This window comes from Muscardinus avellanarius (genome assembly GCF_963383645.1).
Source record: "Muscardinus avellanarius genome assembly, chromosome: 1".
Lineage (NCBI taxonomy): Eukaryota > Metazoa > Chordata > Mammalia > Rodentia > Gliridae > Muscardinus > Muscardinus avellanarius.
Window position 1 is genome coordinate 81,905,595 of NC_137786.1, and position 144,179 is coordinate 82,049,773.

The 144,179-nt window shown below is 39.7% G+C and overlaps 1 protein-coding gene across 1 annotated transcript; it reads right to left on the bottom strand.

The window, feature by feature from the left end:
* Window positions 1-29,883: 29,883 nt before the first annotated feature.
* ELL2 (elongation factor for RNA polymerase II 2) lies at window positions 29,884-106,723 on the bottom strand (the record flags this gene model as incomplete). The annotated part of the gene is made up of 12 exons (XM_080698320.1): window positions 29,884-30,000; window positions 30,092-30,136; window positions 32,512-32,683; window positions 36,287-36,353; window positions 39,655-40,222; window positions 42,097-42,184; window positions 42,580-42,704; window positions 48,482-48,741; window positions 55,617-55,780; window positions 60,528-60,649; window positions 88,874-88,921; window positions 106,577-106,723. 12 exons carry the CDS (start codon window positions 106,721-106,723, stop codon window positions 29,884-29,886), a joined length of 1,923 nt encoding a protein of 640 aa, XP_080554446.1.
* Between the last annotated feature and the right edge of the window lie 37,456 nt (window positions 106,724-144,179).

Here is a 144,179-nt window from a genome sequence, read left to right on the forward strand (position 1 = left end):
ATGTTATAAGCTAGAGCTTCTAGGGCAAAGAAAAAGGGAGCTCAATGGACAATAAATATAGAGTCAGAGGATTGTACAAAAGCTGCTGAGGGCAATTTTGAACCTGCAGGACTAGGAACCTATAATCATCCTTGAAGAGGAGAATATCATACTCTCAGCAAGCTGACTGGAGGAGGCCGACCAGCGAGTCCAGCCTGTGGTTATGCAACGGCTTGCCTTGCAGTTCCCCAAGCTTGCTGACAATAGTTTCTTTTTCTCTCCACCCTTTCATTGAAGTTTCTTGGTCCGGGAGGGTTGAATCTCTGTGAGGAGCCACTGCCTAAACTGAATTCCTTCAGCATCCGTCATTATCACCTGCCGTGTTCCCATTGTGGTTGATGTATTTATAAACCAGCAGTTCAAGTTCATTTGTGAAACCCAGCACTGGGAATCTCGGTCTTTGACTTGAACCATGGCCTCATTTAGTAGTGTGATAGAGTCTCTGGCCCCTTCTCAGAGTGATTTTAAATTTTGGTAACGGCCCTTGAACTCAGGGGCATTCTAACTCAAAGCTGCATCCCCGGCTCTTTTTATTTTTCATTTTGAAACAATTTCACTAAGTTGTTGAGTGTTTTTCTAGGTTGCTTGAGGCCATCCTCAAACCTGTTAACCTTCTGTCTCAGCTTCCCAAGTACTGGGATTACAGGCATATGATACCACGTCTGGTTAGGATTATGTTTCAAAAAGCATAATACAAAGTATACAAGATAATAAGGAAACCATTTATACTGAAGAATAGTTATAGAATGCCTTTAAAAAGAGATATGTTTACATAGAGGCTTTTTATTGCTATATTAAATGAGTTCTACTGTGGGCTTAATAAAGTATTGTACTTTCAAGATAGTGATAAATTTACATTATTATATATTTTAAGGTACTGGCATCGACTGTTGGAGACAAAGTTATAGATAACTATTGTGGTTTGCTACCACTTTCATAATGGAAATAAATGCTAATTTTTTTCATCATTCGTATTTTCATTTATTTTGATAGATCCAGAAGAACAAGGAAGTGTAGAGGCACACAAAATATGGGATTCTTCAGAAGGTTTTGCAATTCCTAATGCAATTTTATTTCTGCATTTCCCTGAATCCAATTTTATCAGTAAGTAGTTCTTTCAAATCTATCTCCAAAAATGGCTCCACTCACTAAGTTTATCATCATTTTATCCACACATCCCTTTTTTCTTCTTGAGAATAAGGAAATGCTAAATTTCATTTACAGATTAGTTAGGAAAAAAAAAAAAAAAAAAAACCTTTTCCCATCCAAATTCATAGACCCCAGGATTCTATCCTAGAGCATCAGGATATCTGTATGCCCCAAAGTAAGCACCTCTCCCTGTCAGAGCGATTCTTTGCAAATGGCCCAGACCCAGTTGCACAGACTAAGAAGAACTGAATCTCCGGGGTCTTTTCTGTGTCAGCTAAGAAGCCCAGCTCTCCACAGCGCGTCCCTGACAGTCTTCTGTGTGTGAATTTAATGGCGAGGACCCGTAAAGCCAATTTGTGCTTGCCTGTGTTTTTGCTAAGGTGCCCAGATATCCCTACCACACACAGTCGATGTTTGCGACTACTTGTCAAAATAAACTTTGAATTATCTTGACTTTGAGGGTATCTAGGTCCCCTGAGGGAAGCTGAGAAGTTGGCACAAAACTGAGGCTAACTGCCAGATAAAGGTCCTGCGTGCAGGTGTGGCTTGAGAGAGAGCAGGGAAAGGCAGGAAGTGCTGGGCTGCCACCCAGGGGCACTCACCTGTCACTCAGGCACTTGAGAGGCGGAGACAGGAAAAAAAAAAAAAAAAAGACTGGGGTGCAGACTGGGTTAAATCATCAGTACTACAAATAAATAAATAAGTAAATCCTACCTTTTTTGTTTGGATTGAGGGAACTAATTTTATTTTAGGGGCTAAAAAGAGGCAGAGTGTACTGATTTATACAATTGCGGAAGCTTTGTATAGAATAAGTTAAAGAAATAAAAAATATTTAAAAGACCTTAGAAATCATCTGCTTGAAACTTTCCAAGTGATATAGTTTTTAATTTTGTCACTTTTCCCCACTTGGTAGTACGGAGGATTCAACCCAGGGAAATTCTACCTCCAGGCTATGCCCTTTTTATTTTTCATTTTGAGATGGGGTCTCACTAAGTTGCTAAAGCCGGCCTCAAACCTTTAGTCCTTATGTCTCAGTTTTCCAAATACTGGGATTACAGATGTATACCACTGTACCTGGCTAATTTTGTCATATCTTTCAGGAGATGTTACTATCAATTTTTTCCCTTTAATGTGTATAACTTTTTCAGTCAATTCTATTGACATTGGCTAAATTTTATATACATACATATGCATAATATGTCATATATATGTATGTCTGTGTAGCTTTTTTTGTCTTTGTCTTTATTTTCTAGTATGTGTAAAGAAGCTAGAGAAACAAGCATCATTGTTAGAAAATAACCAAAACTACAACCACAGAGTACTGATACTTTCTTACTTGGTTGTTTCTGAGTCATGTACCCAGTGTCTGCAGACAAACATCTGAGAGAGCTATACTTCACAACTAGATGAGGCAACTGCCATGAATAGAAAAAAGGGAAGGTAATTGGCCATAGATTTAGGGAATGTGGAAATGAGGTCATATCCAGAGAACAACAAATTTACTTATTATTATATTTTGTTATTATTATTTTGTGTGTGCAGTATTGGGAATTAAACTCAAGGACATTCTACTCGGAGCCAAACCCCCAGCCCTTTTAATTTTTTATTTTGAAACAGGGTCTCACTAAGTTGCTGAAGCTGACCTGTGATCCTCTTGTCTCAGCTTCCCAAGTACTGCAATTCCAGGTGTGTGCTACCATGCCCAGCTACCAATTTATTTATTTTTTTTCAAAAATAATTCTTCCTCTGAACTGAATAGCATGCATCCAGTTGGTGGAAACTTCTAAGCTGATAAGGACCTGCCAAGGGCTCTAGGGGGTGGACTGGGTCGCTTTTCCTGGAAGGAGAGAGAGGCTTTGGGAGCAGCTCCAGAGCTCCCAGGGAGCAGGGGATGGTGAGGGGGTGAGCTGTCAGCTTCCAGGTCAGCCCCAGCTGTTCTCACAGGCTTCCTTCCATACCATGGGCTTCTTGGCCGTTTGAGTCCACCCTGAGACACTTTCATCTTTTCTTTCGATGTCTGTTCTTCTGAGAAGCAGTGAAATCTCATTTGTTCATAGCTGGGTGGTCATAGGGCTTGGTGGAAACTCTCCAGCCACGTTTAAGGCATGCTCTACACTCACACGCCGTGAGACTGGCCCACAGAGCTCTTTTTCCATCCCGTGTCATTGAAGGTTGGTGGCTAACGCCCCAGCCCTGGTTCTATCCAGGGATGTAGTTTCAAAGTCTAACTACCGAACAAACAAACAGCACCATGAAATTTCCCTAGAGCTCGTCTTCGCGGTGCTTTCAATGGAATTGTGAAACACCCAGGGTCTCGCTCTCATGAAGAATTTGTTCCCTGTTTTGCTTTTAGGAGTCATTTCCTTCCTGGAACATTTGAAAAACCACTGCACGCAGTGTTCTGGGAGCTGTAGGAGGATTAAGAATGACCTTTAGCTGGGAGCTAGGCTGCACAACTCCAGGAGATTCTGACCTATTTTCTTTTCACGTGTATCATGTTGCACCTCTATGGAAAACACTGGCAAAGTCCCAAGCCAGTCTCAAGCAGACCCTAAACATTCTCAGCAAGCTGACCTTCAGTCCTTCAAAAACCTGTTTAAATACACATGGGGTAAAACACAGTTCAAACCAGCTAAAGGTATCTCACATTGAAAGGCCAGTGGTTGGAACTGATTCATAATCTCTCTCTCTCTCTCTCTCTCTCTCTCTCTCTCTCTCTCTCTCTCTCTCTCCCTCCCTCCCTCCCTCCCTCCCTCCCTCCCTCCTAGGAATTGAACCTAGGGGCATTGTGCCTTCCAGGTCCACTCCCAGCCCTTTTTATTTTTTGTTTTGAAACAGGTTCTCATGTTTCTGATAATCTTCTTACGTTGCAGAGGCTGTCCTTGAATCTGCAATTCTTCTGTCTCAGCCTCCCAAGTTGGGGTTACAGGCGTGCGCCATCATGCCTGGCAGGATTTCTTTTTAAAGGAGGGAACATAAGATAAGGTACACCGATACACTGAGGATAATACCATTTCCCTACACTAGTTATTAATTGAGGGCTTGAAAAGCACTTTCATAATGATTGTCTCATCTGATTTTTCAGAAGGCTAAGAGAGCAATGATATAGTTGAGTTACACAATCACATAACAAATATAATTAGCAATTGGGAAGATCACTCATTTAAAATAATCTTTGTGTTTGTTAAATAATGAATAAAACAAATATGGCAATTAAGAGATGAATCATGTTATACAAATAGATTTCATTTCAAAAGAAAACAAACATTTATAAAACACCTACTATGAAGCCAGGCATGGTGGCTCATGTTTGTACTCCCAGCTATTTGGAAGGCTGAGGAAGGAGGATCACAAGTTCAAGGCCAGCCTGGGCAACTTAATGAGATCCTGTCTCAAAAGAAAAGATGAAAAGGGCGGGCTATAGTTCAGTGATAGAGCAAACCCATGTCAGCCCTCAGTATTGTAAAACAAAACAATAAAACACCTCCCATGAGCCAAGCAGTGTGTGGGGATCTGGACACACGTTATCCAACTTGATCCTTAAAATGGGGTGGTAGTATTAGGTGTTTCTTTACAAAGAAACAGATGTTCGGAAAAGAATGGTTTTACTGAGGACACACAGTAATTGTATGATCTGAGAGGTGAGTCCAATGTAACTCAGAAGCCTGGTGTTTCTATTAATCACCTGCTTCAGGTTGCATAGGCCGAATGGTGCCCACCGTTTCTCCTCTTCTGCCGTCTCTTCCCTGGAGTGTGTTGCCCTTTGTCTACCTCTCCATAGCTACTTTCTTCTATAAATCACTGTCACAATAATGGCAATTATTCACTGACCCCATTTTGACACATCTTATTACAGTTACTGCCAGATTTCTCTTCTTATTCATGTGACACCATATGTTCCTTGAAAGTAGGTTTTGAATCTTATTCGTTTTTATATCTTTAGTAACATCTTGCATACTGTTCTGCATCTATTATATACTCAACAAGTATTTTTTGAGTAAAACTAAGTGAAGGGACATGTTCATAATCCAGGGAATCCATAAACTAGGGAGTTAAAAATTTAATTTATAGCTTAATGATGGTTATGTAAAGTATATATTTTTTTACTTCCTTCCATAAAACCTATCAAAACATTTTTTTTTTGTGGTACTAGAGATGAAACATAGGGGCATTTTACCTCTGAGCTACACCCCCAGTCCTATTTTTTATTCTTTATTTTGAAACAGGGTCTCACTGAGTTGCATAGGGCCTCACTAAGTAGCTGAGGCTGTCTGTGAACCACCATCCTCCTGTCTCAGCCTCCCAAATGCTGGAATTACAAGTGTGCACCACCATGCCCGGCTCAAAACTTTTTTTTTTAAAAAGTATGAACTTTTTGTTGTTGTTGTGGAATGAGAGAATGAACCCAGGGACATTCCACCTGCCTCAAGTAGAATTTTTTTTTTGTTTGTTTTAGAAACAGGGTCTTGGTAGGTTGCTGAGAATCTAAGTTGCTGAGGCTGTCTTTAAACCTGCGATCTTTTTGTCTCAGCATCCCAAGCTTTGGGATTACATACGTGCACCACCACGCTTGGTTCAAATATGAACTTTTGATATGAAAGTCCATCTACAGTGAAACTAAAAAATAGCTAAAATCTCAAATCATATAATCTGCCACATATGGTAAGCCTGGGCCAAGTCAAGGGAGGCTATATAGAGAGTTAATATGCACCTTCTAGATTCCAATTAGAATACAGATTTTTCTGAAGGTGATATAAGGGGCTCCAGTGATACTCTTATTTTGAATAAGGACTGAGGGTATAAATGGGACACAGGAGAAATGCAGAAAATTTCCCTAGGGCTTGGATCTATTTTTTAGAGAAGAAAGGATAGTCAGACAGATGGGAGGAAGTTGTTAGGCAAGATACGTTTATTTTCCCCAAAATAGAATTCCTATTTTGGAGGCAAGGGAGGGAGTATGAAAATCAGCAATGGTGACCAGCTTTGCATTGGTTGAACAGATGTAAACAAGCAGCTACAAATAAACATAAGTAACCACATGGCTAGGGAGCTGGGAGTTTCCACCAACGCCCTCACTGATGTCCTCCCTGGACAACTTGCTCTAGAAGTCAGAGAATATGGCTAATAAGGGTAGACACCCATGTGAGCCATCAGACCCAACCTGTGGCCCCACTGCCCTACTCACCCATGGCTCTTTCCATAATTTGTAAACAAATAGCAAACCGGAGAGAACTGCAGTGGTTTTAGAGAAGAGTCTGGGTTTTCATGTAGATAAAGGTGTATCGATAATACCAAGAGCAAATAAAAAAATACCAAAAACAGCACAGGAAAGAAACTCTATACTTAAGATGCAGATGAAGAATTAATTCTTGAAGATTATTGTGGTGATACACATCTGTAATCTCAATACTTGGGAGGCTGAGACAGGAAGATCCAAGGTTCCAAGCCACCCCCACCAACTTAGTGAGCCCCTGTGTCAAAATAAAAAATATGAAGTGTTGGGAGTATAGCTCAGAGGTAGAATGCCCCAGGGTTCAGTTCTCAGTTACATATACATACATATATATGTATATATGTATATATATGTGCATATTCCAGCAAACCAAATAATTTCAAATGCATATATCTATATTCTCAAAGATACACAAATAACTTTTTTTGTGAAATTGAGTTTTAAAATGAGATATGGGAGGTCAAAAAATATAGGAAAAAGAAAATAAAGCAAAGCAGATGAGTGATGAAAGAAATAGAAGATAATGAAACCAAGCCAGGCATGGCGGCTTGGTTTTATTATTTCTTTTTTTTTTTTTTTTTTTTTTTGGTGGTACTGGGGTTCCTGGAAGCCCTGCTACCTCTGGGCTACACTCCCAGACCTATTTTTACATTTTTATTTGGAAACAGGGTCTCTTAAGCCAGTGCGCGCAGCTGGCTTCGAACCTGCGCGATCCTGTCTCTGCCTCCCAAGCGCGGGGATTACAAGCGTGCGCCACCACGCCCGGCTGGTCTTATTATTTCTAAAGATCTGAAAATGAGTAAAACCCAAGACCTACTTTCATCCCAAGTACTTGTAATCTCAGTACTTGGGAGGCTGAGACAGGAGAATCATGCAGGCTCCAAGCTAACCTCAGCTACTTAGCGAGGCTCTCAGCAACTTAGTGAGATCCTGTTTCCAAATAAAATATAAAATACATCTGGGAGTGTAGCCCAAAGGTAAAAAGCCCCTAGGTTCCATCCCCAGTACCACACAGACAGACAGACAGACACACACACACACACACACACACACACGCACACACACTAATGAAACCATTATGAAGATGATAATCACATTGGAACAGTTATTGTTGAAAATAAACTCAGCAATGGAGATCAGACTAGATTGAGTAAAATAGCATTTAAAATTGGGAAAACCCAAATAAATGAAATTAAGTAGAGAAAATATGACGCTCTTAAAGACAGCCACTGTGTGGGGGTAATAGTGGCCCCAAATTAGAAAAGAGAGCTGGGAAAAATGTCCCAAATAATATTAAAGAAAGCTCCATGAAGCAAAGGATGAAGTAGCTGCACAGATTAAGAGACCGCATTAAGCTGGGTGTGGTAGCACACACTCGTAATACCAGCATTTGGGAGGCTGAGACCAGAGGATTACAGTTTGCAGACAGCTTCAGCCACTTAGCGAGGCCCTTGGCAACTCAGTGATACCCTGTTTCAAAAAAATAAAAAGACTTAAAACTAGGGGTGGGGGTGTAGCTTGGAGGTACAATGTTCCTGGGTTCCATCCCTGGTACTGAAGAGAGAGAGGGGTGGGGGGGGGACTGCATTAAACTGAAGAGTAAGGAAACTTATCAAGAACCTCAATAGAGAGCCGACAGAATGGGAGAAAAATTTTACCAACTATTCCTCTAATAGAGGAAAAATATCTAGAACATACAGAGAACTCAAGAAACTGAGCACTAAGAAAACAAATAACCCAATCAAAAAAATGGGCAAGTGAACTAAATAGACACTTCATGAAAGAAGAAATTCAAATGGCCAATAAATGCATGAAAAATGCTCAACATCATTGGCAATCAGAGAGATGCAAATCAAAACTACCCTGCCTCCCAAGCGCGGGGATTACAAGCGTGCGCCACCACGCCTGGCCTTATTTATTTATTTGTTTATTTATTTATTTATTTTGGTACTGGGGATTGGACCCAGGGGGATTCTACCTTCAAGCTAGTCTCTCGTCCCTTTTAAATTGTGAAACAGTGTCTTACTAAGTTGCTGATTGCTAAGTTCCCAAAGCTGGCCTTCAACCTGCCATCCTTCTGTCTCAGCCTCCCAAGGACTGGGGTTACAGGCACCAAGCCCAGTTAGCAAATGTCTTAAAATGGGGGAAAAGGCAGACTGCCTTCAGACTTTTTCAACAGAAGTATTCAATTAAGGAAGAAACAAGGGGCAGGAGAAGGACGACAGAATGTAGTTAACTAAGAGATGAATGAAAACAGTCTCAGGAGAGGGAAAGCTAGTGTCATGGCAAAGGAAGAGGCTTGAATCCACGTGTACACAGGGCTGACCAGATGCAGGCAACGGCAGGGCCACGGAGCAGGACGCTGCTACTGCAGATTCCACGCGTGTAGCATAAATGTGCAACACAACTTATAGTAGCTCCAAATTGTTGGTAAGGAAGTGAGGAATTTAACTTTAATTTTTTTCTCCTGATTCATAGCAATGGGACTGTAGCTACCACCCAAAGTTATTGAATTCAAGAGACAAAATTTACTTTCTCACTTCTAGAAATTAATGATGTAAAGTATTTGAGTTTTGTCTTTGTGAGTGATATCTGGAACACAGCCTTTGCCTTATTTTTTTCAGACTTTGAGAGGATTTGATGAGGGAGGGAGAGACTGTGGGCAGCAATCAGTGACTAAAATGTTAAACCGTAAGCCAGGCATGGTGGTGCACCTTGCAATCCCAGAATTTGGGAGGCTGAGACCAGAGGATCACGTTTCAAGAACAGCCTTAGCTACTTAGTGAGGCTCTTTGCAACTCATTGAGACCCGGTTTCAAAATAAAGAATAAAAAATAGGGCTGGGGGTGTAGCTTGGAGGTAGAATACCCCTGGGTTCTATCCCCAGTACCGCAAAAAAAAAAAAAAAAAAAAAAAAAGTTAAACCATAAAGATAAAGAGAATGTCTGCGGCCCTGGTTGACAAGAATTCAAGTTTTACACTATTAGGAATAATCTAAGTTTCAAACAAGAGGTATTAAAAATGAGATTATGCTATAAATGATGGAATATCAACTTTTAACAAGAATGAACTGGGCGTGGTGGTGTGTCCCTGTAATCCCAGTAGTTGTGAGGCGGAGACAGGAGGTTTACAGGTTTGAGGACAGCCTCAAAAATGCCTAGCAACCTACTGAGATCCTGTTTCAAAACAAAAAAATAAAAATAAAAATAAAAAAGAAGAAGGGCTGGGGGTAGCTCAAAGATAGAATGCCTCTGAGTTCAATCCCGCGCCCCCCCCCTAAAAAAAGACTGCCAGATATCAAGCCCAAATGTTGAGGTAAATATTATAACCAGAAACCAAACAGTGAGATTAGAGGCCATGGAGTCCGAGCAGGACAGATAGGCAGGAGGAAGGAGCCGCAGCAAGAGGATCATGTTTAGACAGCGGGTTCTTGCACGGACCTGAGAAGTGCCGCCAGGATGGGAAGAGCCTCAGGGACGGGCTGGCGCACAGCGGACTCGCCGATCATCTTCCTAGCTCACAGGCCATAAACCAGTAAAATAAAAAGTGTGTCCTTTGTCTTTTTCTTAATCTATTATAAAAAACCATTTTTGCTTGTTGCAGAAAATTCAAATATAATAAAAAGTAAAAGGCCCCATTCTGACTCACCAGTCCCAGACTTCGGAGTCAACTATAAAGTCTATATTTATATAGTGTTTTCTTTTGTTCATAAAGGATATCAACCTATAGATGTGTAATTTTAAGTTTTAACTTAGCACTGCTTGATCATCATTCCATAGACTTTTAATTTTTTTAATACAAAGACTGAAATATCATGCTCTGCTGCCAGCGCTGGCCACTAGTCTGCACAATTGGCACTACGATGGCAGATCCTTTTGTCTTGCCTTTATATTGTTTGTTATGATCCCTGAGTTGTCTTCCAAATAAAGGAACAGGCTGTCTTCACCCCTGTGTGGTTTTGATGTTTTATTACTAGTGCTGGATGAGCCTTCTTTCTGAGTGCTGGCCCGTCCTTCTTGACTGTGGCCATCGCCACACCCTGTACCAGTGGCAGGGGATCAGCTCAGCCATCCCAGGAGCCCCACACAGAGATGCTGCACAGACTTTTGGCTGTCAGCACAGTTGATCATGGTTCCCACTGGAAGACCCAAGAAATCTTAAATTTTGCCCCAGAGGACCCGCCCGCCGTATTCTTGTTTTGCTATTGTGAACAAAGAAAAGGGACAGAAAGGCAACAGAGTCTTCTAATTTTCTGTTCCTATTGGTCTAAGGCCACTTCTAGAATGATCTTCTGTAGATCTTGATTTGCCTAGTAGAAGGGAAAGGAAACACTTCGGAAAAGGGAAACTTTCAACCTTAGGTCCCTGACCAACTTCTACACTAGCATTTAGTAATTAAAATTTATCATGTGTGCCAGGCATGGTGGTACAGGCTTATAATCCCAGTACTTGGGAGTCTGAGGCAGGAGGATTTAAGGTTTGAGGCCATCCTCAGAAACTTAGCAAGACTCTCATCAACTTAGCTAGACTCTATTTCACAATTTAAAATAAAAAGAACTGGGAGTATAGCTAAGAGATAGAATATCTCTGGGTTCAATCCCCAGTACCATCCTCTCCTCCCCCAAAATGGCACCCGTTCTGGATGCAAACCAGTGCACTCATAAAGCTTCACAAAGATGCAAAGACACCATTGATTATAGTTTTGGGGAGATAAGAATATACCCAGAAAATCCAATAAAACCTGCTTTTACCCCTCCTGCTCTCCTGTCTTCTTTCTTCTTTATGTTATTTTTCCAGGCACCCTGCCTGGGGTCAGCTGTCAGAGGCCAGACCTTGGCCTGTAGTGAGACTGTTGTATCTCATTCAGTCTTGTATAAGACACTCATTCAGTTTACGATGCTGTAATTTCTTGGGTGGAAATCAGCTAAGTAACATTCAAGGGTTGACAAATAGGAAGCAAGAAGAATCCTGAATGCGCACTCACTGGCTCGCTATCTATCATCTATTGCTATCATCTACCTATCAATCATCTATCTATCTATCATCTATCATCTATCTATATGCGCTTTTTTTTTTTTTTTTACAAAAACATGCAGGTTTAGGCTATGTTCTTATTCCTAAAGGAGGTATGGCTGAAGGGAAGCTCTGGACTCAGAAGAGACATGTTAGTGAACATCAGAGTTTACACTACTGAAAGTGAGTTATGAAAGATGTTAAGCTAAGCATGGTGGCACATACCTAAGATTCTAGTACTTGAGACAGAAGAATCACAGGTTTGAGGCCAGTCTTAGCAACCTAAGAAAACCCTGTTTCAAAATAAATAAGTAAACAAACAAAAAAATTACTGGGATGTAGGTCAGAGGTAGGATGTCCTTGGATTCAATCCCCAGTACCAATCCCCACTCAATGATGGTGACTTTAATCTAGCTAGATCACTTCTGTTCTCTCTTTCACCTCTCTAGAGAAGCCATCTTCCACCTATGAAGACATTCAGCAGTCTGCGGGACCATTTTCCATATGAGAAACCAGAGTTCCGACCACCAAGCACTGAGCAAGATGGAAGTAGGTTCTCCAGCCCAGCTGGTGAGCCTGGAGGAGGTGGCGGTCCTGGTCCTAACCAGCTCAATCCTAACTTTAAAAAGAATCTCAAACTGGAACTATTCAACTAAGCTGCTTTTAGAATCCTTGTCTCAGAAAGGGTAGTATTTCAGCTGCTCAATTATGGGGTGACCTGTTCAATAGCAACACATGTATGTTTGAAAACAGTTGCTTAGAACATTCTATACTATTTCAGAATCTTTTGGGTGACTGGGTATTTGTGGAGAACACACATCGGGAGACCAAATAGAAAAAAATGAGTCACATTTTCAGAAATGCTATATTAATATTTAAAATATATGGCCACTCAAAAAATTTTATTATGTTAGATTTTACAGGTGGTAGGAGTTGGGAAAATGGACAGTTTTAGAAGTTTTCTTTGCAGTTCTATGACTCAGCGTCTCTGAGCTCAGATAGTGTAAGGAGTTTTTAGAAAAAGGAAACCCACAGAGATACAAATTGTCTATTGCTTCCCTTTTTCTTTTAAAAAATCATACCAAAGCTATCTTTAAACTCTTAGAAGGGGTTAGAGATAGGTAGCAATAAATACTAATGAGCCATAAAAATTATTAAAACAAAGAGGAAAGTTGGGTGTGGTGGTGCATACCTGTAATTCCAGGACTTGGGAAGCTGAGATAGAAGGATTGCAGGTTTCAGTCCAGCCTCAGCAACTTAGCAAGACCCTTAGGAAGTTAGCAACACCCTCTTTCAAAAATGAAATGAAATGAAATAAAATAAAGTGGACTGGGGGTATAGCTTGGAGATAGAATGCCCTTTGGTCTCTGTCTCTCTCTCTGTCTCTCTGTCTCTCTGTCTCTCTCTCTCTCTCTCTCTCTCTCTCTCAGTTCCAAATTTCATATAGAAAATAAAAGACCCAGAGTAGCCAAAGAAATTCTTAGCAATATGAACCATTCAGGAGGCATAACAAGACCTGACTTCAAATTATACTACAGAGCCATAGTAATAAAACTGCAGCATGGTATTGGCACAAAATAGACACATAGACCAATGGAACAGTATAGAAGATACAAAAATAAATTCATATAAATTCATATACTTACAGTCAATTTATTTTTGACAAAGATGCCAAAAGCATATATTAGAAAAAAAGACAGCCTTTTCAACAAATGGTGCTGGAAAAGCTGGTTATCCATTTATAGAGAAATGAAATTAAATCCCTGCCTCTCATTCTGCATAAACTCGAAATGGATCAAAGATCTTAAGATTAGACCCTTGAAACTTTGAAACTGCTAGAGGAGGACATAGGCCCAACACTCCAACATTAGGCACATATAGAAACTTCCTTAATATGACTACAAAGCTCAGGAAATAAAACAAAAATTCAATAGTTGAATAGTTGATAGTTTGGATGGCATTAAACTAATAAGTTTCTGCTCATCAAAGGAAACTATCAAGAGTCTAAAGAGAGAGCTTACAGTAAGATCTTTGCTAGCTATTCTTCTGATAAAGTATTAATATCTAATATAGGGAAAATACTTAAAGACTTAACGCTATAGAATAAATAAATCAAGAAATGCGCAATCAAACTAAATAAACACTTCACGAAAGAAGAAACACAAATGGCCAATAAATACATGAAAAAACGTTCAACATCAATAGCAATCAGGGAGATGCAAATCAAAACTACACTGAGATTCCACCTAACCTCAATTAGAATGGCAATCATCAAGAAGTCACACAACAAGTGACGGTGAGGATGTGGGGAAATAGAAACTCTTATACAGTATTGGTGGGATTGCAAATTAGTGCAGCTGCTATGCTTATAAGTGTGGAGATTCCTTAGAAAAATGGAAATGGATCCACCATATGATCCAGGTATACCACTCCTCGGGATCTTTCCAAAGAGATTGAAGTTAGAATATTATAGTAATACATACATATCTGTGTTGCCAGCAGCACAGTTCATAATAGCCAAATCATGGAACCAACCTAGGTGTCCATCAATAGACGAATGGATTACAAAATTATGGAATATGCATACAATGGAATTCTACTCAGCAATCAAGAAGAATGAAATCAAGCCATTTGCAGGAAAATGGATGGACCTGGAGAACATTATGTTAAGTGAGATAAGCCAGTCACAGACAGTGAAAGGTCAGGTGTTTTCTCTCCTATGAAGGAGGAAGTAATCAGGACAGAAGGGGACTTTAGATAAAGGGGGAGACACCCCAGTGGATCGAGGGAGGGGTCTGGGGGAAGGTTGTGGGCGCGAGAGAGAATTCATGAAGGGAACATTTCCATGATGTCATGTACATATGTGAGAGTACAATGCCAGTCTCAGTATCATGTATGGGGAAGGTGGGGAGTGGGGCGGGAGCTGGGAAGCTCACCAAGTGCTGTGCACGTGAATGCACTATCACTCTGAACTACAGTATGATGTGAGACTTTAATGCACCAATAAATGTATAAAAAAGGGAAAAAAGATGAAAAGACACCACTGACTATGATTGTGGGGATATAAGAATACCAGAAAGTCCAAACTAAAGCAACCAGTTGAGCTCAAAGCTTAGTTTCAGTTTCCTGTGCTGACAACTGAAGAAAACATCAGAGTGGCCTCCCGAGTGCTCATTTTATCCTTTGAGGAAATATGCTGGTTCACCAGGAAAGATATAAATTTCCCCCTAAGAATCTGGGTATGGTGATGCATGCCTGTAATCCCAGTACTTGGGAGGCTGCAACAGGAGGATTGCAGGTTCAAGGCCAGCCTCAGCTACTCAGAAAGATTCTGTTTCAAAAATAAAATAAATCAAAATATTATAAAAAGGGCTGGGGGTGTAGTTTGAAGGTAGAATGCCCCCAAGTTTAATCTTCAGTACTAAAAAAAAACCCTAAAAAATCCCTTAAAATAGAAACATTAAAAATCACTAAGAAAAATTTATTACACAGGTTTATAAAGAGTGGTGGATAATAAAGGGTTGTCTAGTATGATTGCACAAACAAAAATGAAAAACCAGGGATGTTCTTTCTATGGCCACTTTTTGCAGGTCCATCCCCCTCATCCCTGGCTCTGGTAAAGGCGAGTTTGAGGGAAGGGGTGCTAGGGCACAGGGGCGTGGCATTCTAGTGAGCTGGTTTGCTATTGAAATTATCATTATTTTTGTGCGATATTGGGGAACCCAGGGCATTGTGCCTCTGAGCTATACCCCCAGCCTTACCCTTTTATCCTTTATTTTTTGAAATAGTGTCTCTCACTGAGTTGTGAAGTACCTCACTTAGTAGCTGAGGCTGACTGCGAACCTGCGATCCTCTTGTCTCAGCCTCCCAAATACAGAGATTCCAAGTGTGTGCCACCATGCCCGGCTTAGGAATTAAATTTTTAATAAAAATTTTGAAATAGGATTTCAAAAATTTGTGTTCCTCAAAATATCAGAGTCTGCTGGGCTCTGATGAAGTGGGTATTCTGTGGTCTCTCCTGTCTTGGAGAATATATCAGCATATAAAAGATGGTGAAAAGAATCTTTAATCTTTTAGAAAGACTGAACTCTGTTAAATCTAGCATTTTTCAAGTTTCTTAGGCTGCATCACTCTTTTTGGGTAATGCCCACAAGTGTTCTCTGACATTCATTTGGGAAATAAAAGGTCCTACCCAGGACAGTCGTCTTCACTTTTCAATATTCGTTTCTATTACCTGGTGAACTTTTCTAACTGCTGTTTGTGGAGACCCGTTGCCGAGAGAGTCTGGTCCTCCTGGTCTGTGTGGCTCCCCTGGGAACCTGAGCAATGATGATCTTACCCCCAGGTGATGCTAATACACAGAGAAGATTGAGGGCACAGATCTGGCCTCAAGTAAGAATCACTTGGAGGGCTTTTGAAAGCACTTATTGCTGGGTCCCATCCCACAGGCTAGGGATTAAAATTATAGCAGGGCCTGGGAATGTGAATTTCTTTTTTTTATTTGGTGCAGTATAATTATACATCATATTTGGATATAGAGAGATAGAAACATACATGCACCCAACTCTTGGCGCACCTCCCTCAGAGTCCCTGCCCCACGCCGCACCCCACCTGTACATGTCTTTAAAATTGAAATCGGGAGTTTTGTATTCATACAGAAGATTTTTCAATGGTTACATTCTTTACATCTTGGTCCCCCCTTCCCTAAACCCCTTCAATCAGTATTTTAGAGTCTCTGCTCTTTTACCTGATGTTACCTACATTTCTGATTTTCTCTCTACCTTCCACATATAAGAGAAAACATACATCTATTCATTTTTAAGAATTGAAATCAGAATGCTAGAGTGATACTTGAACATCTATGTTCATAGCAGCACAATTTACAATAGCCAAATTACGGAACCAGCTTCGTTGTCCATCAACAGATGAATGGGTGACAAAACTGTGGTATATATACACAAAAGAATTTTACTCAGCCATAAAAAAGAACAAAATAATGTCATTTACAGGAAAATGGATGGAACTTGAGAATATTATAAAGTGAGACTGTGTATTTCTAACAAGTTGCCAGGTGCCGCTGCTGGTCAAGGGATGCTCCTGAGAAGCACCGCTCTGGGGAACAGTGGGTTCCATGGTTATCAGGCTCTCCTTATTGAGTGTCCAAGTCTGAGATCTTCTAGTGATAGGTCAGAATAAAGTTAGGACAAAGGTACATAAACAGTCAGCGTTCTATTTGTTCAAGGCTGAAGAGAGATCAGATACCAATGTCAGGAATGCAAGGAGCAACAACCATACTTTGCACCAACAGGTGGATGGTATCCCACCTCCAGGCACCAGGTGGACAGCATCTCACCTGCGCCTCCAGGCAGAACACAGGAGGCGGAGATGATCCCCTCAGGTGCCAGTGATCCTCTGGAATGGTCTCAACTCCAGGGCAGTGTGAGCAGAAGGGGAGGCATTTTCACAGTAGGCTGAGGTGTTTATCAGCTGGAAGAAGACAGAGCCATGAGGGATACCTGGCTCAGAGCATGGCTAGACAATGGAAATGTCACCTCCTATAAAAAAGAGGTTTACTTTGATACTCTCTAGGGAGATGAAGAATGTGAACGGCCCGTGAGGGGTCCTCTCAGTTGCCAGGTAAATCTTGAGGAGGGCACTGAGTCTGAGGTCCAGCTCTTAGAGCAGACTAGTTGAAGAGACAAGACCCGCACTTTGGCACTGACCCTGCCTGACCCTCCTGGGCCTGTTTCTTTTGGGTAGGTGGTCCCACCTCACACAAAAATAGCTTAAAGCAAGGATCAATTGAGAACATCAGCAAAATGTATGAAAAAAGCACGTGTAAGGTGCTGTGTGTCATCAGGTGAGAAAGAAAATACTCGCTGCACATCCCTCTGACCTTTTCTCCCAGCTGTGGCCTAGTTTCCTGCGTGCCCACTGACAACCTCATTAGAGTCACACACATTTCCTGGCTGCTGAAAGCAGAGAGAATTTGTCAGGAATTTTTACCTCAGAGACACTTCTGGGTGACAGAGCTCTCTCCTCATGACTGTGACATCTTGCTCTAACCCTAGAAACCCCCACTAAGGGAGAGCGCCGGCCGCGCTTGCTGTCTGTGCACTCAGAGCACACTGGCCTCGGGCTCTGGGAAGATGAAGGGCCAAGAGTTCATGGGGAAAGCAGTCACCATTCCTCCCCAGCTCAGACTTGCTGGTGTGAAAGTTCCTGGACCAGCTGGAGGCCTGTGGGTCCACTAAAATGACATCTATTTTGGAAGCTTTTCTCAGGACAAATTAGCAACACGAGAAGGCCACCAGGCAAGAGCTTCAAGTACCCAAACTCATCTGATAAAGCAAAGGTATGAGAAGCAATCTGGCTCGAGGCCTTCTCAGTTTCTTCTTTCTGGTACTTTCCTCTCATCCAACAAAGATTAGCTTCATGATGCTTCCCAAGGAGGCCTCACCCAGGCCCTTCCTGCACCATACCCCATTGTTTTTTGTTCTCACACACAGCCAAACTTACTCTGTAGCATTTACCACAGTTGGGAATGACTTGTAGAATTTGCATTTGTCTTGTTCAATGATGTTCTTTCTTCTCCAAACACAAAGCATAGGTCCACGGAAGTATCTGTTTAATGAGAGCACCAATGCCACACAGAAATGCCAAACAGGGCTTAATATGGGGCTTTCTGAGGGCTTTGGTTCAGGTCACAAGATGATCCATGCCACAGACTGTGGTGCCTTGCTTAACCTTGGGGAGTGGCCAAAGAAAGGCTTCGGGGAGCCCTGAGGACGGAGTGTTCTGACCACAGACCTCAGTGAAGCCAATGTGTCCCTAAGGCCCCATCAGGACCCGAGTGATGACAAAAACACCCCAAAACATCTTGTGACTACTGGACTGAGGTCATCCTCTCATACCTCCTCCTACCATTTCCTCATGAAAGTTTCCTACTAAAGAGGAGCCATGAACCCCCAATGCATCCCTTTTACTCTGGAGATGGCCTGCAGTATCCCTTGAATGTGTATTTCTTACTTTCCTAAATAAATCTGTTTGTAGCTCTATTCTTTGTCTTGATAATTCTTTTTTTTTTTTTTTTTTTTTTTTTTTTTTTGGTGTGTGTGTAGTACTGGGTATTGAACCCAGGGGCATTCAACCCCTGAGGTATATCCCCAGCCCTATTTTATTTGTTATTTTGAAACAGGGCCTTGTTAAGTTCCTGAGGGCTTTGCTAAATTGCTGAGGCAGTTCTCAAACCTGCGATCTTCCTGTCTCAGCCTCTGGTCTCAAGTATTGGAATTACAGGCGTGGACCATCATGCTTGGCTTTGTCTGGGAAATTCTCTTCCAAACGCATCCCCCATCACGACATCTACCTCTTGCTACAAAAGGAAGTCAGATTCTGAGCCACATATGCAGGGCTTGCAGCGGGGGTAGTAAAAACCCCTGGCTTTGTTCCTCTTAGCTTCCGGCTCCTTTCACTGGCAGGAGCAGAAGTTGGAAAGTCAGCGGATGTTGGGATTAGAGGGTTTCTGCAGAGAGCTGACGCTTTGCTTCCCCCTAACCACAAGGCTAAGGGGAACAGTTTCATGAAAACCACTTAGAAAACTGATTTGTGGCCCTCAAGCCCGGGAACTCAGAGGGCTGGTGTGTGATACAAGCCTTCAAATAAAAGTCTCCTGCAGAATGGGGGTGCAGCTGGGAAGCCCTGCAGGCTTAGCATTGGCCCTAGGTGCTCATTTAGTTTCTGGCTGGGGTGGGAGGGCAGGTGAGAGCCCAGATATAAACCTCTAGTGGGTATGTTGGCTTGGATATTTACAAAGGTCCCTAAGTAACCAGCTTTCTGCGTGAAGAGGCCAGAGGTGAGCTACTACAGACAGGGGCAGAGGAGCAAGAGAAGGGTCCAAGATGGCTGGACAGGCTCTGACAACACCCAGAGGAAGCCAAGACTGAGTTCCTCTTCTGCATCTCTCCTCTTCTACTCTTGCTTCTTTCAACCCTGGGGCAGGCTGCTGGAGGAGGGGGAGGATGGCAAATAAACCAGACCTGAGCTGGAAGGGGTGAGAAGTGAGAAGCTTTTTTTTTTTCCTTTGTGGCACAGGGGCATTCTACCTCTGAGCTACAGCCCCAGCCTAGTTTTTATTCTTTATTTTGAAACAGGTTCTCACTGAGTTGCAAAGGGCCTCACTAAGTAGCTGAGGCTGGCCACAAACCGAGATACTCCTGTTTCAGCCTCCCAAAGGCTGGGATTACAAGCGTGTGCCACCACACCTAGTTTTGGCTATTCTACAAGGCTGAACTTGTACATTACTCAATTGAAACCCTTGCTAAAAGAGACTATGGGACATCTAAGAGTAGCTGTTCTGAAGAAATTATGGGACCTGCCTGAAATCCCTTTTCTGAAGGCAAACAGCCTCCCAAGTGGGTTTGTAGGGACACGGGTGAGAGCAAATGATTCTGCTTTATGATCACCCCGTCCAGTCCCTCCAGTTCAACACGGCAGCCTTTTACCTAAAAGGATCATGGTATGTGAGTATTATTCTAACTTATCAGAGATGATGGAAGGAAGACCCAGGGGCTCAAGCAAATAGCCCTGGTCACAAGCTAGTAACTCCCAGGACGAGGATTCACACCCAGCATGTAGGGCTCCACCATCCATTTTACTCCCTTTAACACTACCACACACTTCCAATCTTACTTTCCAAACTTTTCATGTCTTGTTTTTGGTCTCTGTTTCCGAAATAGCCCTTTTACTATCTATAGGTCAATTCATCTTTAAAAAAACATAGAAGAACGTGGTAAGGTGTGCACATTAACAGAGGGAGGAGCCGGAGAGTTCCATTCAGCCACGAAGGGGGAGTTCAGAGCAGGAAGGAGCAGGTGGGGTGGTGATAATTGGCTGCCGTGGCACTGCAGGCTTGTCAGCAGGGGCCGAGAGAGAGGAAGGAAGGGCGAGGATGGGTAGAAAGGCGGCTTTGCCAACAGTCCCCAGTGTCTCCTTACAGCTGTTCTCAGCTGCACAGTTTGGAGCACAGGTGGCCACAAGACCCCTGGAGACCCTCTTGGCACTTCTTCTACAAGGCTGGTTTAAATGAATGCCGTCCTTGGGAGGAGAAGCCTGCAGGTGTAAGAAGGGAGTCATTTTCATAGCAGCCTTATTTCCCAAAGCATCTCACCTTTAATAAACCATGTCATCCCTTCTCTACTAGGGGAAGAAGCATTTAGGCTTACAGACAAAAAGATCTTTTAAAAAACTGTATTCCCCCCCCTTTTTTTTGTTCTAAAGATTGAACTCAGAGGCATTATTCCTCCAAGTTACACCTCCAGCCCTTTCTGCTTTTTTGTTTTGAAACAAGGTCACACTAGGTCGTTGAGAGTTCTTGAGGGTCATACTAAATTGTTGAGGGTTCACTAAGTTCCTGAGGCTGGTTTTAAAACTGATCTTCCTGTTTCAGTCTCCCAAGTACTGGGAGTACATGTGTGTGCCACCATACCCAGCTAATATCTCTCCTTTATATGTGTGTCTAGAAGAGAATAGAGAAAATATTCAAAGTTTGACTCAAGTTTGGAACAAATTTATGAGCACTATAAGTCACTGGTAGTCATGATGCTAAGAGAAGTTAATGTGCTACTTGAAAAAATTCACAGAAAAAGCTACTTCACAGAGCAATCAAGGGCAGAGCCTTTAAAAAGTCTAGGTTGTGTCTGTCCACAGGGAGAATGCAAACACTATTATACAAAAAACTACCAGGTGTGGTGGCGCACGCTTGTAATCCCAGCGCTTGGGAGGCTGAGACAGGAGGATCGCACAGGTTGGAAGCCAGCCTCGGATACTTTGTGAGGCTCTCAGCGACTTAGTGAGACCCTGTTTCCAAATACAGTATAAAGCCCCTGGGTTCCACACCCAGACCCTCAAAAACAAAACAAAACAAAACAAAACAAAACAAAAAACAAAAACAACTAAAGTAACCCAGTTTAGCCCTGGCTGGTGGCTTCATCAAGTATACTGCTATGAACTTTCCACATCCAAATAAAAGAAGGAAATAAATGATTTTTAAAATATGCAATGAAAACACATGTAGGAAATTTACTAGATGCCAAGTACCTCTCTACATATTCATTACCAAAACAACCTCCGAGGTAGCCACTACCGCTCCCCCATTCACAGATGGGGACCCAGGGCGGGGAGTTGATAAACTTGGCTGCAGTCTGGGGCTCCTGAGCGGCGGAGCCAGGACTCCGTGCCAGGCTGTCTGGCTTGCCCTTGTGCTCAGAGCTGCTCAGCCCAATGCCTGTACCGTGCCACTGTGTGCTGGGCACGTCATCGCTCCATCTCTGGGCTGCTCACAGCCCTACCTAGAAAGAGTACTAAGCTCCAGGGGTCTCCTCCTGCTCTGTCCTGTCTTGTCATTTAGACATTTTTATTTAGTCACCTACAAAATGAAGGCAGTGTTGTTGGATGCGGTTGATGGGTTCCACCAGCTCTCTCACTATAGAAATCCTGAAGTCCTTCGATTATCCTCAGAATGTCTGCTTGGAAGGTGGCACAAGGGCTAGGCATAGAATAAATGCCAATAAAAACACATGCTGAGTTTAAAGGAATACTGGGCTAGAGATGCTTTCATGAAGATGGAAAATTGGACTCATTTTAGACTGCTATCCTCCACCATATCCTTGAGAAGTGAGAGAAAGCTATTAAAAAAACATTAGGAAATGTAGGTATGTTTTGACCTACCTACAAGTTATTATAAATAACAAAAATAACTTTCTTTTTGGTACTGGGGATTAAACCCAGGGGCATTGTAGCATTGAACTCCACACTCGGGCTTTTTCATTTTGAAAAAGGGTCTTGCTAAGTTACTGCACACTAACCTCAAAGCTATGATCCTCCTGTCTCAGTCTTCCAAGTACTAGGATTATAGTCATGTTTGACTCAAAAGTAACTTTTTTTTTCTTTTGGTGGTACTGGGGGTGGAACCCAGGGGCTTTTTACCTCCGGGCTATACTCCCAGGCCTATTTTATATTTTATTTGGAAACAGGGTCTCACTAAGTTGGTGAGAGCCTAAGTAGCTGAGGCTGGCTTTGAACCTGTGCGATCCTCCTGTCTCAGCCTCCCAAGCGTGGGGATTACAAGAGTGCGCCACTACGCCTGGCTCAACTTTTCTTTTCTTTTTTTTTAAAGGGTAAAAGTGACTTATAACATTTACATTTCACATATCCTGGTATATAAACAGTAATTATTTCAGCCAGGCATGGTGGCACACGCTTGTAATCCCAGCATTTGGGAGGCTGAGACAGGAGGATTGTGGCTCACGGACAGCCTCAGCTACTTACTCTTTGCAACTCAGTGAGACCCTGTTTCAAAATAAAGAATAAAAAATATGGCTGAGGGTGTAGCTCAGAGGTAGAATGCCTCTGGGTTCCATCCCCACGACTGCAAAAAAAAAAAATTACTTTATTTCATATTCCAAATGATTATAGACTGTTTAGATGCTCAGATTACACAGGTAACTAGAGGTGTGGATGCTAATATTGAAAAAAAAAATGCCCCTGTTGGAATGTCAGTTAATCAATTAATGTCTGCCTTTGCCCCCTTTGCAATCAGTTTAAATGCTTATTAGTTAATTATGGTAAAAGGATTCCAGAAGCAAAACCAGGCTGCCATTGTTGACGTGTGTGTGTGTGTGTGTGTGTGTGTGTGTGTGTGTGTATGTGTAATATACCTACAGGGGATTAAAACTAGAGGCATTATACCACTGATCTACACCCCCAACCTTTTTAATTTTTAAATTTTCAAACAGGGCCTTGCTAAGTTACCATTTACTGGCAATCCTCCTTTCTCAGCCTCCCGGGTAGTGGGATTACAGGAGCGAGACACCATTCCCCAGCAACTAATTTCTATGATTTTGGGAAGATTAAGTGGTAAGACACAGAAACCTGAATAATCAGAGGATTCTTGGAGTAAACCAGAACTTCTGGCCACATGAATTTTAAATAGTTGGCCCTGTTTGTTCTTTTCATAAATTATTATTGAGCCCCTTTTTGGTGCCAGGCACTAAGCTGGGGGCTGGAGGCACCCTGGTGAACAAGAGTCTCTGCACTCCTGGAGCTTAATAATGCAATTAGTATCCAGTTATAATTATGGTAAGTTTTGCAAAGGAGAAATATAAAATCAAATCATATATAATGGGGTGGCCTGAGTTAGTCTGGATAAGGGGGGCATACATAAGTGAAGATGTTGAGGAAGAGGGCTTAGCCAAGTGAGGACAGGGAGGAGGGGAGGAAGTAGTGCTTACTCAGCCTGTAAGGCCTTGGAGTAGGAGGAGCAAAGTGTGCCTGAGAACCTGAAGGGAGGGCGGCCTGTGTGACTGTGTGCAGAGAGGTCCCAGGGTGCAGGAATCGAGAGGGTAAGTGGATCAGGCTGCACATGTAACACACAGAATTCTGTAAGCCCAGCTGGAATTCACGAAACAGGAAGGGCAGTCAGCCATTCCTGTAGAAGTCCCAGCTCCTAATACACCGGCTAATTCAAACATACTGGCTGATTATGTGGGCTCATCCTTTTGATTTTTTTTGTGATGCTGGGAATCGAACCCAAGGCCTCACACGATAGGCAAGCTCTATGAGTGTGTGGGCTCGTCTATAGGAAACACCTTCCTGTACTCTATAGACCTGGATGTGGAGTTCTTATTGTCCATCCAGAAATGCCCATAGTTTAACAACTAATTACAGCAAGAAAAACCAGCCTGGCTGGTCAGTTGAATCGGGAGCCACGAGTTGTAAATGACACATCTCCACCTTCACACACAGTACAATCATCTGACCCCCAGCTTGAGAATTAAGCAATCATAAAAAAATCAGAGCCACCTGCTGCCACTGCCAGCCTCCTCGCCCAGTCTTAGAAAGGCAAAACCAGAAGAGCAGCTCTGTGGATGTATAGCGTTCAATAAAACTCCAGATGCCCCGCCTTGAAGCCTCAGGCCTCTCTCTGCCTTTGCCCCCTCTGCAAATCAGTCAAGACAGATTCTTTCTCACCTGGAGAACAATGCTTCAACAAACACTCCTTATTGCACCAGGCACATAATAATCCTTAATTTAAACAGCCATTTCCCACAGAACTCTCAAGCACTTTACACAATAAAACATTTCCTGGATCCCAGTAAGGAGGTCTGTTTTCACTTTAGAGCTGAGGACAAATGGTCAAGCTTAAAGGCAAGTACAAAGTCAAATGCCCGGTTGGAGGAGGGGCTGGCAGGCCGCAGATAAGTTGCCAGCTTTAAAGCCTCATTCATCCTTGAGGCTCCTTGTCAACCTGACCAAAGTTGCTGTTGGCGCTAATATTTTTACTTTTACTTTTTTTGTGGTACTGGGGATGGAACCCAGGGGCCTTCTAACTCCAGGCTACACTCCCAGACCTATTTTATATTTTATTTGGAACAGGGTCTGAGTTGCTGAGAGCCTAAGCAGCTGAGGCTGGCTTAAAACCTGCGCCATCTTCCTGTCTCAGTCTCCCAAGTACTGAGATCAGCCGGATCAACTGTTGGCACTAATTGTTGGAATTTTTTTTTCTTTCTTTCTTTCTTTCTTTTCTTTTCTTTTTTTTTTTTTTTTTTTTTTTGCGATACTGGCAATAGAACCCAGGGGCATTCTACTTTTGAACTATTCCCCTGACCTGTTTTTTATTCTTTTAGTTTGAAACAGGATCTCACTAGGTCGCAGAGTCTAAGTAGCTGAGGCTGGCCACAAACCCAGGATCCTCCTGTCTCAGCCTCACAAGTGCTCGAATTACAAGCACCACCACGCCTGGCTTGTTGCAGGTTTTAATACTGGTGCTTAATTGAGGCTCCCCCCCCCCACCTCCTCCATTGCTTCATAAAACTTTGAGAAACTGGACATTAGGATTCAACTAGAATGTTCTTACGCTTAACAGTGGATGCTCCCAGGAGCTGGAGTCTGTTAATGGGATTGCCTTTCAGTATGAAGAGAACATATTCTAAAACTGTATCCTTCCTCCCTACACTGAGCCACCTTCAAATACCCTAGGATTAACGCTGAACATTTTCAAAGGTAAAGGGAACCTGGAAGGAACAACCTGTTCTCAAAAAGCATTTTGACCTCCCTTCAAAACTTCAATCATTTCAGACAAACCGACTTGCCAAGAATAATCCACTAGACACATCACCCTGACACCCACATCCTACTTCTTTGAAATCAAAAGGGTATCTCTAACCTGTGGGACTGGAATTGTCTTTGTGAAGAGTAGTCTTGCCCTATATGAAAATAAGAGGGTGGTATGGAGAAGTGGGTAAGAACATGACCCCGGCAGGGCTTCCAGGCACTGCCATTTATGAGCGGTGTGATGGGCAAGGTTCTTCTCTAAGCCTCAGTTTACTCACTTGTAAAATGGAGATGACAGGTGGTGACAAGAAATGTGATGATCCATGCAAAAATGCAGTAGTTGAAACCTTCAAAACACGGTAACTAGGATTACTGTTACCAGCTTGCTGTTGCCTCTGAAGGGCGAGTCCTGCATGGAGGAGAACAGCAGGGGCCTGAAGCAAATACTCTGCTCCTGTTTCCTACAGTCATTGACATGTGGTATCTCTGTCCCTCACGATCATTTACATTAGGGCATCAGAAACCATTTTGTTGTGGGCTTTTATTTTCTTAAGACAAAGTTAAGAGACTTGAAACAAAGTAAAAACAAGTACCAGAATTGCAAAGTTAACATTTTTATTGAACTGAAATCGATGCAGAACAACAGGGCCACCACAGCTGCTAAGCTGAGTCACAACTGAAAAGCCCCTGTGACAGTTTTACCTTGGAGAGGCCTAACATGGTTTGGGTGGAACAACTGAGAAACAGCATAGATATATTATGTATATATATACTTTTTTTTTTTAACACTTGAAATAGTTTGAAATGAACCTCACAGCCTTCAGTTTTTAGGTTACGTGAACATTTTCTGTGGCCTTCATTTAGTAGTGCCAGTTAATATACTTGCTCCAAAACTTTCCTCTCATAAGTGCTGGCTGTCAACCCCTCCCCCCCGACTCCCATCCAGGACACAGTACACCTAAGAAAGGGATTTAGTAATACTTGGACAAGTAATAAGAACTCCAAAAGTAAGCAAGGTAAGTACCAAGCACACTGACCCGATGCTCACGCTGCCGAGGAACTGGCTAAAGAGTTTCGGCCAGGTTCCAGGAGCAGAGATTGCAGGACTGGAAAGGGCAAGGCGCCCAGGCACAGTTTCCAAACTCAGGACCATTTCTGTCTAAACTTCCACCTCTTGAACACCTTGCTTTCAAATTCCTATAAAGGCTATAAGATCAACCAGAGAGGAAATAAAAATTAATACTGAATTTTTATAATCAAAGCATGGAACAATGATAACAAAAAGACTGACCACACCGGTACCTTTTGTGAGAGCAACTACTGGGTATCTCTTACTACTTAAAGATTTGAAAGTTAAACCCTTTAAAGTATTTCAAGAGAAAAGAGTGAACAAGGCAAAAGATGAAATCCTCACATTAAAAAAAACCCTACATGTTCATGTTCTTTCATCATATTTTACATCAGCTCTCATTCAATATGAAGTTGATTTATGGGCCTTGGTAAAATTCTGCAAGAGTTGAAATTATTTTAGGTGTAACATGATGAAAAAAAAAAAAACAATGGCACAACTCATCCTTTAAGTTTGACAATGCTCAATGCTATTTTACACGTAAGTGTCTCAAAACAAAACCAAAAAACTAAATTCTTCCTCTAGAGCAGCTGATATTAATTGGCCACTTAGTCCTGCAGCGATCACTTGCGAGAATCTAAAAATCTTGCATTAAGGGATGAAAAGTGATTGCAAATATTCTCATAGGCTCATGCCCATCTTCAAAAGGGATGCAATATTGGCTAAGAATAGATTCAGAGATTGATAGCGCTCAAATTTGCAACTGACAGATATTTTGCAAGGATCTGTCTAATGTGTATACCAAACATCTCAATTAAGGCTTTTACTGGTATGTGGTCCAGTCTATGGGTATGTAATGCTGGATTTCCATTAAGCATCTCCACAGCTTCCACTGTTACCCAACTTGTAAACCAGAAGAGGTGCTGATGTGGGTGGGTAGGAGCTCCAAGCGGTGATGCTTACCAACTGGAAGGCTTGTCTGTAAACAGGTTCTGAAATAAGAGCTGGCAGTGAAACAACTGAGGGGTATCTCAGATCACAGAGAGGGAAAAAGTGATTTGTACCTGTGGACAGGGATGGGCTTAAAAAAAAAACCAACAACAACAGCTGACCCTCAGTTCAAGATTTCAAGACTTAAGAGACTTAAAAGTTTAAAGCTACATCCAAGCCGGTGGTTCTCAACTTTAGCTTGCAAAAGTCATAGACATGAAACATGAAAATGCAGATGCCTCAGCCCTACCCAGAGATTCTAACCTGGGTAGTACAGTGGTCCAAGAATCTTGCTCTTGAGAAACATCACTCATAGCAAACAGAAGCATATAATCTTTGATTAAAAGGCCAAGATGTCCAATTTCTAACAAATGAGGTCATTACCTATTGATAAACTTCTCAGGAGACTACCAGAATAATATGAGGGCCAGATTTATCCACAGATAAACTTCCTTTTCTTTTCTTTGTTTTTAACTAAAAGTTTAAAGCCAGTTGACATGAATAATGATTGTACCAATTCTGAGGTAAAAGGAAGAGCACCAGGGATCTCAACTTTAAAAGAAATAGAATTTCCTAGGAAGTCTATGCTACACAGAAATCAAAAGTCTGCTGTAATGTTTTAACAGTTGCCAAATGCTTTTGTTTCAGTCTTTGTATTATTTGTATACTTTTGTATACTGTTAGTATATTACCTAATCTTTCCAGTTAAGAAAGAACTCTAAAGAGGAGTTAAGTTAGTCTGTATATTCTCTTATGTTTCCTAGATACCAACATTTTCTGGTTTACAGTGATACACGACAAAGTTATTTATTTTCTTGGATGCTGGAGACAAACATCTTTATTAAAGATACTACCAAAATTTTGGCAAACATTTCAAAACAGATTTGTAAACATAATGCTTCCCTTTTCAACTGGCAGCACTTTGAAAAGACAATACAATAAGACAACACAACTTGAATCAACATTAGTTCAAAATCCTTATATTTTGACCACATAACTTATGTTCCCACATGATAAAACAAGTGATAGTTTAAATCAATGTCAACAGATAAACTCCATGAAATGAAAGTTTGTGCTGTTTGATGAATCACAGTATGTTATGGTTAAATATATCCGCTCTTTTTATATTCCTGGCATCCAGGATGAAAAAAAAATCTTTAAATATACATCTCATGTAGGTAATAGCTTCTTTGCATATCTCTCTTCAAAAAATACTTTATAGCAGTATATAAATAGTTTACCTACACATTTAATTTTATAATTTTGCCCCAAAACTATAGATCTGTTTCATTTTTATAACATATTAATTTTTGCCCAACATTAATAAAGCTGACAAACTGTTGAACTGGAAATGCTTTTGTCTTCCACAATAGAAGTAGCAATATGACAGGAAAAAAAAACCTACAGTAACACTCGTCAGTTGTTGAACCTGAGCGTTTGGCCTACTGAGAGTAGCAGCTTTTTTCCTTCATGCACGCTCACATCCACGTCACTTCTGCACACACACAGGCTGAGCACACACTTTCGGACGCTGGTAGGCCACAGAGTGCTTCCCGTTGCTCTGATCATTGGGAAGCAGTGTAGCTAATGATTAACCACACTATGTATACAACTAGCAAACACCTTAAGGCAACCATTGCAATGGGGGTTAACTTACAGAGTAAATTTAATATTCTAGATCAAGTCAGCCCATATGTATATAATATGCATATAAAAGTCTATACACATACTCATACAACTTTCTATTTTCAACCCTCCAAAACAATGTTTTAATTTTTTTGTATTTTGTGCAAATTTCTAAATATTCTACCATTTAAGGCAAAGAGTTCGCATTAAGAAAGGTCAGAAAATAGGCTTATGTTTATCCAAAAGCATTTCACCTTGCACATTACTGTTTTTTTGTTTTGTTTTTAATACACACAACTTTTAAGTGTGGACATTGGAGCCCCAATATCTAAAAATCATTTCTAATGACAAACACAAGTGTTCAAGAAAAAAAAAAACTGATTTGAAATATAGACACTGGATCCCCAATATCTAAAAAAATTATTTCTATTAACAAACACAAGTCTTGAGAGGGAGGGGCAAAAAGGACCAGAAAAAGCAGCTTCAAAATGCAGGGAAGCAAAGTAAAATGGTGGGAAAAATATAACTCAAGTTTACTAATACTGAAACTTTCAACAGGCAAAGTTTCATCTTTTTATAATCTAGAATAACTCATTTGGAATTTTAAATAAATAAGCTTAAGTTTATTCACATCTTCTGGTCCAAGCAGAGCTCTAGTGCCATGACCCTGCTTGCTGTTGGTCAAATTCACCTATTAGTCTCTTGATGTGAGCCAGCTTGTTATGAAGATACTCGCATCTGTATTTTTCTTCATGGTAATTGGGACTAGACTGCAGGTGGAAAAAAAAAACAGAGAGAAATTAGGTTGCAGAATTTATAATGCTTCTCAGCTACAGGTCAGAAAATAGTGATGATACCTACCTGCTTGATCTTCTGATATTCCTGTAAGACTTCTTCATGAACATTCTACAAAATTAAAAATCAGAAATCAGACCAGAAGGACTTTTTGGGGGGCAATATAATAGCTAACATGCATTCAGCAAGGTTGCAGGACATATTGATGGTGAGAATGTAAGTTGGTACAATCTTTATGGACAGCAATTTGGCAACAGCTATCAAAAGAGCAAATGAAAATTGACTCAGCAATTCTGCTTCTACTACAGCTTTACAATGCCCCTGAGTGAACCCAGGTATTTACAAGGTTATTCACTGCAGTGCTGTTTGTAAAGCAAAAGATAGTAAACAATATCAAAATGTCCATCAGTTTATATAAAGGATACTAGGAGGACATTTAAAAATCTAGAAGTGCTTTATGTACTCATACAAAAACATCCTTAAAGATGCTTTATATTTGTTAGTGAAAAAAATCAAAGGGCTTAAAAGAAAGAAATAGAATACTATTATATTTTAAGAATTTCATTACTTTATTTTTGGTAGTAACTGGGGATAGAACCCTTCTACCTCTGGGCTACACACACACACACACACACACACACACACACACAATTAAAAAATTATTATTTTTTTAAATTTGGAAACAGGGTCTCTTAAGCCAGTGAGGCTGGCTTTGAACCTGAGCGATCCTCCTGTCTCCACCTCCCAAGCGCAGGGATTACAAGCATGCGCCACCACGCCCGACATCATATTTTGCTTTTTTAATGAAACCAGGAAAAACAATAATGTATCATGGTTTACATTAGTGGGACTTAATATGGTTGTTTTGATGCATCTTACAATTTAAAAAATCTTAGGTTTAATTAAATATAGTAGATATGCAAATATATCTGTGTATGTATATACATACTATTTTATACATACACACAATACATGCTTCCAAAAAAAATATACTAGAAACCAGTAGTAGCAATTGCCTCTGGTGGGAGAAATTAGATAGCTGGTCAAAAATAACTTGCTAGTTCTTAAGTACCAGATACCAGACTTGGGTCTCAGCAGTTTACAAGTGCTTACTTATATTTACTACTCACAGCAACTCAATGATTATCCCATTTTGTGGATGGGGAATTTTAGGCAGAGATACCTTAAGTAACTTGTCCAAGGTACACAAATATTAATAAAGAGCTGGGAATCCAACCCAGGTAATGTGGCTTCAAAGCCGGCTTCTAACCACTAAATAATCCTTAGAATTACATTTCAGTTTAAATAAAATCATATGCACTGATAACTAACTGTATAGGGAAAAATAAATTCCAAATTATTGAATCACCAATTTCTTATACCTTCAAATACTGATTGCTCTGGCAAAGTCTATAACTCTTGCCAGTTTATTGAAGAAATTAAGGCCCACTGATGTAAGAGCCAAGGAATCTCTAGGATGTAAATGCTCTTGGGCTGTTCATCCTGCTGTGGGGAAACACAACTGCCCTCTCCTAGGTTCCAGTGGGAACAATGATAGTGAGTGGGGAGAGGCACCATATCATCTATGGCTGTGAGTGACAAAGTGATCCGGCCTGCACAATGATGAAATCTTCATTTCTATTAATCTTTTTGCTAAGAACTATGCATTCTACCTCCAAGCTACACCCCCAGCCCTATTTTTTTTCTTTATTTTGAAACAGGATCTCACTGAGTAGCAAAGGGCCTCACTAAGTAGCTGAGGCTGTCCGCGAACCCAGATCCTCCTGTCTTAGCTTCCCAAATGCTGGGATTACAAGTGTGTGCTACCATACCCAGCTTTATTTTTTTAAAGGTTATTAAAAAATATTAACTTATTATTTAATTTTTCAGCACACCAAGCTCTGCGTAATGAACTGCCCAACTTGCTTTCCAGAATGTATTAATCTCTCTCTCTGCCCTGAAAATCATAAATTGTATGAAGTTTGCATGGAGTGTTAACAAATAAAGAACCTGTCCAGGTCATGATTGCAATAAATGTTCTTGAAATGACAAAAAAAAAAAATTGAAACATCAATACTTTTTGGGGGAAAACACCAAGCCTAGGAACTATGGTCAGAGTTGAGTTGGCAGTGTAATTAAATATTTAAATGAATTCCAAGATCCTATTTCTTTTCCTATTCCATTGTATTTTGTATTGTAGTATATAAAGTGTTTTTGGCTATGTTTATTTTCAAGAACTATTTCAAATGGTTTTCCAAAGTAGCAGAAGGGTGGTCTAGGAAAGTGCTGGCTCTAATGGCCAGCAGGATGGTCAGGGTGGGATAGAGCAGGGAAAGAAAGAAAGAAAGAAAGAAAGAGAGAAAGAAAGAAAGAAAGAAAGAAAGAAAGGGAGGGAGAAAGAGAGAAAGAAAGAAAGAAAGAAAGAAAGAAAGAAAGAAAGAAAGAAAGGCAAATCTGAAAGTTCATCCAGGAACAGATCCGCTGACCTGATACTCTTTGGAGCCTGGGGAAAGGCGCTTTCGCTGCGCATCCAGTTTGATAAATCTTCTGGCTACTGTCTCCATCCTGGCATGCAGAGCCCTGTACTCGTCATACTCAGCATTGAAGTCATCCTTGTAATTTTGGCGTTGCTCATAGGAGACGATAGCGATGTATTTTCTAGTAAGAAAAACAGGTAAGAATCAAGAAAAAAAGGTAAGCGCATGAGTCTAAGATTTAAACCAGATACATGCATGGCTGGATGCTAACGCTGTTCTGCCATTGGTGTGCTGCCAGGTTGCTCCTTCAAGGGCCTTTCCAGGTGAAATGTTCACACTGGAGGTCCAAGAACTTCAGTGAAGGAGAGCAAATGTGGAAAAGATGTGGTGGCAGTGGAACTGTAGCGCAACTATGTAAGAAGAAAATGGTATTCATAAAGACTTGGCTTCCTCAACTTTTCTTTATCCAAAAACAATTAATTCCCACACTAATAGTGGAGGCCAACCCATCTGCTACAAGATGCACAGAGACAGAAAGACTAGCTGGGTAATGTGACACCTGGAGAATGTCACTAGGTTCTGAAGTCAAAGCTGTACCTGCTTTATAAAAGGGAGTCTGTCTTTCAGCCTGTGAGACTGCGGCAAGCAGCCCTCTTTAAGAAGGTGCCTCTGGCTTCTTCCCTCTATCCCTTTTCTCCTATTTCTGGTTACACAGATACATAACATACAAAAGGGGAACTACTTAGAATTTTTTTTTTTTAACTGAGAGGCAAAAAATAAAAAAGGTTTATTTCTCTAGGCTTATTTAGGGGTAAGGGTAAGTAAACTAAAACAGCATTTTAATATTAAATAATATTTGTTTTTGGATCTGAGAACTGGGATCACACCAGGTTCTTTGCACTCCATGCTCCTGTCATGAACACACAAGTCCCTCGACGACTGGAGATAAAAACAGAGGTTTCAGAGGGCGGTGGGAGCTTCAGGATGCACCCTGGAGGTACACATTCATTCTCCACTGTGGTAACATCTTGGAGTGCAGTCCTTTCCAAAGGGTTTTATATAATCTTACCAGTTTTATTTAAATTGCTCCATCACAGATGCCTAGCTGGAAATGTGAGAAAGTGATGCACTGAGCAAACTTAGTGTCCTCATTAATATTTTTATTCATGCTGAGTTAGACAGTGTGGAGGTTTAATTTTCTAAGTGTAACTGAGACAGCAGTTGTGTGCTGATTTGGAGCGGGCCTGCTGGTGTCTTAGCTGTGGAGGGCACACTGCCAGCCTGGCGGGATGCAGTCCTCCCAGCCCCTGGCTTCCCCTGTACATCAGAGGGAGCCCTGGGGACACTGAGGCTGAGCACGTCTAAGCAAAATGGCTGAACCAAGCTTGAAACTCGAATTCAATATGTTGTCTAATATATTTATCCCACTTTCTCAAAAACCACACCCTTAGTATTTTCTATAAAAATTTCCTTAGGAAAAAATGTAAAACTGGCCCCTAATTGAGTTGTTCTTTGCTTATACTGGCATTTTAACAAAAAACATTGCACTATTTTAAACTAAAATTGTTATGATTTTATGGTTGGTTCTTAATGCAGTAATCGAATAAAAATTTAAACAGCCTGGATAATTAATAACCACAAGTAACAAAAATATTCCTATTTTATAAAAATTAGAGCCAGGTATGGTGGCACACATCAGCAATCCTAGAACTTGGGAGGCTGAGACAGGAGGATTCCAGGCTCAAGACCAACCTCAGCAACTTAGCAAGACCCTCAGTAATGTAGAGGCCCTGTTTTAAAAATAAGAAATAAAATGGGGTTGGAGGTATAGCTCGGAGGTAGAATGGCTCTGGGTTCAATCCCCACTATAAAAAAATTAGTAATACTGTGCTTAAATATAAATTATTTAAAGTCTTATCATCTATGTTTTATAGTATGTCCTTTTGGGTTTTCTTACGAGGCAACTTAAGTCCCTTGTTTTTGATAATTTTCTCATCAATTATAGAAAATTTGGTATCTTTATATAAAAGTTTTTGATTGAAATAAATTGATTTTTATCTAAATAAACCAAGCTTATAATCACTGCACTGAAAATGTGACAAGCATACGAAAAACTCTGAGACAGATGCAACAACCATCCTTAGACCAGTAACCTAAAAAAACCCTTTTAAATATAGAATTAACTAATTAGGTTGGCAAAACACAGCAACAGCCTTGAATCCATGGGGGAAAGTTTATTTTTCAGTCTCCCTACATGATTTTCACCGTAAGTAACAAATATATATCCTTATTAATAAAAGAGGAATTCAAAACCTGTCACAAGAGAATACAAGCAGAATCCTGGTGGCTGTGATTTGGGGGCTGAGACTTTCACAAGACTCTAAAAAGGAGAGGATTTTGAGCCAAAGAGAGGTACCCCAGCACTGTGGACCCCTCAGTGACTGGCTGCAGACTTCTGACCCTTCCTGTGTCACTTGGGGTGGCTGCTTTCCAAGGCTCCCCTACAGAACACACACACACACACACACACACACACACACACACACACACACACACTCCCTCCCTCTCTCCCTCTCTTCCGGTACTGTGGATGGAACCCAGGGGCATTCTACCCCTGAGCTACACTCCCAGCCCTATAGTTTAGTCTTTTATTTTTTAAAACAGGGTCTCACTGAGTAGTGAAGGGCCTCGCTAGCTAAGTAGCTCAGGCTATCCCCTAACCGCGATCCTCCGGTCTCCGCCTCCTGAATGCTGGGATTACAAGTGTACACCACCACGGCCTGGCCCTACCGGAACTCTTAAACCATCCCCTGCCTCAAATGACAGAATGTTTCTTGGGCTTCTCTTAGTTAAGAGATGGTAACCGGCATGATGGTTTCATGCTGTAGCACTCTCCAACAAGTATAGCTTTCACACCACTGTTTTGCAGAAGCAACACATTTTAAATCTAAAATATTCTCTCTTTTGGAAACAAGTAAGGCTAAACAGCACAGCTTAACCTTGTCCAGCATGAGATGCCACAAATAGGGGAAAAAATTTCATACAGCCTGGATTCTATTTTCCAGGCTACATGCTAGCTATTTTGCACATTTGTTCATTTTCAAAGCTATCTACAGTCAGACCTGTTTGATCTTTTCCAGGCTCTTGCAACTTCATTATTTTCTCCTTACAGAAGCCTTTTATTCTGTCAAAAGCTAGAATTATGTGTCCAAGTTATAATTTCTGTGATAACCAGTTACGAAAATGTCCCAAGTCAGCATTTAGCAACTTGTCATAATAAGAAAGCAAATAAAATGATCAAATTTTATTATTCTCTCCTCCTCTTAAAATTAATTTGAGGGAAGAACTTTGTCTAAATAAAAATCAACCTATCTCTACTTTGTATTATTAAGTGCAGAGGTTCAAGCACTTTGTCGATAATATACTGTCCCTTTGGGGGGCCCAAGTGAATGGCTGTGTATTGATAGACTGTCAGCTTTGAAGAATCAGATCACTGAAATCTTCCATAATCAAAAGCTGGGGCTGGCCCTGGAACAAAGGACAGGCTTCTCTATACTTAAAGACCAACGGACACAGCTCAGAGCAGGGGGAGGCGCAACCTGCTCCTGCAGACAAGTGTGGATTTGGGACGAGCAGGCTTAATGGCAGCCTTTCAATTGCAGGGGTGGCTCCAGGACTCTATTTCTGGAATTTCTTACTTTTTTGATTTGCAAATTATGGGAAAAGAATTTGCAAACTTTCTAAAATTAAACAGCTCTCTCCACTGGCAGAGAGATGAACTTACATCAAATAATCTGGGAGTTCAATTGTTGACGAAGGCTCCGTGGAGGCAGTGCAGCCCTCTTTAACTCCTATGGATGGAAAGAAAAATCAGCGGTCATCAACCAGCAGGGTTATCAAATGTCTGTAATTCTCAAATAGATTAGAAACATCTGGAACACTTTTCCTCAAATTCTATTCTTCTATCTCAATAAGCAACAGTGAGCAAGGAATACAATTGGACACAAACAATAGAGGCCCTATGACCAGCGCCAGCAGAACTGACGCCAGGCATTTAAAGCACCCTGGCTACTGCAGTGTCTGCACAATAAAGGAATTCCATCTTAACCCAAGGTCACTCTTCTATTCTTTCAACAACAGTTGTGGCATCTGCCCAGCAATTCAAAGATTGTGGTGGCAGATGCAGCCAGACAAAGGAAGATACAAATTTTACACCAACATCTACTTTTCATGGGATTCAAACAAGGCAGAGGAGACAATAAAGTCAGGTAGCAGACTGCTCTGGTCACTGTATTTTTATTGCTACCCTTTTTTGTATGCAGACAGTGGAAATGGGCAGGAAGCTTTCCCATCAGTTTAAAATGAGGTATTACTGAATGTTGATTTATACTCTTCTGATCTCTGGTCCTCATAATACTAAACAGATTTTTTCAGTCACTGATGACAATGCTGTTAAAGTGTGTACATTCTCTGTATTCTATTTGTTTGCATGTGCCATTTCCAGGGGCTATGTTTTTATTAAGGTAATTAAAAAAATTATTCCAAGTACAGTTAAGACAATAACTCAATTCTAATCAACCTGCTGGCACAATATATATGTGTGTATATATATGTATATATGTAAATAAATAAATGTGAATATCTGACAAGTTCTCAGTCTAATATTTTGGAGGACAAAGTACGCTAAATAAATTTCTAGACTCAGTGGGTTATTGTTCACCTGTATATATTTGATTCAGACTGGGGTACAAGAACATGCTTTTACAACAGTCTGAGTCTTCAAAGGAAAACATCAGGTGCAGGACACTTCCCCTGGCCACTGACACCAGAGAAGTTCCAACAGATACATCTGCTTCTGTCTTTGGTTTGCCAGGATCTCACCTGGCTCTGAAAGTTATTCTTGCATACCCTGAGGGAAAAAGCCCAAGAGACTAGATCTGTTTTTCCAGGTCTCTAATTGTTAGAACACTTAAAACTCTGCTGTAGGTCTCAGCATACTGGAATCCAGTCCAACTGGCACTGGGCTGGGATGAGTGATCACCTCTGAGGTGGGAAGTGTGGAGAGTGGAGAATGCCCAGGAACCTGGTTTATTAACTCTGGACATGGAGTTTTATTCTCCATAGCTTTCCCTGACCCGGCAAATTCATGTTTAAGAGTTTTGGTGGGTAAAAAAAAGCTTACATCTACCGCTCTGGCTGTTATATAATATGATATGCTTTGACATGTAACATACCCAATTCAGGTCAACAAAGGCACTGTGTCTTAGTATTCTACCACTCCTTTGAAAGTACCAGAAAAAGGAACCCATCAGAGTTTCTCTCATATAGCAAAATGGTCGATTAACTAAGGATTACAGGCTTTCAGTATTATGGGCAAAATACAGAAAACCAGCACTCTTTAAAACTCTGTTCTTAGCTGGGCGTGGTGGCTCACGCTTGTAATCCCAGCATTCGGGAGGCTGAAACCAGAGGGTCATGCTTTGCAGACAGCCTCAGCTATTTAGCGAGGCGCTTAGCAACTTAGTGAGACCCTGTTTCAAAATAAAGAAAAAAAAGTAGGGCAGGGGGTGTACCTTGGAGGTCGAATGCCCCTGGGTTCCATCTCCAGACCTACCCGCAAAAAAAAAAAAAAAAAAAGAACAACCCCCAAAACAAAAAACAACTCTGTTCGTTAAAGCAACTTTTCTAAAGTTTGTGTTTTCCTGGGGAATTCTGTCTTAATTATTTATTATGGGTTTAAAATTGGCAGCATTGCTAAGTGATGGACTTGGATCTGTTATGCATTGGCATGTAAGACATTTAGATAAATTTTCTTTCAAGTAAGAAAAATATAGATAGGTCTTTTTTTTTTTTTTTCGTGGTACTGGGTTTCCTGAAAGCCCTTCTACCTCCGGGCTACACTCCCACACCCATTTTTTTTACATTTTTTTTTTTTTATTTGGAAACAGGGTCTCCTAAGCCAGCGCCGCTGGCTTTGAACTGGCTGGCTTTGAACCTGCTCGATCCTCCTGTCTCTGCCTCCCAAGCGGGGATTACAAGCGTGCGCCACCACGCCCCGCTGAGGTCTTTTGTTTTTAAAGAGCAGTACACCTTATCTAAATAGCCTTTCTAGATATTAGCTTTTCTTTAGAGGGAAAACATTATTTTAAGCTTCTTCAGGCTCTAGATATTTGACTTTTATGTTTCCTAAGGCCTAAAACGGTTAATGAATGAAAATTGATGTAAGGTTTCTAAAACAGCATCTAACAATTGAAAAATAAAAAACTCAAAAAAAACCCCCAAACTTAAACTGTATCAAGCTAATAATAGCCAAGAGCCTTTGCAAAAGACAAACTGCTTTTACTGCAAATGTAGATGATGTTATGGATCTGAAATGTAATTTTACCTTGCCTGTTTTATAAAGAATTTGACATTTCCCTGTGCTAATATTAATTAAAGCAGGGTGACCCTGTTTCTTTGAGAAAGAAGGAAATGAATGCTTCTGTTGCTAATTGTGTGTCTGGTTGAATCAGTTCAAGGATGGCTATGTTAGCAGTCATGTTGAGGTTGTATGTATCATAACAGACATGGAAAAGAACACCAGCAACCCCCTTCTGAAAGGGAGTCTCTGGAGTATGACAGGGTCATTTTCTTTTTCTTTTTCTTTCTTTTTTCCTTTTTTTTTTTTTTTGCGGTACTGGGGATGGAACCCAGGGACACTGTACCTTTGAGCTACACCCCCAGCCCTATTTTGTAGTCTTTTTATTTTTGAAACAGGGTCTCACTGAGTTGCGAACTGCCTCACTAAGTAGCTGAGGCTGGCTCTGAACCGCAATTCTCTGGTCTCTGCCTCCTGAATGCTGGGATTACAAGTGAGCACCACCACGCCCGGCCTAACAGGGTCATTTTCAAAAGCCACATTCATTAAACAAGGAACAAACAATATTCCTATATTTTTAAAAATATAGGAATCCTGTTTACTAGTTGGCTACAAGAGTGAAAATGACATTTGTAAAACAGAAGAAAAAATATGCTTAAATGCAATATTAATAATTAAACAGGGTGATTTACTTAAAAAGTATTCTTAATTACAAAAGTATAACTCAGAGTTGTGATAGTATGCTTTTCATTGATTTAACACTGTCATTGTTGTTGTTTACAAATGCAAAATACCTTCACTGGAATCCGGACTGGAGTTATTCAGCTTGGCTATTTCTTCTCTTTGAAGGTCTTCCTCCTTTTCCTCCATAGTCTCAATGTCCTGCTTTTTTATTTGGTCCTTTTCCTTGTGTTTTTTAGACTTCTTTTTGGACTTTTTGTGAGACATTGCATGGTTTTCTTCCAGAGGCTTTGGACACTTTAGTAGAACTGAACCAGGGGGTAAGGTTTCCAGAGAAGTCCTCGAGGTATATTTGTTTTGCTGGTCCTCATAGATTCTACCGTTTTGACTGTAACTGTCAACAGGTAGGTCTTGAGTCCCCCGGCCTTCTGGAGTGCTAGGGGAATTGGAGCTGGAGTTTGCAGTCTGAGGAGGATTGGAGACGGGCAGGTGAGTGGAAGGCAGTGGCGGAGGGGTGGGAATGGCAGCGGCTGCAGGGGGCGGAGGGAGGCCTGCAGCAGATTTCTCACTCGTGGGATTCAAATGACCATTTAATGTTGGTGGTACTCTGTTCATCATGTGCGATATCCGAGCTTTTTTATTCATTAAAGGATCAATAAAATCTGAATCCGAAGGTCGCTTCTGAGGGTGGGGAAGGAAAAAAAAATGAGTTGGTTTGCACCAAAACTCAATAAATTCAACACATATATGATTGGTTAAGCAAGTTAGTAACTTTATTCATACTAACCTTTCTCCAAGCCTAAGCAAAAACAAAACAAACACAACAGAAGACCCTCTGACAACCCCAAATCGAACCAAAGCAACAAAACCAAACCAAAAGTAAAATAAACTGTAATGACTAATGTCTAAATCAGAATCTGGCAAATATACCTTTCTTGGAGTGCTAACTCACTTCTTTCTGTCTATACAACCTCACCCCAAGTTCCTAAGAGACAATGCTGATTTATGTGAACTGGACCACTCAGGAGAGTATTAAATAGAGGCTGTTGCCCTCGACTCCTAGCCATGGTTGGCCTAGTTCCATTAAATAAAAAGAGAAAGCAGTTTATACCATCTGACTCAGTGAGCGCTAACAAGGTTAGGTACAGGGAGATATGCCTATATCCATTTAAACTCTACGGTGCTAAAATGCTCCAGTTATGAATATTTTGGCTGTCATCTATCATTTCACCTGTCTTAGAGTGGGAACAGCCAACACTTTCATAATAATTTCTCTAAGTATCTCTATCATTGCTGAAATGCTATTTAATTTTTCATTTTAGCTTTACATGCCTCTTCACCATATTGGAAGGTAAGTCTTTGTAACTGGTCCATTAAAATGATGTAGAAGTACTCATTAAAAATCATGCTAATATTAGCTCAATCCAATGATAACAATAATGGCATGTAAGTTAAAAGGGAAATTCAACATTAAAAGAATATAAAATGTAGGTCCATATTTGTGTTTGAATATAATTTATAGCTTGCATTTTAGCTTGAAAGAAAATAATAGTTAATAAACCATCAATTTATTCTGTTTTCAATTTAGCACCCAGTATGTAATTTGATCAGAGCAGAAGAAGCTTTATAGTAGCTCTCATTCAAACTGAGGCTTCCACAGACAATATAAATGCAAGGATAGAATTACTTTTTTTCCATTTTTGTTCCTATGCATTCCCCACAATGGGGGTTGTTTCTAACATTTTATGATGAGTGAATAACCTTTTGCCCAGGATATGTTACTCTTTTCCACACATCTGTCTACTTTTTTCTAGGAGTAGGGGAGAGAAAAAGAGAGAGGGAGAGAGAAAGTGAGAGAAAAAAAAAAGAAAGGGAAGGGAGAGTCAGCAGAGCTGGGTCTCTCCCACTGTTTGTCCAAAATGCCTGGGACACTGAAACTCTCACTAACTCTCTCAGAGAATTTCAAGGCTGACTGGTCTCTAAGAACAGCAAGCTTGAACTGTAGCACTGCCCAGGACCTCTGAACCTTTTCCAGGATAGGTCTATCTCTTGGAGGAAACTCTGAACTGAAGCAGTCTAGTTGGGAGTATTCAGATTCAGATTCATTGAAAAGAGTTTTAAGAAAACACATATGAAAATGCCTTTTTTAAAAAAATTTGCTTCTTGCAAAAGCATTTTTCCCTGAGAATATTTTTCTAGAACATATTTCACACAAAATTATATATCTTGAATTTTCCATGTAATCTGAGAATTATATGGGACTAAATGTCTTCTAGTGACCAAATTGGAAAACAGATGATCTTACAACAAAATGTAAACTCTAACAATGGAAAGCAAGGTGTGCATTAAGTAATCTGACAAACAGAGCTGCTTAGTGGAGAGTTCTGGGCTGGGATCCTGGGCCGAGCTTGGCCATGAACTATCTGCATGGCTATGGGCAGGAAAGCTGTGTGACTTCTCTGGGCCTCATTTCCTTTGCTTGTACCCCAGAGGACTGGAAGAGCTGGCCCCTGAGGTCCATGTCAGTTCTATAATTTCGTAGCTTTATGACATACCTGAGGAGATGATGCAGCATCTCTACTAGAACATACAGGGGATTCTGAACGGCTGGTGCCGGCAGAACTCTGAGATGAATTTAGTTTTCTGTAAAGGACACACATGTTCCAGGTAATTAAAGAGAACTTTAAAATTTTTATTATAGAAAGCTCACCTTTGCTTCTCTTTCCCATTTCAACTCTAAAATAATTGCAGTTAAAATGATTACTTATTAGCATCTTTTAAAATTAAAAAACAAAAGACCTAGTCGGGTGTGGTGGCACACGTTTGTAATCCCAGCATTTGGGAGGCTGAGACAGGAGAACTGCAGTTTGCAGCCAGCCTCAGCCACTTTGCAAATCAGTCCTTTGCAAATCAGTGAGACCCTGTTTCAAAATGAAGAATAAAAAAATAGGGCTGGGGCATAGCTCAAAGGTAGAATGCCCCTGGATTCCATCCCCAGTATCATAAAAAAAAAATTAAGAAAAGACAAAAGAATTTACCTAGAGAGCACCGACTCCAATAACCGTCTGTCTGCTTCATTATACCCTGGCCAGTCTCGTTGAAGCTCTTTGAACACATAATCCTTTAGTGTGTAGGAGAGGTCCTTAGGATTCAGATTAGCTACCTGGAAAGTGGTGTGAAAAACAGAGCATTAGATATTTCTACCGACTAAAACCAATGATCTTTAGTATTTATATTGAAAATAATCACACCAAATGGTACTAAAGGGACTGCCTAGTTTTGTACATATTTGATCTCAATTAATGCCATTCAATTACATTTTGAAAAGGTAAACCATTTAAAGAATTAAAACGTGATATGAAGAGTTGAATGTTTTTTTCTTGGATGGCTACAACATTTGTCAAATTTACAAGTAATTACTCCATGCTAGAAAAAAATAGAGGAAGATTTTGTGTGTATGTTTGTGTATGTGGGGTGGGGTGAGGTGGGAATTGAACCCAGGGACATTCTACCCAGTTACACCCCCAGACCTATTTTATTCTTCATTCTGACACAGGGTTTCAGTAAGCTGTGGAGGGCCTCACTCGGTTGTTGAGCCTGGCCATGGACCTGTGACCCTCCTGTCTCAGTCTCTTAAGTACTGGGATTACAAGCATGGGTCACCATGTTGGCTGAGGAAAAATTTTTTAAATTATTTTCTTTTCTAGTTGAAGGAATTCAAAACAGTTATATTATCAATACCATTATTTATTTCCTGCCATTAATGCTACTATTTTTGAGTCACAAGAAAAATCCTTGACTACTGATATTAAGTGGAACACAGTGTTCAAGTGTTGGGTTACAAACTTTCCCTTCAGCCATCAACACATTGTTTTTGGAAATACTATAGATTCTCAATTTTCTGATAAGATTAATTCTGTCTCCTTCCTTCCTTTTTTTATTTCTTATTTTTGATAACCAAGCTTGCTCCTGTATCTGTCAGGTATCCTGAAAAACCACTTAACTCAAAGTCCTTGAAAGTCCCTCACACCAATAAACAGAAAACTTAAAAAAAGCCCCCAAGTAACTGTTATTAGCCAAATGGTTTACCCCCAAACATAATCTCAAGCATAATCTTTCTTTATCCCTACAATTCCTAAAGCGTCCAGGCCTATAATCCATTAACTACACAAATGTATGAGTTGAGATACCAAACCAAAAGTAATTTTTAAGGCTAGGAAAGACATTCCTGCCTGTTAGTAATTTATATTTATGCTTCTCCACAGCTCAGCTGAACATTAATATCAAATGTATAAAGTAGAAATTAATAGGCTTATCTTTTTTTTTTTTTGCGATTCTGGGAATGGAACCCAGGGGCATTCTACCTCTGAGCTACACCCCCTGCCTTATATTTTTATTCTTTATTTTGAAACTGGGCCTCTGAGTTGCAGAGGGCCTCACTAAGTAGCTGAGGCTGTCCGTGAACCACGATCTTCCGGTCTCAGCCTCGCAGATGCTGGGATTACAAGTGTGCGCCACCACGCCCGGCAATAGGCTTATCTTAAAGTCCAAATTTGAAAATTAATATGGGATACAATCAGATTTTTTGAAGTGGCAAAAATACAATGGCCCTTTGATTTTTCTCTTCCTCCGGCAGTACACACACTAATACCCCATCTTGGTGGCACTCCCTTCTTTGGCTTCTGTGTGAGGACATTCTCCTGGCTTCCACCTCCTCCCTCAGGGCCTTTCCTTCTAAGTTTCCTTTGCTCAATCCTCTGCATGGTAGTTTTCAGTGTCTATCTTTTGCCTTGCTTTCTTCATTATCCTTATCTCCTTCTAAGATGACTCTTCAACTCTGAGACTTTCAATGACCAATCTAAAATGATGCTAATTCCTAAACTTATGGCTCTAGTCCCAATTGTTCTCTCAACACCAGACACTCGATCAATTGCTTATTGGCATCATTTCCATTCAGATATGTGGTACGGGCATCTTCCAACGAGAATCCAGATAAGGCAGAATTTCTGCCCACCACTCTTATGTCTGTTCCTTTTCCATCCCTTCCCATCTCAGTGGTGGCTCAGTATCTATCTATTCAGTTGCTCAGGCCAAACACCCAGACAGAATCTCAGATCCCTTTATTTCCCTAACCTGTCCTCACACCCAGCCATTCAGCAAGTCTTTTCACAAAGTTTATCTCTAATATGATAAAGTATTTCTGCTGTTCCCACCAGGTCACGTCACCAACACTTCACATCTGGATTTCCTACTTTTTTTCAAAAAAAAATTTTTTTTGATACCGTGGATTGAACCCAAGGGCATTCTACCTCTGAGCTATACCCCAGCCCTATTTTTTCTTCTTTATTTTGAGACAGTCTCACTAAGTTGTGGAGGGCCTCAGTAAACAGCTTGGCTGTAAACCTTCAATCCTCCTTTCTCAGCCTCCTAAGTATTGAGACTACTAGTGTGCGCCATGCCTGGTATTCACCACACCTGAATTTCTGCTGTAGGGTCACTTAACGTCATCTCTCTCTTTGGCCCCCTGGGTCATTCTTGCCACAGAAGTCTGAGTGGTCTTGTTTAAAGTATAAATCAGAATATAGCATATTTTTGCTTAAAACTCTACAGTAATTTCCTAGCTTTCTATAAATAAAATCTAAACTCCTTTCCCAATGTGGGTAAGGTCCTCTGGGATCTGGCCTCTACCTCTTCTACCCTAACACATCAAACCTTCTCTTCCTCAAGCCTTCCAGGAGTGCTGCCTCATCATGCTTCCGGCTCACCATTTCAGCTCAAATGTAACTGCCTATGAAAGAGCTGCCTGAATACCCCTTGCAAAGCAGGGTCTTTCTCCCCCAGCTCCTCTCCAAACTATCTCATGAATATACTCCAGGAGGGCAGGGACCATCTGTCGAGGTCACTTTGGCATATCAGCATTAGAACAATGTCTGGTAGACAGGTATATGTATCCCTCAGGATTCATAGGGGTTTGGTTACAAGATCCCTGTGGATATGAAAATACTCAGATGCTTAAATCCCTTACGTAAAATGGCAGATTGAAGACCCTTCCCATATACTATAAATGTTCTCCAGGTTACTTACGATATATAAAGTTTAAATGCTATGCACATACATAGTTGAGATATTGTATTGTTTAGGACATAATGGCAAGAAAAAAATGTGCACGTGTTCAGCACATGTGTAATTTTATTTTGAATATTTTGGACCACCAGCTGGTTGAACTGGTAGATGTGGAACCAAGGGCAAATAACATCTACCATGTTGGAGCATCTATTCTGCCCGGCTCTGTCCTACGCTCTTCACACCAGAGATCTCATTCAATCCTCATATATTCCTTTCCTGGCAAATAACATAAAATGACTTGTGCTCTAATAAAACTGACTAAAAGTAGGTGAGAAAAAAAGAGAGATCAAAATACATGCATCATTCAAAAAATGACTGGTCTGTCCCAGACAAACTAGCTGGCAAACAAGTTACCTAAATGACCAATCCTGCTCTGCCTGTCAATAGGGATATATGTTGATTTGTTACTAATAGTTTTCAGCACCCTGTATTATTTGAGCCAAAGCAATAGGTTTTTGAACTGAACCAAGCTGTTGCTCCCAGTAAAACTTGAAAGACTGTGCCTAAATTTAAAAATGCTTAACATGCAGCCAAGCATGCTGGTGCATGCCTGTAATCCCAGTACTCAGCAGGCTAAGACAGGAGAGTTACAGGATCAAGGACAGCCTCAGCAACTTAGCAAGATTCAAGATTCTCGGCAACCTAGTGAGAACCAGTTTTTCAAAACAAAAAAGTTAAAAATAATTTTAAAAAGCCTGGGGGCATATCTTTGAGGTAGAATGTCTCTGGATTCAATCCCCAATAACTGCCACCCCCCAAATGCTTATCACGTACTAGGAAATTTGATTTAATACTGTTATTAATACTTGCTCAACTGGTATATTTATAAAGCTATCTTTTTCTTAGTATCACTGTTTTCCTGGGGAAAAATGAATTTTAAAAATCAGAAAATCAACTAGATAAAGATGAATAATGTTCGTCCTAAGCTTAACATTTGGATATTTGGCTCAATCTTAATATTCCTTTATTCAACTCGGCTTATTAAGTATAGTTGACCCTCCCTATCCACTGAAACTATGTTTTCACGAGGGCAATGGTTTTTTTTTTTTTTTTAGCCCACATTAGAATCACTCAAGGGCTTTAAACAATATTGGCCCAGGCAAGGATGAGCGTATATGCTAGATTCTCCCAAACTATCAACACTAATAACTCTCATGTTCAACTTGCTCAGGGATCAAGTACATGCACAGTTTTAAATACCTCTACTACACACGAGTCACATAACTACTGCTGCGTCTCAACAGCCTCTATGAGAACCACCTCTGCCATCAGTCCCCTCCATCATATTCTTTTTGGAGATACAAGTACCACATATTTTGTGAAATATAACTTGACTCTCCTTATTTTCCCAGATGTAAGACTGAACACATGCACACCCCAATCTCTTTTTTTCCCCTTTCATCCTTTCATTTGAACTCTTAAAACTGCTATGTGACATACAGATTTAAATTATTTTCAATGGCTCTAATAAAGATCCTTGAGAATGGGAGAGGTGTTGGGGACTATGCAGTCCTAAAATGGAGCAAATGTTTTACTCTTCTGCAACATTTAGTTTTATGTGCTGAATATGAGAAATAATAAAAAAAACACTTAGAAGTGTTATATTTTATTTTTATTTTTTATTTTTTGGTACTGGGGATTGAACCTAGTGATGTTCTACTTCTGAGCTACATCCCCAGCTCTTTTTTCACTTTGAAACAGGTTGTTACTAAGTTGCTGAGGGCCGTGCTAAGTTCCTAAGGTTGACCTTGAACCTGTGATCCTCCAGTCTCAGCCTCCCTAGTACTGGTAGTACAGGTGTGTATCACCAAGCCTAGCTAAGAAGTATTATTTCTTTATAAAAATCCTACAGATAAAAACCTGTGGGATTTTAAATTAAGGAACAAATTTGGAAATGTTATTGCTTCAGAAAAAACAAAGAGCTAGACCACCATTTATGGTGGATCTGAATGCTAATTAACATTTCTCATCTGAAATCAGTATGAAAAATATAGGAAGCTATAGTCTGACAAAGTATTGACCTTAATGAAAAGAAAGGCCTTCATATTTTTTTTTTTTGGCGGTACTGGGAATTGAATCCAGGGGTGTTCTACCTCCAAGTTACACCCCTAGCCCTACTTTTGATTCTTTGTTTTGAAACAGGGTCTGGCTAAGTAGCTGAAACTGGCTGTGAACCTGCGATCTTCCTGTCTCAGCCTCCCAATTACTGGGATTGTAAGCGTGGGCCACCACACCCAGCTAAGAATGGCCTGCTTTTATACTTAAGCTTCTGATTATAAGGTTTCTGATCTCAGCTAATACCTAACACATTCATATTGTTTAATGCAGACGAATGACTGATCTTGGCACACCCAGTGGTAGAAGGCAGAGAGTAGTGAGGGCAGCAAGGAGTATGCAAAGCAAGAGACGTTCTAAAGTATCTAGTAGGTCAAAATATCCTGACCTTTGCCAATCAAAGACCAATATCACACACTGCACAACTTTTCCTATATAAACCAGTGGAAAAAAGTTTAGGTGATTCAAGATTAAAAGCAGACAACAAAAAGCTCTTGCCTGCTTCATAATAGAATCTTATGGCAAACTTTGCTTAGCACCCATGAAGATAATGGCCACCTTTCAACTGGCTTTCAATTAAAGGCCTAAAAAGGAAGATTTAATTGAATATTTAGGAGTTGTATTTCACGTCATTGGTCAAATAACTCTGAAATTTCTCTGTGACAATAATAATGATGATGAAGACATCTAGAGGCCTCCTTAGATGAACTTCTCAATGAAAGGGGAAGCAGAAGGACCTTGCCGTCCCGCTGTCCTCACCTGCTGCAGAATTGCTCCTAGGGAGTTCTTGTCCTTTTGATTGACGCCATCTTTTTGCAGCCGAGCCAGCAGCTCGGGTTTCTTGTAGGCCTTGAGTGCCAGTAAGTGAATCACCCTGTCCTTGTAGGGCCGCTGAGAGACACTGCTACTGCTGTGCGCCTTTCGAATTGTGTTTGCTGGGTTCATGGGGGTTGACCTCTTCCTCTCGGGCGCTGCATCTGGGATGGCTTGGGGCGCCTTCCGAATCTGCACTCTTTTCCCTAAAGTCCAGTGGAGACAACAGTTACACATTTGCTGCTTATAATGCAATGACCCCCTCAGTTTCCACAACTTTGATTTAGGCGCTTTTTTAAAAAATTTCTGGTGAGAATAAAGGCCATTTTATTTCAATCTTTTACTTAAAGTGCCATGTGAACTATTTTAGATAGATAGCCTGAAAGTAGGCCATCTATTAGTTATTAATACTAGAAAATATTTTAAATAAATGGCCTGAAATTAGGACTTCTGACTAAATAATTTCTTGGAACAAATATGTATTATGGGTACATTTGACCACTTGATTACACATGAATAATAACTAGTGACACATACTAACAACAGCTTAGAAATTTTGAGATTGTAACTTATTTTCCACATTAAATGTAAAATAATTTCCATGCTCACCTGTGAAATTTCTGAAAAGCAGACATGAACATGGCAAACATGGTGAAACGTGAGGAATATCTGTCAGGTCTCACTAAAAGCACACTTTTGGCTAACCTGGGTATTACTTTAATAATTTCATAGATCCAGAAGCCTCACGTTGGGAAATCAAGATCTGCAAGGATCTATTAGTGATATTCCTTTCTACAGGCCATAATGAAGGAGTCCAAAAACAAAACCAACTAATAAATCATACCAACTGACCAACTGACAAAACAATCTGAGAGAGGTAGACGAACAGATCCCCCCTGTGTGGAGCTGGGACTAGAGGAACGGGTGGTGGTTAGAGGAATGGAAAATGACACAAAGGAGGCCTTCAACTGCTCCTGCACGGGCCGCTGCCATTCATCTGGGTAACCCATTTTCTGCTTGGACTGAACACTTGGCAAGTGGCTACTTCTAGAAAAGTAGAGGCTGAAGTGACCTAGATACTATGCGTGTATGTGAAGCTATCCAGACATGGCTGATCACCGGTGACCCCAGAAACAATCCCTGGCTGAAAGAACAGAAAATAGCCTGACATGGCTAAGACCCTCATTTTATGATTCATGAGGTAGGATCTTTTAGCTCATTTTATACACAAGAAGCCCGACTCTATGCTTTCTGGTGAGAGAGGGAGAAGGACTAGTATCCACATGTGATATGGGGCAATTGTAGTAGGAACAAGACTAGCGACCCAAAACAATGGATAAAGAAAAGCAATTTCCATGGGTTGTGGTGTGGGGTGAACTGGCCTACTGGGGCAGGAGCTTTGCTGAATTTTGTCCATGCTGAAATTCCCATGTCCTTTCTCCCTACTTCAAGTTAAGGAGAAAAAGATAAAATACATAATGGAAAATAATTTTCATGTTCACCTGTGAATCTCGCCTACAGTCTCAAACTTTTTAGTCAGTCGCTAGTTTGTGTCATGGACTGACTCTCAGGAAATTTCTGTGGGCTGCTATGATTTTTTACTATTTGGACATAACCAACTATAAATATCAAACTACTATACAACATAGGAACTCAGCACTAAAGAGATACTGCTTAGTTGTAAGAAAAACAATCTAATAAACCTAGAGTTTTGAAGATAGGTCTGTTTCTGTATTTTTCATGAGTTAGAGATAGGTGGATCTATGCTAAGACCTTCACACACATTGTACTATTAGTTGTCACCGTAATCTGAAAGATGAACATTGTCCCCATTTCACAGATGAGATTTCTGAGGCTCTCAGCAGGATATGCTCAAATGGCAGAGTGCTCACTTAGTTTATGGGAGGTCCTGTAATTACAAATTCTCTCACTTATACTTTTCTGTGGGAAAGGTTTTTTAAAAAAATGCCTAAAAGTTTTGCTGTTGCTTCATGTTAGAGTCGGAGCTCCAAGAGGGCAGGAATGTGGTTGCTTCCTCCACCGGATTATGAACCAGTATGTGATTACTGAGTGAATGACAGAAAGACAGCAAATATGCCAAGAATCAGAAATCAACACTCTGAATTTTCTCCCATGGCCAGGCTGCCAGAGTCTGTGTGGACATTTGACATCTCTAAAGTGAAAAATGCAAATCTAATCTCCCATTTCTTAGTTATCATAGCATCAAGGTTACTCATTTTTGAGAATTTGATTGGAATTTGTGAAAAAAAAATAGAATGAGGGCCATAAAAATGTAGGAAAAACTAAAAATTCCACATTAGCCAAGTCTTACAAAAGAGAGAGAGAAAAAGAAAGAATGAGAGAAAAGAAAAGAAATAAATCTGTTTAACTCACTTTTCCAAACCCAGCTGACTGGTCACTTGGAGTGAATTCAAGCTAGCATGGCAAATACAAATAAAATGAGAAAGCTCTGCCACTGTATCCAGGGTCCCTGACTCCCCTGGACTTTTGCTTATCTCTGACTCTCAGTCTCAGAAAGACTCCAATGTCTGCTGGGTTTACCCTTATTTTCCCAGAAGCAGGGGTTGGGGAAACAAAGAAAGGAGGAAGCTAACTTTGCTCTTGAGAAAGAAATATTCTTAATGTTTAATAAGAATTAGTCTCGTTAGGGAACAGACAGAGTTGAGGTCTTCCCCGGGGCCTCGTGTTAGGCTCTCATTTCCCTCTGAATCCCCCAGCCTTAATACCCTCCCTTCAATTTTTGAACAGCCAGTTGTGGAGTAACCATTTCTTCCAGATACTTGAGAGAACATCCTACCCCAGGGACCACTGAATTATACTGAAGCATCACTTGCTTGCTGCCTTCTCCTTCCTTCTGTGCTACTCAGCCAGGAAGGAGACCTTGGGTTTAAGGAAATTCAGGATGTAGATGAAAAAAACTCTAGTGATATAAAGAAGGGATGAGAGAGAGAGAGAGAGAGAGAGAGAGAGAGAGAGAGCGAGCGCGCGTGCGCGAGAGCGGGAGAGCACGAGCGCAGGAAAATGTCAGGTTTAAAGTGGGCAGGACAGCTTTATTTTTATTTTTAATATTTGCCTCAGAAAAGCCCTTTTAATAAAGCCTGTGGGAAAACCTAATTCTCTTCCCAGACCCAACTGCTAATCAATTCCCTGGGCTCTTTTATAAACAGCAGCAGTGGAACCAACAGGGCTGGGTAATCTGGGACTATATCTGAGTCGTTGTTTCATAACAAGAAGTCCACTTCCAGAGCCTCCATTTAATGTGTCTGATATGGTAGCTAGAAGCATGTATCCCTCGGTCTAGTGGTTCTGAGTAAATAATCTAAAAAGGAAATGCTAAGAAGTCCATGGGGGTGGGAGGGGGAAGAACCACAGTCACCTTCTGCAGCCATGGAAGCTGACCAGAAGCCTGGCAAACAGACCCAGGGCTGAAGACATCAGCAGAACTAAGATGATGCTAGGGCCACATCACCATCCAATCATAATCCATTGTCGGGAAATCTAGCCCCACCATTTGGCAGTCACAGTCACTTTTAAAGGATATATATATATATATATATATATATATATATATATATATCCATATCCAACAGGTACAAAATATTAGAACTTAGAACTACAAATAACCTTAGATATTTTCTAGTTCAAATATTCTTTAATATTTGAGAAAATTAAGATGGTCAATGACTTGTTCAGTAACTCAGATATGTGCTAGCTCACCAAAAATTAAGGAGGCCTAGTAGGGGTATAAGTTTGGAAAACTAGAAATAGAATTCTGGATTCTACATTGCTGGCTTATTTTATATACCTAAATAGTGTGTGGGTGTGTATGTATGTATATATGTATGTATGTATGTATGTATGTATATACATATACACTATTATAGTATATAATAGATTATATATAATATATGCATTTGCAATTCAGCAAAATCCCATAATTTAGGGAGGAGACAATCAGCAGACTGAAGATACCAGTAAACTAAAAGCCATAGTAATTAGTGATTTTTTTCTTATACATGAATGTCATTGCTAGAAGTGGAAATGTTACTGAAAAAAATAACAGTAATATTTTCTAGGTTAAAGCATCTCTCTCCTCTCTGGGCAAATAGCTAAATAGTTTTTTTGTTTTTTTTTTTTAAGCTCACAAAAAGGTTCAGAAGCTCAAATTCCTGGTGACTAGGCCAGGTGACCCCAGGCTCCATCCCTGAAGCTGGCCGTGTGCCCTGGTTCCGCTGTCAGAGTTCTGGCATGGCTCCAGGCCACCACCACACCACAGCGGGGCCAGCACTGTTCTCATTTGCCTCCACCCAGGCTGACACTGCTGAAAGGAACCTTGTTCTGCAGGTACCAAGGCAGGCGTGGGTGAGCTTTTGGTGTTATTTTATATGGTATAGTCAATTATCAACTACAGGGGTATCTTTTGCTGTTTTGAGAAGGGAACACAACTCAGTCACGAGGCCTTGCACATATCATTTGCCGTTTGCTGAGTCTGACAACTTGATACACAAAATGGAGAGGTAATCATAACCTCCTTTACAGAGTGATCATGAGATTCAGATGAGTAAGTAACACGTAAAGTGCTAACCGATGCCTTGCATACAACAAGCACTCAATAAGTGCCAGGTAATATTAGCATTAAAGAGTGATTGACTAACATTTTTAAAAACTAAATGAATCAGGCATTTTTGGGAAACCAAAATAAACAGCAAGATAGAAACGGAGCTGCTTAGCGGGAAAGAAACTTGGTCAAGGGCTGGCAATAAAAAAGGTTAAAAGAAAAAGATCAAAACTCGACAAAGTACAGTACAAACATCAAAACAGACAACAGAAAATTCAAACAGTACACTAGAGTCTTCAGAATTGATCACATTTTATTAAGAGCAGCATTTCCGGTTCTGAACTCTGAGGTAAAGAACTGGAGACAGTCCAGAGGGGAACACTAAAAATAATTAAAGGGTTGGGATACAGGCCATATTAAGAAAAGTTAAAAGGATCTGGGGTTATGTGACCTAGTGAATAAAAGGACAAGGAGGTTAATAACAATGTTAAGACTAGAGAAGAACACGGCTGTGACAGTGAGTCTCCGGGGCCCTAAAGACAAAGCCAAGGAAAAAGCGCTGAACAGGACACTTGGCTGGCAGAGATCACTGCAGGGATCCGAGGGAAGACAGCCCTTTTAGAAGGATGGAGATGGAATTTGGTTCAGATTTAAGCTTTGATAACCTTAAATTTCCTGTGTCTGTAAATGTTGATAAATTATTTGTAATGCCTATGAACAACCCTGAAAGTTCTAAAATTTCTGGTACTCGTAGGAAGTATCTAACCTGTGGGATTTTGGGGTGTTGTAAAGTTTGTTTTACATCTCATCCCATCCATCAAAACAAACAAAAGCAACATCAACACAGTGGCTGCTCCAGGGCCACTGGCTCTTGTTTATACTTCTGTAGGGCGAGTATTAGAGTAAAATATATTAGCCAAGTTTCTGATTTGATGACCTTATGGGTTGCAGATTTTGATTATATCATCAGAAAAGCCAGAAATCATGGCTAAAAGATTTTTCTGGCTTTGGAATAAATCAAGGTGAGAGTTTTCAGTAGTTGTATTGGAGAGGGAAGCCATTTGAATGGTCTGTGTCTTTTTACTTGCCATATACACATCAATTTGTCTCATTATTTGCATTGGGCAGATTAAAATGATACTTTGAAATAAAGCCAGATAATTCATAGTTTGACAGATTCTGTGCGTTTTATTTGTTTATGCTTTATATTCTTATTGGTGCATTTATAATGATTTTGTGCATTTTCAAAATAATTTGAGATTTAGCCTACCAGCAGAGAAAACTAATAAAAGTCACTTAGCAGAAAGAAAGTGGGTTGGAAGTTGTTATCTCTCTCAGTAGGAAAAGGAAGGTGAAAAAATCTTCACTGCTGGTAACTTACTAGGCAGAGATCTAGGCCCCATGGGTACAAATACCTGGGGGAAGCCATGAATTGTTGTTAAACCAAACTAAATGTATCTAAGCTAAGCACCAAGTCCCAGGAGCACTGGCTTTATTCCAAAGAAATATTTATTAAAGACACTGGTGGAGCTTCTCAAAGCTGCATGTATTGTAGCTGGATCAGCTATGGGAAAATACAAAAGCAGAATTATCCCAACCCCGGAAAGATGTTGATTAAGGGATCTGGCTTTTCAAGAGACTATTTTTGTAAGCATTTAAGTTTCCAAATTAATATTCTTTCATCATTTACTATAGTGACTTGTGTTATAAAATTGACCAGGGACTCAAAGAGTTCCTCTTCACTACTGATCATCCTATTACAGTGAATAGTCACTGTAAATTGACTTCTCAATGTTGTTCAGGGCACTGCTCATAAAGCAGAGACTCATCTTGCTGGTCTGGTCTTACTTTCCTTCATTCTGATGCATATTTCAATAAGCTAATGATAAACATGATGGGGTTGGGATAGGCTCTTAATTAATGGATGGATGAGGACAAGGGTCATAATTGCAGTACCAAAGAGTCATCACCCCAATGCTTTGCTGCAATGCTCTGCCATAAGCACATTTTATAGTTTCGTAATAAAAATGCCTTGTTGTGCAAAGATCCTCTGAAAATATAATCAAAATCTGCAATCATGAGGCTATCAAATTAGAAACTTGACTAACAGATTTTACTGTAAAAATTGCCCTAGAAAAGTGCAAAACAAGAATCAGACTGTCTATCTTAGAAATTACATCATCCAATGACAAAGAAAACACAACTGTACCACTGTTACAAGCTCATGTGGTAACATGACCAGATCCCAGTATTATAAAATAGTAATGAATAGGCAGCAGAGTATTCAAGATTTAGGAAAGTCATAATACTTTAAATCTGTTCTTCAATTTACCAGCAGTCTGCAGAAAACAAATTACCCTTTTTTATTTTTACCATGTTATGCAAAAGTTTCTGAAAACTAATTTCTGTGTTTTCATTAAGTTAATATCACCAGTATTTACCTACAGCGATCTTGAATTACTCCAATCAATCAGCAAGAGGAAGAAAGATATCTATACAAACCTACATATGGTCCACCGGGTTTGATAACTTTTGTGCTTCGGTTGCGGGATTCCTCCTCAGCCTGGGTCATTCTTTCTCGTGTCATCTGATACGAGTCATTTGTTGCACACACTGTAATTTTATCTTGTATAAATCCCAGGCAATTGAGCTGAGAGGCTCCAGAGCTGTCAAGTAAGACAGTGGCTTTGTTAGAGAGGACCCTCATTTTGCACCATAAAGGCAAATGAGAATTGTATTATCCTAATACCAGCAGCCCAAATGAGTTTTTAACACTAAAATAACTAATACCATTTTAAATGTAAAAATTGTTTAAAACATTTAAGTTCCTCATTTCATGTCATTTTTTCATATTCTGAATAGAATGGGTTAAATGAGCTCTCAAAGACCAAATCTGTCAATTTTTTTTTTTTTAAAAACAATCAGTATTTGGAATAAAGACCAGAGTCCTAATGAGCATTATAGTTCTACTTCCATTTAATAGTCAACTATGCCTAAAATTATCTGCCACCATCTAAAAGAAAATGGCATAGTCTTTAAACAAAGTGGAATAAAAATGTAATGAAAATGACACCAGAGCTCTGATCCTCTATTTCCAAACTAAATTTTTATGAAGCCGGGCATGGTGGCGCATACTTGTAATCCCTGCGCTTGGGAGGCTGAGACAGGAGGATCGTATGGGTTCGAAGCCAGCCTCAGCTACTTAGTGAGGCTCTCAGCAACTTAGTGAGACCCTGTTTCCATATAAAATATAAAAAAGAAAAGGTCTGGGAGTATAGCCCGGAGGTAGAAAGCCTCTGGGTTCCACCCCCAGTACCAAACTAAATTTTTATATAGGAAATAAGGGTTGATAAAAATTTTGTACATTGTTAATAACTATCTTTGCCAACGCTATTTTTAAAGAAACCAGTTCATTCACCTCACAAAGTTTACTAGGCAGGGACTGTCTGCCAGGCAATGAGAAGCACAGAGTCTGTGACAAGGACTAGGCAGACAGATTTCTCCAAGGAGCTCTGTCTGATGGGTGAAAAGGATGAACAAACTGGAAAACTGGCAATTATGACACAGTGTGATGAATGCCAGGGAATAGGGGACCACCAGGAAAGGCACCATGCTTGGAATTCCCAGAAGTGATGCAGGAGCTGATTAGAAAGATGACTGGACAAGGGTGGTGGTGGTGGCAAGAGTGTTTTGGAGAATAAACCAAAGTGCACACAACTCAGGGTGAACAAGAAGGTTTTCACTGTGGCCACAGAGAGCTGGAGAGGATGATCAGAGATGAGGCTGAAGAGAGAATGATAAATAGATCACACAGGGCTTTGAGGGTCATGCAATGGATTTTGGACTTTTTCCCAAGAACAACAGAGGCTAAACACAGAAAATATCTCAGTTGTATCATAGGCGCATAAATCTGGGTCGAGAACAGATCGGAAGGAATGCAAGTGGAGAAAGCTGAGAGACCAGTAAGGAGACTGCTGAAGGAGCACAGGCATTAAGCGATGGCTTGAACCCGGGTAGGGCAGCACGTGGGTGGAAGAGCAAGCAAAGTCTGGCAGCGCTAGAATGTAGAATTGACAGGATTCAGTCAGTGATTAGACACCAGGCAGAGAGAGGGAGAAAAGTTATACACAATGCCAGGTTACTAGGTATATACGGCTGCCCTTTATTGAGACACTGAACTCAGAAAGAAGGGCAGGGTAGCATTAACACTAGAAGAGAGAAATGAATTAAGTGTTGAAGATGGTGCCTTTAAAAGGAGGAGGAGAAAAGGAGTCTCCAGAGGAAACCAACTGTGAAAAGCATTAATATTTGGGCAATTGGAAGGAAGGACCATGTAGGATTGAAAAGGGACAAAGAAGTAGGAGGAAACCAGCGAAATATCATCATGGAAGCCAGTGAAAGACAGTGCTTTAAAACTGCAGGAAATGGTCAGTGTGAAATGCTGGTGACGGTCCAGAATAATAAAGAATCTGTAGGTATCCACTGGCTTTAGGGCCAAGGAGGTCACATCCTCATGGGGGAACAGGTTGGATAAAGGGTGGGGCTGAAGCCAGATTTTGGATTAAGAAGTACATGTAAGGGAGAGGTTGCATATCAGAATGCTAAAAAAACCAGTGGAAGAGAGGACAAGGAGGTTTAACTCTCAGGGGAAGCAGGATGGAGGGAGGAGGGTGGGAAGAAATAACTGCAGTATGGTAAAGGTCTGGAGGCAGAAGTTTGTATTTAAACAGATCTCCATATCACTTATTACATAATTCATATACTAAAAGTAGGGGAACCTAATACCAATCATGATGAATCTACTGCTTGTACTACTCAAGATCAAGAAACAGGTCTTTTATAAAAACAGAAAGGTGCCGGTCCTTGCAGGCCTGAAGCTTCTCTCTAGTATAATTTTTCACTCCTCCTTTCTCAACTGAGATATTTTCAAGTTGAACATATGTGTATAAATGTTCCTTCATCTTTCTCTGGCTTAATTCATTATTTCCCACACTTGAGTGGGCACTACTCCCTCCCAATTTATATGTTTTCACGAAACTTGTGATAAGTTGATCTACGGGACTTTTGAAAGGTAACTTTGACTATGAGATTTTCTCTCTTTTATAAGTGAAGAAAATGAGGCTTGGAAGGCTTAAAAATGATAGGAAAAAAGGAGCTAGTTAATCCATATTTGTTGAGCCTTTTTTTTTTTTTTTTTTTTTTACTGAGCATTGATTTTGAACCCAGCTAGCACTAGGAAACTTGAGGCAGGACCTACCGAGGCCTGCCCTTGAGGAGCTTGCCCCATTACAGGAGATATGAGACCCAGGGAAAAATAAAAACTAAATCGAATAGAAAGGATAAAACCATATTATGCAAAAGTTTGCTTGCCATTTGGAGAACTAAAAGTCGGGTGTTTTTGTTTTCACAGTGGCATATTTCAATTTATACATAACCATACCACATTTTATAAGGTAGCTGGATCTCTAGAGGGATTCTAATGCATTTGCCCCCTTTTCATACAACATCTGTTTTTGTTCTCTTGCAACATCATAGATAGTTTTGTAACTGACCTTAAGTCTTTCTCCAAAGAACTAGGGTAGAAATAAACACACAGGATATTTATGATGTAAGGGTGAAATTATATGACTTATGATGACATAACTTGGTTTTGAAGAGGGGATTAATTCCTTAATTAGGTTCTGAAGGGGAAGGTCAATCTGATGTCAATACAAGTATCACAGGCAATGGCACCATAAGGGACTAGGGTGGTCTGTGGTGTGTAAAGAACACAGGACCGAGAATTAAGACAACTCAGTTTTCCTTTTGTCCAGTCACTAACCAAGCAGCTACGTAAATGGATAACTCACCTGGTTAAATGAAGTGGTTGACCGTCGTAATCACTAAGGACTCTTATACTTGGTGATTCGACAGCCTATTTCAGCACTGTCCAACAGAACTTTCTGTGATGGTATAAATGTTTTATACCATCTGTGCTGTCCACTACAATAACTACATGTGGCTTTATTTTTTCAGTACTGGGGATAGAAACCAGGGGCATTCTACCTCTAAGCTATACCCCCAGCCCTATTTTTTATTCTTTATTTTGAAACAGGGTTTCACTGAGTTGCAAAAGGCCTCCCTCACTAAGTAGCTGAGGATGGCCAGTCGATCCTCTGGTCTCAGCTTCCCAAATGCTGGGATTACAAGCATGTGCCACCACACCCAGCCACATGTGGCTATTGAGATGGTAAAATATGGTCATTGTAAATGAACAATGAACTTTAAAATTTTATTGATTTTTTTAAACAATTGAAATATAAATATCCACCAGTGGCTATTGGAGTAAACAGTATAGAAAAGGCTATATAATCTATTATAATATGTGCAATTAATACCAAAAGTATTTTTATGACAGGTAGTTTTCAGAAAGCAAAATTAATATATACTCAGGGAAAGCAGTAGGTTAAGGTAAAACAAAGAAAAATTAGTCACTTAAATGGAAGAAATTTAGAACTCTTTCAGTGATGTATCTTATTTTGTATCTCTGCTGCTAGTTCCTGATTAAACCACAGCTTCCCTTCCTTTCTCCATGCATAGCAAGTGTTTACACAGTTTCAAGCACTGCACACATGAACCTCAAAGATGGACTCATCTACTACTTTAGACCAAAAGTCAAAGCCTTGTACCCTGAGGAAACTAGAGCCTCCAACTTCCCTTGTCTCTATCAAAGGACTAAACAAACTCCCCCTACTCAAGGGCCCATTATTTAATCAGAAACAACCAAAGCAAAGCAAATTGAAACAAGTGGCATATTGTTTCCAGGGAATCTAAGTAGATAAGGGATCCATGGTACCCTGGGGTGGATGTGTATTCTTGTCTTTTGCCTCCCCTCCCATCTTTTTTTTTTTTTTTTTTTTTTTTTTTTTTTTTTAAGCAGAAGTAATTGTTAAACTGGAGGTAAGGTCTAGTTTCCAAGCTGCTGTGAAATGAAGATTTTAAAAGATCTACCTTAAAACAGGGCTTGAAGAGGGAAAGAGGAAGAAGGCATGCAAGATGTTTATTTTATCTTCCTCCAAAACCATGGATGTAAGCCTTAAGTACAGTGTAAGATATTTTTTTTAATGAAATGAATAAAACTTTTAAAAAATCTTTAAAGTTGTCTTTAATTTACAAGCTCCTTATTTTATAGGTAACATGTTTTCTGTATTTTATAAGCCATTCTTTTCTGGACAAGAATCTTAGAATTTTTGTGATTATATATCAGTGACAAATATGGCTTCAGCTATATAGAAGGTGCTAAATAGTTTTCAAATAAATAAGCTCTGCAATTGAATTCTATAAGTAGTTCTGGAGACTAATGCATATGTTTTATTTTTAAGAAACTCTCTTAAATAAAATTTTCTCCTTCAGCATACCTTGAAAAATACTCACCTGGAGAATGTTTGCTGGATGCAGTCAAAGCTGCCCTGAGGGTTGTCTTTGCCCACATTTGACAAATAGAAGTTAAAGTTATGTACTTCATTGAGGGGATCGCTTTTGGGAATTTTGATAAGCTAAAAAGGGAGGAGGGAGAGAAACATCTCAAATTATAAATTTGGTAGAGAAGATCTAATGATTGACTTAGCTGGTTTTTCAAGTGAATCATTTTATAACCCCCTTGATATATATCTTTATAGCATTTAAATGACCAAATAATTAATTCAAGGAGTCTGACAATCATGCCTATAACTTACCACATTTTAATTTCTATTTCTACTCCTAAGTGTCAGTAATCATTTCTGCTCAGTAATTAACTTATAAGAGGTTCCTCTTCATTTCAAACTAGCAAAAGATTACAGTTCACATGCAGTCTTACTAGTGAATTTGCTAAAGAGCTCTATTCTCCTTGGAACTACACAAGTTTTATTCTGGTATACTCCCCTACATAATGGTTTCTGGATATTTAAATGATCTCTGAGATAGAGTCCATATCACAATCTTTCACTTTCTTAATAGAAACATATTTTCTTTTAATTCTTGCTTTTCCAAGTAGTATTTTTAAAGAAGCAGAAGCTTAATGTCAGAGTTATATTCACAGGCAAAATATAGCTGGGGTGTTTCTCCCAGCCCAACGATTCCCTGATTCATCCTAAAGTTTATACAACAGGGTCAGCAGTCTACCAGGAGATTCTGTAAGCCACGCCCAGGCTGAGCCCTAGGCAACACTGTGGAACCTGTGGATGTTATTTTCTGTGGTCTTTTGCTCAAGGTCTGGTTTCCTACTAGGTGGGAAGCCCTATAAGCGAAGGGACAGGGTTTCTCTAGTTGAATGAGTCCTTGTATCAAGCACGTTCCCAGTGAAACTATGTGAACAGGTTGGGATCTTCTCTTTGCCCTTCAATTGCTCCACCCCTCTCAGCACCTGGAACTTTTATTCCCTGTGTCTTCAGAGACTGCCATGGAGTTAGGTGATGATTAGAGGGACCATTGGCAGGTATATAAAATATGACTTTCCACCCTCCAACCTCCAAACACAAAGTCTTAGTAATTTAGTAGATGAGCAGGGAGGGAAAATGTTTTTATAATACTCATTCTGCTCCTAAAATCTATCCTTTCCACTACTGTAAGATGAAGAAGCAAAGCTAACTGGCTACTATTTATATGACAACTCATGACTTCTGGTAAGCACAAACATACATGACTCCTGACTTGAGGATACCCTGAAACCTCTGACTTAAGCTAGAGAGGCACAGACCTTGACCTACAGGAAAGGCTTGGAGCTGCCCTCTCCAACCCCACCTCTCCAACACAGTGTGGAGACAAGGTGCAGTGTATGTAGATGTACAATCAACATTTTGTTGAGGAAATGGGTGAGCAAGGAGAAAAATGAAGCAAAGAACCCCTTTTCAAAGGAGATTTGGAAGACTCATGCTGAGCCAGAAAGGCCAAGTTTTCACCAAAGACAGTGATCAATACATAATGTGAGAACATAATTAGATCTTATCTATCAAAGGCATGATTTGACTTATGCTCTCTTTCGTAAAACTACCATTTTATAACCTGTGTGAGTTTATATTCTTTGCAAAGCTGGAATTTCCTGAAAATTGCAAGTGCCAAGATATTCCCCTGGACTGCCTTTAGCCAATGGTGTAAAGACTGTGTGGCTAGGCTCTAGCCAACAGGAACACAGCACAGGAGCCTCGTGTTGGGAATAAAAGACCTCGCAGTTTTCCACCATTTCGTTCTGTGCACCAGACTGTACTGGTGGTGGCAGTATCCCTTTCTGCAAAAAGTAAAATCATCTTGTTGAGCCACTTTCGAACATGTATCTTTTCTTACGACACCATGTAAATTATTTAACAATAGTAAGCCATAAAATCTCCATTATCCATGAATTTAAGCTATTTTTGACTCCCTATTTTAAATTAGTCCCAATTCCTAGAGCAACAAGTCCTACATCTATTACCTATAAATACTATCTTTTGGGGACTCTATAGTTACTCTTTAATTGCCACAATTTCCCTAGTTCTAAAGTGCTGCAACTTTAGAAGCAATATTTAAATTACACTTTGTAGGTACTCATCATGCTGTCTTAGTGGGTGTGCAAACTCCACGCCTAGTTGGCACCCACACTGGCAGCTTGTTGATCCCACAGCCATGGGGGAGAATAGGAGCCAGAGGAATGCGTGCGCTAAATATAAGGGAACGTCAAGTCCATCTGCGTGCTGCTGTAACAGCATTCCTTATGTCTGCCTTTGTTTTCCTGAAAGAGCAGAGTTCTTCTGACAGAGAAGGGGTACATGTTAGTGCCTAGAGCCTCCTAAGGCCTGGGAGAGAAAGTGGACTGCTAGGAAAGAAAGGTGTGGACATCTGGATGGAGCTCCCTCCCCACTTGGCTGGGGAGATTTTCACAGGGGCCTCATCTGCACATCAGACTTGGGCTTTTGTGTAGGCCCACTGTTTTCCTTCTGTGCAGCTCAGGTTGGGGAATGCAGCAACACTCTACCGAACAGAGTACACAAGATACCCTGTTCAGGAGATTCTAAGTTGCAATTTTAAAGAGCAGAATCATAGAATTTTTATTTTTTGAGAATGACTGGAGTTCGTACTCAATTTTTACAAATGTACTTAATTACTAGAGTAACTTAATAATTCCATTAGCTCAGATGTCTGTCTATTAAACAGAGCATTACAGAAAAGGTCTTAACAAACCTTGATATTAGGTAAGTTCTATTCTCATTCTCCAAACTGTCCAGTGTTCCAAACGTCTTCAGTTCTACATTTATACTTGTTAAAGAATTATGTTCCTAAATCTTTTTTTATTCCATTTTTAATAACCATGCATGAAATGAGAATCCATGTATTTGGAGAGTTCAATCACAAATACATATCAGATGAAGTGATCACTGTGTACACTCCTCAGTGGATTAGGGTCTGGCCTGATGGTAGATAAAGAAAATTTGCATATCCCCATTCTTTCAAAGCCTCATGAGAGCCAGGGTGGTGGTGCACACTTGTAATCCTAGTATTTGGGAGGCTGAGACAGGAGCATATGGATTCGTGGACAGCCTCAGTTACTTAGTGAGGCTCTTTGCAACTCAGTGAGACACTGTTTCAAAATAAAGAATAAAAGCTGGGTGTGGTGGCGCACCCTTGTAATCCCAGCATTTGGCAGGCTAAGACCTTGAGGATCACGATTCGCTAACAGCTTCAGCTACTTAGTGAGGCCCTCTGTAACTCAGTGAGACCCGGTTTCAAAATAAAGGATAAAAAATAGGGCAGGGGGTGTAGCTCAGAGGTCAAATGCCCCTGGGTTCCATTCCTAGAAAGAATAAAAAATAGGAGCTGGGTGTATAGCTCTGAGGTAGAATGCCCCCCCCCCACACCTCATAAATAAAAAAAAGTTAAAGTAGTTTAAAAATATGATCATGACCATAATAGAAAATAATCAGATTAAAACAAAATTTTTTCTTTTAAAATACACATAACCCACGCTATATTCTCACTGAACTGTTTTAAAACTTGTGTTACATTTCTAGAACAGTGTTTCTCAACAAGAGGCAATTGAACTCAGGGATGCTCTACCAGTGAGCTACCCTATCTTACATTTTCATTTATTATTATTTTTATTGTCACTGGTGCTAAAGGGGACATTTAGTCTGGGAAGGTGCTGTTGGCATCTAGTGGAAGGTCAGAACTACTTCCTAACACCCTACAGTGCACAGCACTGCCCTCATGACACAGAACAACCTAGTCCACAATGTCAGAAAGGCCAGGTTGAGAAATTCTGCATTAGGAACAGAGGTAGGTCAGACAATCATAGTGGTACATGCCTTTAGTCCCAGTACTTTAGAGATTGAGGGACAGGAGGATAGTAGGTTGGAGGCCAGTCTCAGCAATTTAGCAAGGTCTTGTTTCAAAATAAAAAAAAATAAAATAAAAAGGGCTTGGTGTATAAAGTAAAACAATAATAAAAAGAAAGAAAAAAAGAAAGTTCAGTTTCTTAGAAGTCAGCATTCTGATTTCAATGACTTGTAGACAAATTAATAAAGAACAAGAAAAGAAAGTTTATAAAGAAGGAAAAACAGTGTCTTTAATAAAATAAAAGCATTCTTTTGCTTTAAATGAAAGGGGTCATTTTACCTTATTAGAGACACTTATTCTAGTTCTATAGCCTCCAATGAGAGGAAATTGAAAAGCAAATATAAGTGTATATGAACCATAGAATGGCTAAAGATTCCTTAAATATGGCTTATGGATATTTACTTGCTTTTCAGTTTCCTCTGAATAGAAATCATAAAACTTAATTTATTTAGCTTCATGTTTCAAGTAAGCTGGGGATGCAAGCTTAAAAACCCAGTACTTGGGAGCCTGAGACAGAAGGATGGCAGGTTCAGTAACAGCCTCAGCAAGTACAAGACTCTCATCAGCCGAGTGAGAACCTGTTTCAAAATAAAAATAAAGTAGGGCTGTGGGTATAGCTTGGAGATACAATGCCCCTGGGTTCAATCCCCAGTACCACACACACAAAAATTTCAAGTGAGTCAGAAAAGCTTAAATTACTTATAATTAAAATTGAGAAGCTGCTATCTCACCAAGGGATGTTCTTCTAAGATTATTTCTAAATAAGACTTTACAATTGATTTCCTATGGTAGTTAGCCCAATCCTCAAAAGCTGATCCTAGCCCACCCAAACCATTCCCTTCCCTCTTCCTATATTCTACAAACTTGAAGACTAGTTCTTAAGAAAATGCTTCATAACCATTTAAGAAAAGACTATCTAGACAAGCTGTGGAGTAGGTTCCTACATATATCACAGAGGAGCCATGTATCTCCATGTTTCTCTGAACTCTAGCTTTCTGAAATGCTCTGTTAGATGAGGTCTCAGACCGACCCAGGTGTGGCCTTCAACAGACCACAGGCTCTTTCTGGTCCACTCTGAGATTCCCTACTTTGGTTATGAAACCCCCTCTTCTCCACCTGCCCTAATTGTCACATACAAACTGCTCTTTCCATTGACTGCGTCCTTTGCTTTCATGCAGGGGGCCCCCAAGTGCTAGGCTGAATTATCAGTTATAAACATAATGCTACTTTGTATATGCACTTCATTCTTGAGGGTACATTTAGATACTGACATAAATAGCATTAGCTAATTTGGACCTTATGAATAAAGTATTTTTTTTTTAATTTTTTGGTGGTACTGGGGTTCCTGGAAGCCCTTCTACCTCCGGGCTACACTCCCAGACCTATTTTATATTTTTATTTAGAAACAGGGTCTCCTAAGCCAGCATGCACGGCTGGCTTCGAACCTGCACAATTCTCTTGTCTCCACCTCCCAAGCGCGGGGATTACAAGCGTGTGCCACCACGCCCGGCCTTAAAGTATTATTTTAAATGAATTAAAGATTGTGAGTGGGGCATAGTGGTAGCATACCTATAGTCTCAAATACTAAGGACGTTTGACTAGAGGATCAAAAGTTTGAGGCCAGCCTGGGCAACTTTGTTAGACCTTGACTCAAAATAAAAAAAAAAAAAAAGAGTGAGGGGTATAGCTCAGAGGTAGAGCAGTCCTGTGTTGAATCTCCAATACTGCCAAAAAAAAAAAAAAAAAAAAAAAAAGATTGTGTGATTCCAAACAGTTTCTTACTCAAAATGAAGGACATAAAAACATGTCACCATGTCTGGCTAACTGGAAAAGTAGATTTTAATTTTCATTTCGAAAATGAGAGACTGAAAATCTAAGGCTTAGGACCACAATCTACAACTCTCTTCCCAAACTCCAGTCTGTCTTGGATAAAAAGCTACAAAGTTTCAGGAAACTTTCAGACATTTATAATTAACATAAACACTGTATATACCAAGATGCGTAAGTCAAGGCTTCTAATTATTCTGAGATACAAGCTCTGGCATGTGGCAGTGGAATATTGTCTGAAAGGTCATTTCGACATCAAGTCACAGACCTGCTATTTACATAAGGATCTAGGCAGAAGTGAAACATGCGCATCACTGCAACTTTTGCCTACGTGCACAGCGGCAGCTGATTTGAGGCAGCTGGAGCCTTCGCTGCTGAGGCCTTCTCCCCTTGCGTCAAATACTCTGCCTACTGGATAGAGGTATAGGCTAGGTTAAAAACAGGACCGGCAGAGCTTCCCTCCATTTGTTTAAATGCTTTGTTATTTTGTGGATATTACAAATGGTTTAAATGGCAGCGCTCTTCTTTGACAGTGCTCAAGGTTTGACTTGCTTAAAGCTATGCTCATATTTTAAATTGCAATCCCTGTATTCCTAGCCCCCGTAGCCTTGCTCCATGCTGCCTAAGACACTCGTTGACTTGTAATAGTTACTTACTATGTTTATGGGCTTTCTTCCTCCTCTAGAATATAAGCTCTGCAAAGACAGAGGTCTTTGTCTCTTGTGTTCCTTGAATATATCCCCAGCATCTTGAATGGTACAGGGCACAAAGTAATCACTCAATACATGTTTGTTGAATGAATAAAAATGTTGATTAATGTCTAAGTCAGGACGAGAGCTGAAGTGTCTGCTTTCTTTCGGCCAGCATTTCCAAAGCATGCTGAAAAGTTTCCTTATGTAAAAAGGGAATTCTATCCTCAAATAAATTTGGGAATTGCCAGGTTAAACAAAATGGCTTTCTTTGCTGAAGGTCCTTTCAACTGAATAATTTCCTCCAACCTCCTCCAACCCTCAGTATCACAGGAAGTCAGGCTGTCTCTTAATATTTGGCTAACGTACCTATCCTTTGACCATATACTATGTAGACTGTATATCTTACATACATAACACTTGCTGTAAACATTTTGACATTAGAATTCTGTTATTCTCAAATTCTTTCCAGATTCTTGATGATTCTGACAATCTAGAAAATACAGTTTAGCTGGAGAAATATATCTGCATGTAATACTCAGGCTCCACAGGGCAGGGCAAAATAGATAACCTAGAATCAGAACAGAAAATAGAAACTTCAACCTGAAAGCCACAAGTCCTATTTTTCAAACTAGAGCTGCAGTTATGACACTAGGCCCAACATTATAGGCTTAGGGAAGGGAAACAAAAACCTCTCAGATCAACCCAGATGTGCAAACCAGTGCTGGGGGAGGAGTAGGAAAGAAAGGGTATCCTTTACTAGCAACAGACAAAGTTGAAGTATTACAGACATCAGTAAGAGCTAAGTATTCCTAATGATAGGGAAGGGCAGGAGATGGAGAGATTCCAACACACACTAGAAATATATGGAATCTCATGTGATAGATACTTCACAGTAGAGAGTAGTATAAAATGCCAACTTCACCTAGCACAGAGAGAAATACTGGCAGCTACCCAAAATATTATGGTCATGTAGCCATTAACATAAATAATTCAGGACAAAATAAGTCCCATTTATTTCCTTGAATTCTTCCCCTACAGTAAGATATATATTAAGAAAAGAAAAAAGTAGCCCAGCATGGTGGCACACACTTGTAATCCCAGTACTTGGGAGGATGAGACAGGAGGATCGCAGGATAGCAGACAGCCTCAGCTACTTAGGAGGCTCTCTGCAATTTAGTGAGACCCTGTTTCAAAATAAATATTAAATGGGGCTGGGGGGTATAGCTCAAAGGTAAAATGCCCCTGGGTCAAATCCCTAGCACCATTAAAAAGAGAAAAAAGTAAAATAACTTTCCCTATTATTCTTCATATAGCTCTGCTAGATACAGTATTAGAACTTAAGTAGTTCTGAATCAGAATAGAACAGCCCAGAACTGAACTTTACTTCTTTCTTTCTTTCTTTCTTTCTTTCTTTCTTTCTTTCTTTCTTTCTTTCTTTCTTTCCTTCCTTCCTTCCTTCCTTCCTTCCTTCTTTCTTTCTTTCTTTCTTTCTTTTTCCTTTGGAAGGGGGTAGATGGGGTAGAATATGGACTTAATAGAAAATTCATTGAGAACTGCATTCTCATTTTTAGTGTATTTTTTTTTAAATATGACCTTCTTGGAGAAAACTAATGGCAAAATTTCAAAACTCATTTTAATTGAAGTTATAAGTAAGCAATAACACCTATGGAAGTAAAGTACTAACTTTTAAAAACCCAATATACCCAAGATGCTGAAAAAGAAAAAAAAAAGCCAAGTAATTTTCCCAGCATCACAAATGGTACATGACACCTCTAAGCTCACTAATATGAAACCAGCCTTCTAAATATTGGTGTGTCTGATGTGATGAAGCTGAATAAATGATTGAATAATTTAATTCATTGTTTTTCAATTATTAACAGAGTGCTATTGTGCTTGGCATCTTTTAATTTTTGAGATATATTAGTGAATAAAACTGACAATGATATCACTGTCATTGTGATACATATGTATCAATACAGAAACAAGATGATAGTGACTAGAACCAGGAAATAGGAAGAAATAGATGGATGTGAGATATATTGGTGGTTAGAGGCACCAGGATTCTTATATTTAGTAAATGTGAAAAATGAAAGAGAGAAATAAGCCAGGTGTGGTGGTGCACACCTGCAATCCCAGTTCTTGGGAGGCTAAGACAGAAATGTAGCAGGTTTGAGACCAGGTTCAACTTAGCAAGACCCTGTTTCAAAAGAAAAAACAAGATACAGCTAGAGGTGTAGCTCAGAAGTATGCCCCCTGGGCTCAATCTTCAGCAACAACAGCAACAAAACAAACAAACAAAAAAAAAAAAAAGGAAAGAAAGAAAGGAAGGAAGGAAGAACTGAATTGAGTGTGTGTATACAATATATGTATATTGTGTATATGCATGTGTCATATCTTGGGTGTGATAATGAGTACCAAACTTAATGTAACTCAATCTATTAGCTGAACACACTTATTTTTAAAATATAACCGTCCAATGTTGGTTTCACCAGCTAAAAGGGGCTTCAAAGTGGGTTCTGTTTTGACTCATTTTGTGACTTCATGGTTAAAAACTATTTAGAAGAAACCAGGTGGCTGGGTGTTAAGTTGGTTGGCAGCTGGGTATTTCCAGGAAAAAAGGGGGGGGGATGACAGTTATTGGGGGGTGGAATGCAAATAACATACTAGAGATGGTGCATCGAGAAAAGGTATATGGCCTATGGGACACGAGAGAATGAAAACTTCTGTTTAAAAATGGGATGCAAAACTGAGCCAAATGCTCAAGTAGCTTTTGGAAGAAAAGTGAGAGAGCTAGGAGAACCTAAGCAGTTTGTTCAAAATGTCACCAGGTGGACTATGCAAAAGCTCATTTTGGTGGAAAAAGCTAAAAATCTCATTGAGTTTAGCAACTCTCATCATTATCTCATTTCATTTTTTTATTAACCAGAAACTTCCAAAATTTAAAAAACATGACATAGAATCCATGCTGACATAGAAATGAACTAAATTAGCATTGGATCCTGAAATTCCCCCACATTGTCCATCTCCCAGATAAAAAGCCACTGTTCATTTTGTTTCTGAGGCTAGTGGCTTCCTGAGGAGGCCACCATGACTCTTGCTCTCTCACGCCACCTCACGCCCTTCGAAGCCTAAATCATCTTAAGTCCTGTGCTTTCCCCTCCTCAGTTATTTAATGAATGTATATTTTCATCTCCATCCTCCACTTGGCCGACTTGTTCTTCAGTCTCCCTTTTGGTCCCTTCCCAAACCCATCTCTAAATCATTCAGCTTCTTTCCTGAATCACTCACTCTACCAAAATGATTCTCATAAAATGCCAGTCTGACCATGTCAAGTCCCGAGCACCATTTATTGTTTCATGTCTCTGTACCACTTCTCAGTATTTGTGGTTCCTTAATAGGACATATAAAGTTCCTTCCCAATAGATTAGCACTCTTGATACTAAACTCCTTTAACTTTCTATGTGTGTGTGTGTGTGTGTGTGTGTGTGTGTGTGTGTGTGTTACTAGGGATCGAACCCAGGGGTATTCTACTTCCAAACTAACCCCCAGACCTTTTTTTTGTTTTGAAACAGGGTCTTGCTAGGTTTCTGAGAGCCTTCACTAAGTTGCTGTGGCTGGCTTGAAGTCTAGGATCTGCCTGTCTCAGCTTCCCAAGTGCTGGGATTACAGGTGTCTACTACCACACCTGGCCTCCACCTTGTACACAAAGCCTCCACCTAGTATTTTGTTTCTGAAGCACTACCATACCACTGGGCACTGGAATACCATAGTCTGAGCCCCTACTTTTTTTTTTTTTTTTTTTTTTTTTTTTGCAGTACTGGGGATGGAACCCAGGGCATTCTACCTTGGAACTATACCCCTATCCCTATTTGTTATTCTTTATTTTGAAACAGGGTATCACTGAGTTGCAGAGGGCCTCACTAAGTAGCTGAGGCTGTCCACGAACCGCAATCCTCCTGTCTCAATCTCCCAGGTACTGGGATAACAAGCCTGTGCCACCATGCCCGGCTAGATCCCTACTTTTGTTCTAGCTATTGCTAACTTATCATTTATTTAAAAACTCAGCTTGGGAGTCTTCTCCTTCCTCGGGAGCCTTTCTTTCCCCCATGAGGTGGGCTTAGAGGCCTCTTTTCTGCATCCCACAGTCCCCTCACCTCTATGATTGTCTATATTGTAGTACTGCACTGTATACAAAACACATATTTATGTGTCTCTCTCACTAGACTGAATTCCCTAGAGGCTAGGACCATGGACTTACTCACTTTTATTTATATTTGGGACGGAGTAAATATATACTTCTATGTATATATATTTACTATATATATTTACAAATATATATTTATATATATTTGGGACAGATAGTAATGCCAGCGATTTATAAAAAAATTATAAATGCATTTGAAATAATCACTCAAGTAAGAGTCTCTGGAAAACTAGGATTCCCAGAGCGGGCAAACAAATAAAATGAAAGGAGGAGAAAAAAACTCCATACTGCTGCTGACCTCTCTTGTGCTATGTTTAGTACAAAACCTAGGCCAAATAGCTAGCAGGGTTTGTGGGATTTAAATTTATATTATATGCCTTTCTTCCTTCCTTCCTTCCTTCCTTCCTTCCTTCCTTCCTTCCTTCCTTCCTTTCTTTCCTTTTTTTTTTTGTGGTACTCGGGATGAAACCCAGGGGCATTCTACCTCTGAGCTATACCCCCAGCCCTATTTCTTATTCTTTATTTTAAAACAGAATCTCACTAAGTTGCAGAGGGCCTCGCTAAGTATCTGAGGCTGGCCGCGAACTTGTGATCCTCCCATCTTGGCCTGCCAAGTACTAGGATTGTAACCATGAGCTACCACATCTGGCTATGTTTTTCTTTTTAAAAAGTGCATCACATGTATATTAAAAGATTCCCAGAATCTCTGGCCTCACCAAATTTCATTTGAAAATATGGCCCAACCTCCTTTAAACCATATTTAAAGGACTTAGGGAGACCACACTAAATAATTATAAATATAGTAATTCACCCGGTCATGTAGGAAGCAGATTTCTTTTATGACATGTTTCTCAGAAACAAAGTCAAAATCTGAATCTTATAAGGAAAAAAATAAATCTAACTCTCAACTTCCAATTCATCCTCTCTCCTTCCTCCCCTGGAGTGTTAAGGAAAACTGTCTTGCAGGAAGCTGGGAGGTACTGCTACAAACTTGGGCAGGCCTGGGAGCCGTGCCTGGCGGTCAGCAGTGGTTGTGTAACTTTAGGGGAGAGACTGAGACTTGACAAATGTGTGTCCTTAAGATCAACAGAGGTTTTGAAAAGAGATCTGGGCCCTAGTTTTTGCAAAACACATGCTCTCATCCCAATCTAATTAATGTCCCCATAAAAACTGCTAAGTTCACTAAGATAAACAATAGTTAGGTCGCAAAAAATATTTCCACATAGATTTGAAAGCACATTTAGTTTTTAAATTCTGTTTTCCAACATCAATTACTTTCAATCCCCTTCCTTTAAACTATGCAGAATATTTTTTCCCCAAATAAATCTCTGAAAACATTTTTCCAAAATAGATCTAATGGTGGTGGAAACCCACCACGAATTAAAGAGTCAGAGCTGCTCTGGTTGAGGGAATGAATGACTTGGGACTGGGACCGCTGAGGCAAGCCGGCCGTGGCAACATCACAGAAGCCCTTGGGACTGAAGGCACACAGCCCCTTGTCTACAATAAGGAAGGAGAAACAATAACAAAACATGCAACATTCAGGGCTATGCTTTATTAAGTAGATTGCAGTCACCTTAAAGGGACATTACAGAAGAGTGTGTACAGAAACAGGCACTATGTGGCGTGACACTAAAAAAGGAAATGGTGTCCTGCTGATTCGTTCTCTCTGCTTTATAAGACGCTTTCTTTAGTACTAAATCTCTTTCCATTTCTAGTTCTAAGTTGGCTCTCCCTCAATGGCTTGAGAAGAAAAAGTGTGAACTTCTCTTTTACACAGATGGAAAGGGAGCAGCCCACATGGGCCTTATCTGGTGTGCCAGATCACGGGCTCTGGAGCAAGCAGCCCAGTTTCCCACTGTGGCTCCAGAGTGCACTGTCTGTGTTACCTTGGGCACGTAACTAACTTCAGTAATCCTCTTTCCTCCCAGTGAAATGTAGATAATGATATCATCCATCCCACATGACTGCTGTGAGGTTTAAAGAAAACCCATCTAAGGTGCTTGGCATAATGCCCGGCACACAGTACGTGCCCAAAAGTGCTTGCTCTGGCGATATGAGGACAATATTGGGTAGTTCCCACTCTGATTTTGACCTGTTAGATACAATCACACGTGTACCTTCCTTAGCACAATGACACATTTGGTTTTTAAATTTTCAAGTGGCCAAGGGCTGGATATTATTATGGATAATAAAACGTGACTCTGCTTATTTTGCATCCTTGGTATTTACAGCTTCAGTGCTGGTGTAAATATAAGCTAAAAAAGCTATCTAAGGAAACAAACTGTTCAAAAAGTTAGTAATGTTTCTAACTGTCCCAAACTCAATATACAGAGACATGAGGTAAATGACACAATCAGCCACCACAGGGAACCACAGAAGGCTGAGAAATTACAGATGCCTACTTAGTTCTAGAAGGGAAGCAAACTTGCTTGGCAAGTGCACTGGACATAAACACATGCTGCCTGCAGAGCTCCAGAGCCAATATTAGCTGCAGGACAAAGAAGGAAAAGAGAAGTAAGGTTCTCTTGTGAAGCACAACTTTGTGACTTTAAAGCATTCACTTTTCACAACCACACATAATTTTTAAAAATCTGTGGTTTTTTTCTTATACCAAAGCTATGGGTAGCCCCCCCCCCAAATTAATAAAGCCTGCAGTAGTTTAATTTTTACCAATATTTTTCAAATATATGCTCTGAAAATACATTACTGCAGTAGAATCTATACCATTAATTATATTTATTTTAATTTTTTTGTGGTATTAGAGGTGGAGCCCTTCTACCTCTGAGCTACACCCCCAGCCCTATTTTATGCTTTATTTAGGAACACGGTCTCTTTAAGTTGCTGGGAGCCTTACTAAGTTGCTGAGGCTGACTTTGAACCTGCTATCCTTCTGTCTCAGTCTTCCAAGTACTGGGATTACAGGCATACACCATCATGCCTGGCTTGTAAAATATATTTCTAGTCAATTTTGTAAGTCAAATTCATTGATTAATTTTATTCAAGTCTATAAAAGTAAAACTATTTCTCATTTCACAGCTATGGATATGCATAGTACAACAGAAGTTAAATTACAGACCACAGTTCTGATTTCTAAGTGACTTGGCAAGTCTGATGTAAATAAGAGGTCTGGTAAGCCTCTGAGATAAAAATGACTTATGATTACAAAGAAATATAGGACTGAAAGAATTTCTAGGAACGGCATGGCTGGTCTTGTAGCAAAGACATCAAATGTATGTCTTCACAAGAGAGAAGAGGCCTTCAAAGAAAAGGTGAATATTTACATATGTACAGTTAAGGCAGTTACTGTATTTGAATAATTCATATCATAAAACTTTTGCTTGATTATCTTCTAGATAATTATTTAATAGCACCACACATTCTGGGGTCCCTCTAGGACAACAGAACTATATGAGGTAGTAAAACATTTAACCTCTTGCCAATAATTCACAGCATTGCCCCATAAAAAAAGAGATACACATTGCCAGGCTTCATGAAAGGTTTGTAATGTTCTTTTTAAAGAAGACGGGCATCTAAAGGTGAAGGGAGAAACTCAAAAGTGAGTAATAGATGTGAAATTATATAAATTATTTTAAATGAGCTGTATAATTGTTTATTTTAAAATGTTAGAAAATATATTAGAAAATAGCCAAAAGTATAAAAAGTTAGAAAATGGTAGTAATTAGTTTTAGTAATTATCTCAAAAAGTATCATTTTTGAATTATTATCTCAAAAAGAATCCATGAATTATTAAAAAAAAAACCTCTCCTCACTATACTGGGAGAAACATGAATAACATAATGGCAAAAAATTCAAAAGCATTTCTTCTGGCACTATTAGATGAAGACAGTTAACTCTGACACTACCTTCATGGTATTCTAAAACACTGCATTATTTCACCCATCCCAGATATTAGGAAAATAACAGCCAGTTTTTTAAACATTATTAAAAGTATATATATATATATATATATATATATATATATATATATGTGTGTGTGTGTGTGTGTGTGTGTGTGTGTGTGTGTGTGTGGTACTGAGGGTGGAACCCAGGGGCTTTTCTACCTCCAGGCTATACTCCCAGACCTATTTTATATTTTAATTGGAAACAGGGTCTCACTAAGTTGCTGAGAACCTCACTAAGTAGCTGAGGCTGGCTTCGAACCTGTGTGATCCTCCTGTCTCAGCCTCCCAAGCGCTGGAATTACAAGCATGCGGCACCACGCCCGGCTAAAAGCCTATTTTTAAAATTTAGAACACAGGTATTCCATACTTGCAGGGGACACACCTTGCAACTGCATTCAAAGAAAGGTACAAACAGCAGCGGAGCTGTCTGAGGACGGCTGGGCAATTTAATGGTGGCAGTTACTAAAAATGTGAATAGCATTCATATCTTCTGATCTAGTAAATTCCATATCTAGGAATCTCTCCTGAAGAAATAATTAGAGGTGGAAATAAAGTATTATGAACAAGGATATTCCTTATAACATTGTTATTGTTATATAGAAACCATATATGTAATAGGAGGAAGGCTAAACAAAGATAATGTGTCCATACAATGAAATATTAGGTAGTTACATAGAAGTAAGGTTTACTATAGGAAAATGTTGATGATATATATTAAATAAAAAATAATGGAATATAAAAAAAATAGATGGCCACTAAATTTCTTTCTTTCTTTTTCTTTTAGCCCTAGCCCTATATTTTGTTCTTTATTTTGAAACAGTGTCTCACTGAGTTGCAAAGGTCCTCACACTAAGTAGCTGAGGCTGTCCTCGAACCCGGATCCTCTTGTCTCAGCCTCCCAAGTACTCGGATTACAAGTGCACACTACCACACACAGCTCATAATTATTTTTGTGTATGTTTATAGCGTTCTAAATTGTTCATTCACTTTGTTTTTCAATCAGAAACAATAATGGCTGCATAAAAATAAACTATATTTTAGATTATCACTCTGATACTTGTCCTTCATGACTTAGGCAACATATACTTTTGAAAGAATCTAGAGATTGCTTTTTTACAGTAAAGAGTCAAAAATTGTGAAATGTCAAGACTTTAGCCAAAATAAACCCTGGGTTCATAATGATCCTATTTTTCAAGTTCTCTAAGGAAGGAACAGAACACTATCTTCCCTTAAAAAAACAAAAACAAAAAAGAAACAAAACAAAACAACAAACATCCTTAGCACAAAGTTCCCCTTCATGGCCAAATCCTGAATCTCAGAGAGCTGTGGAAATAAAAGTAAGTCAGCATCATCTGTGGAAATGGAGCATTCCTGAAAACACTACTTTCTTATCTACCAGGACTGAGTATAAAGAATTACTGATAGGACTCGAGTGAGGGAACTAAAAAGCATGCAGATCAGTCATAAGAAAGGAGTTCTTAGTATGGATCAGTAGAATATTACTATATTCATAAATATGGCTAAGGCCTTATATTCTCATTCTAAAATAAGGTATCAGCCAGGTGTGATTAAAAGGTGAACACCTGTACTTGGGAGGCTGAGATAGGAGGATCACAGGTTTGAGGATAGCCTCAGCAAGTAGTAATAGCCTTTTTCAAAATTAAAAATAAAATAGGGTTGGGGGTATAGCTTGGAAGAATAATGCTCCTGATCTCAACCCCCAGTAAAACTCACACACACACACACACACACACACACACACACCCCTAACATAACTTGAGTGATTAATAAGACTGTCTCTTGAGGCTGCTTATCTACCAACTCTTTCCTGATGGAGGTTCAATTTAGTTCTTATTCAGGTCTCTATTGCATTCTGAGTTTTATTACCCTGTGCCCCCAAAGGATCTCATTTTTAAAAATTCAACTATTACTTTTCATTCCCTTAATTTGTCCCTTCCATATTGTATACTTTTCCTCAGGACACTTCATATTGCCACTGCTAGAAAGTGTCAAGTGTTAACTCAGAAAGAAAAATGGCCCCTCCTGCATCTTTGATAACACCAGCAACTCTGCCTGTACCACATCCCACGGAGGAGAGAGATTACAGACAGGGAGAACGCTTTCCTTCTCCACCGATAGATGACAAAGCAACTCTAATAAGTAGCACAAGCAAGATATTCACTGGTGTCTAACTATAGATAAATTCTCAAGACCTGCTTTCTTTACTCTCCTTGACAACCTGTTTTTTTTTTAATCCTTTAATATTCAGCTGTTCTCTTAGAGTCTCGTCATATTTAAACTTGGCATCTCTGAAATTTCTTTTATGTTTATAAAACAATTAGGAAATCTAGATAGCAAATATGTTCTGGTTTTTCTCATTTAATCCAAGATGACAAATGATGCTTAGAATGAATGGTAATGAGAAAAAGATTTAATTTACATAATATTTGATTCTACAAATAAAAACAGCATGAGTTATAAAGCTTGACGACATAATGAACACCCGTAAGCTGGCCTCTCGACCAGAGAGCCACTGTTCTCACTGTTGTGATCATCAGTCCTGGTTTGATTTTTAATAACTTCGTCTCACAGAAAACCAGCACAATATGCTGTTTGATTCTGCTTGTTACTAAACTTTGTAAAATGACGTCATACCACGTGTAGTCATCTGCTCGGCTGGCGTTTTTACTCCCATGCTGCAGAGTTAGAATTATGTCGCTGCGTTTTACTGTTGCAGACTCTTCCACTGAATGACCAAACTACAGTTCATCTCTATTAGCCACCGCTGTTCTTAATTAGTGTGAACAAAATTTGGCAAAAGGAGCGTCTTAGTAATTAAATGCAGCAATACTCATAATTTAAGTATTGGCATGTAAACCAATATTCATTGAAAAAATAATTATTTAAATATGGTTTCATAGCCGAATTCCATCTGTAAATCTACTTCTTTCTTCTTACTTTTGGATTTCAAGGTATAATTAAACCCTAGAAAATGTCCTTTGGAGTTGCTTCTTTTATTTATTATTTATTTATTCATTTATTTTGGTGCTAGGGATTGAATACAGGGGCATTCTATCTCCAAACTACACCTCCAGCCCTATTTTATTTTTTATATTCAAACAAGGCCTCACTAAATTTGTGAGGCTGGCTTTCAACCTGCAACCCTCTTTTCTCAGACTCCCAAATATTAGGATTACAGATGTGCACCATCACACCTGGCCAGAAGTTACTTCTTAAAAATCCTTTTGTTCTAAATCCCCAAGGCTAATCTCCTGTGGATAACTCCATCTTGATAGAATAGGGTATGGAATGTTACTTGAATATATATGTATAGCCTGTCCCAAACTAACAACACACCCTGTGTCTCTTATCTCTTCTGCGTTCATCTATTTCAGATCATTTTTTTTTTTTAAACTGGGGTTTCTGGAAGCCCTTCTACCTCCAGGCTACACTCCCAGACCTATTTTATATCTTTATTTGGAAACAGGGTCTCTTAAGCCAGCGTGTCTGGCTTCGAACCAGCACGATCCTCCTGTCTCCGCATCCCAAGTGCGGGGATTACAAGTGTGCACCACCATGCCCGGCCTATTTCAGATCTTGAATGATGGCCTTGCTGTTCAGCCAAAAACTAAAAAGAACTACACATGACTCTTTCTTCTATATCCATATATATGTATGTATGTATTAACCAAGTTGAGGCAGCTACTGGAAAAGCAAGCTAAAATGCTAATCTGACCACATAACTCCCTGACTAAAAATTTTTAAGTAGATAATAATCTTTTGTGGTTTATTTTTTGTTTGTTTGTTTTGTGGTGCAGGGGATCACAATGATCACTTCAGGCATGAGGCAAGAGTTCTACCACTGAGCTATACCTCCAGCCCCTCCTTCAGTGGTTTTTTTTTTTAATGTAGTGGATTGCGACCAATTTTTTTTTTTTTTTTAAATGTGGTACTGGGGATTGAACCCTGGGCATTCTACCTCCAAGCTACAGCCCCAATCTTTTGTTTTGAAACAGGGTCTCACTAGGTTGCTCAGGGTCTTGCTTAGCTGCTAAGGCTGGTCTTGAACCTGTGATCCTCCTCTCAGCCTCCCAAGTACTAGGATTATAGGTGTATGCCATCAGGGTTCTTTTTAAATGAAAAAATAAAATAGAATATATCAGGGTGCATTGAAAAAGTGAAGGTAAACATTATGTTGTGGAACTGTGTCAAGGTGTATATGTACAAATGTAAAGGGCCACAAAGTAAACTGTCTTATGAGAACTGTCTGTAAATGTGTTTGAAAGACATTTAACTCTGGGAGTAGTTTTCTCCTACTAGAAAGGTCAGAGATCTTATGCAGACACTGATGGAAGTCACCAACCTTCTGAGAAGAGGTTTACTTATCTACACATACTATATGCTTATGTTCTCATGATAGTGAACTTAACTACCAAAAGAAAACCTGGAAGAGGGGATATCTTAAAACTAGCTCTCAAGACCTCAAAGACCCACAGAAAGAATTTATAGATAAGAAGCACCGATCCGCAAGGTGCAATCATAATTTTAAGAAAGTAGGGATATTTCCCACACCACTTTGCTCCTGCATGTTAAGCATGAAAAGCATTTTCCCCTTTCTTTTATCAGCTAACTCCTGGTAATCCTTTAGAACTCAGCTCAAACATGGCTTCTTCTCTGAGGCCTTCCTGACAATCACTCTTGCACCTGCTAGTTGGGAAGGCACTCAACAAATGCTTGCATGAATCTGAAAATGAACAGAAATGCTCACTGAACATTTATTAAGGGGAGGTAGATTAGTGCAGCAATGGGAACAGATGCCTGGACCTGAGTGTAGGCTCTTTCAACAAGTTATATAACTTCAACAAGTCATTACATAAGTGTCAGCAAGTAATATAGCTCCAAAGAACCTGCTCTATACTGCAATGAGGAATGAGAATAATATATGTAAAGTGCTTAGCACAGAGTTCTTAGCAGTAATAGTAAATTTTAAGATAACTTGGAAAATAATTGGAATTTATAAACAAAAAACAGAAACTGTTCATTTTATGTTAAATACTAAAGAAAAATTTAAGACCTTAGAAGAATTTGAAAATGCTTAATCTGATAATACAAATTCAAACTACATCTGTAGGCTTTAAAAATTCTTAACAATAAGCTGGGCATGGTGGCTCATGCTTGTAATCCCAGAGCTTGGGAGGCTGAGACAGGAGGATCACACGGGTTCAAAGCCAGCCTCAGCTACTTAGTGAGGCTCTCAGCAACCTAGTGAGACCCTGTTTCTAAATAACATATAAAATAGGTCTGGGAGTATAGTCTGGAGGTAAAAAAGCCTCTGGGTTCTACCCCCAGTACCACACATACAAAAAAAAATTCTTAACAATAAAACTTTTCTCCTCTAAAGTTGTTTGCAAAACAAGTTACTTTAATAAGTTAATATTTTGGGCCCAAAGAAAAAGTTGAGAGCATTCTTGTTTCACATTCTCATCCCTTTCAGCTTAGATCACAATCACTGCTTGTGAAGCTTGGCATGGAAGAGCATGCCAGTAATCGCAGTACTTGGGAAGCTGAGACAGGAGGACCAAAGGTTTGAGAATAGCATCAGCAACACAGGGAGACTCTCGATAACCTAGCAAGACCCTGCTTCTAAACAAAAACAAAAACAAAACAACAAAAATAAAAAGGACTGGGGGTTTAGAAAACAAAATAAATAAATAAAAAGGACTGGGGGTGTAGCTTTCAGATGCAATTCTCCTGGGTTCAGTCCCTAGTACCACACACAAAAAAAGAAACATAAAAACATACTTTCCCTGTTAATTCTTCAGATTATATGACATACCAAGCTACTAATAATACACAAGTCAGAAAAGGGTGGGCTTAGAAAGGTTTTTAAAAAACTCTGAGTTTCATATATATATATATATATATATATATATATATATATATTTTTTTTTTTTTTTTTTTTTTTGATACTGGGGATGGAACCCACCTGAGCTACACCACCAGCCCTATTTTTTATTCTTTATTTTGAAACAGGGTCTCACTGAGTTGCAAAGGGCCTCACTAATAGCTGAGGCTATTCGCGAACTGTGATCCTCCAGTTTCAGCCTCTCAAATGCTGGGATTGCAAGCATACATATGCCACCACACCTGGCTTCGGTACAATTTTTTTACAGTAAATAAAAATTCCCTAAATACTTCTGTTGTATTGCTATGAAGTGCTTTTAAGGTGCCAGAACTATGAAAAATTCATAATTTTCTGTACCACTATATAATATAAAATACTGAAAAACTGAGACCCAATGTCAAAATGCCACTGACAATGAGGTGCATTATAAGTTCAAAGAATTTACATGCTAAAAAGAAAAAAAAAAAAAGGAATTTCACACACCTTAGAATCAATGATACTTAGTAGTTTGTTGTTGTGTTAAATATTGTTTGAAATAAGATAATAAGATCTGGGGTTTGGACATAGTCTTGAAAAGGTTTTGCCTGCTTCAAATTATAATTTTTTTTTTTTTGATGGAAAAAGATATAGAACCCAGAGGCATTCTAATTCCAAGCTAATTCCCAGCTCATTACAGAGACTTGCTAGGTTTCTGAGAGCCTTGCTAAGTTGCTGAGGCTGGCTTTAAATCTGCGATTCTCCTGTCTCAGCCTCCCAAGTACTGGGATTACAAACATGTGCCACCACACCCAGATCAAATTTTAAGTTTTTAAAACACCTTTTTCTTACAAGCTCATTGTGTATATCTAGAATAGGGCCTTTCACACACTAAGAGGTCAACACCTATTTAATACTCAGGGGTCAAACTGAAAGAATGGTTAACCATAAGAGCCATAGGTGGCATATAAGGGTAAAATGATCATTTTCCGAGCTTAAAAAAGTGAGTGCTATTAAAGTGACACTGTCTACAACAGAGATGACTCAATTTCACAAGTTTCAGTTTTAGTGGGAAACTAACAAAACAAACCCAAAGTCATCAGAGGCAGATTTTATTAGCAAACAGATAATGTCAGAAGTAAGAGACAGCATTCTAAGGTCTTATTTATCTTTGTCTACACGGCCCACTGTGGTGCCTGCATGTTTGCTCAATAAAGACAGTGATCAGCTTACTGCTCAGCAATTTATAATACTTGTGGCATCTTCAGGATTCAGTCATAGTTCCAATCCCTGCTTCCCTATACCATACAGGTCCAGTTTGGTCAAAGAGCAAGATGAGCACCTCTGTTTTGGGAGCCTTGTCTAGCTGTAGCCCTTCTTGGGGGGGGGGGGGGGCTTAGGGCCTGTGTAAAGCTGTGGACTTTCAGATAGTTTCTTCAGGTACCATAAACCCTCCCACCCACTGCCATTCTCTACTCTTCCAGGCAGGGGCTTGTCTGAGTTCTCTGATGCCTAAAGTGGTAAGCAGCCATTTTGTGAAGAAAGAGGTGTTGGATATAGCTCATTGTTTCTGCTTATTTAGGAAAAATAGAGGCTGGTCCTCATCCAGAAAGAAGAGGAGGATAGAGGTTAGTGGCATCATGAAATAGAGCAGCTGGTCAATCTATAATAGCTGCAAGCTATGATTCCATTATTGTTTGATATAATGAGTTTCCAGAGGCAGCTCATACTTGTAGCTAACATGAGATTTAAAAAATATGTGTGTATGTGTGTGTATATATAAGCTAAAACCTTTTTAAACCTAGGTAATTTACTACTTTATGAATATCTAGTAAATCAATATATGGGCAAAGAGCTACAATTCAATGTAAATATTAAAATAAATACTATCTATACATGTTAACCACTATAATATTTTTAAAAAATGGAAAGAAAACTGCTATTACAAAAGCATATAATTTTAACATCCTTCTAGTATTAATTACGTTCACAGTCAGGAGTATAAAGGTAACTGTTAGCACCCCTCTGAGCAGACTGACTAAACACAACTGTTGGGAAAACCAGTGGGCTAGCCCAATCAAAAAGGCCAGGGAAGAACCCAGAGGGAAGGCATATCATCTAAGACAGAATGGTAGTGCTGGGGATTTATTTTTGTCTTTGCTGCTTGTTTCAAGCTGATAGTTATCTTTGCTTCCCAGGTACCAAGTGGGGTAGGGAAGGGCAGTAGGTGGGAAACATTTTCAAGGCGGGTTGAAATTGCCTACTAATTTCAAATACTGTATAATTTAGTTTTTCAGACCCCATCTTCTTTCTAGCCCCACAAAGTAAAATAAATAACACAATCTTTTTGAATGCTGTGCTAAATTTGAAGATTAAAAAAAAGAAGAAGAAAAAAACCAACCCTCTGTTATTTGGAGTTAATGACTCTCCTGCAAGGGTTTTATAGAACTAGTCAAGCCTTTAAAGTTAGCAGTTAAATGCCGATTTAATCTTCAGAAGGTCATGGTGCCTTTTTGGAAGGCATACATTTAGAACTAGTTTGGCTGGCTATTCCTTGTTCATTCTTGGAAAAGTGTGTGTGACTCAGTGTTTCGCTCAGTTTAGAAAATGCATAGTACTTACAGAAAGTATTTCCTATTTCCAATTCTTTTCTTAAAATAATTTCTAAAAATTGTATCTGCAAAACTACCTTCTATTTTTTTAAACCCTCTGGGATTGTTGAGTCTAAAGTAAGCAATTAAATTAGAAAGAATTTAGGGGCAACATTATCATAAGAAATATTGCATTAATATGGGGCCTGGAACCTCATATTGTGACCAAGTTAACATTATTTCTCATTGCTGTGGCAGTCATCCCTGGACATCAGTGCCCGTGGCCACAAGCAATTCAGCTATGCAACACCAGACACCATGCACTGTGAACCAGCAGATGTGGCCATTATTTGCTGTTGAAAACTTTGCCATTTCGGATTTTATCTCAATTATATCATGCCATGAGTCTACCTATATGTGTTTCTAAGGGTGTGTGCACAGTTCTAAAGAGATAATTGTAAAATTTTACATTGCCAGAATATGGCATTTCCACCTACTACAACTTTTGTTTAAAATACTTATTGGTGATTCATGCCAATCACCAGTAAACACATGATCCATGTTCTGGATAGTTTCCTATTTTCTATAAAAGTTCTAAGTGAAGGATTCTGGATAAATTCTTCATTATTAATTCTCCCTGAGTATTTGTCTGTATTTGTCAGACTATAAATACCCTGAAGAGAAGCCCATATCTTGCCCATCCCTGAATCTTTTCATACTCAGCACTTAACAAAGAACTTGGCTTCAATAAGGGAGGAAAAAAGGTGCATGAGACAAGCAGAACAATAAATTAATCTATTAGCATATTGGTTGTTTAGACATCTATTTATAGTTTAGAATAATTACATTAGTTGGTAACGGCATCAGTAACAACTGCCATTATGAGAAAATATAGAGTAACTTTGTTTCCAGTAATTCTTTTAAAGCTTTTACAGTATAAGGGCTGGAGATGCAGCTCAGTGGTAGAGTGTTTGCTTAGCATGCACAAGGCTTTGCTTTGAATCTCTAGTATACTCACCCCACCAAAAAAAAAAAAAAAAAAAGTATCTTAAAGCTATACAGTAAGCCAGGTCGTGGTGGTGCATGCCTGTAATTGGGAGGCTGAGAAAGGAGCATCGCAGTTCGCAAAGAGCCTCAGCTACTTAGTGAGGCCTTTTGCAACACAGTGAGACTCTGTTTTAAAATAAGGAATAAAAAAAGTACGGGTGGGGGGTGTAGCTAGAGGTAGAATGCCCCTGAGTTCCATCTCCAGTAACACACACACACACACACACACACACACACACACACACACACACGCTATATAGTATATTGGGAAGAACTTTTCACTATATTTACACCTCTGCCTCTATGTCTTTAGATGAGAAACTTTTGATAAGCATAAAAATCATTTAGTTTTTAAAAATTCACTGCATCATAAATCTTTGGAAAATATTTACTGGTCATTTTCTGTATCTGCTTAAAATAAATATGAGTATATTGGTTCTTAAAATACCTATTTTAAATTAGGCATGGTGGCACATGTCTATGATCCCAGTACTTGGGAGGCCAAGACCGGAGGATCATAGGTTTGTGGCAAGTCTCAGCAACTTAGTGAGAACCTGTTTCAAATTAAAACATAAAAATAGGACTGGGAGTGTAGCTCAGAGGTAGAATGCCTCTGGCCTAAATCCTTAGTACCACCACCAGAAAAAAAAAGGGGGGGTGTTATTTGATCGCTTTCGGAAATTAGGTAATTATGCTGAATGTTATAACTTAAACACCTCAAAGCCCACAAGAATCTTTCCAGTTATCCTTTATGTTTAAATATGCTGGCCAACTGTTAGGCATAATCGTCGAAAATCTCTACTTATGAGTAAGTATCCTAGGTATGGATTAGAACTTTGAAGATAATTTGGTTGACCACACCCTTCAAAATCAACAAGGCATTTTTAGATGATGACTCCAGCTCCTGACATTCTAGAGTTTAGTCATCAGAATCAATTGTTCCTATAGGTATGTTATCTTTCTGAATCCAGAAAATGCCCTCAAATTCCAGAGTGCCCTCTTTCACTAAGGGAAAAGGATGAGATGAACTGTGAGCAACACAATTTGTGTTGTTTTATGCTATAAAGACTGTTGTCCAAGTGTGATTATAAAAATTCAAGTAATCAGTGATTCTTAGAATTTCACTCTTTAACAGCATACTGCTATACTTTAATGTTTCTGTCTGATTTTATTTAAAAGTTAACTTTAGCCTAAGAGAACATGTTTGAGAAGCAAAGTAAATATACTTTACAGCTAACCTGCCAAGACTTAAATTTTGTCCATCTTAAGACATTACCAAGAGTGGAGGGAAGGCTATAATTAGTAACAAGGAATCGCATAACCATGCCATGCTTAGCATAAGTCTAATCAAGGAAACAGAAGATAATTTTAACATATGTTCACTTTTATTTATTTATTTATTTATTTTTTTTTGGTGGTACTGGGGTTCCTGGAAGGCCTCCTTCCTCCGGGCTACACTCCCAGACCTATTTTATATTTTTGAAACAGGGTCTCTTACGCCAGCACGGCTGGCTTCGAACCTGCGCGATCCTCCTGTCTCCGCCTCCCAAGCGCGGGGATTACAAGCGTGCGCCACCATGCCCGGCTATGTGTTCACTTTTAAAAGAATATTTTAACAATGCTTCAATTATACCTACAAATGACACTACCATGATAGTTAAGGCACATTTTCAATCATGTTTTTTGGTAACTTATTTATTTTATTATAGTTAGTTCCTCTGTAAATTTTCATTGATGTTTCCATCATGTTTGGTGTAAAGAGAAAAATAACATTTCTCACTAAGGGAAAGTATCTTTTGCGGGAAATCCATATTTAAACCTTTCGTTTTAAAGCCCTAGACATTTTCCACATAGGAAAATTCTTTTGGCATATTTTTCCAAGGTTTTTAAAGATCTGAGCAATGCTAGCTTATCATGGCTCTCAAGAAAAACAGAGGAACCCTATACAGAAGACCCGCACATTTACAGCTCTGCATATGCCCTGTGGGCTGTGCCAACCCACTCTCTCCCCTCTAATGACTCTTTGTTTTTACCAAGTCCCAAAGGGCTGGGGAGAGTTCAGCAAAGAGATGGGGGAAGGGCAGATGGAATGCAGCTGCAGCCTCTAAAACAATGCTGAGTCCATATATTTTGTTCCCAGTTAGAATAATAAAAAGGGTGATGGGTTGAGGAGACAGAGCCAGAATAAGGTAGGAGCAAGCCTCCTATAGCTCTCAGGCTGCTGCACCTCTACCCCTCATCTACTGTACCAAACTCAGACACCATTGATTTGGCCTAAAAAGCTTTTCTGCTAAAATTAAAAAACCCATTAAGATTTAAACCTACCAGTCACTTATAACTGAATTACTTTTTTCAGCAAACTATTTGCAGGTAAGGGAGTGGAAGAAAAGTGGGGAGGCAAAGACAATCCAGGGAAGCGTGTACACGTGTACACAGGAAAGCAGAAGGAAGAGGCAGGTGGAGAATTCAAAATTCCATTTGGGAGGCTGGGACTGGAGGATCGCGGTTCGCAGTCAGCCTCAGCTACTTAGCGAGGCCCTCTGCAACTTAGTGAGACCCTGTTTCAAAATGAAGAATAAAAAAATAGGGCAGGGGGGTGTAGCTTGGAGGTCCAATGCCCCTGGGTTCCATCTTCAGACCCCCCCCCAAAAAAAAAAAAAGAATCAAATGCCCAACATTTCAAATATAAAGCTGTCTGCTTTCTGATGGTACCAAGGGGGTGGAGGCAACCAGTATGCCAGAGAAAACCATGCTCCTTCCCAGATTGCTAAAAGCTGCAAGTGTCAGAATTGAGTTTGGAAGCTTGCATGTATTATCGCTTCCCTGTCATTTAGTCTTTTGATCCCTTTTGGTACTTCCTAAAAAATGTCTTTACTTGCATTTCCCTAGTCTTGCTAGGGTAGAGAGAGAATTAAGGGAAGCAGCTGCCCCACAACTTCTAGTGAGAGAAATGCAGATCAAAGTTTCCTTTCCTCCCCTAAGTCTCGCTTCCCTTCCAGATAACAATTTGCTGAAAATCCATAGATTTCTATGGAACTGGAGGTGTTAGGTCTGCGTCTGGAATATCCCTTCAAATACTACTGACATCATTAAAACTTGCAGAAAAATTCTAGAAGCCTTAAATAAACAACTGGACGAATTCCTTAAATATAGAATCAGCACAAACTAAAGACTACCTCAAAAGCTATACAACAAAATTCAGAAGAATGCTTGTTCCAATTAGGACCCCATTCATGAACACTCAGTTACCGAGGGGGAAAAAAGAACTTCATTGTAAAGCTGTCATGTAGAAGCTGAGCTCTGACATCCACACAAACATCTCCTTTAAGTTGGCATTACACAACAGATTTCAAAGTACTGTACTCTTAGTTGAATGATATAATTAATCTGACTCTTGAAATGTTTCCAAATTGCAAAGTTTAAAATGACTGCATTCATTTACATTGGCATTTTTGCATTTTGTGACATAACAAAAATTCAAATATGTAGTTTTATAATAATCAGGAACATGAGTCTCCTCCCAGCTTGCCTTTTTTGCATGTCTAACTCATTTACAGGTATTCCAAATCCCCATGCTGTAGCTAGTATATAGGAATAGAAATGCATATTAAGTTAGGAAGCAAAAATGTTTATTTATTAAGATTAAATAGGAATAGTAATATTTAAAATAATACTGATACTACTTCTATAAAGTTTACCATCTAATGTAAACTCAAAATTTATAGGTCCATCTTATTCAAAATCATCATAAACTATGCATTTTTGCTTGTTGATTTTGGTGCTAAGGATTGACCTCAGGGCCTCTCAATTGCTAAGCAGGAGCTCTACTACCAACTCAGCTATATTCCCAGCATACTTTGCTTTTTAATGAAGCAAAGAAAAGGACACAGAAAACTGATTATTCTGTATTTTGGAAAAGCTTAATTTCTATTTATATATTTTTAACATATGTAATTAAAAAATTAAGTGTATGGACAGCAAGATTTTATTAATACCACAAAATCACAGTCATAATTTCTTGAAATTAAGTTTCTAATGGATCCTTAGTTGTTTAAATAAAACATATTCACATAATACCTTGATGCTTGAAACTTCAACTAAAAAGGTATATCGAAATTATTTAAAAGATAATTCAAGCATCTTAATGACAAAAATTTTAGTTAGTCAAAGTTCATAAAATAAAAGTGCCTGCTTATATCATGAGGGTCAAATGAAAGCAAATTTTCAAAGTTTTATGGCATGTAAGATGAATATTAGATTTTTTTGCTAAATCAATAAAGTACTCACCCCTTGAAGCCCTTGGAACTGAATTGAAGGTCGAAAAGGAATTAAATTCTATTAAAAGAAACACAAGAGAAAAAAAAAGTCTTAGTTACCATGATACAAAGCTAAATATTTCTACATTTTTAATATTTCAATTTTAAATCTATGTATTTATTGCCATAGTATATGAAAATCTTTTTGCTATATGCTTATTTTTGCATATCATTGTATTAGATGCCTCAAACCCATACAACCAAAAGGTACTTTCTGGCAATGTAGCTAATCATAGTTTTGAAACCGACTGACATAATTTGCAAAAATAATTGATATACTAATTCAATTTTACATAAAAAACTCACTGCTTAGTTTCCTGGCTTACTTACAACAGGGTTGAGAAGAAGGAAGAGATAATTGGAGGAACTCTGAAAAACTACCACAGGATACTAGAAATATAAAATTAAAACGAATCCCATTTTCTAAAAGGGATTAATTTTTATCTGAGCATCAAACAGGTTCCAATTTTCTTACAAGATTCTCTTCAGAAGAACATAATTTCTTGAACAATGTTTTTGTGATTTACTATGAGTTTTTTCATTTTATAACTTCAATATTTTATTGTAGAGTGCTGGGCATGGTGGCACAGGCCTATAATCCCAGTACTTGGAATGCTGAGACAGGAGGATCATAGATTTGAGTCCAGCCTCAGCTATTTAGCAAAATCCTTAGCAACTAAGCAATTTATTGACTCTATTTCAAAATTAAATAATAAGTCAGGCGTGGTGCCGCACGCTTATAATCCCCGCTCTTGGGAGGCTGAGACAGGAGGATCGCAAAGTTTCGAAGCCAGCCTCAGCTACTTAGTGAGGTTCTCAGCCATTTAGTGAGACCTTGTTTCCAAATAAAATATAAACTAGGTCTGGGAGTATAGCCTGAAGGTAGAAAGCCTCTGGGTTCCACCTCCAGTACCACACACACAAAATAATAATAATAATAATAATAATACTGAGCCCAAAGGTACTGGGTTCAACCCCAGAACAACAAAAAAAAATTATAGAGTTATTCTGCAATTGAAAATATTGCCCACAGTCTCCAGCATGATTTACTGTATTTCAAGGTTATGAGAATGTTTTTCTATGGGAATGCTTTTCTAAATTGCTAGAAAAAAAATTCATGGGGAAATCAATTTAGACAGTATTTAATGGTAACACTGCAAACTGTTTTTCCTACTCTTATGTCACATGTCTACCCCAAATAAAAATATAGGGCATCCATCATTCCCTTCCCTGAGCCACAGTATATTACCTGCTGTTTCTAGTTACTTCCTAAAACTTTTCTACAGAACTAAAAGTTTACTAATCAGAATTATAATAAAGAGAAAAAAATAAGCACTTCTTTAAAAGATAGACTACCTGAACATAAAAATCAAGTGGTAACATTATTATCCTTTATAAAAATGGATAACATCATGGGGAAAATATCACAATTGATACTGCTATCATTGTTCAACCACCTTAAAGAGATAATTTAACTTCAGATCTGTCAACAGAATCAAAGTACAACTGGGTGAAAATTTTATTTCTTGGAGAAGTTTAAAAAAAAACATAAAATTTTTTTGTTTTTGTGGTCCTGGAGATTTAACCCTAGGGCATTGAGCATTCTACCTCAGAGGCACACCCCCAGCTCTATTTTAATTCTTTATCTTGAAACAGCTCTAAATTGCTGGGCTGGTGGCCCACGCTTTTAAACTTGTAATCCCAGCATTTGGGAGGCTGAGACAGGAGGATCTCAGTTCAAGGCAGCCTCAGCTACTTAGTGAGGCCCTTTGCAACTCAGTGAGACCTGTTTCAAAATAAAGAAAAAAAAAATAGGGCTGGGGGTATAGCTCAGAGGTAGAATGCCCCTGGGTTCCATCCCCAGTACCGCAAAAATAAAAATAAAAACAAAACCAAAAACAGTCTAAGTTGCTGAGGCTGGCTGGGGCCTCACTAAGTTGCTGATGCTTGGCTTCAAATCTGTGATCCTCCTGTCTCAGCCTCCCGAGTACTGGGATTAAAAGCATGTGCCACCATGCCTGGCTAGTGCTTGAATTTTTAAAACCTATTTTTAGTAGTGATTCATTCTGATTCATGGGCTCTTATGAAAGAATATGAAACACAGATTGCTTTTGTGTAGGGGGACAGTAACCTTCCATGGCTAAACTTGCTCTTCCCAAGTAACGAAACTGTGCCCACGGGAGCCAGAGTCCCCACTTGTGTGGAAGTTGGGGCCCTGCAATCTGGCTAACAAAGGATCAGGTTCCAGCTTTCACAGTATCTGCATCAGCCCTGCCTCCTGAATCTCCCTTCCAATCATAACACTGCACTCCCTAGAGGAGGCTACTCCTCAACTCACAGGCTGCCTGTACCTCACCTCACCGCTGAAAACAAATTCTCCATCAAGTTCATCAATTCTTCCTTGTCAAAAGAATGTAAACTTCCCCTCAATTTTCAAATTGCTGACTTCTCCACTGGATAGCAGCATGTCTTCCATGTATTTGGAGATGCCATCCTCCCAGCTCTGTGATCGCACATTTCATTTCAAAAGCTAGCATCCTTCCTCTTTCTAGACCCACTGCTTCCTGTGGCTCACTGTTTGATGATGACTCTGAATGGCTTTTCCACTCAATTCACATTTCTCCACAGCCTGCTACTTACTACTGCTTAGGAGATGTCTGCAATGACAGGAACGTCTTACTGAATGGTAAACAATGAACTCCCCTAACCCCTCCCACCACCAAACTGGCACTTCTTTCCTACTCCCCTGGCAGTAGTACTCCTATCTTCTTGGTTCTAGAGCTCACAACCTTAGAACTAATTTATGGTCTCTTCTCAAGCCTCCATATTGTATTAGGCAATTACATGTCATTGGAACCACAGAACTCCAAATGCAGAAGAGGCCTTAGAAATAATATAGTTGATGCCCACCCCTCAGTCAATCCCCAGGCCTGTGTTCCATTTATGATGAGGCTGGGACCATATGCCTCGCTACTGGCTACTGCCATTTCTCTTGTACTACCTTGGATTCTACATACATCAGCTATGGGAGATCAGAGAATGGAGGAGAGGCCTAGTTCCTCATTCTAGAGTTTACATTTTAATTGGGGAAATCCTCAGAATAATTAGTGCTAGGCTGAGTACCACCAGGAAGGGCAGTAAGAATTCTCAAAAAGGAGAGGAGAGTAGGAGTTATAACAGATGTCAGAAAAGCCAAAGGTTTATTAAAAAGGTGGATCTTAAATAGCAGGCTAGGGGTGGGGGGAGAAGCCCTTCAAAAGAGGGAGTGCCCTGAGGAAGAAATAAAGGATAGGAGTGGGCACTGTCGGGGTAGAGGGCAGGTATGTGTGTATGTGTGTGCAGAGTTCTTTTACACTTAAAATATCAAGGAAGGGAACGAGACCTGATGATTCCTACCCAAACTTTCTTTCTCCTCAAAACTTGTCTACATTTTTAGTTTCTGTCTGCTATAATAGTTTAAATTTTCAATATCAGGCTTATCTGCTCAAAAGATTTATTGCCCTCTGGAATAATCTAGCCCTAATCCCCTCCTCATCCTCTCACTGATCTTATTCTTTTACTCTACTGGTGATTAAACCCTACAGCCCTCTAGCACTGAGCTATATGCCCAGCCATTTATATTTTTTTTATTTTGAAGCAGGGTCTAAGTTGCTGAGGCTGGCCCTGAACTTGAGTTCCTTTGCCCTTATCTTCCTGAGTTGCTGGGATTATTGGTGCACACCATCATGCTCACTGATACATCTTTTAAGTCTCGCTTTCTGTGTGACAAATAATTCTAATTTTCTGAATAAGAAAGTAACTTGATAAAAGAAGTGTTTTGGGGGAAGGCACTGAATGTCTTGTACAAAACAGATGGAGAGAGAAGGATTGGAGTACAGAAGAGCTGGGTAGATGGCTTTGAAAACAGCTCCAGGAATTCTTTAGAAATATTCTGGAAATGGTGATAAAGGCCTAAGTTAATATATGACCACACCTGGAACCAACAGGATATGCTAGACAGTGTAGACATCCTTAAGGTAAGAATGGTGACATGCACGGCAGCTTGAATATCAGGCACCAAAGAAAAATATTAAAATGGTTTCAGGGGTACCAATCATCAACTCCAGCCTTCTGCAGCAGACCCACTTGAAGTAAACTGTTAGTCTCTACCTTGGAAGCCCCTGGCCCCATTTCAGGCCCTTATCACTTGGCACATAGACAAAGGCTTTCCCACCTTCACATACTTCCAAACTATCCAAATACCAAGTAGAACCTTTTTCAGACATACACCCTTGGCATGTCACATAGCCCACAGTGGGTTCCTTCCAACTCTATACTACACATGCATCTGGACACTGGATTATTAAAGGGTAGCAACTCAGAATAAGAAGCAAATGTCTCAGAATGTTAGTTTTTTTTTTTTTTGTCCAAATGTTTCAAAGCCTAATTTAACAGTTAAGTGACTGACTTCAACTTATTTTATCTTTAAAATTTTTTTGTAAAGCCAGTCAGTTTTAAAAAGATGAGGTGAAGACTGATGGCCAAATATGATAAACTATGCTTAACTTACTAAGCACATTTCCATCAGAAATGAGTTTTTGTTTGTCTTCAAACATTGTTTTTTAGGTTTTTTTTTTTTTTTTTTTTTTTGTAATGGAGATTGAACCCAAGGGCATTGCACCTCCAAGCAATACCTCCAGCCCTGATTTACTTTGAAATAGGGTCTCACTAAGTTTCTGGGAGTCTCACTAAGTTCCTGAGGCTGGCCTCCAACTTGTGATCTTCCTGTCTCAGCTTCTCAAGTACTGGGATTATAGGTGTGGACAACCATGCCCAGCTATTTTTTAGCTTTAATTAAATATTTGCACCAAGTTGGTCCTTTGAAAATCAAGTAACCCTAGGGTTTAACTGAACAGTATTTGAGCAATAAGTAAGACAGCAATCTGATATTTACATCTAGCCAAGAAATACAAGGGCAGATTGAAACCAGCTAGGAAAACTTTTTGACAAAAAACTTCAAAAATAATAATGGTGGTGATTTTTCAGTCAAAAGACTTTGTTACTTCTTAGTTTCACTGTTTTTACTTATCAAATTAACTATTTCTCATGAAAAGCAAAGTATTCTTAAGGATAGAAGTATAGACAGTACTAAATTGCTCATAGGTTTAGTTATATTATTGGTGTTTACTATTGCAAGCCTATGCCACTACAACAAAACTTGCTCTATGACCAAAGAGATTTGTGTTCACTTATTTCCAGGAATTATTCCTCCACAAATAGCAGCACTATAAAAGTAATATATAACTTATTCAAAAATTTCACAGAGTAAGTTTACTCTGTAATATTAGTTCCTGACATGATCCCTTTAGAGTGGAAGAAAAGGAGAAAAGCTCAGGTTTCTTTGGAGTAATAAAAGAAAGTCAGTAAATAAAGGTAGTTCAAAACTGTCTCTTGAATATTTATATTTTATTTATCCAGGTAAACAAATTAGATCTATGGTTACTTTTATTACCACATCAAACATCATCAGTTTTGTAAATATATTAACATAAGAAATAGCATTCTGGTCCAGGAAAAGAATGATTTCTTTAAGAAACCTAAATATCTTCTTTTACCCATGTATTTAAGTTATACATACATACATAAATATATTGTTTTTTCTTTTTCTTTTTTTTTTTTTTTTTGCAGTTCTGGGGATTGCACCCAGGGCATTCGACTTCCAAGCTCACCCCAGCCCTATTTTATTCTTTATTTTGAAATAAGGTCTCACTAAGTTACGAGGACCTCACTAGGTACCTGAGGCTGACCAGGAACCTGCAATCCTCCTGTCTCAGCCTCTCAAGTACTGGTATTACAAGTATGCACCACCACAACCAGCTAGTTGTATTATATTTCACGATAAAGATATTGCCATACATTTCCAAGTCAAATATCATTTTGGAACTTTGCCTTAAACCAGACAATGGTGATGGTTCAGTGGCTGGTTTAAGTGAGGGATTTTTTTTTTTTTTTTTTTTTTTGGTGGTACTGGGAGTGGAACCCAGGGGCTTTTCTACCTTCGGGTTATACTCCCAGACCTATTTTATATTTTATTTGGAAACAGGGTCTCACTAAATTGCTGAGAGCTTCACTAAGTAGCTGAAGCTGGCTTTGAACCTGTGCCATCCCAAGCATGGGGATTACAAGCGCAGGCCACCACGCCCAGCCTAAGTGAGATTGTTTTAAGAAACCAGTTGCCATTTATTGAGTGCTTAAAATGTGTCAAGTACTCTCATCATTTTTGCCATCATCTCCAGGAATTTTCACAAATGCTCTGTTTTTAGATGCTTCTGTTTTTATTTCTTGTATAAGTTCTTTATAGCTACACAGCTAAATAACCTGGGACTCAAACCCTGTAACACTAAGAATGATGCTCTTGTTCACCCCCTCTCACTTTAAGAACTGTGTTTGTGCCCATGGTTTTATATAACTATTTTCCTGCCCCTTTTCAAAAATAGGTGCTTAAAATTTGAAAAATCTGAAAGTTAAAGAATTAAGAACTGATATTAAGTCACAATTTTGGTTTTGTGCTGTGATATTCCCCGTAAAAATAATGTCAGGCAATCTAAAGAATGTTTTCAGTTGTATGAGTAAACAGTACTAAGTAGATAGGATTCTTTCCTGAGCTACCACTCATATAAAGTAGATCATCTTTCTTTCCTAAAAGAGGCAATACTTGGGAGGCTAAGACAGGAGGATCATAGGTTCAAGGTCAACCTCAGCTACTTAGTGAGAACCACTGCAACTTAGTGAGACCTAGTTCCAAACAAAAAGAATAAAAAATAGGGCTGTGGGTGTTAATTAAGAGGTAGAAAACAACTGGGTTCTATCCCCAGTACTGCAAAAGTCTTGTTCTTTATAATAAAAAAATTCTTCTTTATAATCTCACCTGATAGAGAATCCAAAGAGTATCTAATAATTATAACCACTGTAATAATAAAAATCTAGTTAGGGAGAGGAAGAAAAAAGAAAATTGGAGCTAAAGCAGGAAATAGCACAGAAAATCACAGTTGATCCTGAAAGATCAAATATACTCATCTCTTGTCAAAAGCTGGCAATATATTTAGAATGATACAAGATGTGAAATTTAAAGATAATACAAAGTACTTTAACAAACAGTATCTCCCTTGCTTCAGAACTTTTATTAGATGCCAAAAAGAAGAGTCATTAAGCTTCACAAAACCAATCTCGTATTTTGCTTTGTGAGTCAATCCAATCTTAGCTGCAGGAGAAACTCCTTTTCTATAGATCTGGAAAAACAAGATCAAAGAGCGCATGAAGTAAAGAATAATTTCTTTCTAGCCATTACAGACAGAAAAGAATGGGATACAAAACAGGGATTACCAAAACAGTAGGAAGAAAACTAATTTATTTAACACAATCTTTGTTTTGAAAGATAGCTTCTGAAAAACTACAGCTGACTAATGCAGGTTAAATAAAAAAAAAAATTACTGTTTTAAAAATCTTAGGATTTCAAACGGTTCAACGTGGAAGGCAAAAGTCCTACCTGAAAAATCAGCCAAATGTTAGTTACTGTGACCCAGCTTTTCAACCAACAACACTTGAAGCACAACATCCCATCATTTTTTTCCAAGAGCTTAATGTGGGCCTTATAATTGTATTAAAAGCTTACATATCAAATTTGACTTATAAAAGCAAATAAAGCTTTGTTCCAGGGGATCTTGATTTCTGGAGCAGAAGTATAAAGAGAAGTGGTAAAATAGGATTAGACTAGAAGATGGAGATTATTTTTTAAAAAACTGTAAACTGATAAAATGCAGCATCTAAATCACTTTAGATTTATCTATTAAGGAGCTCGACACTGGGAAGCTACATGATTATACTCCATTTTAAGAGATTATTCTGGTTGCTCTTTGGAATGGAGTATGGGTGAAGAGTAGAAAACTTGAGGCTAGCTGAAGTCCCGGCAGTGATCCCGAGGAGAGATGATGGTGGATGGGACTGTACAGCGGTAATGGCTGGAGTTAGATTTTAGATATTTTGAACACTGACAGGACTTGCTGATGAATCAAATGTATCAATAAAAGATGAGACAAAGCAAGGGTTCTAGTGAATTTCTAGGCAGCTAAAGAGTGCTGTCATTTACTGAGAGGAGGAACACTCATGTGGGTATAGGTAGAGGTTTATGGAGGGAAATGTTCTTATATATTAAGTGTGAGATGTGTATTCAACTTTGATGAGGAGATGATGTTGGAAATAAGTCCCCAGAATTGGAAAGAAAAATTCTGATCTAGAGATAAATATTTGGGAATCATTAACATAAAGATGCCGCTTAAATCCATAGAACTATATGAACTTACTGGGAGAGAGTGAATAAATAAAAAGAAGGGAGCAGGGATTCCCAACATTCAGGGCTTGGCAGAGAATAGTCACCAAGGTACAAAGGGAAGTTGAGGGACATCAGGAGACTGCTCCTAACAGGAAGAAGTAGTCAATAGGATGGAATGCCAGAAGTCTAGTAGGATAGGAACAGAGAGATGAGTGACAACTGGACACCTGGCCAGGTACAACCTCAGGTGTGTGGTGGAGACAGTATGCACAGCAGAGGATGACAGGTGAAGAAAACACAGACATTATTTACAAACACAACCTTTCTCTCTTTTGGTATTTACTTGCTTCTACTAAATCTCAAGCACTTTCTTGATGGCAGGGACCATCCATGATCTATTTGGCTTTATACCTCCAATGCCTAGTTCTATATACCTCACACATGTCAGAAGATGAATGCAAATGTTTGCTAAATGAGCATACAAATGTTTGGTAGTGCTGGGCGTGGTGGTGCACAGCTGTAATCCCAGTACTTGGGAAGCTGAGACAGGAGGATTGTAGGGTTTGCAGCCAGCCTCAGCTACTTGATGAAGCCCTCTGCAATTTAGTGAGACTCTGTTTCAAAATAAGAGAATAAAAAATAGGGCTGGGGGTGTAGCTCAGAGGTAGAATACCCCTGGGTTCAATTCCCAGTAAGGGAAAAAAAAAAGTTTGGTAGTTTAAAAATGTTTGGTAGTTTAACTCTGTTATCTCTTAATGTTTTCTTAAAGACAAAAATCTTGAATACACAAATGAGTTTTTCCTACATGGACTCCTTTTCTGGTCCTCTGAGACATCATGCTTTCTAAAAATGGAGCCCAAACCAATGATACTAACTAAATCAATGTTTTCTTAAAATATGCTGAAACCTAGGTAGATAGATAAACATATTTGCATTCTAAAGTAGTAAATTTTACAAAAACATTCAAGACTGACTTTATCCTTGATTAAGTTCCCTGTTCAGTGGGAGAATCTTCTAGCCAAGGTTGCCTCCATGCATATGTATAACAAAAGCTGTGCATACTCATGATTGTTTGGCTTTGTTTTTCAAAAGGAACTGTCAAACAAAAAAATTAGGAGATCAAAACTTCAAAATGGTTGGGTGTGGTGGGCACTCCTGTAATTCCAGCACTTAGGAGGCTGAAACAAGGTAATCAGTTCTAGGAAAGCCTCAACTATTTAGGAAGACCCTCAATATCTTAGCAAGCCTCTGTTTCAAAATAAAAAATAAAATAGGGCTAGGGCTGTGGCTCAGAGGTAGAATGCCTTTGGATTTAATTCCTAGTACCAAAAACAAAACAAAAAACAAACAAAACTCTAAAAGAACCAGGGCTTGAAGTATAGCTCAGTGGTAGAGTAGGAACTGAAGTCCTGACATACAGACAGACAGACAGACTGACACACACACACACACACACACACACACACACACACACACACACCCCAAAACTACCCCCTCATACACCAGAAAAGAAATGGAGATAATCAGTAAGAAGTGAAAACACTGACCCTTTCAAGGCCTTTAGGAATTGTGCTATTTCAAAACGATACTTAAAACATCAATCCAGGTACATTATGCAGAGTTACTAGTGTTTCAATAATTACTAGGGACAGAAACTAACAGGTTTGAATTTCATGTTAAAAATCACTCAATGAGCCAGGCATGGTGGTGCACGCTTGTAATACCAGAGCTTGGAAGGCTGAGACAAGAGGGTCGTACAGGTTGGAAGCCAACCGTAGCAACTTAGTGAGACTCTGTTTTCAAATAAAGTATGAAATAGGTCTGGCAGTAGCCCAGAGGTAGAAAGCCCCTGGGACCCACTCCCAGTACCACCAAAAAAAAAAAAAAAAAAAGAAAAGAAAAAAAAAGAAAAAGAAATCACCCAAAAAAGGAAGTCTATAAAAAGTACAAACAAAACATAAAAGCCTTGATTAAACCAAATTTCAACTCCCCCCCAAACACCAAGTTTCCAAAATTTCCAAAAAACGTAAGAGTTGATATAAAACATATAATTCAGCACTGTTTTATATATGTCTGCCTCAGATTTTCAAACATACTTCTAAAGATGAAACATCTAATCAAACTTAAGCCTTTTGATAACTAAACAAAAGACCCCAGTGGTTGTTCACCAAAATGGTACTCATCCTCTTTATGTCCCTACCCTCACCCCACTTTCCAGGGCTTCTGACTTGCCCTTTCTAGTAAGGACACCCAGCCTAGGCCAATGGCTAGAAATCTCAACCTAGTCCTCTTCCTTTAACATATCATTTCTATAGACCATATTCAGCTGCTATGCCTTTCTACCAGTATCCTAGCATAGACCCCAAACATCTCTGGCCTGGGCCATAAACTTCTTCCTATCTTGCCTACTTCCTTCCAGATTTCTTTCATAGTCATCCTGCACACCAGGACCAGAATAATTCAAAAGTACAGCTCAAATCACTTTTTAATTTCTACTCAATGTCTCCCAGTGATGACAGAATAAAGACCAAATTACTCAGACAGGTAATCAACTTGTTCTGACCTGCATTTACTTCCCTAAATCCAACTCACTTTTCCTTCTGCATACTGGGTTAAAGGAACAGGGTCCTTCTGGCAATTCTCAGAGAGCCTGCCTAGCTTTTCTACCTGTTACTCCCTTACCTATGATATTCCCTCAGCTAGAGATATGGTCCTTCATTCAGTCTTTATTTGCTAAAATCTTAACACTATGATATTATGGGCATTTCTGCACTACAGCTAAAGTCCTTTAAAACTCAAGAATCTTTTCTAGACCAACAACATATAAGATCCCCAAGAAGAAAAAAGCTCATGCCATTTGTCAAACAATCTAGTTACTATGAAACTAGTTATCAAATGCCCTGGCTGTAGAGGTCAATTGAAGGTGCTAATTTAATTCATGAATCTTTAAAGAGTTTATAGCTTAATAAGATTCTCTCTTCTTATGTCCTATATTAAATTGCCAGCAATGGATATGCTGGGTAGGTTTGACCTTTGCTGGGAGAGTATTAGTGGACACCTTTAAACCAGTTCTTCCTGAAGATTTAGAAGGACTCTCAAAAGCCCCAGTGCCACAACAGAAATTATAAATAGGTGGAAATTTAGAAGAGGGAAGGTAGAAGGGGAGGAAGAATAAAAAAGGAAGAGAAGGAAAAATCACAAAACAAAGACAGAGAAAGCAATTCTCTCTGGTATATCTGATCTGAATTATGCAGTGTTTTCCAGCTTTAATTTGGCTGTTTAAAGAGGTGGCAATTAATTTATTGTAGTCTACTTCAGACCTGGTTTTCTAGATTTTTGTATAAGTCATAGGAAATGTTGTATGGAGCTGCAATAGGCAGGAGAGTCAAATGTGGGATTTTAGTACATGCCGTTTTCTTTATTATAACATTTAGCTCAGGTGCAGAAATGCCCATAATATCCTACTTTAGGGATATCTTCTCAAACCCTACAAATACATTTGGCCCACACTGGCTGGACTCTGGTGCCAGCTCTCTGTGGCAGAGAAAGGGGTCACTGCGAATTGTTAACAATGAACAGCACCGGTTCAGCTGGAATTCTCAATTTTCCTCCTTCTGGTTTTATCACAAACTACCTAACAAGTCCTAGGAGCACACAGCTTCTGTAGTTTTTTTTTTTTTTTTTTTTTTTTTTACAAGTATAAATGGAGCAAATGGAAAGGCTGAATCTGGTGATTGTCCTTGGTAAGCTTCCCTGGAAATCATTCCAAGAATTCTACACTCCTTTCCTTTTAAATTCTCTTTTTGAACATGTTCCAGTCCTTCACATATGTTCTTTCTTTCTCCTCCTAATTCTGGTGCCAAGGTTCCCTGTCTATCTTTTTAGGCAATCTGGCTACTACTTTTCTCAGGGAGGAACACCCTTCTTTGCATTGAGTAACCAATTAAGTATTTGAATAAACTTTTCAAAGACTATAGCATAGAGCACAAACTTGACTTTTCTTGACAAAAAACATATTATGATCAAGTGCTAACTAAAGATGGAAATAAGTTAAAAGTCAGTAAGGTTAACTTATTTAAACCTGGCTACATTAAAAAAAAAACTGGAACAGATGGAATCTGCTGCAGCAAACCTTATTTTACTTAATAAACACATCTAAAAGGAATGGCTGCACTATGCTAGCAGGTCTGGATACTGAAATGGCGGCTTATGAAGAACATGGTCCTTTGTATTTATAAGGCATACTACTGAAAATTTTAAAAAATGCACATAATTGTTTGGAAACAGGAAGAAAAGGAAAAATAGAGATGTGTCTTTCTTTGTCCTAAATCATCATGAATCAAATTCTGGGGAAAAAAAATTCACTTGGTAGAAAGGAAGACCACAGTGAGAAAAGCACCCACTTTACAACCTGTGGAAGCAGGGATTAAAAAAAAATAAAATAAAAAGATCAAGTAACAAATTAAAGGAAACTCCTAGAAGTACAATAACTTCAGAGGCTTAAATAAGACCTTATGTATTGACTGGAAATAACAGTATTTGGTAATACAGAGAAAGACTGAGTTTTTCGTGCAAAATTAAATGAAAAAATATTTATACAAATCTTTAGGATGATAACATTTTCCTAAATGACACTAATCAGGGCAGAAAATTTTATTTTAAGCCACATAAGTTGACAGGATAACGTTTTAACAGAATACTACTTAAAGGCATCTGCTTTCTGGTCTTTTAGGGATAGAGAGTGAATAGCTCCTACAGCCAAACAAAACTATGCAAGACTTTTTATGAAATAGTTGGTAAGCATGATAATAATATTTGAGCCACTATCTTTGAAATTTTAAACAAACATTTGTCAAAAAAAGCAAATAAATAGGCTCAGAATTGATGAGACTTTTTATACAAATTTATTATCCAACCAAGAAAAAACTAGCTATGTTACTGGGAAAATTAGCTAAAATATAAGATATTGCATTTTCATTTTAAATATAGTTTTACATTTGGTAGAAATATGCAATTATAGTAATATATGCTTATTTAAAATATATAGAGCTTATGCAGCCCACATAATCACAAACATCAATTTAAATGACTATAAAGTTATAATTTGTGATTTTATTTAGTAACTTGTCCTCTCACTCAAAAATCCTCTATTTAAATTTTTAAAAAGCTTGATATTCTATATATTTGTAGTATATGTGGATTTTTCTGCAAGTAATGAAAGTAACTTTCCAGTCAACACTATATATTATAAATTTGAAACTTTCTGTATTCAAAGTGATATTTAGGAGATATTTATTCTAATTCAGAATCCCACTCTTAGACTCACAATGTCCCCCTGCTCATTTAGAAAGGTTTTCAAGGTTTTTTCTCCAAAAAATAGAAAACTTTAATAAATGCAAATTTTTATATAAGAAATAAGAGTCACTTTATTATTTACCATTTAAGAAAAGATTACCATCAAAAGTTTGTCTTTTGAAGCGATGAGGAATTGAGGTTTGAGAAAACCAAGATCTTAGTGTGTTCAAAGATTCTGTTTCCATGAATCCTAATAACTTCTTCAATTATATCTAAAGAATATTTCTGGCCTAAAATTTCTAAATTCACTTCTCTAAAGCCTTAGGTCAAGTGGGTTATCTAGAAAAGTTAAATCAAATGATTAAAACAATATGGACAAGAAAAGGACTTTCTGATGCTTAATTTATCAAATTAACCTGTTGAAATTTCTGGTCCCAATAAAGTCATTAGAAAAGAAGAAGTTAAAAAAATTAATAGCCATCATTTTGCATACATAAGTCAAAGCTGCCTGGAGGTCATTTGTCATCAAGCTTCAAGGGTCTTCTTATAAGAACACAAGAAATGGTGGGAGCATTTCATATGAGAAATAAATGTCATTTTATTATTTATCATTTATTTAAGAAAAGCTTGGCCATCAGAACCCTTTTCTCAATTATTCAACACATGCTAACATATTTATAAATAGCCAATACAATTTAAAGTCATGAGTCCTGCTTCTCATACATATGAAAAGTGCAAACGACCAAACAAATATCCTTCCACTGGATAATAAAAGTTCAGCCAGTTGCCCCCTCCTGGCATCTGTTACTGTGCCTATGGAAGCCCTGCTCTGGCCGAGTCAGGAGGGGCACTGAGGGCACAAGGGTGGGAGGCTGAGCTGAACACTCTAGAGGACCATGCATTCAATATCAACATGCATACAGTCACCCAAAAGGTCCCTCAATTCTTCATTTAGCCTCTTTCCACTTTTCAGCCAACTGTGCTTCACACTTCCACCCCAATTTCTGCTTGTTTTCCCCAAGCCCTTAAAAGGTGTTTCTGTACCTGAGTGACAGAGGCCTGAGGACAGGAGTTGGTCACATCAGGAACAAGATGGTGTCCACTGCAGAGGCCAGGTCAGCTCATTCGATCCCTACCTCCACTCCAGTATGCCACTGCTTCTACTGCTAGTATTTCAGGAGAAAGAGAATCCTAGAACTAACTCAGTCTCCCAGGTTCCACAATTAGAAAGGTGGAAAGACTCGGAAAATGTCTTCTTTTCCTTTTGTTGCCTCTGTCTGAATTGACCAGATCCCTTAATTTGCATTCCCCCAACTTGGAAAAAGACAGTAATACAGTAATGAGAACAATATATATATATATATATATATATATATATATATATATAGAATAAAACAATATGGACAAGAAAAGAAAAAAATATATATATAATCTCGGCAATAGAAGCAGTCAAGAGCAAAACAAGCCTTAACTGCAATACCTTAAATTTTAAAAAGTGAGATGAAAAAAATTAAGAATTAAATGGTGGGGTAGAAGAGAGAGAACTTTTGATCTGTCTCCTTGAAGACACTAGTATATAAATATAGGGACTTTTGGAACATTCTGTCCTTATTCCCAAGCATGAAAGCACTAGGATATAAAAAGCATAAATGAAGACCATACAAAGGTAGCAAAACAAATTGCACTCCCTTCCTGGGCCCTCGGTGGTCATGCAGACTAGTGGGTACTGGGGGCATCTCTGCCACTCCATATCTCTCTCTCTCTCTCTCTCTCTCTCTCTCTCTCTCTCTCTCAGCACTACCGCCTCTCTTCCTTCAGTGGACTTTTTTATACCCTGCCTCTTCCCCACCAAGTACCCTGTCAACCTCACTGTTCAACTGTACAGTTTGCCTGCTGTTTTCCAAGGTGGCTGGCTAACCTCCGGCTTCCAGAGATCCTCTCCCCACCCACTATGTGTCAGTCTTTCTCTTCTCCCTAGGTCTGTGTCTGTCTGGGGGCTGGCCTCCTCCTAATGGCTGCTTCCTCTCCAGACCTCTGTTTTTCTCTTTCTATCCCCTGACCTACCTTCTTCCCACTGCCATCCCTTCCCACGCCCTTCCCCTGGAACAGGCAAAATTATCTCTCCATCTTGCAGGGCTGGGTTTCTCTCCACTGTCTACCTTCATCCCTCTGTGTATCTGGCTCTCCCATTTGGGCCTCCCACTCCCACTCTCTACCGCAGTCGCACCTGCCTGGGAGCAGCTACCAGAGCATACACGGTTTAGTATTTCTTGTATCTCTCTACATCTTTATTGCTATTGTGCACTGACAAACCAACCATACTTGAGGCTCTTTTCTCCCTGGGATTTTATCTTGTGTAGGAAGGTGTCTCTCTCCCTTTACAGGCACTCACTCCCCCATCACCCTCCACGCAACTCCCCACAAATCCTGTTCGTTTGTTGTTTTAACATATGCTTCCCTGGTGAGTAACACTTGCACCCTGGTGTACACATCCACGTGTCCACTCAATTCTCTCATGTGTCCACTCAATTCACCTCAGAATCCCTCATGCTTCTGTTTACACACACCCTATCACATAAGTCCATAAACTTCCCGAGGTGCCCATAACTGTGCTCCTCCTGTGTGTATGTATGCGTATGCTCTCTAAACCAGGCTGGCTGAGGGTTCACACTTCTCCTTTCCTGTGGTTCTGCTTAGGACTGTCTTATCTCTATGCATTTAAAGTGCCTGGCACTAGTGGGAGCTCAACAGATGTTAATTTTCTTTTTCTCCACTTTTATCTGAATAAGTGTATGAGTCTGTGTCTGGGTGTCCCTCTGCTCCTTGGTGCTTGTTTTATGAAACCAGCTGAAGCATGTTCCTTAATATGGATTGGGTGTTTGTCAGTATGCCCCCTAGGTTCTAGCTCCCTGTCTCCTCCGTGGGCAAAATGTTACTGATCCCCCAGACGATATAGCTTTGCCTCAGGCAATGTGTCCCACTCCTGTCCCCTCATTCGACACCTCCTACTGTATGTCCATAAATGGCTTCCTCACGTCCCCTGGTTGCCAGCGTCTCTTCTCAGTGTCCCCCTCTCTCCCACTTTTTTAAACGTGAAAGCGCTCTTGGATTTGTGCGCCAATTGTGGTGTGTAGGTCTGAGCCTCTCCCGGTATTCGAGTTGTGAGTGTCTGTGGTAAGAGGAAAGAGGCAGGAGTGTCCGCCTTGGATGCAGTGCATCCACCCGGTACGGTCAGGATTGCTCCCAGTCTAAGTTCGCCAGGCAGCCCCGGGCGCCGGGCGTCTTTCGGGTACGCTGAGCTTCCGCGAATTTCTTTCCCCAGAACTCAAAGTCATGTTCCTGGCGCTAGATGTGTTGTGAGTCCTCGGGTGTCTCCCCGGGATGCGGTGTCCGTAAGTGTCCGCCCTGGATGCGGTGTGTCTCCGGGAACGCACACCGCCCGAGTTCCCGAGTCCCTAGCGAGTGCAAGGCGTGTCCACTCGCCCGGCTCCCGGGGCGCTCGCGTCCCGGCCCTGCGAGTACGCGACGTATCCCCGCGGCCCCGGGCGAAGCGCCCGCGTCCTCGAGTCCCCGGCAGTACGAGTCGTGTCCCATCCGCACACGCGGAGCTCCCGGGTCCCGGTCTCTGCCGGGGCCGCGGTGGCCAAGTGTCAGCGAAAACGCCCAGCGCTGGCGCCCGCCGGCCCGCCCAGGCTCTTTACTGGTCTCCGCGCGCGCCCCGCCTCCCCCGCCAGGGGCACGGTCACCTCACTTTTTGTCCCGGGGCCCCTCTCTCTCCTGGGGACCCAAACAGCCAGGAAACCCGCGGGCGCCGTCGGAAAGTCCCGCAGCGCCCCGCGGCCGAGCCAGCGCTGCGGCTGCCCCGGCCCCTCCGCCAGGGGCCGCCCGCCGCCGCCGCCCTCCCAACGCCCCGGCGTCCGCGGCCCCGCACCGCGGCGTCGGCGACCCTGCCCGCCCGGCCGGCCGGCCGCGCCAGGGGCAGCGACCGAGGGGCGGCCGCGGCTCCGGGACCCCGCCCGGAGGCGCCGGGCAGGGCGCGCCCGCCCTCCAGCCCCGCCGGCCGCCGCTCACCTTGTGGCTCTGGTAAGTCTCCAGCGCCCGGATCGCGGTCTCGGTGAGCTTCACATGCAGGACGGTGATGTTGTCCTGCCCGAGCCGCCCGCACGACAGCCCGTAGCGCTGCTCTTCCCGCAGGCCCGCCGCCCCCCCCGCCGCCATCTTAAAGTCCCCGGGGTGCCCCCGCCGACGCCGCTCGGGCTCTAGCCTCCACTGCGGCCGCGGCTGCTCGGGCTTCTGCAGCCGCCGCCACAGCTACGGCCATCCCGCTGCTGACGTACTGTCATATACTGCGCGCCGCCAGACCTCGGGCTGCCACCGCCGCCGCCCGCCCCACCCTCCGGCCCGCGCCCCGCCCCGGGCTCGCCTCATTGGCTCCGCTCCCCTCACAGCCGCCCTCATTGGCCGCCCTCCGCTCTCACGGGGGCGGGGCCCAAAGTCGCCGGAGTTTCGCAGCCGGGACGGGACGTCCGAGAAATGAGAGGCTGACGTCGGGGTGACGCGCCAAGTTAATCACACCTGACGTCACGTCTGGTTGTCTGGGCTCTCCGGCCGCGATTGGCCGAGCTGATTTGGGGATCCCCTACTAACTGGGCGTCCAGGTGGCCGGGTTTGGTTATCTGAGGCGGAGCCCCGCCCCTTGGGAGGGAAGCTGTAAAAAGTCAGGAGAATTGCGGGATCTGGCAGTGCTGGTGGTCCTCGGAGAGGAGGCTCCCCACCCCAAATGTGTGAGGGCCTGATAAGTGAGGACTTGGTTCCCCGACGGTCGAGCGAGCTTGTGAGGTTTGGCGTGTGCGCAGGACACCGTAGGCAGAGTCGCTGGAGCGCTTCTCTGCAACACCGAGTTCAGTACTGTGGTTGCGCAGATGGCTTGGAGAAGATGCCCTTAGTCCCTTTGAACTTGACATTGCGTTAGGGGTTGTGTTAGGTTTTGTGGAGCTTCTTAAGTACAACGCCGCCGCGCCAAAGGTTTAAAATGCCTTTTGCGCTCTGTGCTTACATGAACAGAGAATTGAACTTCAAGGTCTTTCCCATGCGATGCCTGTTCCTATGATCGCACAGGAACGGAATATATGCCTCATTTCGTTTGGTCGGGATTTTACCTTTTCATGGAGTAGGAAAGGCAATTGTCGTTCGAGTGGTATTTTCTTTCAAAGGACCTTTGAAGAAGAGTAAAGCTGGTTTTAACTTACATTAAAAGAAACAGTGGCATTTCTCATTCTTCAGAGTTCTGCCTGTCTCTCTTAATAGGGTGGTGGGGAAAACAGCTAGGTTTAAGGCTGGCAGATGGGCTGTTGAGGTTAAATGGAGGAGATAAGGATATAAGGGTGCAGAGTCTTGGCAGACTTTCCATTTCCCTGTAGATACCCCGTGTGTAGGGAGGGGAGAGGAAAGCTGCAGGAGAGCCTAAGCTAGAATCTTTCTTCTTCAGGCACGGTGGAAAGACTGACAGGTTTTCCTAGAGGATGGATGAATTAATTGGATGATCAGAAACACCAGATAAAAACAAACCATTGAGAGGTTTGAAAGCATTGGGAAACAGTTTAAAAATACCTTTAAAGTTTTTGAGATGCTTATTGTACCCTTGGATTGTTAAAATCTTGAATTTTGTTGGAATTCCCAGGACAGTTTATAAGTATTTAATCAGTATTTCCCATCTTTCTAAAGAGGATTAGGGCTGTGGTTTTTCATTCCACCCTGCCTACCACACACCTTAGTAAATCCCTTTCCCACCCTACAGGTACATTCCCTTTTGATTCAAACTCTTCATTATATAAGTATAATATAAATTTTAGAATAAATTATTTTGTATGACTTATAAACTAAGTTTCTGAGGCTGTCCTCAAAACTATGACTATCCTGTCTGTGTCTATTGAGGACTGAGCCACCACACCCAGCTTATAACTTTTAAATTAAGTGAAAACACTTGTATTAGGTGTTTCATCACAGGAGAGCAGTTTGTAAATTGACTTAATTTAAATCCATTAGAACTGGCTAGCTGTGAATACTTGGCTAACACTCGTTAATTTAGTTTAGTGTTAATACAGAGTGTCAACTATATTGAAATTATTGAATAGGATAATTAGGACAATAACAAAAAATGGATTGTAAGTTTCACTTTGGAACGGAAATAGAGGCTTTTATAACTTGGTTTTCCCAGCTTTGTAAAAGTCAAAACCTTATCCAAATAAATAGCTCATATCTAAGTGAACTATAGTCTAAAAAATAAGTCTATACTTGAATTCTTTTTTTCTTCTTCTCTTGGTTGCCTTACTTCCACAGGAAAGGACTGACCACATATCTAAACTCTTAATTTATTGGGATGGGGGAGGTTTAACCTGAACAAGTGAAACCTGTATTCCACTGCTTTTCCAGTGATGTTGGGTAAATCCCCACCCACACAACACCCTAATTCGATCTTCTCTTACTCAGAACCTCTGATAACATCCAAGGGGTAGGGAGGAACAAGGGTTTTTTCCCTGTAAAACTGTGGTCCCTTACTAGTAATCGATTTTGTGTGTGTGTTTTCCTAATTGTGGGAGAAAATTTTTTCTTATGTCCTATCTTAGTGGGTAAAAATATCTTTCAGTGGGCAATACACACAGCGTTGTTTTGAGTTAATATTTGTATTGCCCCCTTTGGGCTTTTCAACTGTAGAAAAAAATTTTGATCTTGTATAAAGTAATATGGTAATCTAGTGTCTCTTAATTGATGTCTCATACACATAGTACATATTGTGCCTGCCTGAGTCATAGGGTCGAGTTGTGCTGCTCTTAAGGATAATTAGTTCTGAGGGGGCTGATAAAAGTTGCTCTCTGGGAAGGTTATCATTGTATACATGTTTTTCTGTATCTTTATTCAATTTAAATAATTAATCATTGGATACCAGCTAAGTTTAACATACTGTGGACGATTTGAAGAATAAACTTTATAGTTTGTAAAGGAATTATCTGTTTGAATGTGCCGAAGGAACCAACATACTCAAAGCAAAGCAAAGCAATTAGACAATTAGTAAATAATACTAATTTCAGTGGTGTTGGTGATAAGCTAAAAAATTCAAAGAAAGGAGAGTCTGAAGAGGTTCTGTGGAGGCTAATCAAACTTGAACATCTTTGGAGGGCAGAGTAGGTCCTAGATAAGTAGAAATGGTAGCTGGAGAGAGGCCCACTTAGATGATCTTAATCATCATTCTAGCTGAACTCACTTATTTTATGCATGAGGAAATGGAGACCACATTAATTTAAAAGCAACCTGCCTAACTTATTATAATCAGAAAAGCCAGAGTCTGAATCAGGTGTGTGTGTGTGTGTGTGTGTGTGTGTGTGTGTGTGTGTGAGTGATACTGGGGTTCCTGGAAACCCTTCTACCTCCGGGCTACACTTCCAGACCTATTTTTTATATTTTATTTGGAAACAGGGTCTCTTAAGCCAGCAAGGCTGGCTTCGAACCTGAGCGGAGATCCCCCTGTCTCTGCCTCCCAAGTGCAGGGATTACAAGCATGTGCCACCACGCCCAGCCTGAATCAGGTCTTTAAGTGTCTTCTGGTACCTATATATGCAATAAGTAACTATTGTTGAGATTTAACTGAGAAAAAAAATTGCCTTATAAGATATTTCAGTGCTGGAAAAAGACAGAAAGTAATCTGACACAGGGATTGGACCACTCTGATGTGTAGTGTAGGCAGAGGATGCTGAGCATCAAGCCTTCTCTGGTCTTCAAACCTTGAGACACCCCTCAATCCTGGTTGCTGCCTATTCCATGACCAGTTCTAATGTCTTTGATGAAGAGATTGTTCAGACACCTTCAGAGACAGCCAAGTACCCAAATGAATGTAGCAGGTCAGACAAAATGTGTTAGGGACTGAAGGTGCTGGGCTGTGGTGAGCTGGAGGTGCTTAAAAGTCTCAGTAGTTTTTTTTTTTTTTTTTTTTTTTGGTCCAGGTGATTCCTGTCAAATGGATATGCTGAGGTCAGTGCTCCTAGATCTAATTTTTCAAGAAAAGCTAAAAAACAAAAGTTTTTACATTTATGTTTATTTATTTTGGTACTAGACATTCTATCTCCAGGGTACACTCCCAGCCCTTTTTATTTTTTTACTTTATTTTTGCGTGTGGAACTGGTGATTGAGTCCAGAGGCATTCTGTTTATGAGCTACATCTCCAACCCAATTTTATTTTTATTTTTAAAACAAGGATCTCACTAGGTTGATGAGAATCTCACTACTTGCTGCAGCTGTTCTTGAACCTGCAATCCTCCTGTCTCAGCCTCCTGAGTACTGGGATTACAGTGTGTACCACTACTATGCCTAGCTTTTTATTTTGAAACAAGGTCTCACTAAATTGCTGAGGTTGGCCTTGAATCTGTGATCCACCTGTCCCAGACTCCCAAGAACAGGATTACAGGTGTGTGTCACCATGCCTGGCAGAAAACAGATTTTTATGTGAACATCCTGATTTGTTAGCAATTAAGTAAAAATTTTAAAATATATTTTCTGGACATTGAAAAGTCTTTGAGCCTAATATGATGGTGCATGCCTATAAACTCAGCTACTCAAGAGACTGGCGCAGGTGGCTCACAAGTTTGAGGATATTCTTGAAAATTGAGGGAAATGCCAGCTCAAATTTTTTAATAAGTGGGAGAGGGACTGGGGATCTAATTCAGTGGTAGAGCACTTGCCTAGTATTTGGGAAACTTTGGGTTCAATCCTCAGCATCACACACACACAAAAATAACATGAAGATTTCTAGTTTTCAGTGTCTGCTTAGGTGATTTCTAATACAGATGGCCTTTCTATCTTATACCTGTTTTGTAGTTTTGTGAGTTATTTCTTAAGCCCACCCATAAAAAGTCAATGCTTACTTAGGTTAATGCAAGGCAATGGCTTCTATTATGAAATGAGAATACAGAACCTCTTTTTGAATTTTAGCAGAGAATCTCCCCTCCTCCCACTCTCTCTCAGTACTGGAGATTGAACCCAGGGCTATTGTACCTCTGAGTTACACCCCCAGCCCTTTTTCTTTTTTTTTTTTTTGGTGGTACTGGGGTTCCTGGAAGCCCTCCTTCCTCCGGGCTACACTCCCAGACCTATTTTATATTTTTGAAACAGGGTCTCTTACGCCAGCACGGCTGGCTTCGAACCTGCGCCATCCTCCTGTCTCCGCCTCCCAAGCGCGGGGATTACAAGCGTGCGCCACCACGCCCGGCTCCCAGCCCTTTTTTATTTTTTTGTTTTGAAAAAGAGTCTTGCTAGGTTGCTGAAAGTCTTGCTAGTGGCTCGGCTGTCCTTAAACCTGTGATCCTCCTGACTCAGCTTCCCAAGTGCTAGGATTACAGGCCTGTGCTACCAACCCTGGATGAGAAGCTCTCTTGATGGAGAATTACCGGGTGGAAGTTTTCCCCTCTTGGAATTCTCTCTCTCCTCCTCCTGCCCCATTCCCTGTTGCATTTGACCTGCACCATTATACTGCTTTACTTTCAAGCCTTTTCCTAGCACTGCATAAAAACCTTCTTTCCTTGGATACAACTGAAGCAGGAGCTTGGTTTTTAAAGAACATCATTAACCCTGAATGATGGTATATGCCTGGAATCCCAGTACCTGAAAGACTGAGACAGGAGGACTGGAAGTTCAAGACCAGCCTCAGCAACTTAGTCTCTCAGAAACTTAGCAAGATCTTGTTTCAAAATAAAAAGGACTGAGGGTATAGGCTGGAGGTAAAACTCCCCTGGGTTCAATCTCCAGCACTAAAAGTTAATTAATTAATTAATTAATTAAATAACAAATAAAATAATTTCCTTGTTTATAGATAAGAAAAGTGAAATATCTGCAGGAAGAGCATGAATATTTGTTATGAACATGGATTTCAAGCCCAGTGAGTATTATTTTGTTGTCTGTGAATAATTTTTACTAAAGTTAAGCATAAGAAATGTCATTGAATCATTATTATTATCATTCTTCTTATTATTGTTATTGTCATTATTTCTAATCTGGATCTGAGTCCCCTCATCTCACTGAAGGATAGAACAATAAATTCATAGATCGTACAAGTAAGTTCCCAGACTACACATTGGGGAAAGGCTCTCTGGTCTTTTTGAACCCTGATGGTATAATCCAATAGAGGCTCAGGAATTTTTCTTTAGGAATGGATCAGGACAGAAGGCAATACAGATAGAAGGAACCAGAGGATCTGAATTGAACTGGGTTTGCATAGCAAGCATTTTGATTTTACTTAGATTGTTCATTTATTGGGGATAGGATTAAGGGGGCACTGATGGAGACTTTGAGAAGGGAGCCACATATATGAAGATGGTCCAAGTCCACATGATTGTCTGAATGATATAGGTCATCTAGAAACTTTGCTGAGATGGGTAGTTTTAGAGTACCAGGTCTGGCCTCCCCTTTGGGAACTGAACTTGGGCCGTATGTTTCCTGGGATTGGCAGCCTCTGCTTCTCCCCACAGGCTCTCCTGCTTTGGACATCTACCCTATCCTCCCAATCTCCAGATTTCCTTCTTCCTTCTAGGACAGCCGAGTTCTTTTCAAATATTATGACCGGGGTGTAGAGAAAGTCCTTTATAGGCCCCCTTCCACCTGACCAGCACTTTCATCCTCTCAGTGGAAAGGTAGTGGAAGGGTAGGTGGGCAGGGCTGCCTCTCTTTCTTTGAGATAGATCAAATGTAGCATACTCGAGCTTCCAGAGATGAAGATGCTCTGTCTTCATTAACACTGTTCTAAGCTTCTTTGTTTTTGGCTTTTCCTCAGTTGAAGAGCAGTCTTTAGGAGACTAGAGCCTGTTGGGAGGCAAAAAAAAAAAAAAAAAAAAAAGATTCAAATTTGCTTCTCCCACACACTACAGAAACTTCCTCCTCCTTTCCTGACTGAGGTAAATGTCCTGTCCACAGAATTGCACAATATAGGGATCCTAGTATATCCTTCTCACACATGATAATTGTTTTGTGGCTTTTCAGCATAGTGCAAAGTACCCTGAGAGAAGTCACATAGGCTCTGAGAAGAGAGGCACGGAGTGACCTTGCTGTTGTGTTCTGAAAAGAAACACACATGTTCCTGAATACACTGAGGAGTTAGGTAGAAGATGGAGAGGATGTCTGTTTGATTTCTTGCTTTTAAACATGGTAATAGATGAAGTGCCATCAATATGGAGAACAATACTGATAATTATTAACAGCTTATTCTTAATGGGGCTTTGCTGTTTAAAAGCAATGTAATTATGCTGTCTTGAGATTTTCTCTCTAACTCTGTGATGTGGCCATGTTTTTGACTCTTGCTATCTTTGTTTATTTAATTTTGTGGTACTGGAGGCTGAACCCAGAGGCATTCTGCCTTTGAGCTATACCCCTAGACCTATTTTAGTTTTTATTTTGAAACAGGGTCTCACTAAATTGCAGAGCGCCTCACTAAGTTTCTGAGGCTGGCTATGGAATCTGTGATCCTCCTGTCTCAGCCTCCCAAGTGTGCGCCACCACCGTGCCTGGCTCTACTCTTGACAGGAGGATTGCCAGTCTCTTGAGTAGCTGAGTTTATAGGCATGCACCATCATATTAGGCTCAAAGACTTTTCAATGTCCAGAAAATATATTTTAAAATTTTTATTTAATTGCTAACAAATCAAGATGTTCACATAAAAATCTGTTTTCTGCCAGGCATGGTGACACACACCTGTAATCCTGTTCTTGGGTAGTTGAGGTTCAAAAGGGCTGTGCCACTTGAGAAGTGACAGAGCCAGTCTAAAACCTAGGATTTCCCTTTCCAAACCTAGTACATCAGCCTTCAGACATGGCTGTAAGATCTGAAAAATTATACTGAATGTGTCAGGTCACCACAATAAACTAATAAAAAGAAAATGATTGTTCCTCCTTTCTTGTGCATGTTGGAGGTTGGTTTTGTTTTTGGTCTTGAAGGCAAAACTTAAGCCATTTGATTTGTTTGTTTGTTTTTGTGGTACTGAGATGGAACCCAGAGACATTCAACCTTTGAGCTATACCTCCAGCCCTATTTTTTTACTCTTTATTTTGAAACAGGGTCTAATTAAGTTGCAAAGGGCCTTACTAAGTATACGATGCTGGCTGCAAACCTGTGATCCTCCTTGCATTCCAGGTACTGGGATCACAAGAGTGCGCCACCAGGCCTGGCTTATTTGCTTTTATTAATTTTTTTTTAACTTTTGTTAGTGCATTATAGTCTTATACTATAATGTAGTTCATAGTCATTGAGACATACATGCATACAGCACTTGGTGGGCTTTCCCCAGCTTCTTCCCCAACTCCCCTCTTTCCCCATACAGAGTATGTACATACTGTAGATGGAAATGACTCCTTCATTGATCCTTCCTCTCCCCCTCTCTTCCCCTAGACCATCTTCCCGACTCCTTTGAGGTTTCTCCTCCATTATCTGAAGTCCTTTTAGTATCCATATTACACCTCTAGCTTTTGCATATGAGAGTAAACATATGACCCTTCTCTTTCTGTGAATGGCTAATCTCACTTAGTATAATGTTCTCCAGGTCCATCTATTTTCCTTGAGAATGCTATAGTTTTGTTCTTCTTTATTGTTGAGTAGAATTCCATTGTGTGGCTATCCTTTAAGTTTGTAATGCATTCATCTGTTGATGGACACCTAGGTTGTTTCCATAATTTGCCTACTGTGAATTGTACTACAATGAACATGGATATGCATATAGTACTGTAGTTCTCTGATTTAGTCTCCTTGGAAAGATACCAGGAATGGTATAGTTGGAGACTTAAGCCATTTAAATCACCCCTTCCACACCAAGCACCAAATATCTTTCTAAGTAGCAAGAAGGCAAATAAAATGTTCCATTCAGTGTTAGTTTATTAGAGTTATCATAATGACTTTACTGAAATGTATGAAGGATATTCTATTTTATATGTGGCAAATATAATTTGTGATATATTGGAGCCCTCAGTATAATAAATATGTATAGCACATAGGTGCCCATTTGAAAAAGCTTATATTGTAATTATAAATTTTATGAAGATTTATAGCTATTATGTCTTTGCTTTTAGTACATGTTATTCAAATCTATGATTTATTTGATAATGAGCCTTTGGTCAAAAGCGACCGAATAATATTACTTGTTCCCCTGAGAAATACCATGTACTTCATGACGTGGTTCCCAGAACATATTATGACAAAATGTCAGGAATAAATATATCACACCAGTGAACACAGAAGATTTCCTGATTCAGCTTAGGAAGTTATAACTGCCTCTATGGCTGATCCTATTTGGTTTTCAATCAGTTATTTATTCACGTATCATATTTAACATCTTTGGTCTTTGGACCTGTTATGTCATACTATTCTGAGAGCTTGTACTATTGCTTGGGATTTTGGAAAATTAAGTACAATGACCTTCTATAGGTTAGAACATTTATAGAAGTGGAAACAACACAGTTTGGCCTAATAGCATATAAGATCTGAGGATATAACATATTTGGTGAGAAGCACCATACAGGCACTAATTCCATGATGTAAGAGTTCTTGATTTCTAGATATTTATTCAGCTCAGGACATTAGGAAAAGCTTCATAGGTGAGTTAGCATTAGAGTTTCAAAGATATGTAACGGTTTTATCTTTCTATCTCTATTTTTCTCTCTGTACTAAGGAATGAACCCAGGGGCATTCTATCTTTGATCCACAGCCCCAGCCCTTTTTATTTTTCCTTTTGAACCAGGATCTTGCTAAGTTGCTGAGGGTCTCAATAAGTTGCTGAGACTGGCCTCAAACCTACAATCCTCCATGCCTCAGTCTCCCAAGTAATGGGATTATGAGAGGTGAGTAAGCATGAGGTGCCCAAAATAACTACCAGTTTCAAGGCTTGCACCACTGTGCCCAGTTCTGTGAGATTACTTTCTTATGATTCAAATTACAAAATTATAGTAAATATTTTTAGTCTATCATAATTTAACTTTTTTTTATACTGGGGATTGAACTCAAGGGCACTCTACCTCTGATCTACATCCCAGTCCCATTTTTTTTTGTTGTTGTTTGAAACAAGGTTTTACTGGTTCTGAGAGGCTCACTAAGTTGCTGAGACTGGCCTTGAACCTTCAATCCTCCTGTCACAGCCTCCCCAGTACTGGGATTAGAGATGTATGCCATCAGAACTTGGCTTTAGCCTATTAAAAAAATAAAAATATTATCAAGGGTTTATTTATTTATTTATTTATTTATTGTGGTATTGGGGGTAGAACCCAGAGGCTTTCTACCTCCAGGCTATACTCCCAGATATATTTTATATTTTATTTGGAAACAGGGTCTTACTAAGTTTCTGAGAGCCTCACTAAGTAGCTGAGGCTGGCTTCGAACCTGTGCAATCCTCCTGTCTCAGCCTCCCAAGTGCTGAGATTACAAGAGTATGCCACCATGCCCGGCTAAGGGTTTTTAATAAATATATATAAGTCAATTTTTCTGTCATAAATAGTAAGTTAAAATAATTAATTTTTATTTTTCAACCTTTAGAACGTCAATTTATGTTTTTTAAAATAAAACTATACTTTAGAATAAGAAATGTTTGTAACTATGATAATGGGATTATTAAAACATTGTAAGTTTAAGGAACTTAAGAGCTACCATAAGGTGTTTTAGAGAAAGACAGTAGTCTAGTTTAACTGATATCCAAAAGTGCTTTGCCACTGATTGTGAAAACAGCTTTCAATATTGAGTTAAGAAGTATGGACTTTTATCTGTGAGCAATGTGGAATCATTGGAGCCTTTTGTCCAGGAAGTGCCATGATCCAACCCAGAGCAGGACTAGACAGCTGTATGGGAAAGGAATTAGAGTGAGGATATTGCAGAAAAGGAGGTGAGATAGGAGGCAACAAGTAATGAGGTCCTGTTTTCAGGTGCTGATCCTGGGCATGGAGAAGAGGAAGAGAATGGGCACGTCTCTACTCTATGAAGGTGGAGTTGGCTGATGTGGCAACTTTATTTACGTAGGAGAGGTGAGTGAGCTTGAGGAGCCAAAAATAACTACCAGCTTCAAGTTTGGTTTACTAGAAGGCAATAAGCTGTGAACAGAAATGAGGAAATTGGGGAAGGAGCTGGTTTAGGTAGAGGTATTGGTGGATTCAATATTTGACTGGCATTTGAAATTTCAGGTCTTGGACCTCAGAATCAACTCCAGTGAGTAAGAATAGGAGTTATGGAATTGGACAAGTGTTAGGAGGAAAGAGGATGAGAAAGGAAAGGAGTCTTCTGAAATCCCATGCCTACCCTAAGGGTTGAATGCCTTCTTTCAGTTGGAATTAAGGTTGTCATGGGCCATTTTTACTGGCATAGGTATCTTATGCCTCCAGGTGTGTGTGTGTGTGTGTCCCTGAATATGTTTTCAAGATGTTCCCAATACTAACCCCACTCTCAGTCACTTGCATTCAGACATGTTTTTTCCTTGGAGTGGGAGGAAAGGGGTGGAATTAATAGCTGCTCCTTAGGTGTTGCACTTACATGGTGCACACCCATAGAGATGCGTTGACCTTGCACACCTCATCCACTGAGTATGTTATAGGAGGCAGAAAGTAGGTGGCCATTCACTAGTGTAGGCATTAATTGGGGAGACTAAAGGCACTTTTATCTGGAAAGTAGAGAGAATAAAAGAGATTACTGGAGAGAGTAAACAGAAGCCAATGACCAGAGGAGCTTCTGTATTACTTGGGAGTTAGAAATAGGGTAGATCAGTAAAATTACAAACTGGGATTTAAATGATAATTTGCAAAAAAGCAATTAGTAAAAAAAAAATTACTGCTATTAGTAATAACCAGATACTTAGTGAATAAAGTTTGCTAGATATACACTGAGTATTATCTGTTCTAAATGGGTCAAAATTTAATTTCAATTCTATGAAATATAATACATGGTAAATGAAAAGTAATACATTCAACTCTGGGCGTGGTGGCACACACTTGTAATCCCCACTCTTGGGAGGCGGAGACAGGAGGTTAGAAGTCAGCCTCGCTGGCTTAAGAGGCCCTGTTTCCAAATAAAAATATAAAATAGGTCTGGAAGTGTAGCCTGAAGGTAGAAGGGTTTCCAGGAACCCCAGTATTACAGAGAGAGAGAGAGAGAGAGAGAGAGAGAGAGAGAGAGAGAGAGAGAGAGAGAGAGAAAGGAAGAGAATGTAATACATTCATCTCCAAGTTCTGGTATTGTTCCATAATACTTAAAGTCATAATGCTGCCTTCAGATTGTTACTTCATCTGGGTGTGATGGTGTATGCCTATAATCCTAGTTACTTGGGAGGCAGAGACAGGAGGATCACAGGTTTGAGGCTAGCCTCAGTAGTTTAATGAGACCCTCAGAAATTTGGCAAAAGCCTATTTCAAAATAATAAAATAGGTATAAGGGTATAACTCAGAGGTAAAACGTCTCTGGGTTCAATACTCAGTACCACACACAAAAAGAAATTGTTAGTGCAAATTAGTTTTAATGGTGACTAATTAACAGAAATGTGTTTGATAATCTGTAATCTGATCTTGGAAGCAGAGTCATTAACTGAGAACAAGGAGAACTGTTTCTGATTCTGCCCTTCTGATTCTGCCCTTTTGATTCTGATTCTTGCTCTGGATAGATCACTTCTCTTATGTATGAAATGATTCTGAGTGATTAAAAAGCTCACATTATTTGAATTCTGACATTTCTTTTTAATATTTCTCCATTAAGCCAATATAAAGAAATATAAACGTATAAGGTATGATTTGATTTACCTGCAAAAAATATATTAGCTTCTAAAAGGGATAGTCACACTTCTTCCAAACAACAGTCTGGAGTGTTGATGATCTATTATGACTTTGACCCCTGGTGAAAATACTGGGACTGGAGTCAGCAGATTGTATTAAATCTCAGTAGTATAGAAAGCCAAGCAGCATGATTTAGCATTGCCAAATGTTGAAAAATGTTGTATTTTGCATAGAAGAAGTCGTCTGCGCTACATAGATTTTTTTAATTGGCTAGGTTCTTTGCCTCATTTTTAGGTTTCTAAATACTTTTTAAAAAAATGTTTATCTTAAGCCGGGCGTGGTGGCGCACGCTTGTAATCCCTGCACTTGGGAGGCTGAGACAGGAGGATCGCACAGGTTCGAAGCCAGCCTCAGCGACTTAGTGAGGCTTCTCAGTAACTCAGTGAGACCCTGTTTCCAAATAAAATAGAAAATAGGTCTGGGAGTATAGCCTGAAGGTAGAAAGCCTCTGGGTTCTACCCCCAGTACCAAAAAAAAAAAAAATGTATATCTTGCAGTTTTTTAAATTAACTTATTTTTATATAACTACTGTAAGCATATAGATTTAAGAAGATTGATTGAATATTATTTTTGAATACTTGCCAAAACAGAAACATGGCTTTAGAAATTTACCTTAAAAATAGAAAATTTGAAGGCAGTTTTTTTTATTTACGATAACTATCCCAAAAGATTTACTGTAGAATATGCAAATGTTAGCTCAGAATAAACTTTATGAAATTTATTCTTCATATATATATACAGTAAAATCTACTTTTTTGGTAAATAGTTTTATACATTTCACAAACAGTTCTATCATCCCTAAAAATCTTGAAAATATACCAGCTCTTTTTGGTCAGATCCTCTTCCAGTCCACTCTTACCTCCTGGTAACCATTGATCTGTTCTCCATTACTATAGTTTTCTCATTTCTAGAATGTCATATAAACTGAATCAGACAATCTAGCCTTTTGAATGTGGCTTTTTATGCTTAGCATAATGCACTTGTGATTCATCTGTGGTACTGTGTGTATCTATAATGTATGCATTTTGGATGCTGAGTAGCATTTCATTTTATGGATGCTCTACAATTTATTTATCAATTGAAGGACATTTACATTGTGCTTTGTTCTGCATGAGTATGAATAAAGATACTATATACACTCACTGGTGAGTTTCATGAGCAGCTTATTATTTTTAGGAGACAACTACCTAAGACAGGTTCCTGTGTAAATTAAGTATTTTTAAAATATATTAAGTAATTTACTTTATAGTAAATTGCCAAAATATTTTCCAAGGTGGCTGTGCCATTTTTCATTTGACAGCTCAAGTTTCTCTGCAGCTCTAAACTTTTCTCCATGCTTATGCGATGAAGTGTGGCCCCAATAACTTCTGAACATAGTGAACTGTAGGGTAGCTTAACAGTGTAAGTAAATTCTAACCGGAACTAAGAGTATACCTTTTTAACCAAGCAATTGAGTCTCAACCAATCACAGCAGTCAGTCCTCAGGCCAGTCACAGGCTGCCAACTAATCAGACCGTATCCATGACAAACCCTCTGCAGCCAATCAGGTTGTTTTTTTAGTGCCACTTCCTTTTCTCTGGCTGTAAAGATAACCTGTACATGTTGTGGATTGGAGCATTCTTAAACACCTTTGGTTTGAAATTCTGGCTGGTTCTAGAATCTGTGTGTGTGTGTTTGTGTGTGTGTGTGTGTATGTGTGTGTGTGTGTGTGTGTTTGTGTGTGTGTGTGTATGTGTGTGTGTGTGTGTGCGTGCGCAAGTAAATTTTGTTAAAGTTAACTGATCTCAATTTTTAATAATAGTAGTATCTCGTGTTGTTTAATCTGCATTTACCCAGTGACTAATTCTATAGAGCACATTTCCATGTGTTTATTTGCCATCTGTATATTTTCTTTGTTGAAGTGTCCTTTTAGATCTTTTGTCTATTTAAAAAAGTGGATAGTTTTCTAATTCTTTATGTAATCTGGATTTAAATTGTCAGATATATGATTTGTCAAAATTCTTCTCCATTCTCTGGCTTGTTTCTTTTTTTAATTTCCCAAAGTGTCCTTTGTAAAGCAAAAGCATTCTTAATTTTGAAATCCAACAATTTTTTCCTCTTATGGAAACCACTCCTGGTGGTATATTTAAGGACTCTGCCAAGTTCAGGGTCACAAAGAGTGTCCCATATGTTTTTCTCTGAATGTTTTATAGTTCTACATTTACATCAAAGTCCTCAGCCCATTTTGAGTTAATTTTTGTATTAGATATGTTTCTAGGTTGACAGTTTGGCATTTGGATTTTGCAGCATTTGTTAAAAAGACAGTCATTTTTCTATTGACTTGCATTTGCACCTGCATAAAAAAATCAATTGTCTATAGTATTTGTGTGGGCCTATTTCTGGACTCTCTCTTCTTCATTGATCTATATGTCTATCCCTTTGCCAGTACCATGCTGTTAGGATTATTGTAGCTTTATAGTAGAATTAGCTTTTGAATATATATGCTAGAAAGAAACAAATTCAGTACAGCACTTCAGCCAATTTCCTTTTCAATTTTTTTTTTATCCAAGCAAACGGATTATTTCTCAACAAGTTCAATGCCTTCAGTCTTCATTCGGCTTATATATATGTATTGAAAACTCAGGATAAATTATTGCCATACTTCTTTTATCCCTTCCCTGGAGAGAAAAAGAACCCTGTGCACTATGACATGTAACTTGTGCTTTCCCAGCATCAAAGTCAAAATGCAAAAGCTTTCAAAAGAACCATCTACTAAACTACCATTCACAGAAGTTCCCTTGAGGGTCTTCCCAGGAAGCCACCACCTCTTACAGACCCTACCACTCTGCCTGAGCAGCCTGGATGGTGGTAACACCTTACCACCCATTGATACCCAGCTTCCTGTTTGGTAGAGTGGTTGTTAGTGGGAAACAGCTGTTATGATTCATCCCATTTAAGAGTTCTGCCTTTTGAGAAGTGACGCTAATAGAACTAGGCTGAATGGTGTCTGATTGGGAGAATTTTCTTTATGAAAGCAGTTTGATTTCCAGTGCCTTGGCAATTGAACTTTTTATTTTTCAACAGGTACGTTCCAATTTCTAGTCTCTGTGTGAACTCGTTGGATAGATAAATGTTATTTTCATCAAGTGTTTGTACCGGCTGTTATTTCTTCCTAAAAAACAAACAAGCATGCAACTTCTACAAAAAAAGTCTTGTATTACCGATTTTTAAAAAGTTTTGCAAGCTCTCTGGCTTCTGATAATTCCCTAAAGGCAAAAAGTTTCCTACTCAAGATATGATTTGGGACTTTGTTTTGGGCTACTGAAGCCAATATCAACCTGGTTTTTTGTTTGCTTATTTTTGCCACTTTCTTAGCACTGATAGGCTAATGATTATTCTTTTGTGTGTGGTACTGGAGATGGAACCCAGGGGCATCCTACCTCCAAGCTACACTCCCAGCCCTGTTTTTTATTCTTTATTTTGAAATAGGGTCTCATTGAGTTGCAAAGGACCTCACTAAGTAACTGAGACTGGCCACAAACCCTGATCCTACTTTCTCAGCCTCCCAAATGCTGGGATTACAAGTGTGTGCCACCACTCCTGGCTTTATGAATATTCTTTTTAAAAATATCTGTTAAAAGGTTGAAGCTGTTTATAATTGTAAAAGTCTTGTAAAAATACCAAACAGCCTTGTACAGCCTCACAATTAAAATCTTTGCTACATAGAATATCACATACCCACTGGGCATGATGTCACAGGTTTGTAATCCCAGTTCTTGAGAAGCTGAGACGGGAGGATCACAGGTTCACAGCCAGCCTAGGTATTTAATGAGGCCCTCTGAAACTTAGTGAGACCCTGTTTCAAAATAAAAAATAAGCCAGGTGTGGTGGTGCATACTTGTAATCTCAGCATTTGGGAGGCCGAGACAGGAGGATCTGGTGAATCCCTTTGCAATTCAGTGGCTACTTAGTGAATCCCTTTGCAATTCAGTGAGACCTGATTCAAAATAAAGAATAAAAAATAGGGCTGGTGGGGTATAGGTCAGAGGTAGAACTGGTGATCCCAGGACTGCAAGAAAAAATAAAAAATAAAAAATAAAAAATAAAAAAATAAACAACAACAAATTAGGGCTGGCGGTACAGCTTGGAGGTAAAAATGCTCCTGGGTTCAACCCCCCATACCACACACACAAAAAAATAATAATAAAATAAAATAAATTAAAAAGGGCTGAGGGTATAGCTTGGATTGAATGCCCCTGGGTTCAATTCCCAGTACTGAAAAAAAAATCACACATCCAAATTATGGCTGGAACTTTTCCAATATTAAGAAAGTCTGGCTTCCTAGAGCCAATTAGAGTTTTGCTGGAAATTCACTTTTTAAAAATAATATTTGGTAATACCACGTGGTTTTTAGCTTTGGATTGGTGACACCCAAGGGCAGAAGCTCTCAAACATTCATGCACATAGGAATCATCTGGGGAGCTTGTTAAAATGTAGGTCCCTGGGCCCCAGCCCTCAGAGGCTTGGATTTAGTAGGTCTGGCAGGTAGCTAAGAATCTGCATTTTAACAAAAACTTCACTTTGGCACCTTCAAAAAGTTGCAAGGTTCAAATGAAAATTTCTGCCCTTCAACTGAATTTTAAAAATACTCTTTCACTTAGCACAAGTAAGTATTGTGAGATTTAATAATAATTGAGCTTCATACTACCAAAGAGGTCAGTAATAAGTAGTCTAGAATCCCTAGGTGTAAACTAAGATATAACATTCAAATGAGCAGACTTGAGTTAGATTTCTTTCAATTAGAAGTTATTAGTTACACAATTTCCATTTCCAGGTCATCTGTGCACCTACAGATGGTATTAGATAAGGGAGGTAGACAAGGCATAGATACCTAGGGAATTTCACAAGGTTCTTTTATAATCATTTATTGCCTACTGTGCCCTTAATGATGTTACTCAGGATCCCATTAGGTTAGCTGTGAATATAGTAATTGGTCCCCAGACAATAGCTAGGGGGAGTCAAATCTTGTAGCTCCACCCCATTCCCCTCCAGCTGGAGATAAGATAGAAACTGTTGCTTGTAATCTTCAAGGGCATTTTCCTTTCTGTGTATAAGGCACACTGTGCTCCAAAGGACATTTCTGAAAACACAGCAGGCGTCCCTAGAGAGTCCTCCTCCTCTAATTCAAGCTGGCACTTATGACCTACTTTTGAAAGTAGTTTGAAAATCCCATCAAACACAAGTGATCAGAGCCCCCACTCTCCACCTGCTCTTCTGTAGAGCCCCTTGTTTCCATCTGTCCACCGTAACAGCTCAAATATATTTTGGACAGGGTTTCCCCCTACCTTTGTTGATACAGTCAAGATGAGGCATTTGTAGCATCTGGACTCAAAGCAGCTCTACAAAAGAAGATGATGTCAGTTGGTTCTTTATGTATATAGCAAAAAAGGATCATACTTATTGACATGGAGGTTCATATTCAAAGAATTAGCATCCTCAGCCACAAGGTTATTACTCCCTTGGTGGAATGAATTTCTGCATTTGTGGTTCGTGTAAGTTCCAGGCCTATGGAACTTCTCTGGTCTTGAGTTGTGGATCCCCTCTTGGTATCTTCTGGCTGCTCTAGATTGAGACCTGAAGTAGTCCTTGTCTCAATTGAGTTCTCCTTCCTGATCACTGTTGGGGCCCACTCGGCAGGACCGAGGTGGCACCCAGGCTTGTTGCCAGCGTGGACTCAAGATGGCGCCTGGGCTTGCAGCCAAGTCACGAGGCTCACGAGGCTGGCGGTGCCCTGAGCCTGCGCAGTGAGCCCTATCAGGCGCCTTACGGATAATTAGTGACGCAACGCCTCGTGCTACCACCTGCCCGCCCAGGAGAAGGTTAAAAAGCGCGCATGCCCTAGCGGGAAGGAAGGAGAAGGAGAAGAGGGTTGGTGGACAGGAAGAGCAGTTTCTTGGCGGACTGCTCTGGGCTCCGAGCTGCGACGGACATGTTCGCAAAGCCACCACTGTGACCGGTGTGTGCTGCAGCAGAGACGTAGAGTGCCACGGAGGAGGGTTGGTGGAGTGATGAGGGAGGAGATAGAAGACTGATGTTGTTTTTACCTGAGAGGGCGTTGAGAGAGCATTAAAGAGGAATGGTAACTGTATAAGAACCTGGGGTAATAAAACTGCTTGAGGAAGATCGAGTAAGAGTCGTCACTGCGCGCGACAAATGGTGGCCCGTACGGGGAACTTCGCTTTGATCAGAACCTCGGCAGTCCCGGGCAGCCGGCTGGTAAGTACTCCTTTGACTCCGAAAAGGGAGGAGGAGGCTCCATTAAGGAGGATATTTTTTAGTGTTTTCCCCGATCAAAGGGGGCTCCATTAAGGAGGATATTTTCCCCGATCAAAGGGGGCTCCATTAAGGAGGATATTTAGTAAATAAGGCTCGCGGATAAGCGAGGCTCGCGGAAAAGCGAGGGACAGCGCTGTATTTTCCCCGATCAAAGGGGGCTCCATTAAGGAGGATATTTAGTAAATAAGGCTCGCGGATAAGCGAGGCTCGCGGAAAAGCGAGGGACAGCGCTGTATTTTCCCCGATCAAAGGGGGCTCCATTAAGGAGGATATTTTTTAGTGTAAGCAAGTTATTTCCCCGATCAAAGGGGGCTCCATTAAGGAGGATATTTTCCCCGATCAAAGGGGGCTCCATTAAGGAGGATATTTTTTAGTGTAAGCAAGTTAGAGAATCGGGCTGGTCCTGATTCGACTCCCTCTCCTAATCCGCCACCATAGATGGAAGACACCTGAGGTTAGTTGGAAAAGGCGCCTAATGTGTAAAGGATAGGTCAGAAGATTAGTTCCTAACGTAAGAGTTGTAAACTGCTGCTTGGTACTGTAGAGATGAGTTGTTTTCTTTAAGATCTTTGGGGAATTATTTCTACTTTCCCTCTTCCTTTACCTTGGTTAATGATAGTTTAGGTTGTTTTATTGATACCTGTTTTCTGACTTTCTGCTATGCTTCTATGCATCCTTGGAGAATTTGGAATTTCTGCTCTTATTGCTGTAATTGTGGCCTCTGTGGCCGTGGCAGTTATTGCAGCCACTATGAATGCTCTATCCTCACATGTGGCTGCTGGCATGGCTCAGCAAGCTCAATTATCTGGACTATATGTATAACGTATGTGCAGTATCAGAATTTCTCCCATGCAGGCAATTTGTTTCGTCAATTAAGCAAGACGCTTCTAGGAACTTGGAGCCGTGAATTTGAACACACCATGATTGAGCTATGAGCATCCATCGCTGCAATTAATTCTACCCGCGTGGAAGTCGCCGCAGTACAACAATGAATGGACTTAATACACGGAACATTGGGTTTTTTAAAAGACTGGGGTGGCATGGCGTTCTGGGCATTCTTGCTGGTGGTAGCATGATGTTTCATGGTTGGATATATCAGGCGAACTCGACAACGCGCACTGCAACAACAGCGCATATTGGTGCAAGCTCTGGCAGCCCTAGAAGCTGGCTTATCTCCCCATGTATGGCTCAGTATGCTGGATCGGTAGTCAGTGACGGGTAAGATCGTCCCCGGGACCTTTCAACCTAAGACAGGGAAACAATCATGCTATTGTTCTCCCAATGACGGGTAAGAATGGTCCTTGAGGGTCGGCAACCTAAGACAGGCACGATCCCGAGCCTTATTTTAATAAAACAAAAAGGGAGATATGTTGGGGCCCACTCGGCAGGACCGAGGTGGCACCCAGGCTTGTTGCCAGCGTGGACTCAAGATGGCGCCTGGGCTTGCAGCCAAGTCACGAGGCTCACGAGGCTGGCGGTGCCCTGAGCCTGCGCAGTGAGCCCTATCAGGCGCCTTACGGATAATTAGTGACGCAACGCCTCGTGCTACCACCTGCCCGCCCAGGAGAAGGTTAAAAAGCGCGCATGCCCTAGCGGGAAGGAAGGAGAAGGAGAAGAGGGTTGGTGGACAGGAAGAGCAGTTTCTTGGCGGACTGCTCTGGGCTCCGAGCTGCGACGGACATGTTCGCAAAGCCACCACTGTGACCGGTGTGTGCTGCAGCAGAGACGTAGAGTGCCACGGAGGAGGGTTGGTGGAGTGATGAGGGAGGAGATAGAAGACTGATGTTGTTTTTACCTGAGAGGGCGTTGAGAGAGCATTAAAGAGGAATGGTAACTGTATAAGAACCTGGGGTAATAAAACTGCTTGAGGAAGATCGAGTAAGAGTCGTCACTGCGCGCGACAGATCACCACCAGCCAGACTGTGCCATCATGATTTTAATTATTACGTGGTGCCTTTTAAGTGATTTCTGTCATCTATCCTATTTACACTGGTGCCTTGGACTCTTTCTAAAATCAGCCTGCACTTTCTGTGTTTCTCATTTCTTGGCTAGATGTCATCCAGTAGGATTCTGAAGTGTCAGGAGTGCGTGGTGTACGAAGTCTCTAGGAAGATCAGCTGAGGACTGTACGAATGAGTATTATAGCCTGCGCTATAATGGAGCCTGTGCAATGTCAGATCTGCCACTTAATTCATTGTCTTGACTGGGTTAAGTAAATTTACTTCGATAAGCATCAATCCATCACAAGTAAAGTGGAAGTGACAACAGTACCTTGGCATAGGCTGAAGTATTAAATGATTGAATGTATGAACTATGGGTAGTACATATAGAATAGATACCATGCCCAAGCCTGAGATTCTGAGCAAATTGATCTGAGGTTGGGCCCTGGCATCTGTATATTTGGAAAACTCTAGGTGATTTTAATATGCAGCTTGGATGGAGAGTCACTGGACTGGATGATTCTGTCTAGACTAATAAGCAGTGTCACAGACTTGTATGCACGTGCTTCCTGTTCTATTATTTTACAGTCTAAATTCTGTCTAAAGAACACTGTAGGAAAGCAGGCATTATTTTAAATGCTGAATGCATGACATTAACAGTAAGCACAAACGAGATTCACTTTATTCTGGTAGATTTGTCATGATTCTAAGTCAAGCAGTTTTTCAATGGAAAATGTAAAAAGGAACTTTTAGGCTGCTTTGACTCTGTCTTACAACATCATACAGAAATCTGTCTCACAAGATAATGTAAATCAGTTAACAAAGTCAAGATACATATGCTCATGCAGAATAGAAAAGTAAATTGTGTATGTGGAGTCTGGTGAGTTGTAATGAAGTGGGTTATCAGGTGGTGACTTAATTGTACTTTGAATGAATTAACACTCCTTAAAAATGGAAAATTCACACTCAGCTTTATCACTCTTTTCAGTGAATTGGTGGCAGCAATCAAAAGATCAAAGTACATTTCTAAAAAAAAATCCAAGTGGTTCATATTAAACAATAATGGATATCAGAAGCATTAGGGCCCTATCATGTGATGTCGCTAATGCTCCCTATAATATTCCCTGCAGACAAATTAGGAAAATTCAGAGAAGTAGAAAAAAATAAAAAATCACCTGCACTACTATAACCCCAGATTCCATTAAGAACTTTATATACCAATTCTTCTTACACATATGCATATACTAACTCACAAACACATACATGTATAGTTATATGTGAATGCATTATAGAGATATCTATGCATGCATGCATTGGATTAACTTCATATCATGCTACAAATAAAAACATATTTTCCAATATCAAAATCACTGAGATCACTTTGCAAGGCAATATTTAAGCTTTATCCTTCTCTTTAGTTATATATGATATATAATATACTATATATTATAGTTTATTGATATATAATAAACATGATACTGTATACATAATAGTATCAGTTTATAATAAAGGATGTAAATGAAAGGAAATTGATGTTTCCCAGCGTTAAGAAGCCAGACTAAGAAGAATAATGCGTGTTATTTCAGAATATCAATTTTAATTTATCGTTGAAGTATTTGTGGAGAAGAGTTGAAAAACACAGGGATATAAAATTATTTGTGAAGAAGGTATAAAATCTCAAAAATGCTTCAGAGAGAACTTGTTTAGGCACAATGATGTTTTGGGGAGTGGCTTGATGAGTGTCTTAATTGTATGAATGGATTTAAGAAGTGCTAAGTATGTTAAGAATGTAAACATAGTCCCTGTTATGGTTTGAATGTATCTTCCAAGTTCATGTTCTGGGAGATTAATTTTCAGAGCAACAGTATTGAGAGGTGGGACACTTACAAGGCGATAAAGATACGAGGGCTGTGCTGTCAGGAATGGATTAATATTGTTATTACAGGAGTGGGTTGTTGTATAGCAAGTTCTGCCTTGTCTTGTCTCTCTTGCCATGTTATGACATTGACAGAAGAACCTCACCACATGTGGCCTCTCAGTACTGAGCCTGCCAACCTTGAGAACCAGGAGCCAAATAAACTTCTGCCCCTTAGAAATGACCCAATTTCAGGAACTCTGGTAAAACACAAAATAGACTAAAACCTTAAAATCTTAAATCCTTTTCTCTTCTGTCTTCCAAAACTTATTCCAAATTTCCACTTGTTTAATGTATTTTTCTGCCACATAGGAATTTTAATTATGAAGAACAGAAGAGGAGCTACTGATGATGTTTCCTTTGTAGATATATGTAGAAAATATTGAGATGTACCTGGGTGCTAAAGTGAAGGGCAAGCAAACCCCTCACTTAAGAGTGTAGTGAAGGCTGCGTTTGGTACCCGTTACATTTTCCAACTGGGCCCATGCACCTGCCAAACACCTGCTAAAAGATCATCTTTTGATTGCCAGGGCCTCTGCATCACTGGCCAAATAATTTGTGGGGCTGAGTGCAAAATAAATCTTGGAGTTCCTCATTTAAAAAACAACACAGTTGAAAGATACATTTTTCCTATTCTTTCATTAAATTAATTGATCAATTTGTGTTGCTGGGGATGGAAACTAGGGGCATTCTACCTTCGAGCTACACCCCCAGCCTTATTTTTTATTCTTTATTTTGAAACAGGGTCTCAATGAGTTGAAAAGGGCCTCACTAAGTAGCTGAGGCTGGCCATGAACCACAATCCTCCTACCTCGGCCTCCCAAATGCTGGGATTACAAGTGTGTGCCACCATGCTCAGTTCCTATTCTTTTATACTCTTTCACTCAAGCTGTCATGAATTTTTTATTTATTTATTTTTGTTTTGACACTAGGGATTGAACCCAGGAGTATTCTACCTCTGAGCTATAACTTCGACCTTTTTTATTTTGAAACAGGGTCTTGCTAAGTTGCTGATAGTGTCTCTAAGTTGCTGAGGCTGTCCTCAAACCTGCCATCACCCTGACTCAGGCTCCTGAGTACTGGGAGCACAGGCATGTGCTGCCACACCCAGTTTGTCATGAATGTTTTTATTTGCTGTTCACTCTTGCATGTGGTTGGGTGTGGGGATACCTGCCAGGCAAATGCAGATTCTCACAGAGCCTCATCCTGGAACTAAGTGCCCATACCATCCACTGGCCACAGGGTTCTCCTCCTCCATTCATTGGACCAACCCATGACATGGCAGGTGGCAGAGAGGCTGTGTCAGGAATCTCCTCTCCTCTTGTTCTCAGTGCCAGTGGAAAACCCAGGGTGGCTGAGGATCCCCAAGGGTAGCGTAACTTCTATGCTGAGAGTGCTAGATACCTGGTTTGGAGGCGGGTAGAGATTCTCTTCTATCCATAGCTATGAAAATAGCTGTGGTGCTGACAGCCATGTCCCAGTGAGATAGCTTATGCAGCCACATTACTTCCTACCACAGCTGTAATCAGCAGCAAACTGGATGAGGACAAAGATGAAGAGTCTGAGGGTCCCAAGGTGCCAGGGTGTAGGGAAGTGAGCAGGTAAGAACCCATCTCAGCACACCTGACATGCCCTGTCTGTCCCTTACCAGGGGGTGGGCTAGTCCAGTAAATGACAGCTAAAAATGATATCATTAAAACTAGGAATTTGCTGGCCTTCTACTAATAGTTGTACCACATTTTGCTGCTTCTACCCAACCTATTGATCCCTATAAATTTTACATTGATATGTACAGATTATAGGGATAGAGTCTCTTTCCAATGGAACCCTTCAGTGTACAGACAAAAGTTAAGTACAGATGTGAGGTTCAAGTTCCAGCACCTAGGAATTATAGACTAATTTTGGAGCATGGACAAGAAACTTCCCTAAAGTGTAGTTCCCTTTTCTATGGTCAGGGGGATAGTAATAGTACTTACCTCATAAGTAGTCCACTCAGGGTGCCTGGCTATTGGTATTGGTATTGGTTCATATATATATAATCTATTTTTGCTTTTTCCAGTAAGTACAGGTAGCCTATGAAGTTTCAAGGGTACTTGGGACAATTAACTTAAACCAAATATAGCATCTCTCCAGCTCAGTGGATGGTCACATTTTTAGAATATAGGAGTTGGTGAGCTCCTAACTTAAGTTTCCCAAGTGTAACAGAGACTCCTCAGTATCTATCTTATTTCTTTTTAGCAACTGACCCTGCTCTTTGTCAGCTTTAAGAGGACACATGGACATAAAGCCCAAAACTACAAGCCCACAGCTGTCTCACAACTACCTGTGGCCATGCTTCCTGCCAATAGAATGCGCCTATCTTTTGCTACCCCTTACAAGATAAATACTTGCCCTCTACTTCCCCTCTTCCTCCTTCTCTCCTCTAGGAATGTGGACCCACCATGGATACAGTGGTGGACACTTTTACCATGTGAGCTAGGCCACACTCTGAAGATTGGCAGAGCAATATGACAGTGTTAATTTGACTAAGCCAGGTGTGGGGCCTACATTTGTAATCCCAGTACTTGGGAGGCTGAGACAGGAGGATTGCAGGTTCACAGCCAGCCTCAGCTACTTATGCCCTCCACAACTTAGTGAGACTTTGTTTCAAAATAAAAATAAAAAATAGGGCTGGGCAGGTAGCTCAGAAGCAGGGTCTTGCTAAGCTGATGAGTGTCTCTCTAAATTGCTGTGGCTGGCCTAGAACCTATGATCCTCCTGTATCAGCGTCCCAAGTATTGAGATTATAGGCATGCATCACTGTACCCAGCACAAATATTGTATGTCAATATGGATTACTCCATTTTAATGTGCTTTTGTGTTATTTTAACGTTTTATAACCACATTGCTTAAAAATATTTTCTTATAGCATATATATATATGTGCATACATGTACATGTATAGTATGCATACACGTTTATATATGCTTGGAAAATTCTGGAATACTATTTTGACAGTGGTCATCTCTTAGAAGTGCACCTGGGAATAATGTATTAAGAGAGGGGAGACCTTTCGCTTTTTGCTTTATAGACTTCTGATTTGTTTGAATGTTTGTTTTTACAGCAAACATGTGCTACTTGTAATTTGTAGCATATGCTAAAAGCAGTATATGGCACATTTTAGCATTTTGTTTTATTGCCAGAATATATTTAGAAGGGTAGAAAGAAGTGCATTTAAAAATGTGTCAGATTTGGGGGGGGGGTCTTATCTACAGGAAGAGATACCCTAGAATACAAACTTCTATCTCCTGTGCCTCAACTCTCAGAAGCAGACCCTCTGACAATGGGCAGATATAAACTTCTGAGATGAAGCCACCATGTCAGGAGTCCAACACTAAGCCCAGCTCCTGGCCTGCTGAAGGTGTTCAAGAGTATTTGTTGAGTTTGTTGGAAGCCAGTGCAGTGTTTAAGTGATACTGACCTCGTAAACTTTCACTTTTCATGATACTTTAGGTGTTGTTTTGTTTTGTTTAGTGAGAGGGTTGTGAGGCAAAAGAAGGTGATTGATGAGATGCAAGTGGTCAATGTCTGGAAACAATAAAAGAAAGATGTTAGCCTTTTAGGCCAGCTGGTATTTTTGTCTGCTTTTAAAACGGACCCAATATTTTTCAAACCACTAATGAATAATGTTACTATATCCTAATTGTTCTGTGAAGCTCAGAGTAAATGACCTAAAACTCAGTAGGAATGACTCAACCAAGCAAGAAAAATTTACTTGGAAGACCAAATGTATTATAGGGAAGTGGCACTGGTGTTAATCACAGGTCTGATACTGAAACTCTCTGAGTAATCTACATTAGAGTCTACACTTTCTTGCTGATTAGACATTGCCAACAAATGATTATCAGTGATCATTTCTTTGGCAGCACAGGCAATCGAGTATAGAGATGCAAAAGTGAAATCCTCACCAAAACGGGACCCCTTTGACTGATGTCCAGTACTATTATAAAACGGCACTGCCCTCAAACAGTAGCAACCAGCCATATGCGGTGACTGAGCACTTGAAATGTGGCCTGTTTCAACTCTTCGATACACACAAAATTTAGAAGACCGAGCATGAAAAGCAGAATGTAAACTATTATTAATATTATCAAAATATGATTGATTTCATATTGATTTTATGTTGCAGTGGTAATATTTTGAAGATGAGAGGCTGAATAAAAAGCATTATTAAAACTTCACCTACTTTTAAAGCATTTTTTTCAAAGTGGTTACTAAAATATTTAAAATGACCTTAGGTGGCTCACCTGTGTTTCTGTTACTGCTGGTAAAGAAGGTTGAATGAGAAGCAAATCAAAAATCAACAGTTTTACCTCCTTTATTCCCAGAGAAGAGAAAAGAATTCCAGAGAGGGGAAATGTTTTGTTCAAAGACTCACACCTGGTGGGGAAGAAATAAGGCGCTGAGCGTCTACCTTCTGGGTTCTGTCTCAGGGTCTCTAGTTTATACAGCTGGCTGCTAATGGAAGATTTGAGGCAGAGAAACAGGCTTTGTCAGGACATTTACACATTGGATGCTGTGTTTTTTTAACTTCTTAAGACATGGGAAATAGTTTAGAGATTCTGGAGATATTGGATAGCATCAAGAGTAGGTAGAGACTAGGAGACTTTAATCTTCCATTTTACACACCTCTGTATTGTTGGTAAACTGTGGGCTTGTTTTACTCTTAAGAAAAAAGAAACCTGGGGGATGAAGGAAGAAGACCAATTAAGATTAAAGTAATAATTTTAAAGAGCCGTGGCTTGAAATAATTCAGTCTGGAGATATTTGAAGTGGCTTTTCTACCATTACCACCTTTCACATCTGTAAACACCCTTAGTTAATTTGGTTAATTCTTCCTGCACTCTGTGGATTGTTTTATTTTTTTTTTACATTACTAGAGCAAAATTAACTGGTACAAACTAATTTTTGAAACTGCAGCTGTAGCTTGGAAAAACTTGTTTTCCCTACTTTTTGTAAGCAGCAGGCCCATAAAAATGATTAGTGATTTGTTTTATGAGAATTCAAGTTCTGCTTTCTAAAGGGCACTTGTCAACAGACTAGATGTTTCTATTTGAAGCCATTTGCTACAGTCATCTTTGAAATTTTTTAATTCCTCAGGGCTTTCAGAGCTGTTACTTCTAAAGGCAGATTCTTAGAACACAAGTTCATTTAGCTTTAGAACATACACAGACTCCTTCTCAGAGCAGCTGTGCTGAGTTCCTGAATGACGAGATGATTTCCCAGCATATTTTATAGCCACACATGATTCCTGGGGGTAATCTAAAACACAAATTATTTTTATTTTTACTCCTTTATTGTATGAGAGAAAAAAATAGCTAGTCCATGGGGTAACGTGTACCGCAGCATTTTCTATTTTAATACCAGTTGCCTTCAAGCACCTGCTGACTGACTTTTTCAGCCCCTAGTCCTCGACCTAGTGCACTATCTTGTAACCCAAGCCAAAGACAGATGCAGGTTGCCTGTACTTAACATGAATCCTGAGTATGTGTGGATAGGGTTATAAATTCTCTGTTCACCTTTTATTTTTCAATTTTCTCTTTGTATTTCATCACTTACAAGCCTTTTCAGCCTCTGAAACAAACAAAAAAATAAGCCGGTTAGATCTTTCTTTCTTTCTCTCTTTCTCTTTCTCTTCACTAGCTAGCTCTCTTTCTTTCTTCTTTCTTTGCATGGTGCTGGGGTTTGAACCCAGGGGCATTCTACCTCTACGCTATATTCCCAGTCTTTCGTACTTACTTACTTACTTACTTTATTTATTTATTTTGCGGGTCTGGGAATGGAACCCAGAGGCATTTGACCTCTGAGCTACACCCCCTGCCCTATTTTTTATTCTTTATTTTGAAGCAAGGTCTCACTAAGTTGCAGAGGGCCTCACTAAGTAGCTGAGGTTGTCGGTGAACAGCGATCCCCTGGTCTCAGCCTCCCCAGTGCTGGGATTACAAGGGTATGCCACCACGCCCGGCTTTTACTTTTTTTTATTTTGAAATAGGGTCTCACTAAGTTACTGAGCACTGGCCTCAAACCCATGATCCTCTTGTCTCAGCCTCCCAAGTCCTGGAATTACAGGTGTGCATCACCACATCTGGCCTGGTGTTATTTTCTCTAGCCATTTTGTTGAGACAAGTGCAGAGGCTCTGAAAAAGGACCTTTACATTAGATTTTTAAAGAGTTATTTTTCAAATATATAGTCAGATATCTGAACCCATCTAGGAGATGAATAATTATAGTTTTGTTTATTTATTTATTTATTTATTTATTTATTTGGTGGTACTGGGGATGGAACCCTTCTACCTCCGGGCTACACTCCCAGACTTATTTTATATTTTTATATGGAAACAGGGTCTCTTAAGCCAGCGAGGCGGGCTTCGAACCTGCGTGATCATCCTGTCTCCACCTCCCAAGCGTGGGGATTACAAGCCTGCACCACCACGCCCAGCATAGTTTTGTTTGTTTGTTTGTTTGTTTGTTTGTTTATTGTGGTACTGCAGATTAAACCCAGGGACATTCTACCTTTGAGCTACACTCCCAGTCCTATTTTTAATTTTTATTTTTGAAAGAGAGCCTGAGTTGCCTAAGATCTCACTAAGTTGCTGGCCTTGAACCTGTGATCCTCCTGTCTTAGTCTTCCAATTACTGGAATTACAAGCATATGCCACCAGGCCTGGCTTAATTATAGTCTTTTGGAGTCTAAAATCTACTTTCATTTATTTCATAGTCATAATTTAAGTGCCTGCTCTGTGCCAGGGCAGGGCCACATCCATGAGAAGCAACCTTGACCCAGTGTAGAGTGCTGCACAGAGGTCTTGAACTCCCAAGGAAATGACAAGGGCCTGATGGAGAAGATGAAGGTGACAGGTCTGGGTGGAGAAGTGGGTCTTCCTCCTCTAGAAATAGCAAATTACTGCATAATCAGCCTGATTTTGCCGTAGGGCTTCTCCTTTTCGCTCTGAGCCTCTAAATTCCTGAGGTGAGAGTTCAAGGCCTATGGTCTGGAGTGTGGGCCTGTCCCACACTCTAGATGCTAGAGCTTTTATCTGTAACCCAGTGCCTGGGCCCTGGTCTCAGCTCTGTCACAAACACCAGCTCGGTGATGCCACCTTTGCTTTCTGATCTGCAGAAGGAAGGCAGGGGACTCCTTTTTCAGAATTAAAATGTTATTCATGCTTAAGTGAAGAGCTAGAGATAGAATATCTTCTCAGCTTCCTTTTGTGAATGAAACAGTACTAGAGCAGTCGCTTCAGTCACACCAGCGGTGTCACACAGTGTGAATGGCAGAGATATGCAGGCGCCAGGACCCTGCTCCAATACAATTAAATAAAAATTTCTGGGAACTGGCACCTGGGGATGAGTATTTTTTTTTTATTTTGTACTAGGAGTGAACCCCCAGGGGCATTCTGTCTTTGAACTATACCCCCAGCCCTTTTAAAAAAGATTTTATTTTGAAACAGGTCTATATAAGTTACTGCATCCTGGCCTAGAACCTGCAATCTTCCTGTATCAGCCTCCCAAATACTGAGATTATAGGTAGGCACAACTGTGCCTGGTGTGATGAATGTTTTTGAGAAGCACAACTGCTAATAGGCAGCCCTTGTTGAGAACTATGTTAATAAAAGCATCAGGCCTTTTATGGTTAAATAGAGAATGTTTCCTGGGGAGCTCATGAATAATGCTCAGAGTTGATATAATTAAGTTATGAGGGTTGTGATGTCACCAGTAGATAAATCCATTGAAATGAATTTACTGGGTGGTAACCTAGGCAGGTAGGGTGTGGCTAGAGAAGGTGGGTCCTTGGGGGTGTGCCCTAAGTACAGTGCTGTGGATACTGAGTTCTCCTTCCATATACATATCCTGTGAGTTCTGTTACTCTAAGGAACCCAAGCCCTGAGTGAAAAATAAAAAATTTGCCACTTATTAGTTGTAAATCCACGGGTAGCTCACTTAATCTCTCTGAGCAACAGCTTCCTTATCTGTGAAATGGGTACAAAATTGTACCTTGCTCAAGGTAGTTATACAGCACATACGGAATACTCAATGAATAGTAGTTGAGATGAGTCTGTAGCTGTTCGTATACAACAACTAATGGCTACATGCAACTACTTAAATTAAAATGAGATATAGTTAAAATTTTGGTTCCCAAGTTGTGGTAGCCACATCTCAAGTGCTTAGCAATTGCAGGTGGCTGGTGGCTAATGCATTGGGCAGCAGAGATGTCAAACATTTCTTTCATCTTAGAAAGTTCTACTAACTAGCAAGTGCTAATCTTACAGGATCGACTTCACTAGGACCCAGGATTGCTCAGAGAAAATTTATTTTTAACTTTATTCTGGAAAACTTAACAACATTAGCACCTGCCAGGTAAACAGCAGTCGTTTGGCTTGGGCAGAGGAGTGAAGGGAATCCAGGAAGTACCCTGTATGTGGGGATTTTTCCTTCTTGTTCCTATATATAGATAAATAAGTTTACCTAGAAGTAAACAAGCAGTGGGTACATCCAATCGATTAGACAAATTATGATCTCCTCTCCCCTCCTCCACCCACTGTTTCTGCGGCAATACTTAACATTTAGTCCATTTGTTGAAGTAGAACATTAACTTTTTTTCTGCTCGGCTTATTACTATGACAGACCTTGTATAGTGAAACAGCTGCTGGTGTGTGTGTGTGTGTGTGTGTGTGTGTGTGTGTGTGTGTGTGTGTTTGGTAGAAAGTGGAAGAGGAAGAGACAGAAGGTGGAAAAATGAGCTGGCATTGGCATGGGAAGATACTAAAGAAATATCTATCAGTGAGAAAAGAAAGACTGGAGATAGGCTGTGTTTTATGATTTAATCTGTAATGAGCTCTTCTGTCCTAAAATGTCTTTGGTATCATTTAAATTTTCTCATAGTATGTAAGAGCACAGGTTCTGAAGTCAGACAGCCTGAGTTCAAACCTCTCTCCAGCATTTACTAGTTGAGTGATCCTAGGAAGACTATTTAACCTTTCTAAGCCTCAGTTTCTCCATCTGCAAAATGGCAAAATGGGGATTAATGTTGATCTTTACAGCTCATGAAATTACCCCAAGGATTAAATTACACTATATATCATAAAATTACACAATACATACTTTATAACATATGTTATAGAAAAATGATACTACATACATAAAGTTCTTAGTCTAATACTAGCTAAATGCTCAATTAATTGTTTAAAAAGTATCCAAAGAAAGAGAATTTTATTGACAGTCGACAAATGATAGGACACTTGCGACTTCAACAAATATAAAATATACATGTTCTTCACATCAGTTTTAAACCAGTCTTATCCTTTTGTGGTGTCTTTTGGGATGAGTAGGCCTGTTTCTCAAAGAACATTTTTAGCTCCTGTGTTACATAAATGTTCCACCGTGCTACTGTACTTGTTTAGTTAAGCACAAGGCCCAGCAGCTGGGGAAGTGTCAAAGTCTGAAGAGCAGATAGGCTCTTGATTTGTGCTACCGTGTGTATGAGATTGCTAATAAATCCAAGCAGCCTTAAAAATGAGGAAGGCAGTTGCTCTTGCCGAGAAAGCGACCACAACCAACCTCTTGAACTCACTTTATGTTTGTTTTGTCTTCCTGAAATGATGTTTCTGCTGGCAAAGGGGCTTTATTATTATTTTTGAATATCAGAAAACGTGACCTATCCTTTGGGTGTTCGACTACTTAGATGTTTCACGCTCTTTTGTTTTCTTATGCAGTGTGAGAGTGTGACATAACCAAAGAACTAAAAACCAACTCCCCAGCGAGTAGAAAGTGTTATCGTTTATTTTTAGTAGGAAAGTTGTGTTGGTACCTATTGCTTCTTTCCCAGCTGAAATAACATAGCAGATTGGTGCTGTTTGAACACTGTTAATTGCTGAGTGTTTTTAAACTAGTAAATAGTCCTGATTAGCTGGAAGCCAAGCAGTAACCCAAACAGACCGGACTACTTTTGATAAGATAAACACTCTCCTAACCTTAAATATTTCCAGTGGATTATCTTTTAAGTGATGTGAGATATAAAACTAAAAGTGCTTTTTTTTTTTCTATTTAGAAAGACTATAGAAAAAAATTGCTTAGCAAGTTTGAAATTAAGTTAAAGGTTGAATGTATGATTTTGTAGATAATTATCAACAATACTGATATTATAGTTTTAGAATGATTAAGATAGACCAGTTCATAACAGAAATTCCTGATTTATAAGATCCCATTGTACCCTATCATTTCTATGTCAGCAACTGCAAATAAACGGTAAGAGCACTGCAAGGGGAAAAAAAGTGAGCTTTTAATAAAGAAAATGTAATGTGGGTTTCTTATGCAGCACCTTCAATTTCAAAGCTGAAAACTTTGCTTTTATTCATTATGATTCCTTTTATTTTCCAGGTTCTAGTGCATTCATGTTAAAATTAAGTTTGAGGTGTTTTATTTAATATTTTAAAGATTATCTTAATTAAACATTGCTAATGCAAACCATGCCCATCCCCTTCACTCCAGAAATAGATGCTGGAATACACACAAGAATGACCAAAATATGGTGTCATGTCCAGTCAGGAAATGTCAGTGCTAAAGTACCGCCAACTCACTTTTTGAGCTTAGTCAAATATTTTTAAACTCTCTGTGTTTCTTATTGATAAGGTAGCTTCCTTATCAATAAAGCACAGGGGTGAGCCAGTGTTCTAGAGGTCTTTCTGACTCAGAAATTCAATAGTAAGTTTTTATAAGAAAAAAATCATATTGTTTGCTAGGTTCAGTATTGAAAAATAGCAAGTAGGAAAAAGAAAAGAAAATGCTTTTAGTCCCACAGGTTGCCATTAAGGTTTTGGTATGTTATCTTCTAGTCTTTTGTCCTATACTTTAAAAAAATTAGAGTTGTGCTCAAAATTATATACAAATGTTTAGTGATATTATAATGTTCTCAAAAGGTTTTCATAAAGGTTTTTTATTTATTTATTTTTATTTTTATTTTTTTAGTCTATACAAAATGTGAATTTAATTCCCTTATAAATATCTAGACCTATTACAAGTAGAATATGATTAAAACAGGAATATCAATATAATATGACAATTATCAAAATAATTTATAAGAAAAACACATACATTCATAGAAAGCTACAACTTTTTGTAATCTTTCAGGGAAGAGAGGTCTTCTCACTTAGGACAGCATGAGCTCTGGATTATATAGACTTCCAATATGCATTGGAGTGAATCTCAAAGTGCACAATTCCATAAAGGTTTTTTAAATGACTGTATATATACATTTATTTTCCTACTGGACTTGTACATAGTATCATAAAAAAAATATATAGGGCCATGACATAGCTCAGTTGTAGAGTGCATACTTAGCATGTGTGGGCCCTGGGTTCAACCTGCAGCACAGAAAAGAAAAAAACATATTAACTAGTACATGAAAACTTAGACCCTGTTTTCAAAAATGGGAAGACCTGTGTGTAGCTCAGATACCTCTTTTTTTAAAAAAAAATTATGATTTTTTATTTTTGAAACAGGCTCTAGCTAGGTTGCTGAGAGTCTTGCTACATTACTGAGGCTGTCTTCAAACCTGAGATCCTCCTATCTCAGCCTCCCAGGTACTGGGATTACAAGTATGCGCCACCACTTCTGGAAGTTGCATAACTTTGATCCTTACTTTACAGCTTACACGGACATTCACTCAGTATAGATTGTAGACCTTAAGTGCAAGAGCTAAAGCCGTTACCCTTTTAGTGAGGGGTGAGGGTGAGAGAGAAAGTATGTATGGTATTAGGTTAGGCCAGTGTTTTCAACCAGGGGCAATATTGCACCCTGAGGGACCCTTGCCAGCGTGTAGAATCATGTTTTGTGTTACCACTGGAGTAGATATGATTGCTATCTAGCGCAGGTGGTGGCTAGAGAGGCTGCTAAATATTCTGCAATGCACAGGATTGCCTCTGCAATAGTAGTGTCAGTAGTGCCAAGTTTGAGGAAGTCTGAGTCAAGCAATACTTTAAGTAGACCACAAAAATGATGTATCATATAAGAAAGCAACTGACAAAGTCAACTTTATCAAGATCTCAAACTTTTGTTCTGTGAAATACACATTAAGAAAATAAAAAGTCATCTGAGTGTGGGGGTATATACTTATAATCCCAGTATTTGGGAGGCTGAGAAAGGAGGATTACAGGTCGAAATCCAGCCTCACAAATTTAGTGAGGCCTTGTTTGAAAATAAAAAATAAAATAGGGCTGGAGGTATAACTCACTCAGAGGTAGAATACCTCTGGGTTTGATCCCCAGTACCATAAACACACACACACACACACACACACACACACACACACACACACACGCTAAAGAAAATAAAAAGTCAAGTAAAAAACTGGAGAAATTATTTTCAAAACATATATCTGACAAGAAGGTTTGGATTGCAGGGCATGGTGGTGCACACTTGTGATCCCAGTACTTGGGAGGCTGAGACAGGAGGATAGCAGGTTCAAAGCCAGCCTTGGCCTATTTCCAAATGAGAAATAAAATCAGGCTGGGGTTATAACTTGGAGGTAGAATGCCTCTGAGTTCAATCCCGAGTACGAAAAAAAAAAAAAAAAAGCGTTCTTATAACAAATAATAGGAAAACAAACATTAGGCAAAGGCCTTGAAGAGATTCTTCAAGACTTGACATGTAACTGTTCCTATCAAGCACGTGGGAAGGTGCCCAATGTCACTCATGATCAGTGAAATGCAATTTAAAACTGCAACGAGACATCACCTCATACTCACTGGAATGGTTAAAATTAAAAAGCCTGGCAACATCAAATATTGACAGAGACGTGGAGCAATTGGAACTCTCATACTTTGCTGGCAGGATTGCAAAATAGTTCAGTTACTTTGATACTGTCTTATACAGTAAACACACAGCCATACCACCCCACTTTCCTATTTCATAGATATTTACCCAAGAGAAATGAAAATACATGTCCATACAAAGAGTTGTATGTAAATGTTTATGACCACATTAATTTATAATAGTCTCAAGTGAAACAATCCAATTATTCATCAAGTAGTTAATGTGTAAACAATTGTGGTAAAACTACTGTAGAGTACAATTTGCAATAAAAAGTAAACAAGATATTGAAACACCATAATGATAGGGATGAATTTCAAAAACTTTATGCTAGGTGAAGGAAGGACTGACATTATATATGATTCTGTTCACATGGAATTCTAGAAAATGTAAAACTAATTGTACCTAAAACTCAGCTAAAGATAGTTACTGCAACGGAGCGTGATATTTAACCTCAAGGTTCCTAGTAGATAATAATAAAAAAAAAAACTATATGTACTGTATACTTTTTATTATGTCATGGATGGAAGAGTGTTTTCCTATCAGAAGACCATCCACATTAACAAGCAGGAACAAGTAATTTTCTGTGATTATCTTCGTATAAAAACATTAAATTCTACACTGGACAATAATTGGCTGAAGGACTTTACAGTTTTTTAGAAAATTGTCGTGATGAAGCTGACTCTTGTAATCACTGGTCATGGGTGAGCCCTTAGTTGCTGAGAAGCTGGAGTATTCTTCCACCTCCCATAGCAGCTTTTTAGTTGTCAGTAACCTGACCAGCACTACTGATATGCACTCAGGACCAAAGGTGTGGTGGAGGTCCTTGGAGAAAGGACTGAGGGATGATTTAAAAATTAGACTTCTAGGTGTTGACATTTTTCTAGGAATCCAACCCACTGACCCCAGTGAAGCTCAGCCCACTCTGCATCAGGGTTATCTGTTTATATGTCTAGACATACATTCCATTAAATCTCAAATTTTTGTATCATAAACAGAGAATAAATAGCTTTGGCCTAACAGATTCCATTTGTTGGAATCAATAGTTACCTGTTTCTTCCATGAACTTTCCTATGGTCCATATATAATAGTTGAGCTGGTCTGCAGCCTGGCAAGCTTGCCAAGTTATCTTTAAGATCTAAGATAAGATAAATACATTCATTGACTTATTGAATTATTTAGTATTTTCCATCTGAATGCTGCTGGAATTTGTACATAGAAAGTGAAGGTTTGGTTCTTGGCATACTTGGAATTAGATTCTTGTTGACATTGAAACAGTCGATTATCAGACTCAGTTACTACTTTTGATTTCCAGTCCTCGGGCAGAGGAAAGATTCTTGTTTTCGCATTTGTCCTGCCAGGATCCTGTTCAGGCTGTTTAGGTGTGGGAAAGAGGAGGGAGCTTTGGAAATCATTACATTAAGTCCCTTTGGGGGCTGCACTGTGAAATGCTCATCCCTTCCCACTCCAAACATTGCCCACATCTGATGCCTGACCCAAATCTGGGCAATGAAAATACTGCACACAGCTAGCCACAGTAAGTGGCAAAGGAGCAGAGTGGCTAAAAGCCTATGCTCTGAGATAGACGGTGTGGTAGACAGATACTAACATAGCAGCTCACAGTCTTTTACCCATGTACTTCTTGTTTTTATGGTTCCCCGCATTTCACTTTCCTAAGGTAGCATTAAAAAAAAAAAACAAACAAAGGCAAAAGGCCATGTTTCCTAGTCTTTCCATAGCTAGGGTCCAGTTATGGGCCCAAGGGACACCAGTCCCATATGACATGGAAAACTGGCACATGAAAGTATATGAGAGGAAAGAGCTTGGTCACAG